Below are 138,019 nucleotides of genomic sequence, written 5' to 3' on the forward strand. Positions count from 1 at the left end.
ATAAAATATATTAAAAATTCATATAAAATATTAAATGTGTTTAAATGCAATAAAAACAGGTGTGTGTCATAGAGCAGACTAAGATCTTCTGTCTTGTGTTGATTTTTGAGCAAATAGGTCACATGACCTGGGAGTTATTAAGCTATAATGCTGATATTTACAGTATAAAATATATTAAAAATTCATATAAAATATTAAATGTGTTTAAATGCAATAAAAACGGGTGTGTGTCATAGAGCAGACTAAGATCTTCTGTCTTGTGTTGATTTTGAGCCAATAGGTCACATGACCTGGGAGTTATTAAGCTATAATGCTGATATTTACAGTATAAAATATATTAAAAATTCATATAAAATATTAAATGTGTTTAAATGCAATAAAAACAGGTGTGTGTCATAGAGCAGACTAAGATCTTCTGTCTTGTGTTGATTTTTGAGCCAATAGGTCACATGACCTGGGAGTTATTAAGCTATAATGCTGATATTTACAGTATAAAATATATTAAAAATTCATATAAAATATTAAATGTGTTTAAATGCAATAAAAACAGGTGTGTGTCATAGAGCAGACTAAGATCTTCTGTCGTGTTGATTTTTGAGCAAATAGGTCACATGACCTGGGAGTTATTAAGCTATAATGCTGATATTTACAGTATAAAATATATTAAAAATTCATATAAAATATTAAATGTGTTTAAATGCAATAAAAACAGGTATGTGTCATAGAGCAGACTAAGATCTTCTGTCTTGTGTTGATTTTGAGCCAATAGGTCACATGACCTGGGAGTTATTAAGCTATAATGCTGATATTTACAGTATAGAATATATTAAAAATTCATATAAAATATTAAATGTGTTTAAATGCAATAAAAACAGGTATGTGTCATAGAGCAGACTAAGATCTTCTGTCTTGTGTTGATTTTGAGCCAATAGGTCACATGACCTGGGAGTTATTAAGCTATAATGCTGATATTTACAGTATAAAATATATTAAAAATTCATATAAAATATTAAATGTGTTTAAATGCAATAAAAACAGGTGTGTGTCATAGAGCAGACTAAGATCTTCTGTCTTGTGTTGATTTTTGAGCAAATAGGTCACATGACCTGGGAGTTATTAAGCTATAATGCTGATATTTACAGTATAAAATATATTAAAAATTCATATAAAATATTAAATGTGTTTAAATGCAATAAAAACAGGTGTGTGTCATAGAGCAGACTAAGATCTTCTGTCTTGTGTTGATTTTGAGCCAATAGGTCACATGACCTGGGAGTTATTAAGCTATAATGCTGATATTTACAGTATAAAATATATTAAAAATTCATATAAAATATTAAATGTGTTTAAATGCAATAAAAACAGGTGTGTGTCATAGAGCAGACTAAGATCTTCTGTCTTGTGTTGATTTTTGAGCCAATAGGTCACATGACCTGGGAGTTATTAAGCTATAATGCTGATATTTACAGTATAAAATATATTAAAAATTCATATAAAATATTAAATGTGTTTAAATGCAATAAAAACAGGTGTGTGTCATAGAGCAGACTAAGATCTGCTGTCTTGTGTTGATTTTGAGCCAATAGGTCACATGACCTGGGAGTTATTAAGCTATAATGCTGATATTTACAGTATAAAATATATTAAAAATTCATATAAAATATTAAATGTGTTTAAATGCAATAAAAACAGGTGTGTGTCATAGAGCAGACTAAGATCTTCTGTCTTGTGTTGATTTTGAGCCAATAGGTCACATGACCTGGGAGTTATTAAGCTATAATGCTGATATTTACAGTATAAAATATATTAAAAATTCATATAAAATATTAAATGTGTTTAAATGCAATAAAAACAGGTGTGTGTCATAGAGCAGACTAAGATCTTCTGTCTTGTGTTGATTTTGAGCCAATAGGTCACATGACCTGGGAGTTATTAAGCTATAATGCTGATATTTACAGTATAAAATATATTAAAAATTCATATAAAATATTAAATGTGTTTAAATGCAATAAAAACAGGTGTGTGTCATAGAGCAGACTAAGATCTTCTGTCTTGTGTTGATTTTTGAGCCAATAGGTCACATGACCTGGGAGTTATTAAGCTATAATGCTGATATTTACAGTATAAAATATATTAAAAATTCATATAAAATATTAAATGTGTTTAAATGCAATAAAAACAGGTGTGTGTCATAGAGCAGACTAAGATCTGCTGTCTTGTGTTGATTTTTGAGCCAATAGGTCACATGACCTGGGAGTTATTAAGCTATAATGCTGATATTTACAGTATAAAATATATTAAAAATTCATATAAAATATTAAATGTGTTTAAATGCAATAAAAACAGGTGTGTGTCATAGAGCAGACTAAGATCTGCTGTCTTGTGTTGATTTTTGAGCCAATAGGTCACATGACCTGGGAGTTATTAAGCTATAATGCTGATATTTACAGTATAAAATATATTAAAAATTCATATAAAATATTAAATGTGTTTAAATGCAATAAAAACAGGTGTGTGTCATAGAGCAGACTAAGATCTTCTGTCTTGTGTTGATTTTGAGCCAATAGGTCACATGACCTGGGAGTTATTAAGCTATAATGCTGATATTTACAGTATAAAATATATTAAAAATTCATATAAAATATTAAATGTGTTTAAATGCAATAAAAACAGGTGTGTGTCATAGAGCAGACTAAGATCTTCTGTCTTGTGTTGATTTTTGAGCAAATAGGTCACATGACCTGGGAGTTATTAAGCTATAATGCTGATATTTACAGTATAAAATATATTAAAAATTCATATAAAATATTAAATGTGTTTAAATGCAATAAAAACAGGTGTGTGTCATAGAGCAGACTAAGATCTTCTGTCTTGTGTTGATTTTGAGCCAATAGGTCACATGACCTGGGAGTTATTAAGCTATAATGCTGATATTTACAGTATAAAATATATTAAAAATTCATATAAAATATTAAATGTGTTTAAATGCAATAAAAACAGGTGTGTGTCATAGAGCAGACTAAGATCTTCTGTCTTGTGTTGATTTTTGAGCCAATAGGTCACATGACCTGGGAGTTATTAAGCTATAATGCTGATATTTACAGTATAAAATATATTAAAAATTCATATAAAATATTAAATGTGTTTAAATGCAATAAAAACAGGTGTGTGTCATAGAGCAGACTAAGATCTTCTGTCTTGTGTTGATTTTTGAGCCAATAGGTCACATGACCTGGGAGTTATTAAGCTATAATGCTGATATTTACAGTATAAAATATATTAAAAATTCATATAAAATATTAAATGTGTTTAAATGCAATAAAAACAGGTGTGTGTCATAGAGCAGACTAAGATCTGCTGTCTTGTGTTGATTTTTGAGCCAATAGGTCACATGACCTGGGAGTTATTAAGCTATAATGCTGATATTTACAGTATAAAATATATTAAAAATTCATATAAAATATTAAATGTGTTTAAATGCAATAAAAACAGGTGTGTGTCATAGAGTAGACTAAGATCTTCTGTCTTGTGTTGATTTTTGAGCCAATAGGTCACATGACCTGGGAGTTATTAAAGCTTCAGTTGGTAACAATTATTCAGTCATATTTGCTGGAATTGTCACTATATTCTGATGGTCAGACATTAAATGAGTAATTTAGGACAAAATCCAACTCCTCTGGCTCCACCTACAGCCTGTAATCGTATTTGCCAAAATCCACCGCGCCCGACGATTCTCCACCAGTCAGGTAGAGGGAGCAGGAGGAGCAGCTAATCGCCGCTCCTACACGTCGTGCTATGGATACGGTACATCTTTTTTTTTTTTTTTTTTTCTCTGTGGGTGCGTTCATGGCTACTTTGTGTGTGTCTGTGTGTGTGTGGGGCGCTTGGCAGAGCTTCATAAAGGGACCTGACGGAGTATTGTCTTGAAATTTCCGACCAAGTCGCGGAGTTTACTTTCACTTTCGTCAACTTACCAACTGGAGCTTTAAGCTATAATGCTGATATTTACAGTATAAAATATATTAAAAATTCATATAAAATATTAAATGTGTTTAAATGCAATAAAAACAGGTGTGTGTCATAGAGCAGACTAAGATCTGCTGTCTTGTGTTGATTTTTGAGTCAATAGGTCACATGACCTGGGAGTTATTAAGCTATAATGCTGATATTTACAGTATAAAATATATTAAAAATTCATATAAAATATTAAATGTGTTTAAATGCAATAAAAACAGGTGTGTGTCATAGAGCAGACTAAGATCTTCTGTCTTGTGTTGATTTTGAGCCAATAGGTCACATGACCTGGGAGTTATTAAGCTATAATGCTGATATTTACAGTATAAAATATATTAAAAATTCATATAAAATATTAAATGTGTTTAAATGCAATAAAAACAGGTGTGTGTCATAGAGCAGACTAAGATCTTCTGTCTTGTGTTGATTTTTGAGCAAATAGGTCACATGACCTGGGAGTTATTAAGCTATAATGCTGATATTTACAGTATAAAATATATTAAAAATTCATATAAAATATTAAATGTGTTTAAATGCAATAAAAACAGGTGTGTGTCATAGAGCAGACTAAGATCTTCTGTCTTGTGTTGATTTTGAGCCAATAGGTCACATGACCTGGGAGTTATTAAGCTATAATGCTGATATTTACAGTATAAAATATATTAAAAATTCATATAAAATATTAAATGTGTTTAAATGCAATAAAAACAGGTGTGTGTCATAGAGCAGACTAAGATCTTCTGTCTTGTGTTGATTTTGAGCCAATAGGTCACATGACCTGGGAGTTATTAAGCTATAATGCTGATATTTACAGTATAAAATATATTAAAAATTCATATAAAATATTAAATGTGTTTAAATGCAATAAAAACAGGTGTGTGTCATAGAGCAGACTAAGATCTTCTGTCTTGTGTTGATTTTTGAGCAAATAGGTCACATGACCTGGGAGTTATTAAGCTATAATGCTGATATTTACAGTATAAAATATATTAAAAATTCATATAAAATATTAAATGTGTTTAAATGCAATAAAAACAGGTGTGTGTCATAGAGCAGACTAAGATCTTCTGTCTTGTGTTGATTTTGAGCCAATAGGTCACATGACCTGGGAGTTATTAAGCTATAATGCTGATATTTACAGTATAAAATATATTAAAAATTCATATAAAATATTAAATGTGTTTAAATGCAATAAAAACAGGTGTGTGTCATAGAGCAGACTAAGATCTTCTGTCTTGTGTTGATTTTTGAGCAAATAGGTCACATGACCTGGGAGTTATTAAGCTATAATGCTGATATTTACAGTATAAAATATATTAAAAATTCATATAAAATATTAAATGTGTTTAAATGCAATAAAAACAGGTGTGTGTCATAGAGCAGACTAAGATCTTCTGTCTTGTGTTGATTTTGAGCCAATAGGTCACATGACCTGGGAGTTATTAAGCTATAATGCTGATATTTACAGTATAAAATATATTAAAAATTCATATAAAATATTAAATGTGTTTAAATGCAATAAAAACAGGTGTGTGTCATAGAGCAGACTAAGATCTTCTGTCTTGTGTTGATTTTTGAGCCAATAGGTCACATGACCTGGGAGTTATTAAGCTATAATGCTGATATTTACAGTATAAAATATATTAAAAATTCATATAAAATATTAAATGTGTTTAAATGCAATAAAAACAGGTGTGTGTCATAGAGCAGACTAAGATCTTCTGTCTTGTGTTGATTTTTGAGCCAATAGGTCACATGACCTGGGAGTTATTAAGCTATAATGCTGATATTTACAGTATAAAATATATTAAAAATTCATATAAAATATTAAATGTGTTTAAATGCAATAAAAACAGGTGTGTGTCATAGAGCAGACTAAGATCTGCTGTCTTGTGTTGATTTTTGAGCCAATAGGTCACATGACCTGGGAGTTATTAAGCTATAATGCTGATATTTACAGTATAAAATATATTAAAAATTCATATAAAATATTAAATGTGTTTAAATGCAATAAAAACAGGTGTGTGTCATAGAGCAGACTAAGATCTTCTGTCTTGTGTTGATTTTTGAGCCAATAGGTCACATGACCTGGGAGTTATTAAGCTATAATGCTGATATTTACAGTATAAAATATATTAAAAATTCATATAAAATATTAAATGTGTTTAAATGCAATAAAAACAGGTGTGTGTCATAGAGCAGACTAAGATCTGCTGTCTTGTGTTGATTTTTGAGCCAATAGGTCACATGACCTGGGAGTTATTAAGCTATAATGCTGATATTTACAGTATAAAATATATTAAAAATTCATATAAAATATTAAATGTGTTTAAATGCAATAAAAACAGGTGTGTGTCATAGAGCAGACTAAGATCTTCTGTCTTGTGTTGATTTTTGAGCAAATAGGTCACATGACCTGGGAGTTATTAAGCTATAATGCTGATATTTACAGTATAAAATATATTAAAAATTCATATAAAATATTAAATGTGTTTAAATGCAATAAAAACAGGTGTGTGTCATAGAGCAGACTAAGATCTTCTGTCTTGTGTTGATTTTTGAGCCAATAGGTCACATGACCTGGGAGTTATTAAGCTATAATGCTGATATTTACAGTATAAAATATATTAAAAATTCATATAAAATATTAAATGTGTTTAAATGCAATAAAAACAGGTGTGTGTCATAGAGCAGACTAAGATCTTCTGTCTTGTGTTGATTTTGAGCCAATAGGTCACATGACCTGGGAGTTATTAAGCTATAATGCTGATATTTACAGTATAAAATATATTAAAAATTCATATAAAATATTAAATGTGTTTAAATGCAATAAAAACAGGTGTGTGTCATAGAGCAGACTAAGATCTTCTGTCTTGTGTTGATTTTGAGCCAATAGGTCACATGACCTGGGAGTTATTAAGCTATAATGCTGATATTTACAGTATAAAATATATTAAAAATTCATATAAAATATTAAATGTGTTTAAATGCAATAAAAACAGGTGTGTGTCATAGAGCAGACTAAGATCTTCTGTCTTGTGTTGATTTTGAGCCAATAGGTCACATGACCTGGGAGTTATTAAGCTATAATGCTGATATTTACAGTATAAAATATATTAAAAATTCATATAAAATATTAAATGTGTTTAAATGCAATAAAAACAGGTGTGTGTCATAGAGCAGACTAAGATCTTCTGTCTTGTGTTGATTTTTGAGCAAATAGGTCACATGACCTGGGAGTTATTAAGCTATAATGCTGATATTTACAGTATAAAATATATTAAAAATTCATATAAAATATTAAATGTGTTTAAATGCAATAAAAACAGGTGTGTGTCATAGAGCAGACTAAGATCTTCTGTCTTGTGTTGATTTTGAGCCAATAGGTCACATGACCTGGGAGTTATTAAGCTATAATGCTGATATTTACAGTATAAAATATATTAAAAATTCATATAAAATATTAAATGTGTTTAAATGCAATAAAAACAGGTGTGTGTCATAGAGCAGACTAAGATCTTCTGTCTTGTGTTGATTTTTGAGCAAATAGGTCACATGACCTGGGAGTTATTAAGCTATAATGCTGATATTTACAGTATAAAATATATTAAAAATTCATATAAAATATTAAATGTGTTTAAATGCAATAAAAACAGGTGTGTGTCATAGAGCAGACTAAGATCTGCTGTCTTGTGTTGATTTTTGAGCCAATAGGTCACATGACCTGGGAGTTATTAAGCTATAATGCTGATATTTACAGTATAAAACTTCACTGCGGTAGTCGGCTCGAGACGTGACATGAAACAAGGAGAGAATCCGGTCAATTTTAACAATTTAAAAAATAAAACATAGATTGACAAACGATATGTGTGCGTTTATATATTTGTGTTTATTTATCTAAACAGAGCAGGAGAGAGATGAACACACACAGAGACACACACATACACAAAGAAAGAAAATTAGATCACAGTTTGACAGTAATATATTATTATTATTAGTGTTGCATTAGGCTGAAGGTTGTGGTAGTTGTACTGTAAAGAATGTAATACAAGTTTCTCTCATGTGAACAAATGCCACACTAATTATATTTTTCTATTTTATCTTTTTGCAGGCTGTGGTGATTCAAAATCAGAAGACATTGGTGAGAAATGTTCCCTTAATAATGGAAATTAGGAAGACCTCAGAACAAAATAGCCTCAGAAGAAGAGCAGTTAAGAGGGTAAAGGCTGTATTTGATGTACTTGAGACTCAATGTGATGGTGACCAGGAGCAGGAAAGGCAGCACATAGGACAGGGTGCAGAGTCAGCATGTGAAGAGTGTGAACCTGAGCTTTTTGATGATGCAATGAGCCATGATGATGATGATGATGATGATGATGATGATGATGATGATGATGATACCCACGACAATGATGATTCAAGGGAGGGTGATCTGGTCTCATGTCTGGCAGGGTGGGCAGTCAGTTATGGGATTTCCTTAATTGCTTTGTCTGCCCTTCTGGTTCTGCTGAGAATTCATTTTCCCTCCCTCCCAAAAGACGCTAGAACCCTTCTTAGGACCGGTGGTTCTGAGAGGCCACACATGGTAGCTGGGGGCCAATTTTATTACTTTGGTGTGCAAAGTTTTTTGATGAAGACTTGCAAAAAGCTCTGGTCCAAAATCCCTGACCTTCATACCCTAAAACTGCAGCTGAATTTTGATGGCATCCCGTTATTTCACAGTAATTCAGTGCAGCTTTGGCCAATACTTGGTATTGTTCAAGATTTTAAAGGAAGGAAGCCATTTGTTATTGCTTTATTCTGTGGTCGGTCAAAACCCAAATGTCTGAATGAATATTTGAAAGACCTTGTGGCAGAAATCCGCAGCCTGAGCAGTGGGTTCAAGATTAATGGCAAACAGGTTTTTTTGAAAGTTACAGCTGTCATATGTGATGCACCTGCCCGGGCTTTTATCAAAGCCATTAAGACACACACGGGGTACTCTTGCTGTGGAAAATGTACCCAAACTGGCATTTACATGAAAAACCGAATGACCTTCCCTGAGAACAATGCCCCTCTTAGGACAGACCTGTCTTTCAGACAAATGACAGATGAAGACCATCACACTGGAACATCCCCTTTAACTGATACATCTATAGATATGGTTGGAGCTTTTCCGCATGACTACATGCATCTTGTGTGTCTTGGGGTAACACGGAGACTTTTAAATCTTTGGCTAAGTACAGGACCACGCCGTGTTCGTCTCTCTTCTCAACAGACTCAAAAAGTGTCAGATTTACTGGTTGGATTGAAGACTTTTGTTCCTTTTGATTTTGCACGGAAGCCAAGATCACTAGATGAAAGACTTCGGTGGAAAGCCACTGAGCTGCGGCAATTTTTGTTATATACTGGTCCTGTGGTTCTCTATAATGTACTGGCTTCACCGGTGTATAATAATTTCATGTTGTTGTCAGTTGCAATGTACATCCTTCTCAGTCCACAGTACTGCACTGAGTTGAATGAGTTTGCTCACACATGTCTCATCTCGTTTGTTGAACATTTCAGTAGATTGTACGGTCCTGAATTTGTAAATTACAATGTGCATGGGTTAGTGCACCTGTCTGATGACGTTAAGCAGCACGGAAATTTAGATGCAGTTTCTGCTTTTCCGTTTGAAAGTCACTTGGGTAAACTTAAAAAGCTCATCAGGAAACCAGATAATCCATTGGCCCAAATAATTCGGCGCCTTTCAGAAAAGGACAACTCCAACGCAAGAGATGATGGTCTGAGAAGGGTTCTCAGAAAGGCACATGAAAATGGCCCTGTTCCAGCAGTGTTCTCTGGAGTAATTAGTCAGTTTGAAGAGGTTCGGCTTAGTGGCTCAGTCATCAGGACGTCAGTAGGAGACAACTGTGTAAAGATACGTAACAGCATTGCTGTTATTGTAAACATCATTCTCTGTGGAGGCAAAATACATCTTGTCTACAAAGAATATAGAAACAGGAGTCCTTTCTTTGTCTATCCCATGGATTCCGGTGACCTCGGAATTTTTATAGTCAGTGATTTGTCTGATGAGTTGAACACCACAGCTTTAGGTGACAGTATTGAGAAGTATGTCAGGTTGCCATTTCGTGGCAAGTTTGTCGTCATACCACTATTACACACGACAACATCAGTGTATGATGACAGGGAAGACTGAATGTAGGAGTGATTGTAACAGGCAGTTTCAGCTGGTAAGTAAAACTTCTTACAATTACTCACTTTCTTTTCACAGTGATATCCAAATTAGATATCGCAAAAGGACAGGAGAAAGAAGACCAAAAGGTAGGTACACTGCATGTCAGGCCTGTGCAGAGACCTTTGGAGGGGCAGGTGCTATGATAAAAGTCTTGATGTCTAATTGAAAGGGTGAGAAAATTACAGTTATTTTATCAGAGTTATTGCTGTTTTTTTAGTAAGGGATAATGTATAGTTGGTCGGTTGTTACGGAGAAATAAACCCAGACAGGTTTCATACAACCTGAAGGGGTTTATTTCTCCATAACAACCGACCAACTATATATTATCCTGTTTATTACATGGTTTACGAGTGAAATAATTAATTTGAAACATAATTGATCAAAATACGACTTTGATCGATTTATAATTGCCGCTGTTTTGCTGCGCCTCCCCGTCGTGCATTTGAAGCCTTTGATAATCAATCAGTGGATCGATGGATTACCATACACATGTTACAATGTGTGTATTGTACCGGTAGTCGTATCTGTCATAAGAGATTACTGTTTACGGGGCGCCTTTGTGTGGCGGAGCCGCGGTGCCACCGAGATGAGAGGAGAGCTGTGACACCGGGTCCAAGCCATGATGTGGAAGGAGCCTCCACTCTCCCTGTTACAAGTCATTTATCTAACATCACTATTAGTTTAATTAGTTTAATGATATCCTGCATAGTTTGTCTTTTCTGGGCTCCTCTGATCAGTGCAGCGTCCCTAGCAACGGTCTCTTATACTTGTCTCTTATACTACCAACATCTCCTTTAGTTGTTGTAAAGTCATGCTGTTATCTTTGTTTTGTTTTTTTGTTAGATGTTCCTTTTGGTCTCATTTGTCCAAACGAACGAAGTTGCAGTTGTTCCAGACGTTTGGGTGAATGGGGGGCAATGTGCATGGCCCAAACTAAGAGGGGAAAATCTCACAAGGGCTGTCAAAACAAAGACACAACCACTAAAGGAGTGGAAAAAGTACAGAATTAGAATTCTCTATACAGCAGGTAGGAGTTATATCAAAGTTTACCCACTATGTTCTGATTTTCTATTTTTAGGCTTAGTTATATGCCTTTGTAATTTAATTTTTCCAGAAAAGTATGATGATGCCCGGAAAAAGCTACCCGAAGCTGAAATGTTTTCAGATATTCAGTCTGACGCGGAAGGTGTTAAAAGGCCCAGGCGGATTTTGTAAGTCAGTTGTTTCACTGCCTTCCATAATTGTTTTTCTAATGCTTAGAAAAAAAGAAAGAAAAAAAAAATATGTACAGCTTGTATAACAGTGTAAATTTGTTGTCCCCTCAAAATAACTCAACACACAACCACTTCTGTCTGAAACGCTGGCAACAAAAATGAGTACACAAAGTGTCATATCTTTAGTGTTGTGCCATGAAAAGATATAATAAAATATTTACAAACATGTGAGGGGTATACTCACTGAGATACTGTGTATATATATGAATATATATGAAGATGCAAATAAAGAAAGTACATGATTTTTTTTCCCAGGAAAAACCGTAGGTTTGAGGACTACAATGATGAAACTGATACAGAAGATGATGACCAAACTGTCTGTGGCCTGGAACCAGCGCCAGTAATAAAACCACCTGTTATCCAAACATCTGCTCAAAATTGTTCCTCCTACCGTGTTGCCAAAGAGCCACCTCATGCCTTCTCTCAAGAATGCTATCAGCAGGTAGGTGATCTTTTTTTTTTACTACTACTTTCTTTTACCAATCATGATTTTCATAATTACATTTAGAAGAGGGGTGCTGTGGCCACTTCCTTTGTACTCACTATATTTCCGCAAATCTCTGTAACAGTCATTATTCGACCACCCTGCCAGTCAGCCTTCTACTGACCACTCATCAGGAAGTTACCAGCAGGTAAGGGATCCTTTTTTTTTTTTTGCATCAGCCTAGATTTGTTAATTTTTCAGTTTGTTTGTTGCTGTTTTGTTTGTCTTACGAAGCACATCAAACACATCTCTCTGCAGTCATCCTTTTTCCAGCTCACTGATCAGCCTACCATCCACTCATCAGAAAATTACCAGCAGGTATGGTGTTTTTTTCTTTCTTTTTTTAATATTGAATTTAGTTGATTAATAGGACATTTTCTGACTATATTTTGTTGCTTTTTTGTTTGCCATTTTTTCAATAGTCATCGCTGTGCCACCCTGTCAGTCAACCACCTCCCATCCACTCGTCCGGAAATTTCCAGCAGGTATATGATATTATGATTATTATTATTATTATTTTAAAAGTAAAAATGAAGGTGCAGGTGAAACATGTGATTGTGTTCTATATATATACTGTATGTATGTATGTGTACTTGTACATGTGTATGTCTTTACCAGGTTTTTTTGTGTATTTTTTGTGTGCTTTTCTGTACCAGTTGTCTTTCTACCAGTCAGCCAGCCAGCCATCTACATCACACTCATCAGGAAGTCTGCAGCAGGTAAGAGAGTCTTTAAAACTTGATGCCAATGAGATGTGTTTTTAAGTCTAATAATGCTCTAATTTATGCTCAGCATGCTTTCCTGCTTTCTTGTATTCTGCCATTCATCTTTTTCTATACCAGTCACCATCAAATTACCAACCTGAGACACTTCACACATCAGGAAGATTTTTGCCAGAAATATATGAGTGCCCAATTCAGTCTCCAGCAGTGCAAACAAATTGTGATAACTCAGTGATGAATGACGACCTCTCCCCACGAAGGAACAAGCCTCTACAAAGTATGTCCTTACTTCTTGTTTTAATGGTGACGGTTCAAATGTAATGGGTTGCTAGATTTTAAATGTATTATTTCATTTTCATCTCTGTTACTGTGCTTGTTGGTGAGTGCAGTTGTCAGCAGCATGAAAGTAGTGCTTGGGACTAGGTACGCTTGCATCTTCTCAACTGGTAGAAAAAGAAGAGAGGCCAGCAGCACTCGTGTCCTTCTCATTGTTTTTACAGACCGGTTTCGACAACGTCGTGTGTTTTAGCGCCGATGCAGTCTGCAATAAAAAACAATGAGAAGGACACGAGTGCTGCTGGTCTTTCTTCTTTTTCTGTAAGTGCAACTTTTGGCCGTGCACCTCTTCAGTTTGTTCCTGAAAGTTTTTTGGGGAGTGCGTGTTTTTCTTTGTTTTGGTCTTCTCAACTGGTACCTGGTTTATGTTGGGAAGGAACAGTTTGGATGGAGTCAGAGTGCTAACAAATACAATAATATTGTGGACTGGTATTCCCTTGGGATCAGTTGCCCATCTTAAGAATTGAGGAAGTGATATTACACATGGCATGATGACTTTGTCAACCTGTCTCGCCTCTACATTGCTCCATGAGCAAGTGAGTGTGAAACAGGTAAGTCACCCCCTCAACAGGAACATGAAAGGAAATTTAGGCATAGACACTTGCATAGAACACCAAAATGCTTAAAACGTGCTAATGTTGTGATTAAATTAAAGCAGAAGTAAGCGATCCGGTCGTTTTGGCTAATGCTGCGTTCCAGGCAGGCTTTTGAAACCGTAAATTACAGCTTCAAGTCACAACTTACGACTTTGTAGCGTTCCAGGCAACCCACTCGTGTTTTTCCGACCTGTTTTACCTGTGAAACTCACTATAACGGCCACTCGTAACTTCTGACCCGTGAACTCGTACCAGATCAAACTGGTACCACTTCACAGGTCAGAAAAACACCAGTTACGAGTTTCCTTGAACGCACCATAACAGCCCTCGTCCCTACGTCGCCACATTCACGGCGTTCCTTGGCTGCACACACAGCCCTGCATGCCGTTTGCCGTTCTCTCTCCTCATTGGATAAAAACTGTAGGATACGATAAATGTTTTCTCCTGGGCTCAGAGCAGAGCAGAGTGACTGACAGACCCGTGTTTCAGACCAAACACTCTATGTAAGTGATTGCTGTCGGAAGATATAACTATTTAAGACTTATATTAACACAAATATATAACTTACTTCTGCTTTAAACAACTACACATTTAAGTCAAGTAAGTGCCATGATAACATATTTTTGTTTTGCCCTTTTGAAGAGGGTTAAAAGACTGAATTTTCACTCCACATGAATCTAAGTAGAAAGTCTGAGCCATCAGTCGTAATTTCAGAAACTGTGTTTTAGTAGATTGAGTCAGTAGTTAACTTACACTGTTATTTTATGTGTTTCTTGCAGCTGTACTAAGAGAATTGCTAACTAAACAGGAAATGATCCTCGACCAGCAAAAACGAATTCTGGGAATTCTGCAGGCATTTCACCATCCAAACGATCAAAGCAATGAGAGTGCCATTCTCAAAAGCAAAGTTCCTGTGGAAACAATCGGTGCTCTCAAGTGCCTGGAGGCAGAGTTGGAAACAGATCCTGGCCTCAAGTCTAACTTGGTAAATATGTAACATATATGAATATGATTTTTTCCAAATATGATTTGAAATGTAAGATATGTTTTGAGTTCAGAATATTTACTGAGAGTGATTTGATGATACAGTATAAACAGTATATTAGACAATGTTCAGCAGTCACAACACGGAACGCTCATTCACTCTAAAAAATGTGGTTCCAACAACAGGTTATTGACTGATGCAGCACTACAGAGCACTGGCAACAACCATCTGACTTTTTAAATCCTCTTGTTGCATACAAAATTTGTAAACTGATAGTTTTTTTATTTTATTTATCAATTACTTATTAATTTATACATATATCATGTTTAGATTTCCTACCTGGGATTCATCGGGGGTTTCAACTTAAAAGACACAGTCTGGAGGGTCATGAAGGCAACAATTTCAACGCAAGTTGCAAGGCAGATGAACTGGAGGGGTGTCAATGACAAAACACCTCTACAGCGGCTGGTCTTGAGGGCAGTCATCATTGGTAAGAAAAATTTATTTATTTTATTTTTCTGTCTGTATACTGTATTTCTTCTTGTTCTCATGCTGTATGTATGTGTTGTGGCTACTCTTGTGTTCAAAAAATGATTGTCAAAAACATCAGAGCAGTTGGTAAGGAGGAGGTCTACAACTCACTAAATAAAAAGCACTCACGGAGAGATAGTTTCAACAAAAAGGATTGAGATTTATTTACATAAACAAAAACGATATCCGGGTTGACGTTGAGCAAATAAAATAAAATGTAATTTAGAGGTCAAAAAACTGTTTCACTCCTCACTCCTTCCACAGACAAAAGAAACACTCAAAGAACCAGCTGTCTTCCCTCCCTAATAACAGGAGGAGGGCCCTGACTGTGGCTATAGAAAAACAATTATAAATAAGTGTATAGGACAGACTATAAATAATTATTCTACCATAATCAATACAAAAGAATAATAGGGTCTAAATAGGCTCCAACAGTATGTGTGAGTTCATTATCTCCTTTTTTATGCCTTTCTTTTCCATCTATTCTCCTTGTCTCGCCTGTCTTCTCCCCCTCCATGCATGCAAGTGATTGACTGATTAAATTGAAAGTCATACATACAATTTATGAAATAATTTGCAGTGCATTACATAATATCAAAAGCTACAATAACACTAACACTCTTTCTAATGTTTTGCGTTCTGAAGGTGCTGTTCGACGAAACCCAGTGACTGCCTCAGTCTCAGATAAAGACATCGAAGTCATGATGGTCAAATGGCTTCATTTGGCTGGTGACAGAGATGGTGGAAGAAAAGAGCGACAAAAAAATGCAGATGAGAAGAAAAGAGCTCAAGTATAAACTGAACTGCATTTGATCAGCTGAATATTTTTGTAATGTTCTTGATGTTCGCGCCGCTGGCAGCGGTGATGTCGCCACGTGAAGTTGCCACATTGTTATTTGAGCCGAGGCGAGTGAGCAAGGTGCTTTTTTTAAATTACCGTTACAGCGCCACCTGTCCATGTGCCTGTGTTTATGTGTGCGCGCTGATATGTTCTGTTTTTACCGTGGATCAGACATGTATTCTCTCTCTCTCTCTCTCTCTCTCTGTCTTGATGGGGGGAAAAAAGCCAATCAAGCCAGTCAATTTGTGACTTGAACTTGATTCTGTAGAAAATGTTGGTATTGTGACAACACTAGTTCTTATATTTTTACTGAGTAGCCTATAAACTGCACATGATGAACTGCACTTGATTGACAGCATATTTTTTTTACTGTTCTTAAATTTTTACACATTGAACTGCATTCGATCGGCTGCATATTTTTGTACTGTTCTTTTTTTTTTTTTTACTGGGTAGCCTATAAACTGCAGATGCTGAACTGCATTTGATTGACAGCATATTTGCACTGTTCTTAATTTTTTACACACTGAACTGCACTTGATTGACAGCATATTTTGATACTGTTCATTTTTACACTGAAGTATGACTGCACTCACTACACTGCATTTGTTTGACAGCATATTTGTGTGCTGTTCTTATATTTTTACACCCTGAGCTGAATTTGATTGACAGCTAATTTTTGTATTGTTTTTATGAACTGCATTTGATTGACAGCATATTTTTCTGCTGTTCTTATATTTTTACACCCTCAGCTGCATTTGATTGACAGCATATTTTTATACTGAACTGCATTTGATTGTGAAATATAACTTTGAAGGAAAACTTGTGTGTTTCTTTTTCATTATGGATGGTTAAAGTGATCCATACAGGGCAACTTAGTATTGCACTAAAATTATTATTATTATTTGGTGCCAGATTTGACCTCTGATATCATGTAGCCACACATGTATTCCATACCTGGCCCAGCTATAAGCCATATAATTATTACTCCTGGTAGAAATCTGGTATTGTTATGGTTCATTTAAGGCTAATATATCCTAGGGCCAGATGTGGCCCATCATTCACTTCCGAAAGTGGACCAGATGAAAGGTTTGGTGTATATTAGTTTAGCTTCTGGGTAAAATCTGGATTTTGGTCTGTCAGCCATATGTGGGCCACATAAGAGCCAGTAGGCTTTACCTGAACACAGCCATACAGGCAGGCCCTATGAAGCCCAGCTATAAGCCATATGTAGTTGGTACAGTTCTGGTAGAGGTCTGGTTATGTTATGGTTAAGCATAGCTTTCATATACTTGGGCCAGATATGGGCCGTCATTCACTTCCGTAAGTGGGCCAGATCTTTGCTGTTTATTTGGGCCACATCCAAGCCAAAGGAACTTTGCTATTAGGGACCTTTAACTGTTCGCCACTTAAGCCTGTGTTTTCTTTTGTTTGTTTGTTTGTTTGTTTGGTCAAGCAAGTTATTGTGCTGCTGGCTTTTATTTTATTTCCATGCGAGGCTTTTTATGTTATTTATTTTGACAGCTGGTGGTTGCTTAGCAACGGTAAAGCGTCCGCTCGTCCCCTTCTGTGTTTGTCCGCTGTGTGACCGGTACGTACTGTAAACAGCTCCGTGTGTTTTTATTGATTATCATTTTTTTAATCAAAATTGGAGGAAAAACTTAACATAATACGTTTTGGGTTTGATTTTGTCACATTTTGTAATGGTTTTTAAGTGTTGTCATCTTTTATTTTGTGTGTTATATCTATGTTTATCATTTCAGCCGTTACAGTCAGTCCTACTGTAACGGTCAGCTGTTCACCGTTCATTTAATATGGTTTCAGTTTATTTAGGTTTATTTATTGTATTTTATGTAATATGTTATGTTTAGGGGGCAGGAGCTGTGGAAACCATCACCTTTCTGTTTGTCAGGTATGTTTACATTTTGTGTACAAAGTATCGTTTTGTTTGGCCTCGGCATGTTAACGTATGTAAACGTGTATGTGTGTGTATTTTCTTTTCTCTGTTTAAGAATAGGTTCATGGTTGTTGTTGTTGTTGTTGTTAGAAAATAATTAATGGATTATTGTTTTTAAATATATTTATTGTAATCAGAAACCCACGATACGATCTAATGTGTTCGCGACGCCCCTTCTGTGTTTGTCCGCCGTGTGACCGGGGGCAGGAGCTGTGTGTTGGCGAAGGAAGTAACCATCAGCTTTTCTGTTTGTCAGTAAACGCCATGAACCTGACTGTACCTGTGTGGTGTCGATTCTTCTAACCCATGATACCGAACAAGAGGGGTTACACAGACATACCTCTGTCTTGTCTAACCCTCTGTGTGTCTATATCTCAGGTCTCCTGCAAGGGCAAAATCAAGCACCACGCTCATCACTCAGGTAAGAACGAACATACTGTCTGTATACACCCCCTGTGTCTCTTTCTGTATGATATGAAGTGGGTAGGCTGGGTTTATTTGCTTACTATTTAATATTCGTTTATAGATCTAATACCATCTAACCATGGTGGCGTGTTCTGCATTTGGATGCACCAACCGGACAGATAAAGGGACCCGATTGTATGGCTTTCCTAAAGACATGACGAGAAGAAATCAGTGGTTGGCTAAAGTTAACCGAGAAAACTTCACCATCACTAAACATTCACAACTATGTGAGGTGAGTTGTTTTTACTTAACAGTATTATCTCTGAGTTCTCCTAATATTTGCATGAAGTGAATGGTTATTGATATTGGTGTATAGTCTGGAATGTTTGTGGGAATAAAACTAAAATGAACCATTCTGTAGGAACACTTTGAAAAGGACCAGTTCCTTAGAACACCTCAAGGAAGGCAGAGATTAAAGGAGCATGCTGTGCCTACAATTTTCTTACATCGCCACAAGCCCAAGAGGAGGAAGGCTCCTGCTGATAGGGCAACCAAAAAGGTTTTCAAAGAGGACAGCACGGACCACACATACAGTGGCAGAAACAGTTTTGGTATGATAGTTTTAAAGTTCCCCTTCACTGGTTAGCAGCAGCTTTTTCAGTCAATCAAACTGTATCTGTAGTGATCGCTGCGCCTAGCTTTCATTTGAGACCGTGTCATTTGCTGCTGTCATCATTTACTGGTATATTTCGCAACATTCACACTAAGAAAGGTCAGTTAGAGAAAAATGCACTTGCTTTTCCCACCATTATAATGCTAGTTAATTAATGCTGTGACTTTTTGCAGCTCACCCCTTCCACAGAGATCCTGTGTGTCCTCCCTGCTTGACACTGAGCAGTATGGGTTTGATTGGGGGTAATGCCCTGCTGCAATATACAATATTAGTTTCATGTCCAGGGAGTGTATTTTTACCATGGTTGCCTTAAGTAAAGTAACAGGGAATTGGCTCCTCCTCTCCTATGGGCCTCTTAACCCTCCTTTGAGCCTCAAAGGACTTAATTAGTTAATGACATGACATGTGTAGTTATAGTTATTCTTCTGTGGTCAGAATGATATGAAAGAGGCCTATATTTTAAGCCGGCTGCTAATCAGTGAAGTGGTCATTTATTTCAGAATTTCAGAATCAGTGATAAAGTGAGTAAATGACATCCCTGTAACACTAGTGGTGTCACTTCATCATTCCAGATGTTGAGAAAAGAAGTAAGAGTGGGGAAAGCCAGGGAAGAGAGCAAAAACAAAGTCACAACAGTGATGAGATGGAAGGAAGGGAAAGTGGTTGCACAGGGGACAATCAGGGACAAGAAAGTGAGATGGAGAGAAGGGAAAGTGGTGAGGACAATCATGGTCAAGACAGCGAGGAGATGGAGAGCAGCATATCAGCTCAAGAGAAAGACCAGAGTGAGGAGCTAGAAAAATCTAAAGCCAAAATAGTAAAGTTAAGGTTGAAACTAAGACGTCAGAAAAGAAAGAATGCAGCCCTACACAAAAAGAATGAATACATTGAAGAAAAATTGGATGTAGTATTTTCAGATGATCAGATCAAAGCTCTCTCTATGAAAAATAAGAAGAACATGACATGGGGAAATGATACCATCAAAAAAGCTCTAAGACTCCATTTCACCACAGGAACCACAGGGTACAAGCTGCTGCAAGACATGGAAATTCCCCTTCCAGACATTCGGACCCTACAAAGGAGACTGCAGCATATAAAGATGCAACCAGGAGTCCTAGAAGAGGTTTTTCACATGTTGAAGCTGAAGGTGGATGGCCTGAGCAGTATGGAGAGGGAGTGTGTGTTGACATTAGATGAGATGTCCATCACCACAAGTGTTGAGCTGCACCTGGGGTCAGGGAATTTGTATGGTGATATCACATTACCTGACCACCAAGGAGAGGCAACACATGCGTTGGTGTTCATGTTGGCAGGCAGCACAACAAGGTGGAAACAGGTAGTGGCTTTTCACTACATTGGAAATTCCACTGCTGGAAGGGTTTACAAGCCGATCATCTTGGACATAATAGGGAGAGCAACTAACATCGGCCTACATGTGGTGTGCATCACCACCGACATGGGCAGCCCCAATCAGGCAATGTGGCGAGCGTTTGGAGTGGATCACAAACAAACATCTGTCCCTCACCCGTCCAATCCAGACAGGAGGCTTTATTTCATGCCTGATGTCCCCCATCTCGTCAAAAATCTGAGGAGCGCTTTGGTAAGTGGTCAGCCATTTTCCATTCCACCAGAGACCGTTGATAAAGAAAACCTCCCCACCAACGAGGTCTTGGTTACTCCGCTGAAAGATTTGGTCAATTTCCAGGAGGGATCAGCACTGAAAATTGTTCCAAATCTGTCTCGGACCATCCTCCAACCCAGTCACTTTGACAAAATGAAGGTGGGCCCTGCGGTGACTCTGTTTGGCAAATCAACCAGTGCCGGACTGAAGTACATGGTGGCAAAGGAAGATCGGCCCCACTCCTACTTGACAACTGCGTGGCTACTTGAGCAGGTGGGCCATTGGTTTGAGCTTATGTCCTCTCGCCACCCAGTGATGGCTCTGAGCAAAAGTAACATGGAGGAGTACAACAAGGCCATCACTTTCCTGGAGGACATAATCAACCTTTTCCTTGGGCTGAAGATCGGTCAACCAGCTAGGTGGAAGCCTGTGCAAGCAGGAGTTGTCATGGCAACAAGAACAGTCCTTGCCCTACAAAATGACATGTTGTCCCAGGGACATGCATTTGTACTGACCAGCAGGTTCTCGCAAGACTGTCTGGAAAACCTGTTCAGCTGCATCAGACAGAGAAATCCTGTCCCAACTCCAGTTGAGTTCCATCGCGCACTGAGAGCAATATCTGTTGGGCAGTTTCTTTCAACAGTGAAATCCAGCAGCTATCAGGAGGATGACAACGACCTACTGGCAGACTTCTTGGAAGGAAAGGAGACGTCACCCAGTCCAGCAATCAGAGTGGAGGAGCTGATGGAGCCAAGCAATGCGCCTAACCTCACACAGACCGAGACCTGTGCTCTCTACCATGTGACTGGCTACATTGTGTGTCAAGTGATCAGCCATGCCAGCATCTGTGATGAGTGTAAGAGTGCCATTAAGCACAATGACGGTAGTCCAGAAGCAGAGCACAGTGCCTTGCTCAGACTGAAGGAATACAAGCCTGGTGCGCTTTGCTGGCCATCGGAGGAAGCATTTGAAGTGGTGCAGAACATTGAAATGCTATTCCGAAGCAGAACCAGTGCTTCGCTCATGAAGCTCCCAAATGCTTTTGATTTGCTACAGAGAGAGGCACGGCTCTTGGAAAACAGGCTCCCTTTGTGCCATGATGTCCAAAACAAGATAGCTGACAGATACATCAGACTCAGGTTGAAAATTGCCGCCAAGCACATCCGGGCGCAAAGGGCAAGAATCTCTTCTAATAAAGGATATCTGGGAAGTAAAAGCCAGACGAAGAAGGCAAAGAACACAGACAGACAAGCAACATCTTGTTCAATGGTCAGCAAACCTCCATCAAACCCCATGATTGTTGCAATGGAGGTGTTTGGTCTGACCTCAGATCAGATAAATGTCCCACCACCTCGATTGGCCATGATGCCCTCAGCCTCGTCATCCCCACACCAACCTCAACTCCCCCATGACAACATTCCAGTGACTTCTCCAGATTCTTTATTGCCAGTTCAACCTCAACAGCCTCAGGACAATCTTTCAATGCCACCCCCAGCCTTGTCAACGTCACTCAAACTTCACCGGCCCCACACCAGTCTCTCAAAGGTGCAGCAAGTCTCACCATCAACACCCAAAGCCTCCAGCCTCATCGCCACACCAACATCATCGGCCCCACAGCAGCCTCTTAATGTTGCATCCACCTATGTCATCACAACACCAACTTTGCAGGCCCCACGTCATCAAGCTCTTCATGGCAACCTCAGCCTCATCACCACACCAACATCATCGGCCCCACAGCAGCCTCTTAATGTTGCATCCACCTATGTCATCGCCATACCAACATCATCGGCCCCACAGCAGCCTCTTAATGTTGCGTCCACCTATGTCATCACAACACCAACTTTGCAGGCCCCACGTCATCAAGCTCTTCATGGCAACCTCAGCCTCATCACCACACCAACTTCATCGGCCCCACAGCAGCCTCTTAATGGTGCTTCATCATAACACCAAGCTCACCAGTCCCACAGCAGAGAGATCCTTGATCACCACAGTAACCTCAACAACTCCATGCTAGCCTCTCCATGCCATCTACCAGACATGTCACCAGCATTCCAACCCATAGCTGTGCTCCCCTCCTTTGAAAGCTGCAGAGGATGATGAGCTGGAGATGAAAAAGCTGAGTGGATTTATAGGAAGGTTCCCCCCACACACACGTGTCTCTATGCAGGTAATGACAGACAGCAAAACTGCTTGTGACTGAACGAGGTAGAGCTGTAGCCACTTTCTGTATGATCAAACATGGTATAAAAAAATTTAGTTTATATTACTGTACACATACCCCATTTCATTGTTGTGTATGTAAAATTCTGACCTTCCAACTTATAAAGTAATAACATATTGAATGTTTACTATCGTCTTACAACAGAATGGCCAGGTCTCAAGCCACAAACAGTTCTGGATCATAGAGGCTCGGTGTTCTGCCTGGAGTGCTGGGACAAAGACTTCTCCGGTGTTAAAGAGCTCACGGACAGCCTGAAGACCTTAGTGCTGTAATACACAGACAATTTCTCCGTCAAGAAGTGCTGTCTGCCCAGACCTCTGCTAAAAGTTGCATGATGTCTTCCCATCTTGTGTGTGTGTAGGTGTGTATTTGTCACCCCAGTCCAGCCTCCTATACGGCAGCTACTCCTCTAATGACCCCCAGCTACTCCTACACCACTCCCATCCAGCAGCCGACCTAGTACTGCAGCAGCACCATGCAGTCCTCGCATGCACACTGCCCTTGACTTCTCCATACCATCCTCATCCTCCTCCTGCCACATACAGTAAGTAGACACAGATTCACACATACTGCTAAATATATACAGTACATACATACATACTAAACATTTGTTAAACAGCATATTGACTGTGGTTAATTATTTCCCTGGGTTTTATAGCTGGTAGCAGGTCTACAATTTAACATCACCAGCTGTCAGAGGGGGACACATGCCTCCAGTTTGACCTGCTAATTCTCAGGTAAGTAGAATGAAAGAGTGGGAGTGGGCATATGTATTGTAAGGTGCTGATTTCCTGTCCTGTGCACAGATCCAGGAACTGGAGATGTAAGCTGATGTCAAGAAATTGGACGCGGATGTTCAGGAGAATATCATGGACTGGGTGCTGTACAGAAGAAGCTGCAGGGTGCTGACAGTGCATGAGAACTACTGAGAGAACTACGAAAATAATTACGAAAGACTGTGATCATTTGTACATATTTGCTGTTTGCTCATACTACTTGTGTTGGACTGGTTAAAACATTTTTCATTTTTTACATTTTCAAATGTGTTCATAAAACTTCAGTATCTAAGTTACTTAATGTTTCACTTATGTCAGCTTCATTGTTTGTGAAGCTTTTTTTTTCATTGGAGAAGGCCAGTGAGAGATTATTAGCTTGCCTGTAAAGTAAGTAATATGTAACTGGAGAGGTTATTCTCTGTCTCTTAAACTATAGGAATACTTCAGGACACCTTATTTAAATAAATGCAGTAATACATCAAATGAATTTGTTTTGTTTTTATATACAGATGTGCTATACTGTGCACCACATGTCTGTGTAGGTTGATGGGCTTTATGCACAGCTCCACTACTTCCTATTTTTAATGCAGGTGTTTTAATTTCCTGTTTTACATTTTTGGACAAACTGATTAATCCAGGTGTATGAGTAATCACAATGGTCAGACACACCTGGATTAATCAGTTTGTCCAAAAATGTAAGACAGGAAATAAAACACCTGCATTAAAAATAGGAAGTAGTGGAGCTGTGCATAGAGCCTATCACTGATTTTTGAGAATTTGGATAAAACCGGTTTTATTTTTGAAAATAAAAAAAATCCAACATTAAGAAATCTATACTTATATCTTTATAGAACAAATTCTCAGCAATCAACTAATGATTTGGTGCAACCTCCTGACTTTGTAATTTTTTCATAAAATATGTGTTTTTCAGGTCATTACTTAATTTTTGTCAACACAGTCAGACACAAGAAAAAGGGAATTATTGCTATTTATTTGGTCTGATATAGATTTAGAACAGTTCATAGAATATACCTTTACCTTAAGTACACAATAATGTTGCTAAATGTTTAATATTCTCTTTTAATCACTTTTTATGCTGTTTTACGTGTGCACTTTGAAAACTCTGACATCATGTGAGTCTTATTATTTGAATTAAATATAGGAAATGACAGTTTTGAACACAAATGAACACATTTTTGGATTTAAAGAAAAAGGCTCCTTTAGTACATCACCTGCTTTGGAATAACAGGTTGAAAACATACTATTTCACAACAACAAAAAAACTTTAATCTGACAGTGGTGACAGAGTCTGATAGTGGTGACAGTGGCTTCACCCATAGACACCAAGGTCGCATCATTGCGACAGGTAACATTGCTAAATAAAACAGCCCATATCTTTAAAATCTACCGCCTCATGCTGTTACTGCTTGGTACTAGTTGGTTCAGCTTCAATCCTGACGTCATTTGTGGGTGTGTTTTTATGCAAATTATACAACAAGTAGTTCCGACCAAGCAATCTGATTGGTCAATAAGACATTTAGAACGTGCTCAAATCAGCATTACAGCACGGCTGCCTTATCACTGAAAATATTACTTCGCCATGTCATGTTGTTTACACATCTCCATGGCAACATGGACTTTTCCCCCTTTTATTTTGAAAAACGTCATTTATTACTCGTGAAAATAAATCACAAACTACATTGACCTCCTGTAGGTTGTTCCTGACAGCTGCCAAAGTCACATTTATAGAACAATTATGTTATTTTATTTTTTGTTAATATATTGTAAACTTCCCCGTTACAGCCGAGAGGATTGTCTCCCTCCCATGTGTGTAACGTTACAAAGTCGGAGAGACACGAGTTGTGATCGCGGTGAATATGTTTTTTAAAATATGGCCTGGAGCTGAATATTTTCATTGAAATAAAACGGAGGTGATTACCTGTATGTTTCTCTCTCTCCCTCTCTCTCGCTTGCGCCTTTTGGGCTTTTCAGCTGTGTCGGCGACACGGCGCTATAACTTCATTTACATGCGAGTTTGCGGTTGTAGAAGCTACATATGTGAAAGGAAAAAAAACGGTATCTTTGTTATAACTTGGGCGAGTTTGTGCAGTGTTGATTTAGTTCGGGAAAGTCCGAGACCGCGTTAAAACATGAACGTCAGCTCAGAGTTCACTCATCTGGGACTAGAAAATCATTTCTGTTGCTAGGTCGTTACTAAGGTTCGGACTATTTGCTGTAGAGGTGAACTAGGTTCCATTACACATAGGAGTCTACTGACGTGACTGATTGTGTTTCAGTTATTAGTCAGACCCCATTTATTTCCATGGAAACGGGAAGCACACTCGCAAAAAACTTTAAATTTTGAGAGCAAAACGTCCATCAACATGAATATTTATTTAATTATACGCTCTATTTTGTTGGTAATTGTTGTATAATCGCAATATTACCCTCGAGGGTGTGCTTAAACGTAATTTGAGCACTTCGGTGATGCTTGCGGACCTCGGCGCAAGCGCCTCGGTCCTGACCGCATCACCGTCGTGCTCAAATGACGTTAAAGCACACCCTCTCGGGTAATATTGCTTAAATATCTGTCATCTGGGCTCCCGGGCCTCACCATACTTCCTTAAAATGCATGCAATATTTTCATCAGTAAATCACCAAGTGTATTCAATTCTATATTTAATTGTAAGTAGCCTACATTCAATAAAATAAAATAAAATAAACATTTTAATTATATTATGAAATGTGACCAATGTGAATATGTGTAACATGGCCTAAGTGTAGAAGAAAAATTATGTATATTGTTAATAAAGAGGATAAAGAATTACACATCAAATTACTATTAATTCTGTTTATTGTAAACATTAATTATTAGGCTGCATTATTATATTTTAGCCTCCACTGTGGATGATTTGGATATTTTTGTCAATACTGTCATATATGTGTCACCACAGTCAGACAGAGAATTAATTATTATTAATTAAATATCTTTTGAAACTCCATTGATTTTAGTTTTAAATGCTTTTTAAAATTTGCTTGTTCATCTCACATATATAGTATGCATTTTAAATAGCTTTTTCACAGTTTAATATTAACTTGAAATAAGATTAACTTATCAGAGAACATGTGCCTATATAATCAAATAATGAATACAAATATCAACAAAAATATGAAAAATGTGTTATATTTGTATTTAATTTTGAAATAAATAAATTATAAACATAACTTAATATGACCAAGGCACCTAAAAGCAAAAACACAGCAATTTTCATCAATTTACAAGCAAGTTGGCAACACACATACATTGGAGTGAATGGGTTTCTTGGGCGGATTTGCAATACCCATATCCTGCCACTAGGGGGAGAATAAAGTGACCACGGGAGTCTATGGTGGTGTCGCCAAAGATATTCAATAAATGGAAAGATACTCCATGAGCGGCTGCTCCAATGATATGAAATGGTATACACTTCCTGTCTCTCTAAGTGGGCGTGGCCAACCGTCACCCCACCTCGTCTGTGAACGTGTGTGTGGATTTATACAATTTTTAGGTAGATGAAAGTGAGATATTTATATTTTCTTATGATAACATAAAATATTTACACTACTAACAGTAATATTTAGCATGCCAAAAATAATTTAAATCATTTTCACGGGAGTTCGCGGCCGTTTGTTTGACGTTGCCTAGGAGATCTGTGCCAAATCTCGCGAGAGTGTGTCGTAGAGACAGAGACAGGTCTTGAACAAAGTGGATTTTCTCCGGATCTCTCCGTCTGAAAATTACCATTTTGGTGTCAAACTGTTCAGAAGAGATGTGGCTTGTGAAAAATGAGTCCAAAATTTGCTTCAGTGACCGTGGGGAGAAAGGCCCGATCATAATCGGTGTTCACATTAAATTGTCCCATAGGAATCAATACACTCCAAACTGCCTCTGGTCTCTCTAAAGGGGCGTGGCCGTGCAGAAGCCCACGTGACATGCATACAGGAAGCTAACTCGTCATGAAAGGTCTTGGTTTATAAACCGTCTTTGGTGTCGCTACTCTCTTTTCCAGTGCTCTACTTGCTACTAGCTACAAGCTTTTCCACCGAGCTGCTTCAGTGCTGGTTCTGGTTCTGAGCCCGTGTCTGATTAGCACCGGAGCAACAGGACCGGCGTGAAGACACAGAGACGTTATCGATACCGTATTACATTTGTTTAGCCGCTGTGTAATCATTATAAACACAGTTGAAGCTAAGTAGCTGAGCTACGTGGCTAACAACAGCTAAAGCTAATATCAAAACACATCGCCGTCAAAACGTAGTTGCCCCGCGGCGATTTTTTTCCAGCCGGGTTTAGTAGAGATTTATCGCCAATTAGACGGACCAGGTCAGGTCCGGGTTTTAATGTTCAGGTCCGTTTATAACTGTAGTAGCAGCAGAGAGATGGGGCAGCTCCTGTATGGGGAGCCTGGCTCTGCCTCTGACTTAGCTCCTATGATCCTGTCCAGCTGAACAGCGGAGTGATTATGTCTGTGAAAAGTCCCAGTGCTGTTATACTGTATATCAGCACTCATGGAACGTCTCTTGTCCAATCAAATTGCTCGGTTGTGACCGGTCGGAACTAACTGTTGTATAAATTACGGTAAATCACACCCTCTCGGGTAATATTGCGATTATACAACTATTACCAACAAAATAAAATGTCCATCATTTTGATGGACAATTTGCTCTCAAATTTGAAAGGTTTTTGCTAACTGTTTCCATGGGAATACATGGGGTCCGACTAATATCTGAAACACAATCAGTCACGTCAGTAGACTCCTATGTGTAATGGAACCTAGTTCACCTCTACAGTAAATAGTCCGACCCTTAGTAACGACCTAGCAACAGAAAGGATTTTCTAGTCCCAGATGAGTGACCTCTGAGCTGACGTTAATGTTTTATCACAGACTTTTGTCTCGGACTTTCCCGAACTAAATCAATACTGCACAAATAAACAAAAAATGCTTATTTTTCATAGCCAAAGTTATAACAAAGATGCTGATTTTTTTTTTCTATTATATTAAAAAACAAAAAACATGTTCACCGTGGTCACAATAGGTACGAGTCTCTCTCACTGAAGGGAATGCCCTCTCACCTAAAACGGGGAACTTTACAGCATAATAAAATATGTTGATTTAATTCTAGAAATTCTACAAATGTGACTTTGGCAGCTGACAGGTGGTTTGTGATTTATTTTAATGAGTAGGCTAATAAATATCTTTGATAAAAAATAAAAACTCAGCTTTGACTTTTTTTTTTTTTTTTTACCTTATTATTATCGAATTATAAAGAACAGAGAAGTTTCAGATTTATCACTTTATTTATTATTATTATAGAAATGAACTTGCATGGGGCGGTGCGTGGCGCAGTGGTTAAAGCGGCCGCCCCATGTGGAGGCTACAGTCCTCAACGCAGGCGTCCCCGGTTTGAATCCCGCGTCGGGCAGACCTTTCCTGCATGTCATTCCCCCTCTCTCTGCCTCCCCCTTTCCTGTCGATCTCACTGAGCTATCAAATAAAGGCAAAAAGCCAAAAAATATACTTAAAAAAAAGAAAAAGAAATGAACTTGCATACTGCCATTAAAATTGCATTTGTTTAAGTAGCTCATAAAGTCCATGTGGGAACTCTGCCGTTTAGCAGGTTATGTGGTTGAGAGACCTTCTAAAGGTCTCTTGTTTTCCTGGCCAGCACACTGCAAGTTGCTCCACCGTTTTCTGTTATCCAGAGAAAGTGCCCAGTAGCTCTGAAGGGAACTCTCAGACCTGTGTTATTTCTCTGGCTTCGAGTCCACCCTCAGCCAGTTTCTGGATGGTAGTGCTTCTGATGCAGTGATTTGTGTAATCACTGATGTTCCTGCCTCTTTGGATAAACGTGACAGCATCGAACCCAGGTAATTAACACCCATTGGCTCCAACGAGTACCACACAACTTTTTTCCTCTTTTTGGATGGAGGTAGAAAGCTTTGGCTTCTTTGGGTATTTTTCAAATGAAGAAACCGGGCACAATTCATTCCCCTTGGTCTTCAAACATTCTGCTTTGATGTTCCCTTTCATGATGTTTTTTTGTGATTTTTTTGTCTCCTCGTTGAAGCTGAATGTCATATATTTGGTGCCTTTAAAAAAGCATAGGAATTCTCTTTGAGAAACCCACCTGTTGAATCACGTTTTATTTCGAAGGATTGAGGTGTTTGAGGTGTGTTTTCTCAGACCCTCCTTTCCTCTCCTTCCAAAATGTAACCGGATGTCGAGCCACACTTTGTTTACCAGGCCCCGCGCTGTGTTTGGATTCATTGCCTCCCGATTTTCTGAAAACTACCAGGTCCTCCTTGGTGATCGCGGCATGATGTTCAGTTTCGTCACGGCCCGCTCTCCTGAGAGACTTAAGTCTACTAAACACGTTGTTTGACGTTGTGAACTCAGTGTCTTGCATTAGCTGCATGCGCGACTGAGAGGAGGGTCATTGATATTAACGGTTGATGCCTGCCCTCAATCCGACGTAGCTGCTGATGGAGTAGTGCTTGGCTGTTTCTTGCTGACCCATAAAATCCACGAAGAATCCTGTTTAGCTCTTCTTTTCTTACAGTTATAAAATCTACATCCTGCTTAGTGCTTTTCAGATACTCCTGGAAACATCTGACAGCCCCAGACGTTGATCGGGACGTGGTCTGTTCATTCCTGGACAATTCCAGTTGATTGAGCTCTTCATCTGACATAGGCACAAATCTTTCTTTTTTTGTCATTCGGTTCTTCTCCTCCTCCAACCATTCATCCAAACTGAGACTGCCAAATAAATTCAAGTTAATTTCTATTATAGGCCCAAATAGGCACAACGGGCTGCGGGTCGGCGGAGATGCTGTCAGAGACTACTGAGTACGGAATAATATGACCTGACTTGACAGTGGAACACGAGGGGCAATCGCCATTCTGACATCCCACCAGTCCGACATAGGCCTCTAATTGTCTAAATGGCAACACTTAATTTTCTATCACATGTCCCATCATTCCGACAATTTTTGCCCCCGGATCTGCGCCGGAGGCAGTCCAACATCCAGTATAAATCCTGAAAATGGATCAGCTCAGTGGCGTGCACAGACTTTTTGAAGGGCAGGGGCGAAAAGGAAATAAAGGCACATATAGCGTGTCCTCACCACTGAATAGGGCACTTTAGCACGCGCTTTGGCCCCCAAGAGAGTACTTTAGCACACGTTTTGGCTCCTAGAGGGCACTTTAGCATCAGTGTTGCCAAGTCCGCTTATTATACGCGACTTTGGGCTTCTTTTTCTGTGAAGTCGCTTCTAAATATTGGTCGTCGCGGGTTGCGGTTTCTTTGGGCTTGTTGTGAAAGTGTAGTTGCTTATTTATGCTTGTTTCCAGCTCCATGAGTTGTCCTGCAGATATTTTCGATATGTTATTTAAACGCAGTATAGTTTATCCTCTTGTTGGATCTGTCACCCCGTTCCCTCCGCCCCTCTCTTTCCCCCGTACACACACATTGCCACAGTGATAGCGGAGGGTTTCCCCACCCCCCCACCTGCACCCCGAGACTGCTGGCTTTCACCACACTTTCCTCCACTGATCAAGAGAATCAACCGTAAATTCTCAAATTAAAGCTGGTCTCAGTTAGAAGCCGGTTCAATTTCTGTTTTCTGCAAGTTCTTGTGAACAAAATCTTTCAAAGCCCACAATCGCCGTGGTTGTTGAACCTCAGACCCGACGCACGAGCACCAGCCCCCCCCCAAAAAAAGAAAAAAGGGAAGCCCAGGCCATGGTCCGACCTGACCATAATTTCCACCCAAACACAGCAAGATGAGAACCGACTGGCCAAAGGTAAGAGAAGGAGCAGTCGGGTCTGACCCCTGTCTCTAATTAAAACTGGGTCAGTTCGGCAGTTAAAGCACAGGTGGTTTTATAGAGTAGGCTATGGGGAATTTACTCTACATTTCCGTTTTCCACATGTTTTTCTTTATTTCTCTTTTGGAACCAAGACAAACAAACCCCATTTTGGGTGATAGGTATGTGTGCGGTTTTTTTTTGGCGTGAGGGGGGGGGGGTCGCTTGTTTTGGGCTTGTTTTCATAGTTCCAGTTGCTTGTTTCTCTCGCGAGATCTGGCAACACTGTTTAGCATACGTTTTGGCCCCCATGAGGGCATTTTAGCATGCGTTTTGGCTTCCAAGAGGGCACTTTAGCACGCATGGATGGATCAGCTCCAGATAATTTTTGCTCTCTGGCCCAGCCCAGGATTACTAACCTTAGTAAATGTGCAAGTGTTTACTAAATCAAGATTTAGTCATTCCTAAATTAAAATGGGTTGCACCAATTTTACTAGGAATCATGTCGAGCTAGTAATTACTAAATGTTTACTAAATATTTACACATACCTTAAAGGGGCGTTCACACCAAACGCGATGAACGCCACAAATTTCAACTCAAAGTCAATGTAAATGACGCGATGACGCCCAACGCGACATCGCGTGACGCTGTGCCACGACATCCAATCAGTGTTGATATCCAACCATGTCACCGACACAGCTACCATAGTTACACCAGACACACATTTCAAAACATGGTGGAGAAGATTACTGTGGCTATGTAAAAAGAAAAAAAAATAGGTTGGGGCTGTGTGCGGTTTCCATGGATCTATAAGATCAATAATATAATACATCCATGACGCTTTCCTGGAGCTTTACGACACGTCGTCGTACTTTTACCGCAATCGTTATTAAAAAGATAATGCCTGCAAAGGGTCAGCGAGGAGGTACAGCTTCCTCCTAAATTATAAATATTTCGTATTCATATTTATTAATATTTCAATACCCAGCTATGGTTGACGAGAGAAAGAAAATAGTGGGAGGTGGGTCGTGTCATCGCGCGTTTGAAGCGATGATCAAAAATGTGTCACGCAATGCGATACTCGCGTTAAGGGTGTTAATTGACAGCGCCTGAGTGGACACATATTCCGCGCTGCTTGAAAGTCCCGCCCCTTTGGCCGCTGCTGAAGCTGGCAGGTGGGGTTGTGTAACTGTTACCTAGTTGCACCTCGACAACTACATGCAGCTGCCCTTAGGAGCAAGGCAAGATGTGGTGAGGCAGAAATTCCACAACATTGCTGGCTTCCCAGATGTGGTGGGATGTGTGGATGGGACACACTTCAAAATAAAAGCACCCAGCGACCTGTGACCATATGAAACGCATATGTCAACAGGAAGGGTTTTCATTCGCTGAATGCCCAGCTTGTTTGTGACCCTGACCTAATTTTAACCAATTGTGTAATTAAATGGCCCGGCTGTAAGCATGACAGCTTTATACTGCGACAATCCAGCATCTATACGGACTTTGAGGAGGCAGCCCAGCCCAGAGGCAGAGGAGGGAGAGATAACACAGCAACAGGTGTGTGTGTGTGTGTGTGTGCGCGTGTTATACCTGCAAACCCCAAGATGTGTAATGTTTATTATAGAAGAGAGACACACATTTCAGGAGCCTGACTTGTAGGCTGAAAATATATTCATAGAAGGCTGAAAATAACAGGACATGTCTTATTATTCATAAACATGTGGGAGCCTCCTTTCGTGTATTAATATCTGACATTTCAGCTATCAAGATAGATGAGAATAGAGCAGAAGTGGTGGATCAGGAAAGTGTGCCCCGAAAGCGGCCCATGGTGAAGCATGCAGGCAGCAACATGAAACCTAAATAATGTTACAAACTGGCAATAGATGTAGTACTACCATTGCAGGTAGGTACCTATGTAAACCAAAATGTTTTAACCATCATCTTTCACAGTATTTCTTTACATTTTACAACTGTAATTTAATTCCATCCCTGAGATTCTCCACCTTAAAGCAGATATCAGTGGAATGTTTTTGTTAATATAAGTCCTAAATAGTCCTATTTTCCGTCAGCAATCACTTACATGAAGTATTTCAGCCTAAACACGAGTCTCTCCGTCACTCTGCTCTGCTGTAACCCGAGGAGAAAATTTTCCTTGTGGGATACAAGTGTTATCCAATGAGGGGAGAGAACGGCATGAAGGGCTGTGTGTGCAGCCAAGGGATACGCGTGAATGTGGTGACGTAGCACGAGGACCAATTGATGCCTGACAAGGGCAGGGGCTGCTAACTCATGGTGCGTTCAAGGAAACTCGTACTTTGTGTTTTTCCTTCCTGTGAAGTCATACCAGTTCGATCTGGTACGAGTTCACGGGTCGGAAGTTACGAGTGGCCGTTATAGGGAACTTTCACAGACAACAGGACGGTAAAAACACGAGCTACGGGTTACCTGGAACCAAGGGCGTCAGTTTACTTTGAAAAGTGGTGGGGACAGTTTTTTTTAAATTCTCCGCCGGACCGCAGCAAAAAAAAAGAAGAAGCCCGTAGTTGTGTTTAGAGACGTGACAGGTGTGGCATGACAAGCTGGTGATCATTTTATTTTTTTATAACATCTATGCGCATTGAGAGTGAGTGAGAAACAGAGAAACAGCGGGTGCACACCAGATGATTGCCAACCAGCAAAAACTGAAACGAGATGGTTATAGAGAGGAAAAACACAGAATATACAATATATATCCAAAAGACTTTGTCCCGTCGTCACGACGTGAGCGAGGAAGGTTTAGTGATGAGGACTGTCACTGTCAGCAGCTGCTCCAAACAGACACGTTATAAACTTTATTTATTACAGATTAGATGTTGATTTTGACTTTGCACCCAAACATTAAGCATATATCGGGTGCTGTCTCATCCGGTACAATCGACCCCGCGTGGAGGCCGCCCTTCAGTTCGGCGTCTGTTCTATTTTTCACGCGAGCTGTGAGCTTCGTCTGTCAAGCTGGATAGACGGATCGTACCAGACAGGAAGTCGGGCACAGAAAAGGCGAGAAAATCCGGTCAATTTTCAAAATAAAATGATGATTACCGGTAATGAAGTTGTTGCTGTCCGTCTATAAATATTTGTCAGTTGTGTCTGCACACGAGACACACACACACACACACATCCATACAGAACTAGAGACAGACCTGTGTGTGTGGAAAACCCGAGTACAGACGAGTGGAGTTGGTGTTTTCCCGGCGAGGAGAGAGAAGCTGCTCCCTGTGCGACCAGCCAAGCGCCTGCGAGGACGCGCGCAGCGCGCCGCTCCGGGCTGTGAGAACTCTTTAATCGCAGATTGTTGCGAGTTATTGGCTCCGGCTGAAGCTCTGCGCCGTGCACACTGTTTCAGCTGCCTATTTTGTCATAGTTTATCAACGTTTTTTCGTCATTCTTCATTAGGATAATGTTAAGTTTATTTTGTGGTGGGGACAAAATTGTTCTTGACAAAAAGTGGTGGGGACATGTCCCCAGCGTCCCCAGCGTAAATGACGCCTATGCCTGGAACGCTACCAAGTCGTAGTTGTGACTTGAAGCTGTAACTTACGGTTTCAAAAGCCTGCCTTGAACACAGCATTAGCCGAAACGGCCGTGCCACTGATATCTGCTTTAATAGAAAAAACAAACAAACTTAATTAATTGAAAAGGGAAAAAAATAAATAACCAACGTGACTGCATAACGTCACTCTTATTTTTTACTCACAGGTAGACTTTGCAGTGGATCACAATACATTGTTGCGGACCAAGTCGGTGGTTTATAGAGGTCGAGAATAAAGATGTCTTTCCCCTAAATAAATTATATTAATAATTATATTATACAACTATAGAATACAAATGAACAAAGCAGAAAATAATTTACTATAATATTTTGCAACATGTACTTGTGTCAGGAAATTCACCGTGTATGTGTTACTGTAACATGCATTCATACCTGCATCTTCACCATCTCTTCTACGAGCCTCAAGCATGCATTGCCCACCTGTACAGCAGATCACATCATATCTCAACGGATCGCATCATATCACATAAAATTGTCATAAAAATGCGATGTACTTAAGTAGCCTACTACGGTAATTGTTTACCCACCGATGAATCCATCTCCCTATTCAGGTCAAGAGATAAGAAGTTCTCTCGGGTGAGCCATGTCTGTCCATGCTTAACAACTACTTCATGGAGTGAACGTTGTAGATCAAGAACATAGATGATCTACAAAATAGGGAGCAGAACAGTTATTATTATTGTGACAGAAATTAAACCTGTTAAATGCGCAATACATTTTTAGATTAAATTAAATTACTTACAGGGATAGTTCACCCAAAATTCAAATTGCACTCATTATCTACTCACCCTCATGTCGACTAAGGGCTGGGAGAAGTTTCAGAGTCCTCCGAGTCCTTCTCGGAGTCACAGCGGGGCTCCGTGCAGCACTGTATGTCCATATGACGATAGCAAATGGGGCTCACTTTTCTTCGTCCAAGAAGACACACCAAAAAACATCCAAATACCTCCATAGTGCTCGTCTGGAAGGGAGCGTGCCTATGTTCCCTCAGCCATATGTTCCCTCTGGACTCTCTCTACCTGTCTGGACTCTCTCTATCTGGCCTGTCTAGCCTCTACCTGGTCTTTTTACTAAACTTAACCAACTCCTTTCTTCATTGCTTAAACCCAACCAATGGTGGGACCAAAGGGCTGTGGGAACATAGGGCCTAATTTTCAGTGACAACAAAAGTTAGAAATGAGGGAACATAGGGCTGAGGGAACATAGGGCCTAATTTTCAGTGACGACAAAAGTTAGAAATGAGGGAACATAGGGCTGAGGGAACATAGGGCTGTGGGAACATAGGGATGACCCCGTCTGGAATGTCCCTCTTGTATTGAAGCCCCAACATGACAAATTGTTCCGAAAAAAATGAAATAAGTATGTTTTAAGCTTGTTTGTGGCGGAAGTTCCCATTGTCTCAGTTCACTGCTTTGCCTACCCAGTTCACGGCGCCGCAAATCGCGTGAGATTCCGGCAGAGCAACACTGGGAGCCAACTCCAACCAACTCCTACCAGGTAAGAAATTCTTTTTCCTTTAATATTAAAAGTTAAACTTTCTCCTGTCTGATTATCATTACAGATTCATCTAGTTTTCCACATTTCCACACAGGAAAATAGACATTATTAATGTTTATTTATGTACATGGAGTAAAAATTTGCTCAGTCATCATGGCTTCTCTGGTTACATGCTGCTATTCCGACATTGACTTTTAATTGTCGGAATAGCGGCATTAACATTATTTTTCAAGCGTCCCACTATTCCGACTTTTTTTTTTTCATTGTCGGAGTAGCGGCACTTTACTATTTTTCAAACATTCCGCTTTTCCGACATTGATTGATTACGTTATAGTCATGTCCTTCTGATTTTTTTTTTTTCCATCTGAGACACTGTTTCTCATACACAAATACATAGGCCTATAAGAGAGAAGAAAAAACAAACCCGCCAATTTTAAAAACACCGGCAGCAGCGCACACTGATCTGCAGCTACTGAGACTGTTATTATTCTGTCACCTGAGTTAACGAGGTGCACGTGTGTTTGGAGCTGACGAGAGAATAAAGAGTGAGACAACACGGCCCTGAGGAGGAAGGACTCAGCTGTAATGGAAAATGACCTAAACCGAGTCCAGTAGAGCTGTAACTGTGTAGTGGAAAGGCATTCAAAGTAATGGTAACTATCCTGGAAATCCTGCTTTACATTGTTTTAACATAGGTAAAAGAAAAAAAAAAGATTTTCTGGGATAAAGGGGCAGATTACATAAGATTATTCTTCTTTCTGCTCCCTTTTGTTGAGATTTGGGAGGTTTTTGTTTTTATTGTACCTTATTAAAATGCAAGATCATTTTTCTGACTGATTTATTGCCTGATGCCATGTATCTCTCCCCCCCTCCCCTGTCTTCGTTGTCATTTTGTTGTCACTTTGTAGCCGCTCCACAGAGCGCACATGGCTAATTAATATGCACGCGCTGACCATATATGGTTGTGTCTAGGCATTCCGGGGGCGGAATATGAGGTGTGTTCACGTGCGCACCATTCTTGGATCCAGTTTGATTTATCAAAGAGAAATTGCGGAAAGTTGTGCACGCACAGTTTGATAGATCTGAAAAAGGTGTAAATATTTTGGGTGTCTTTTCGCCATAAGCTAAAAATTTTGTAGCAGCAGTTATACACTGCTTACTTACAGTTTTGATTAATGAGGCCCTAAGCCCGGACGCTCAGATGCAGCTTCTCCGTGGCTCATCCGCGGCGCTGTCCGTGGTGCTGAAGGTGACAGGTTAACTTGACAAACAAACTGCAGCATAATTCTGTTTGTTTATCACGTGTGTCAGTTTTGTTTGCGACTTGATAGTTTAGTTGTTGAGATTAAGAACATCACCCCCTCATCAAACCGGTGATAGGCATGCTGAAAAGAAGAAAAGAGGGAGAGCCGCGCCTGTGTATCGCAGCTGTGTAAAAAAAAAAGATGACGTGTCGGAATAGCGATACCAAAAAGTGTCGGAATACCGGCATGTCTAGATAGAGGGATGTCTAAATAGAGACATGTCGGAATAGCGGGATGTCTGAATAGCGGGCGGACCCCGGCTTCTCTGTTGCAAGCAAAACATGCTAATGTTCCTTATCCTCCGCAACACAATTCAGTGTTTCCCACAGGTTTGCAAGGAGACTGTGGCGGTAGCAGATCGTCCGACGGGGGGGGGGGGGGTTGTTGCGCCATATCAGTTTCGCTTTTACCACACACTGCTGTTATGCATGCGCGCTTCTCTGTGTGTGTGTGTTTGTGAGAGAGAATGCCAAAACGGAGCGGCGCTACGCGGAGATGAATGAACGGAACGATAGTGCGTTGATAGAAAACAAAGCAGAATCAATTCGTGGTGCTTGGTCTTGGTTCTGTGGCGCCGCGCCACACATTGGTCTATGAATGGGTAACACTGCAATTCTCTCCTACTGCAACTGGCCTAAACTGTTGCGGTAGGAGAAAATGGCACTGTGAGAACTGTTTCGGCAATGAGATTTTTATAATATAGAAAGTATTATGTACTATATCTTTAAATCCCTAATTGTTCATTTAAATTATTTGTTACTATTTACCATGTTATTACACTGTTGTAACTGTGTTAGTTATGCTGTTACTGCTTGATGACTGTTTTATAACTGCCATTTCTAGGCTAATTTGGGTCAGCCCTTTTTAGCCATTTCTAGGCTAATTCGGATCAGCCCTTTATTCAGAATATTTGTGTCCTTGTAAACGCACAATACAGTACAGTAATGACAAAATTTCTTCCATCTGTGTAAGGAGTAGGGGCTAAAATTTGTCCAACCAATCAACTTAGTCTCAGACAACTTTGGTTGGATCAAGCAAACACACTTCAACTTAAAAAAAAAAGGAATAAACAACACACACAAGAAAGAAGCAAACATGTTAATAAGAAAACAAAAGCAAAGCAATTGATAATTAACTTCAAGAAAAATAACAATCATGCTAAAAAAAATCACGTGGATCACAAGTTTACTATACAGACAAACAATTCCGACAAACAGTCGGCAGACTCCCTGAATCCGGGGATATTCAGGTGCATGTTTGAGACAATGTGTGAGGGAGACACCAGGTTTAAGCGGCATTATGACGCACAGCGTATCTTTAAAGGGACGTCCAGCACGGGGTCCGCCCGCTATTCAGACATCCCGCTATTCCGACATGTCTCTATTTAGACATCCCTCTATTACGACATCCCTCTATCTAGACATGCCGCTATTCCGACACTTTTTGGTATCGCTATTCCGACACGTCATCTTTTTTTTTCTTTTTTTTTTACACAGCTGCGATACCCAGGCACGTCTCTCTCTCTTTTTTTCTTTCCGCCTATCACTGGTTTGATGAGGGAGTGATGTTCTTAAACTCAACAACTAAACTATCAAGTCGCAAACAAAACTGACACACATGATAAACAAACAGAACTATGCTGCAGTTTGTTTGTCAAGTTAACCTGTCACCTTAAGCGCCACGGACAGCCCGGCGGATGAGCCGCGGAGAAGCTGCAGCTGTGAGCGTCTGGGCTCTGGGCTTAGGGCCTCATTTATCAAAACTCTGTAAGTAAGCAGTGTATAACTGCTGCTACTAAATTTTTTGCTTAGGCCTACGGCGAAAAGACACCCAAAATATTTACACCTTTTTCAGATCTATTAAACTGTGCGTGCACAACTCTCCGCAATTTCTCTTTGATAAATCAAACTGGATCCAAGAATGGTGCGCACTTGAACACACCTCATATTCCGCCCCCGGAACGTCTAGACACAACCATATATGGTCAGCACGTGCATATTAATTAGCCATGTGCGCTCTGTGGAGCGGCTACAAAGTGACAACAAAGACAATGGGCGGAGGGCAGGGGAAAGAAAGCGAGATACACGGCATCGGGCAATAAATCAGTCAGAAAATGATCTTGCATTTTAATAAGCTACAATAAAAACAAAAACCCAAGTGTCTTTTAAAACAGTGGTTCCTAACCTTTCTTGGTCATATTTTTTTTAATTCATCAATTAGGCTACTAGACATTTCAGGCGACCTCATTTGAATTTCAGGCGACCCCACGTGGGGTCCCGACCCCAAGGTTGGGAAACTGTTTTAAAAGCTGTCGGCCATGGACGGAGTGGGCGACATGCTGGGACGAGGAGCTTTTGTTTTAACTGCTGCAGTCGTCTCTCCCTCTTGTAGCCTACAGCGTGCTGTTCAGGGTGTTTGGTTTTTAAATGATTCATTAAAAGGCGCATTGCTACGGGAACGGTCCCCTCACTCAGTCCTCTCAGTGGCCGTGTCTCCGCTGCAGACAGGACGCACAGGGCTCTTGGAGCGACGTGCAGCGGTGCGCGCGGTCGCTGTGCAGCTTCCCCCCACTGCTCTTGTTGCTGTTGTTTTTCCAGCAGTAGGAGTCACTTACTAATAAAGCTGGGGTTTAAGCTGCCGTTTTGATCGTCGCGCGATCACGTATGTATCAGACTTATTTTTTTAATATATAGCCTATATATTCGGCCTTGCTTTTCGCTCATTCCACCGAAGGCCGAATGTTGCTTTTTTTGCAATATTCGGCGTTACCGAATATTCGGTGCATCCCTAGTTCCCACACTGCCCACACACGTACGGCCTCTCTCCGAGGTGTGCGCACCGGTCGACTGTTCACTGTCTGGAGGTAGTGAACGCCTTCCCACACTGCTTGCAGCTGTATGGCGTCTCTCTGGTGTGGATGCGCTGGTGGCCCGTTAAATTTGAGGAGGTAACAAACGCCTTCCCACACTGCCCACACACGTACGTTTTTTCTCCAGTGTGGACGCGTTGGTGGGCTTTTAAGCTGCTTGGACTAGTGAACGCCTTCCCGCACTGCCCGCAGCCAAACAGCCGCTTTCCGGTGTGACGGCGCCGGTGGACCAGTAACGGAGGAGGTAACAAACGCCTTCCCACACTGCCCACACACGTACGGTTTTTCTCCGGTGTGGAAGCGCAGATGGATCGTTAACCCTTTGGAGGTAGTGAACGCCTTCCCGCGCACTGCTCGCAGCTGTACGGCCTCTCTCCGGTGTGCCGACGCCGGTGGATCGTTAAAGGATAATTTCCGTTTTTTACAACCTGGACTTTATTTCTAGCATAAAATATGATCATTCTACTCACCCAGACAACTTTTTGTCATTTGGAGTTGTTTTGATGAAATTAGCCCCAGTGGAGTGCCGCGTATGTCCGTATAATGCGAGAGCACGGGGCACGCAATGCAGCCTCTAAATAACACATTATCCGCCGCAAAACTCGTTCATTTCGCCAATATTTAGTTATGATACACTAGTGTTATTTCCCTCCGAGCCCGTGGTGGCATGTTAACAACATCCGGGGTCTCTAGGTTGACCTACTAACCTCTGATCTGGATGATGTCATCTCCGACCGCTGCCCGGCTCATTCTGATAATAATCATTCTGCTTTGGCATTCAGGTCCATTTTTAGCTCAACTAGCCGGAGCTGGGAGCGTGCCTATGTTCCCACAGCCCTATGTTCCCTCAGCCCTATGTTCCCTCTGGACTCTCTCTACCTATCTGGACTCTACCTATCTGGCCTGTCTAGCCTCTACCTGGTCTTTTTACTAAACTTAACCAACTCCTTTCGTCATTGCCTAAACCCAACCAATGGTGGGACCAAAGGGCTGAGGGAACATAGGGCCTAATTTTCAAAAGTTAGAAATGAGGGAACACAGGGCTGAGGGAACATAGGGCTGTGGGAACATAGGAATTAGGGCCCGACCGATTTATCGGCGAGCCGATTATAGCCCGTTTGAAACTAATCGGTAATCGGCCAAAACTCGGCGATTGTCGCTGATATTTTCAGGAATAAAATGCAGGGAATAAAACTTGGTTTTACTTTGAAAAGATTCCCCCGCACCGGCGCCGACCTCATGACAAACTCCATCTACTACCACCTCAGTCACAGCACACAGCAGAGTGACTGATCTGTCTCAAAACCAGTGTTGCCACTGGCTTTCTGTTTCCCTTTCTTTTTTTTTTACACCGCGGTCGGGTTGTGAATTAATTAATTAATGCTCGTCTCCGGCCGTGTTGGGTCCGAGATTCAACAAGCCGGTCGGGGTCGGGTTTTACCGTTATATACCGGCAGGCAGTATGCTCATTTATCACCAATAAACACAGTAGATGAGGGTGAGTGACTGAGCTGAGGCTGTGTGACGGGTGGGGGGGTCCGCGGTGTGGAGCGGTGCGGGACTCTGACTGCAGCGGGGACTATCATGTCCCTGCTCCGTGACACTGCTGTGAGACTGACCGCCGGTGAGCGCTGTGACACGGTGCCGGGCACGGCAGCAACCGCTGATCGCTTTTGATTGAAAAGAGAGATAGAGAGAGACGCCGTGCCGTGTAAAAAAAACAACAACAAAAAAGTATCACGTGTCATGACTTCCTGTATTTGGCCCTTCAAAATAAAAGCCCATATTGATTTTGACTTCATTTTGACAAGACAGGGCTTCAAATGTTTGTTTTTTTTCATGCAACCAATCGACCAATGAAATTTTAGTCGGCTAATGATTTTTTGGTCGACCAGGCAGCCCTAATTTATATATTATATAATATGTATAGATATATTATTATAGTAATACAATTTTAAAACTTAATAAAAAAATAAAAAAAATCGGCCGATTAATCGGTTATCGGGTTTTTTTCCCCATAATAATCGTAATCGGCATCGGCCCCAAAAAATCCATATCGGTCGGGCCCTAATAGGAATGACCCCCCGGAAGCTTTAGTGAGTCCAGGTTGAGGAGAGGACGCCTGTGGAAGCTGAACTTCATCCAGCTGCTCATTTTGTTCTGACAAGTCAGAAACACGCAGAAACGAACCATAGCATTAGCCGTAGCAAGTTAGCCGCACCGGGCAGTGGTCGGAGATTACATCATCCAGATAAGAGGTTAGTAGTCAACCTACAGGCGCAGCATGTTGATAACATGGAGGGGAATAGCACTAGTGTATCATAACAAAATATTGGCGAAATGAGCAAGTTTTGCCGCGGATAATGTGTTATTTAGAGGCTGCATTGCGTGCCCCGTGTTCTCGCATTATACGGATATACGCGCCGCTCCACTGGGGCTAATTTCATCAAAACAACTCCAAATGACACCAAAGTTGTCTGGGTGAGTAAAATGATCTTATTTTATGCTAGAAATAAGGTCCAGGTTGTAAAAAACGGAAATTATCCTTTAACTCTTGGGAGGTAGTGAACGCCTTCCCGCACTGCTTGCAGCTGTATGGCCTCTCTCCGGTGTGGACGTGCTGGTGGACCGTTAACTTTGAGGAGGTAACAAACGCCTTCCCACACTGCTCACAGCTGTGCGGTTTCTCTCCGGCGTGGATCCGCTGGTGAATTTTCAGTCCGGACAAGTCAGTGCACGATGTGCCGCACTGCTTGCACCTGTACGCCGTCTGTCCACATTGGCGCTGCCGGCGGTGAGCGTTCAGATGAACTGAGGTCCTGAACGTGTTCCCACACCCATTACAGCTGTGTGGTTTCACCTTGGTGTGGTCCTATTTCTATGGCAACAGACAGGGAGAGAGAGAATGAATCAATGATGGATGGACATTTGTTTTCCTTTTTAAATTCTTCATTCAAGGTGTACAGGAAAGAAAAATGAATTTGATTCCACTATGGCCAGTGATATTGGATCCGTCATCCGTCAATCAAACGTCTGAGACACACACACACACCGAGCTTGGTCTCACCCCAAACACTGAATATCCCGCCCGCTCGATAACGACCAATCAAATTTGTTTCCTTACTCGGGTAAACTCGTGCTGCAACTCGTGGAAACTCGTAGAAGGAGGCGCGACAAACAGGACAAACGGCCATTTCTGAACACCTTTTAATACGAGTCTTACAAGCAGAATTATTTCCAGTACAAATTACACTTTGAAACTAAGCAAAACGTTTGAGTTGATATAGTAACCGGTGATGGGAATTAGGGTGTTTATAAAATAACCGCTCAAAAAGTTACCGCTACCGTTTTTATTTTGCTTTATTTTTTTACTGACAATAAAACGCTCCCTTACTTGACTCTAAGGGCCCTAGTTTGGTGGCGCAGCTCAGGTGGCGCAAGGTAGCGCAGCTGGTGTAATGCAAGTTTCGACCAGCGCAGCCTAGCGCAAAGTCAGATTGGCTGCGCTGAGATAGGCGTGGCCGCGCAGCAGGGGGAGGCGTCACAGGGTTACATGCTGCTATTCAGACATGCCGCTATTTCGACATTGACTTCTAATTGTCGGAATAGCGGCATTAACATTATTTTTTAAGCATCCCACTATTCCGACATTTTTTTTTTTCATTGTCGGAGTAGCGGCACTTTACTATTTTTCAAACATTCCGCTTTTCCGACATTGATTGATTACGTTATAGTCAGACGTGTCCTTCTGATTTATTTTTATTTTTTCATCTGAGACACTGTTTCTCATACACAAATACATACATAGGCCTATTAGAGAAGAAAAAACAAACCCTCCAAGTTTAAAAACACACAGCACACAGCAGCGCACACTGATCTGCAGCTACTGAGACTGTTATTATTCTGTCACCTGAGTTTATCCTGCTGCTTTACATCGTTTTAACATAGGTAAAAGAAGAAAAAAAGATTGTCTGGAATAAAGGGGCAGATTACATAAGATTATTCTTTTTTCTGAAAAAAAAAAAAAAGAGTTTGTCTGGAGCTCTCGGAGCCAAACAGGAAGGGATCTTCAGGTCTTGAGAAACATTGTGTGAACTGTCACATCTGCTTACGTTTTTGACGTTCGTAAAAAGGTGGATAGGGCCCTGCCATCAGTCAATGGTTAGGATCAGACCCCTGACACAAAATAACACACTTAGGGGGGCTGCCGGTGGGCCATCCTACCACCAGGCTTAACAATTATTCTGGGGGAAATCGTGGCTTATTATGATTTCATAATAAAAAAAGTCACATATATCTTTGCAGAAAATTTTAAAATGTTGCTGATGTCATCGGAAAGCTGTCATGGGAAAGCTGATGTCATTGGAAATCTGCAAATGATGAGGTCCACCACTCTGTCTCAACAGAAATAAGCGTAAAAGGAGAGGGAGGAGATGGGCGTTGAGGGAAGGGGATGGAGAATGAGAATGGCGAATGATTGGCCAGTGTTAGAGGCTACGCAATTATATTTTTCATTTTCACAGTGGACTGTTGCAGTTACATTCAGCAGTTGCTGCAAGTTTACAGTTGGAAAATGTAATTTATTGATTAATGTGGTAATTTATGTATGTAGGCTACAGAGCCCCAAGGCAGCACCGTTCTTCTGTCTAATACACACATGATGCTTCGCCTTTCATTCAAACAATGCGGCGGCCACAATTGTTAGACTTCATCAATGAGACCAGCATTTATCTCCCAAAAAGGAGAGGGGTAACCCTCTAAAAAACCTGCGGGGAAAGTTAATTAGCGATATTGTTTTCTCCCCCAGGATGACGACAGAGGTTGGCCGGCTGAGCAGCTCTGCAGACGAGCCACTGCTCTCACGGGTGAAGCCTCTCTTCTCTGAAAAGTCGGCTCAACCTCCTAAATAGTTTGGAACTGCACATTGGGGTCTAAACAGTTACTAGGTTAGGTTTTAGACTTTTTAGTGAACCACAAAAAGTAGAGTTAGCAGCTAACAGCTGTTAGCTTCATCTCTTGACTCGCTCCCACTGAAAACAGAAACACACACCTGCGGAACCGGACGGACCGGAGGGCTCGTTGTCCTGGTGGACCGCGTGCTGCTCCACCCCCGTAGTATCAGTCTGCCCAAACAAATCCGGATCCTGGTTCTCCTCCTTTATCATGTTGTAGTCCTGGTCCTCGTTCTCCTCCTTAATTCCGGTCGTGTTCTGATCCAGGTCGCTAATTTCCCTGTCCAGGTTCTCCTCCTTCATCCTGGTTCTGGTCAGACGGGACCTCCTCTTAGTGCTCTTCCACTAGCTCAGTACGGTACAGCACGGCTCTACTCGGTTTTATCCTCTTTTCCTCCAGCCCCTCCTACCTGGTACTTGCTACTTCTTTGGTAACGCCTCAGCCCTGGTTTCCTTTGTACTCTCGCGGTCACATCGCTAAGTCTCCTCCCCTTAGATACCGTTGCTAAGGTGTTGGAGTTGACGGTTGGAAGAATAGACTGGGCTGGTAAATAGAGTATCTTTGACTGGGCTGTAACTTCAGAATCATGTGACCCTGTACAAATGTTTGAGGAAGAGTGGGCAACCAGCATTTTTTGAAAGTTCAAGGTGTCCCAAACAAGTATGGCCTCCAAATAAGGCCCCTGGTTTTCTATATTTCCTCCTCCAAGTTAACCCCTCCAAGTTAAAAAAGTCATATTTTATAATTTTTTTTTTTTATTTTTTATTACAAAAACATGAACTGTGCTGTTTGTTTGCAGTGATAATCCCCAAAAGCAAAGATGAACATCACACTTGCTCTATTTCCTTTTCATTAGTGTTTACAGATCTTCCATTCATTTTAACACTGAACTCATTTGTGTTTGTTGTCAGAGCTTAAATAATATGTTAACACAAACTTCCAGAAGTATTACATAGGTGTATGGAGGGAAATAACATCTTCTGTGAGATCTGGACCAGAGTATTATTGGGACCAATATGCATATTACTAGCGATACCAGTCATGGAGCATGGCGTGTTTTTTCAGTCGGAACTCAATGTCCACATTGACTGGGCAATAAGTGCCTGGTTGGTTTACTTGTCCACAGGTATTGTCACCTGACTCTGCATCACTTGCATCAGTGTCATCTAACATCATGTCCACATCACATTATCCATTTTGGATGATAACACTCACATCCAGCACACTGTATCAAGGATCTGTCTGGAAATGGAAAAAAATAAATGTGAAACAAATGTTTACCTATGTATAAATCATACACATTCTTAAGCTGCAGGAAAAGTTGGGGTGGTAGGGAAATTGAGTAAAATATGAAGTGTTTACACATTCACACATTTCACCAGTCACACAATACTGTCTGGCTAACCTATTATACTGTGATTATCATCCTAAAAGGTAGGTATGCATGCAGCCCCCAACTTACCACCACACCCTACACTCTGAACATTCACACCTGCTCCAGAACATTGCCACATCCAAGCATCCCCCACCACTGCTTTGACTATGAATTGATTAGAAAATGAGCAGGAATTTCTTTTAAGCCCTGCTCAGCTTTCTGTGGTGAGAGGAAACTTCTCACAGAATTGAAGGTAGGCCTAGTTAGAAATGAAGTAGTAAATTAAAATGATAAGCCATGGAAATATATTTAATTCCCATATAAATTACAAATACAGTATCATAAAATAAAACAACATTTGTAACAAAACGTAAGGACAAGGGCTAGAATGTGTAGAACATGTGTAATTTAAAGTAGGCTACTCGATTCCAGAAGAAAAAATACAGTTGTGCAAAGTTGGTCTCTTGGGTGATGTTCCCATTTGTTGTAACAAAAAAGGTTATTAACAAACAGTAGTTGATGTGGATGAAGCAAAAACAAAGATCATTGGCTTTCCTCCGGCTGTCGGTAAGAACTGTGTGTGCGGGGTAGCTGCTGGGTGTTAAGCAAACAAAATGAAAAGGTACTGCGCCCTTGTGGTCAAAGTGAAGTACTTGCACAAAACAGGAACTAAAGAATGACTCCTACAGATTTCATGGCTGCAGATGTGGAGGCAATGGGTCTGTCATCATTGAGGCAAGAGATGTTCTTGGTCTTGGGAACCGGGATGATAATGGACTCTTTGAATCACCTGGGTACTGAGCTTTGACAGAGGGAGATGTTGAAATGTATAGGTGAAAACCCCGGCCAGTTCCACAGCACAGTGATGGAGAAGAACAGAGGGGCTGTACTGCACTGGATGAAGTACGACAATTTGCAAACAAACAACAAAGACACTGTTGTTGTAAATATAAGTGTGATTGTTGTTTGTGTTTCATTCATTTTCATTTGAAAGGGACAGTGCAAGTTAATGGACATCACCGTGTACGATGGTGTAAACATGCCAGGTTGTAGCCAGGTAATCACATTCTTAAAACAAAGGAACAGTACATTCAGTAGAAACGTCTGGTAAAGTGCAGACATGCCTCAAGTGCAATTAATAACAATGTGCAATCAGTCGTAATAAAGGGCATGTAGCAGTACATTGTACCGTAAAGTGCAATAGTCATTAAATAAACATGTTTCAGTCAAATATACATTTAGTAATGTAATTCTAAGGTATACAGTTGTTGTATGCATTGTACCTGTATTATTTAAATGTATTGCACATAACCATTGCATCATAACCAAAACTACATTAATACTTTAACACATTGCACGTTATCATGCCTGCATTGTGCAGTGTTAACACTAGCACCGCCGTTGCACACTATATACCTATAACCGCCATGAGTCGTTCATTGGACGAACTGTAATAAAGCGTTAATTAGTGCTGTATAGGTGTTACATTTGTCGTAGTCTTTTAACAGCTACTCTGGGCCATTAAGTAGGCTGTAGGCGGGGTGGAAGTAGACACCCCACAGCCTCCGCGAGGCGGGGGGGGCATACCGTAGGAACCCCGCCCCCGCCTGTAAAGCCGGGTTTCCACCGTATAAACGACCTTTTTTTTTCTCTCTCTTTTTTTCCGGCAATATCCATAGTCCTTAGTGATCTTTGTTTGATATGTCAGGTGGAGCTGCTGCCCATCATACCGACGCAGGAAGGAAGAGCACAGCGACTCTGTTTTTACACTAGTTTTCTCCTAAATACTGGCTTTATAAAACGAATTTCGTTTTCTTTTGATATCATATTGATATTTCCCCCCTGAATGTAGGCTACACCTCTTCTACAACTAGTCTGTCCAGTCTGGAAAATAATTTCTGCACCGTGCGTGTGTGAAGTGTGGACGTGAGTGTGCATCTGCGCAGCCTGCGCACGTGTATACACAGAGACACACATACACACACGCACGCACACACACACACAAACACACACACACACACACACACAGAGAGGGAGAGAGAGAGAGCGCATAAGCCCAATAATGTCGGCGCAAATCGGTGAACTCTCTGGTCGTCCAATGAACGAACGTGGCGGTTATAGGTAAAAATGAGAAAACATGATCGATATTTTTTTGTGTGAGTAATATTGATTGTATTTAACAAAACGGGGTGCTGCCCAACATCATTTTAGTAAAAGTCACAGACTGGTGGACTTCAATGTATTTTTTAAATAAAGTTATGCACAAATGAAAATCAAAGTCGTCCAATGAACGGCAGTTGGCGGTTCTAGTGTTAAAGCTATGGTCTACGATTTGAAAGAGGATGAGAAAAATTTGAAAAAAGCACCTCTCACACACCCCCGCCCCTCCCCTCCGAGCTCGTATGGCCGCCCCTCAGGGCCTCCTCGCGACACCGGTGCCAGTACCGTCGTCGCCGTCCCCGGCAACGGGACCGCGGCGACCGCTGGTACGGGCAGCGCCGGCATTAGCAGCCGTTAGCACGGCCTCATGCTACATGCTACAGGGAGACTCCTCGCGCTGGGTGACCAGCCACAGGGTGCTGTGTCTGGGGAAGAGGAGCAGGAAGACCGGGGCCTGGAGCTCCGCGGCGACGCAGTGCAGAGAGACCCGCTCAGGCTGCGGCTGGAAGCAGCTGTGTGTCGGGGAGAGGAGGAAGACCAGTAGCTCTGCAGGGCCGCGGTGTGCAGGGTGCAGAGCACCCCGGTCAGGCTGCAGCTGCAGTTTTGGTTGAGTTTGGCGGCGCCAGTGGCCCAAAGCGGTAGTGTTTTGCCTGAAGGAAGACTCCATTTCCCATGAGCACTAGCGCGTAGCGCCGTAAACATCCTGATCTCCCGGTGCATGGAAATTAACAGAAGACGTCCAAACTAAGTTTCTGTTACCAGCGGATCATTTCTCAGTAAACACACATACACAATCCGATGGAAAGGTGCCGCATTACCTGCTCCCTCCTCGTTGTGACTCGCGAAAGTGAAAGTGAAACTTAAGTGAGAGCCGGTTTCCTACCATGCTCCTCAAAGTTGCTTAGTGCCAGTGAAGGCGATACAGACCCCCTCAGGCCACGACAGAGGTGTCATTCAACCTGTTGTAAGTCCATGTACCATCACAAAAGTTATGAAAATAATATATGAAGGTTGAAAAGTTCCTTAGTGTTGTTTTAATGAAATGCACAGGACACTGTGACAGGTCTCCACTGTACGTCTTGACCACATGTCAGCTGTTCAGCTTTAGTAGAGGAGAACTCGGCTGTTTTCAAACGCTGGCACCTGGCACTGACCATTTTATAAAAGGTCTGGCACTCAATGAGTTAACGGATGTGTAAACCTCAACATTAACTTGTATTATGCACATGAAGCTTTTTTTCAGCTTTATTTATCACTTATTTACAAAACATATATAGTAGTAGTACAGTAATCATAGAAACAACAGGGTAAACATTACATTAATAACTGAAAAACAAATAAATAAATAGAAATATTGCGCACATGTTCACTGGGTGTAAACAGTCAGAGCGCTCTGTCATCCTATTGGTCGACATCAAGGTTCACATCGTAGGAGATGTCAGGCAAAGAAGAAAAGAAAGGAAAACCGGGGAGGTTAAAGCGGCCGCCCCGTGTAGAGGCTACAGTCCTCAACGCAGGCGTCCCCGGTTCGAATCCTGCGTCGGGCAGACCTTTCTTGCATGTCATTCCCCCTCTCTCTGCCTCCCCCTTTCCTGTCTATCTCACTATGTACACTATGTCCAATAAAGGCAAAAAGCTAAAAAATATACTTTAAAAAAAGGAAGAAGAAAACCCAACCCTTCCACCCACACACACACACACACATAAAGACACAGACTTTTTTCTAGTGTTCCTATTTGTATTACTCAAAGCAAGGGAAATACTCATTTCTCTTTAAGCGAGTGAGCTGAATCCTAAAGCCACACCCTCAGGGTCATGTGATTTTTAGTCAAGGCAGAGGAGAGGAGGAGAGGAGGAACAGCTCTAAAATCATTAACCACATGGAGGGATAACTGAAGCTGAAGTTTTTATTCAGATCAGACTTTTAGAGCAGGAGAACAAGGTAAATAATGTTCATATGATTCTGTTGTCTCTGTGTGGAGTTGTACAGAGTCAATGTTACTGTTTTCACTTTCAGACTGACTGAAATACAGAAGATGAGTGATTGGGAGGAGAAAAGGGGGAACAAAATAAAGACTCCAGGATCTACAAAGAACAATCCATTTAAAGATAATCTGTCCTTCAGTAATGAGCCTGCAGCTACAAGGTAAGATACGTGCAAAAAAATTTTCCAGCTTTTTGTTTTTGTACTGACAGTCCAGAAAAAAACAGGAAATGAGAGTAGAGGGAGATGTAGGATATCATGCATGTCGCAGTTTAAGATTGGTACTTGATCTAAAATCCACCAAGTCTCCTCGCAATGAACAATTTATCAGTGTGAGATCTTCTTCAGTTTGAGAGTAGATAGACACTAAGAAAGCCCATCTTAACAAGATCTACATGTAGATACACTGTCACTCCATATATCCAAGAAAGGAAATCACAAACACTAGAGCTACACGTTGTTCCTCATTCATGGAGAACAGGAAAGGGCTGAGCAATAAAACTAGAATCTCCACCTCCTTCACTCAAAGGAGTTTCAGATTACATCCTGTTTATCTACAAGGACTTTGACCTTAAAGGGACAACGAGGAGTTTTGGAAAAGCTAAGCGTTTTCACACTACATTTATGAGCCTCCGCTCATGTTTTCATTCATCAAGAATTAAAGTCAGAGGTTCAAATACCAAATATAAACTCGTTGTCCCTTTAAATGAATGAATGAATTAAGTACAAACGGACCCTAAGTATAATCTCTGGTGCTGATATGGCTAATTGAGGAAGAACAGAGAGCTGTCTACTGCAGATATTATACTCAGAGGCCATTAATACCTCATACAACCCCCCCCAAACTGAACTATCCATTTAAGTCACCAATATGTGATCAGTTCATCCTAATTTAACCTGAAAAATCTCTGAAACATTTTATGGGAATTTCTTCAGATTTGGCGCTAATGTTGGACTCAAGAACAAGCTGATCAAATTTTCAAGGTCACTGTGTCTTCATTAAAACTCTTCTTAGCCACAAGTTAAGACAAAGTAATAATGAAAAGATGTCTCACAAATTAAGGATGTGTGGGGGCGCATGACATCAGTCCGACTTCCCATTTCTCAGACTTCCTATTTCTCCGACTACCCATTTCTCCGACCATACATTTCTATATTTTTGCTCCCATTAGTCCGGCTTCTCATTAAATCGGAGATTCAATCAAGCGTTTCAGTGATGGTGAGCAGCCGCTGTGTCATTAATGCTGCTGCTGAGACGGGGCATACGCACTTTTACCAACGAGCTGCGTATCCCTTTTTAATCTCCTCTCCTTCGGCCTCATGTTCTCACACCAGCTGTTCTGTTATCAATAAACCTGGGCTGGCTATGACACTGCAACCCAACTACACAGCTGTTAAATGATTGGCTGTTTGTCTGTCACTCATAGAGTCCAGGGATTGTCCAAGTCTTTGAAACGTTGTGACTTGTTTCATTCTGATATGATAGATTTTTTTTCTGGATGCACTGTAATCTCTGTTTCGGCATTTTCCTCCCACTGCAATATGTTTTACGAGGCTAAGTTTCTGAAAAGCAGTGTTTTGAAATGGGTTCCATGTTCCTATCGTGAATAACGGGAAAATATCTTCAAAATATGATTAGATGTGGGCTAAATGGATAGATAAAATGATTTTATCTATCCATATACAAACCTACAACCTGGGATTTTATTAAAATCCCAGTTATTGTTTTTGTATTTTGTGTCACATTGTTTTATTGTAGTGGCACACTCATTGACAAGAAAATTTCAAACTGGCACTCCATGTCACAAAGGTTGCCGACCTCTTCTCCAGACGGATCTGGAACTAGTCCAAGAGGAAGAGGAAATTACCTGGAGGATGTGACTAGTTCAAACATTCATTTGTTCATGTTGTCAGGTTGAAAAAACGGGAAAGCTGACATTCATGTTCGTTTATTCCAAGAGAGGACAAACAACGACGTTCCGGTCAACTATTTATTAAATTGGATCATCAAAGGCATCAGATACAAAAAACTCTCCTGTTCAGGAAATCGCAGTCTGCAAGCAGTTAGCTGCAACTACCATCCCAAGAGAGCGAGAATTCTCTGTCATCTGTTCAAAACAAAAACGTTGCATACATTTTAATAAATTCGCACTATGTGTGTGTAATTAACTCTTATTGGTCAGAAACAGGTGGGGAGTGGCTGTGGTTTAAACTTAGCCCTCCCTTCGTCGGTGCCCTCTGGCTGGCACATGTTGGTCCCATTTCCCAGCACACGAACCTCTGGGCCTGAAACACAACAAAACCCTCCCTACACTGACATAAATTTTCCATCCCAGGTGTCTGAGGGGTCAGGGCAGATAATACAGATCATTAAAACTCTTCCTCACAATGCTTCATTCAGCAGGGCTCACAGGCCTCTCATCCTCTCCTCCCTTCGGCCTTGGAGATGTTTTGCTTTCACTGTGGCTCTGTGTGCCCTCAGCTTACCTCTGAATGATCAAAGAGGTTACTGGTATTTATTACATTATGAATCAGGCTCAACACAAATCTATATGGTTTGCTTACAAGTTTCAGTTGCCTTTAAACTCAATGGGCCCTAATTTCCTAGACCGAGCGAAGTCTAAGTGCAGCGCAGCTTCGCCACGCCAACGAGGCGTGTCCAGGTCCATTTCGCAAGTTTGGTGGGCAGCGTGGCCTGACTTAGGCCAGCGCAAGCCCTCCCCTTGTCCCCCCTACCGGCGCAAACGGCAAAGGGGGAGGAGAGAGGGTGCGAGGGAGACAGGAGGAGGAGGGAAAGGCCGATTCGGATCTTCACCAATCAAATGAGCTCCTCTCCTCACCTTTAACTGCGCCGCGGGCGATGCGCGCTGCAAGTTTGTCATTTTATACTTTGACATGGACAGAGGAAACAGCGACGCCATAGGCCGAACCTCTCCCAGGAGGAAACAGCTGTTTTGGTCCGGAGGTCCGAGCTCAGAGTGGCCGAATAATGAGTTTACTAATATCCTTAATCAGGTTTGATCTGATACACTGAGAACCGCTGCCCAGAGTAAAAAACAAAACTAATAAACTAATAAAGAAACTCACATTTATTCAATTCAATTTATTATTCCCTGTGTAAGACAGATGAGAGGTGTACACTAATCACAACATAAACAAACACCATGCGGGATGGAATCAGCGTAAAGGACGCTCTCTCTCTCTCTCTCTCTCTCTCTCTCTCTCTCTCTCTCTGTCCGTCTCTTTCTTTTTTCTTTTTTTTTCTGTGATGAGAGATGCTGAGTATAGGCTATATACTGACTATCTGACACCGAGGATGTTGTGGTGGGCTAAGAGAGATGATGATTTGTGTTTTGTTTTTCATTACCGGTCGCTCGCCGCTAATGAATTAATAAGTAAATAAATAAATAAAGCGGATCATCACAAGGCACAGTGCGTATCTCAACACGGCAGCAAAATGCAGTCATACTCCATCCTGACAGTCCTGCTGTTGGGACATCCGCAGCTGCTTTTCAGTGCCAGTTCGTCCCTGCTGTGTTAATTCAGGTGGAGTTTCCATTACGCGCGCCACAGCCTTTGATCTCTGCTTTGATCTGACGTCAGATGTGACGGGACAATCTATATAGATATAAATTCACGTGTTGATTCCATTAGTTGCATTAAATAGTGGTTATTGTGGATATTTATTGCATTGAAATGTGCCTGGAACTGTGGAAATCTGCCCGTGAGGTCTTGGTGACGTGTGTGCACTGCACGTCAGTCAGCCAAACTTCCACTGCACCTGCTGCACTGAGGGTAGACCTGGTTTGAGGTGGCGAGCTTTCAGCGCACCCTCGGCGGGACATTTTCGCACGAAACTTCCACTGCACCAAGCTGAATCTGTGACGCCTCCCCCTGCTGCGCGGCCACGCCTATCTCAGCGCAGCGCAATCTACCAATCTGCCAATCTGACTTTGCGCTAGGCTGCGCTGGTCGAAACTTGCATTACACCAACTGCGCTACCTTGCGCCACCTGCGCTGCGCCACCAAACTAGGGCCCAATGGGTTAGGAAAAAATATAAGGCACAACAGGTTAGTTAAAACACAAAGCTAAACTCTACTACTACTTAAAGTGAATGCATAAACAGGTACATAAATCCTTCTATGTGTCCTGGCTCCTATCTCTCCATATGTTAACAATTCGTACCACGGGGCCAGTGCTTGATTCCCTCACATTCTTCAACAGGACACAACAGCTCAAATACAGTTCAGAACATCTTACATAGTGGCAAATGTTTCACACCACACAGGATTAACTTGTTTAATTTGGTAAAATGAGTAAGTGCTCAATCTAATAAAACAATCATCAGTGAGATATATTCAGTGTTGATCAGTAATGTCAAAGTGGAGAATATACGTTTAGTGTTAGTTCTGATGACATATCTATGTGCAGTTTTGCAGTCTCCAGTGTAGAGACACAGGTTCAGCTTTATCTCATCAGTCAGTGAGACAATGGCGCTCTGTTTTATTTGTTAGTTAGTAAGGCACAATATCAAACTCAGTTAGTAAAAGGCAAACATTTCAGTGTTAAGACAGTTTTCACCCTAACAATGTCTTCACAGAGAGATGGACAACAGTGGTGTCTCTGTGGACGAGCAGCCGTCCTGCTGTGGTCTCTGTCAGGACATGAAGGATCCAGTCTCCACCACCTGTGGACACTGGTTTTGCAGACAGTGCTTCGCCTCATATTGGGACCAGTCTGGTTCTTCAGGAGACCCCTCCTGTCCCACTTGTGGAAAAAGACTGAGAACCAGCAGGGGTGGACTGCAGACAGCCAGTGAGAGCATCGCTGTGACAGGCTCAACAGGCAAGTCATTGTAGCTGTTGTATTTTATTTGCCCAATAACAACACAGTTGTCCTAAACTGGAAATGCAGACTTTAGTAAGCATTTATTAGGCATGTAAAACCAGAAGGTATTTGTGATATGAATGAAATTTATGAACAAATCATAACAGTAACTGTTTTTTGCAATGGCCTCTAGCTGAGTGGTTCTCAACCAGGGGTCTACTGACCCCTAGTGGTCCGTGGTGTAATTGCAAGGGGTCAGTGAAAGTATCCGCCAAACCTTCCAATCCGGCCTGCGACTGAGTTCTAATAGTTAACGTAGGCTACTGTATTTCTTGGTCGCTGTGTGCGCCTGTAAGTCAATGCGCTGGGACACGGAAACACGCTCAAAGTGTTTGTGTGTGCCTGTGAGTCCCTGCACTGGGATAAAGAAACACCCAGGGGCCTCATTTATCATTGTGGATACACGTTTTTTTACACGCTCTTTCCCCCATTTTGTGCATACGCACTTTTCTCCGCCTAATTTGGGATCTATCAAACCAAAACCTGTCGGGAGAAAGTGCAGAAATTTACGACCAGTCTGACCATGGCGTACCGTGATTTACACGCTTTTTGAAGAACAGACTGTTTTTTCCCCTGTGCATTTACACTAGTTTGCTCCTAAATACTGGCTTTATAAAACACATTTCGTTTTCTTTTGATATCATATTGATATTTTCCCCCTGCATGTAGGCTACACCTCTTCCACAACTAGTCTGGAAAATAATTTCTGTGCCGTGCGTGTGTGTGAAGTAGCCAGACTGGACACACACACAGCGGGGGACGACTCTCCATTCCGACATTCCGAAATACCCCCACTTCGAAACACCGCCCCCCCCCCTCGTCTGACGAAGAGCTACATTGCTCGAAACGTATGTCACTACAATAAATTGACACTGAGTCCTGCAGAGCTGCGAGTGCTCTTGTTTTTTCTATTAGTTACATTGAGACAATTATTTTTTGTATTACATGTTTTCTTAAATATTATGCTTAAATATGGAAATGAGACATTATCTAATTGAATATGCGTGAATTTGTGTACATTTCCAGACCCGAAATCTGAAGATTGGATAAAGCCACTTTCAAAATTCTTGTTTTATTTTGTTGACATATTAAAGTCAAAAGTTTTTACAGAGGGGATTTTGGATATCTCTTTTTATCACTCTGTAAATGAGAAAATACTGTCACCAGCCCTAAAAAAAATCAAATGTCGCCCTGTTTTTAGGTATAAATTGTTGTATAAATCAGGCTGTGAATGACATATCAACAATCCCCTCTGTAAAAACCTTCAGAATATAGGCAGGAATACAACTGGAAGGTTTGGTGTCTGTAAGTGCTGCTGAACTGGAGATTTCAGGTCCAGAGTATAAGAAAAAGCTAATTTTGAGAAAACGGCCTTTAAAGATTCTATTGCAAAAATTCCACAAATTGGCTCTATGCACAGCTCTATTTCCTGAACTTAAGGCAGCTCCTTTATTTCCTGTCTTACATTATTGGACAAACTGATTAATCCAGGTGTGTCTGACCATTGTGACTACTCAGACACACCTGGATTAATCAGTTTGTCAGTAAATAAAAGAGCTGCCTTGAATTTAGAAAGTAGTGGAGCTGTGCATAGAGCCCATTGTTATTGGAAATAAGGGTGTCTGGCCACTGTGAATTCCAGGTGTGGGCCAGTAGGTCAGAGAAAGTAAAATAAAAAAACAAACAAATAAGAAAAACACTTTCGGTGTAGTTGGGCTCATCTGTAATATGACAACCAATGTTTTCAGTTTCTCTATGTCTGGCTAATCATCCCTGGCCCATGTCAGTGTCACATCCGTTTCACCTCTGTCACTGAGAAGTAAGCTACTGCAGAACACGTGTTTCTGAGGATCGATGTTAATTTTAAGCCCTGTACCAGCGCAATTGGGACATATTAAAAGCATGGTTAAAAGCAAAACAACAATGCTCACATGTATAAATATGGACTTTTTTATTGTTACTGTTACGATCATGATTCTGTTTACTCAATCTCCTCTCGTTGATCTTGTGCTCTGTATTTTTTAGTATGTTACTGTCATGATGTAGTGTCATGCACTTGGTTTTATCTCATACTGTTGATAATATGTTCTGTATTTTTAGATTAGCCGCCTATGGACTGGTGTTGAAAATTAGCACTTGTGCTAAACACACTCAAGCAAAGCATCTGGTCTGTCCACTGGAACAGTCTTAATGTATTTGTGATGTCCATATCAAATAAATAGAAAAAGAGAAAAAAAAGAAAAAAAAGAAAAGAGATATTAAATCTCTCATCAGTTCATTCAGACGTCTGATGTGTAAAAAAAAAAAAAAAAAAAAAAAGCCACCGCTGTGTATCGCGCTGTCTCCGACGGCATCCAAACACTCGTTTTTTACGGATGACAGCTTCCGCGATGACGCACTTTGTAACGGGATCTTATCGCTCGGTGAGTTTCTGTGCTGTGTCTTTTGTTGTCTAGCAAGTGAGAGTTGCTGTTTTATTTTATGTGAGGATTTAAATCGATTTCCTTTCCCCATTTTTAAAAGTCCCTCCGTGCTGTTCAGAGCGCATCACGTGATGCTTCTAAACGAATCACGCTGTCGGAAAACGACACCAGCCAATGAGACCCTCCCTCGTACTTTTACGATTCGTTGCTGGTACAAAGGAAATTACCATTTTTGGAGCTGACAAATTAGTGCAGGAGCGAGAGAGCTTCACAGCAATACCTGATATGACAGGAGTGTGAACAGACGCAGCTCAGTATGCCGCGATAGAACACTCAGTTCTGGTGAATTTAGGAGAAATCTACAGGCGACACCAGTCAAAGTGAAGTAAAATAAACACCCATAATGTGTATTTTAGACCATTTCTTTGTATTAGTCTGAAAGAAGACATGTTATGGAAGCAAAATAGCCCAAAATTGATAAGTGCATGAAAAAACGATGTTTTTGCCTGCCGTGTCTCGCCTTAAATGTTTTCGAGCATTCAGAGCTATTTGCCTTTGCATCTTTTTTGGTAGCTGATGAAAATAATCAGTTCAGGTTGTCAGACTCTGCCTCTTTTCTCTCAGCAGATTGTGGTCTGCAGGAGGTTTTAGATCAACATAAGAGCAGTCTAACGAGAAGATGTGAACGAGTGACTGAAGGAACAGATGGAACAGGAAGTGGAACCCTCCTCAACAGGATCTACACTGAGCTCTACATCACAGAAGGACAGAGTGAAGAGGTTAATACCCAACATGAGGTGAGACAGCTGGAGATCACATCCAAGAAGGAGATCCTCCTTGACACTCCAATCAAGTGCGAAGACATCTTTAAAGACCTACCTGTCCAACAGAGAGACGATGTCTCTACAGTCTCACCTGTCCAACAAAGACCCATCAGAGTGGTTCTGACAAACGGTGTCGCTGGCATCGGAAAAACCTTCTCGGTGCAGAAGTTCACTCTGGACTGGGCCGAGGGTTTGGAGAACCAAGATGTCAGTCTGCTGGTTCTGCTTTCATTCAGGGAACTGAACCTGATCAGAGATCAGCAGTTCAGTCTTCTCAGGCTGCTCCATGTTTTCCATCCAACATTACAGAAGGTCACAGCAGAACAGCTGGCTGTCTGTAAACTTCTCTTCATCTTTGACGGCCTGGATGAAAGCCGACTGTCACTGGACTTCAACAACAGGGAGGTTGTGTCTGATGTCACACAGATGTCATCAGTCAACGTGCTGCTGACAAACCTCATCCAGGGGAATCTGCTTCCCTCAGCTCTGGTCTGGATCACCTCCAGACCTGCAGCAGCCAATCAGATCCCTCCTACATGCGTTGACAGGGTAACAGAGGTGCGAGGCTTCACTAACGCTCAGATAGAGGAGTACTTCAGGAGGAGATCCAATGAGGAAGAGGTGTCCACAAGAATGATCGCACACATCAAGACGTCCAGGTCCCTCCACATCATGTGTCAAGTCCCAGTCTTCTGCTGGATCAGTGCTACAGTTCTGGAGCACATGTTGACCACAGACCAAAGAAGAGAGCTGCCCAAGACGACGACTGACCTGTTCTCACACTTCTTGCTGGTCCAGACAAACAGGAAGAAGAACAAATATGGTGGGGGACATGGGACGAGTCCACAGGAGCTGATGGAGGCCGACAGGGAAGTTCTTCTGAAGCTGGGGAGGCTGGCGTTTGAACAGCTAGAGGAAGGAAACATCATGTTCTACCAAGAAGACCTGGAGCAGTGTGGTCTGGATGTCACAGAGGCCTTGGTGAACTCAGGACTCTGCACTGAGATCTTCAAAAGAGAGAGTGTGATCTTTCAGAAAACAGTCTACTGCTTTGTTCATCTGAGTGTTCAGGAGTTTCTGGCTGCAGTCTACATGTTCCACTGTTTCACCAACAGGAAGCCAGAGGTCCTGGAGAACTTCCTAAGAACACATGTTGATTTGACCCTCGATGAATTCCTGGAGAGAGCCATGGAGAAATCCCTTATGAGTAAAAATGGTCACCTGGACCTTTTTGTTCGCTTCCTACATGGTCTCTCTCTGAAGTCCAACCAGAGGTTGTTAGGAGGTCTGCTGTGTCTGAGAAAGGACAGTCCAGAAATCATCCAGAGAGCCATCAACAACCTGAAGGAGATGGAGGGTTATTTTATGTCTCCTGACAGAAGCATCAACATCTTCCACTGTCTGACAGAGATGAACGACCAGTCAGTTCATCAGGAGATCCAACAGTTCATAAAGTCAGAGAACAGATCAGAGAAGAAACTCTCTGAGATCCAGTGTTCAGCTCTAGCCTACATGCTGCAGGTGTCAGAGCAGGTTCTGGACGAATTAGACCTGAAGAAGTACAACACATCAGATCAGGGACGATGGAGACTGATCCCAGCTGTGAGGAACTGCAGAAAGGCTCGGTGAGTCCAGACATGATCATTCTGATTACACTGATGATGGTTCATGATCAAACTAACTGTAACAGAGATTCCGAGTCAGAGTGATGTGACTTAGTTGAGTCATTCACCAACATTATTTGGTCAAAGCTAACACATTAACAGATCTCCAGAAACTGATGGTTGAACACGGCACACACAGCAAGAGTGGAGATCTAAACCTGAGAGCGAAGCTGTTTGACTGTGATGGTGGAGCATTAAAGTCTGTCAATACATTGTGTTGATGAGATGCACTCAGCTGCTTTCTGTCTTGTTGCTTTAGAGGAGTGGTATCAGGAAGTGTTGATTTTCACAACACAGGTGTGGCTCTATCAGAGCAAAGTGGACCACTTGGTGTTATTTGACACAAGGTCAAAGGTCATGTTTCTGATCAGCTCTGAGAAAACCAGGCAGTGCACACAGATTAGAGTGAGCTGTTCATTCAGACATACTATTCTGGGGTCAGTCTGAAAGGTGACATGATTTTCCTCCTTCATCTGAAATTAAACTGCAGGTCTGAGGGTTTCATATCAGTCAAGTCAGTCAGAGAAGGTGAGCTGAACCACAGATCACAGAACAGGACATTATGTCCTGTCATCAACTGTGTTACAGTGCTACAGTTTTAATCTGATTTAATTCTGACAGATTTTCTCTCTTCATAGACTTGTTGGCTGTGGACTCTCAGCCACTCACTGTGAAGTCGTGGCCTCAGCTCTGAAGTCCAACCCCTCCCATCTGACAGAACTCGACCTGAGTAACAACTATCTGGAAGATTCAGCAGTGAAGGTTTTGTGTGCTGGATTGGAGAGTCCAAACTGTAAACTGGAGACTCTGAGGTCAGTTCACTGGACGTCTGCCATAGTCACTGTGAAGGTTCAGTTTGTCATTGGTGTCAATATTTGTGAGACTAAAGCAGTGACTGATTATGACCCTATATTACGTAAAGCAGAAGTAAGCGATCCGGTCGTTTTGGCTAACTTCCTGTCAGCCGATGGAGTTAGCAGTCCCCGCCCTCGTCCCTACATCACCGCATGCACGCGCATCCCTTGGCTGCACACACAGAGAGGACCACCCCTTTATGCCGTTCTCTCTCCTCATTGGATAAAGGTTGTAGGATACAAGGAAAGTTTTCTCCTCGGCTTACAGCAGAGCAGAGTGACTGACAGTGACAGACCCATGTTTCGGACCAAACACTATTTAACTATATAACTATTTAAGACTTATATTAACACAAACATTCCGCTTACTAATGCTTTAAGCTGATAGAAGTGTGATGATGACTGAGCTGGAGTTTGATGAGCACCTAGTCTGATCTCCACTGTGGAGACACTGATGGCTCATTGACATCAACGTGGAACTTTCAGCTCATGGTCAAATTGACATTAAAGGGTTAGGAGGTTTAGTTCCTGCCCACACTGTCTGTAAAGCAGCCTCTGATCATTTATCAATGAAGTTATGTTCTTTTATCTTCTATTCAGATTGGAGCGCTGCAGGTTGTCAAAGAACAGCTGTTCTTCTCTGGTCTCAGCTCTAAAGTCCAACCCCTCCCCCCTGAGACACCTGGACCTGAGTGGAAACGACCTACAGGATTCAGGAGTGGAGGATCTGAGTGGTTTTCTGGAGAATCCAGACTGTAGACTGGAGACTCTGAGGTCAGACTCTGTTTTATTTCTGTGCTGTGATGCAGAAATGAGGCTGATATAACCCAAATCAATAGCTTGAACATGTTTTTTTTTTGTTTGTTTGTTGTCATGTCACCAGAGTTCAGCCTCACATGTTTTGTCTTTAAAAACTTTAAAAGCATCGTCAGCAAATCTCTGAACAACCTTCTTCAGCTCTGAACAGATGATGAGACATTGAAAACTGTCAACAATGAAGTCCATCTTCAACTCACTTCTTTTATTCTTTATTCAGATTGATGAGCTGCAATTTGTCAGAGATCAGCTGTTCTTCTCTGGGCTCAGCTCTGAAGTCCAACCCCTCCCACCTGAGACACCTGGACCTGAGCTTCAACAACCTGGAGGATTCAGGGGTGACAGATCTGAGTGGTGTTCTGGAGAGTCCAGACTGTAGACTGGAGACTCTGAGGTTAGGATAAGATCTTTGATCCACAACTGAATCTGATTGATATTCACTCAGAACTTGAATCATTGACTTTGATGTCATGAATGAAGGACGTTTGTACTGGTTGTTGTTTCATGTTTCCAGTTGTTCTTCTCTCACACTGAGAGTGATTCTTCACTTTCAACTCATTTCACTTAGTCCACCTCAATAATCAATAGTCTGATCACTTCACTTCAACGTTCACAACTCACACAGTTGTGTGTGGTTGTGTGTGATTGTGTGTGTGTGTGTGTGTGTGTGCGTGTGCGTGTGTGTGTTCTACTGGTTGAATGTGTGTGGTCAGTGATTAGTCAAACATATCTGATCAGTGTTGAAAATAAAATCACTCAAGTCCATAGTTCCAGACTTTGCTGTAGTGCGTGAGTTTATTAATAATCCAGAAAACGGTGAGCCTAGTGTTAAAGAGCACGGGTCTCATTTATAAACCTGTGTATAGGATCCTTAATAAAAAAGTGTACCAAAATTTGCATGTGCCAAAAAATATTTAAATTTATAAAACCCTGCGTTTACATACCTGTAAGCAATCTTCTCTTTCTAAATGACAGAGTGCCTACAAGTGTGTGTACCTGAATCAGCTTCATATCCCTCCCCGTACACATCCTTTTTTAATGATAAATGGTCAATGCAAACCACCTCATGAATGCAGTCCACATATAAATGAATCATTCTAGTCATTGATCAGATACTGATCATTGATTAAATTCATCTGATCAATTATCAATAAAAGTATCTTCTGTTATTCTTTATTCAGGTTGAAGTGGTGCAGTTTGTCAAAGATCAGCTGTTCTTCTCTGGTCTCAGCTCTGAAGTCCAACCCCTCCCACCTGAGACACCTGGACCTGAGTGGAAACAACCTGCAGGATTCAGGAGTGAAGGATCTGAGTGGTTTTCTGGAGAGTCCAGACTGTACACTGGAGAGTCTGAGGTCAGACTCCATGTTTTACTTTAGTGCTGAGATGAATGTGATGGAAAAGTTGTGTCGACACCAACCTGCAGGCATGAGGCAGATATTATACTGATTCACACTGAGGGTCGTCATGGTGACAAGTTGAGCCTCACATGTTAGTTGTCTTTGAAAATGTGAGTGTGAGTCCACAACTTGAGTTTGCATAGAGCCACAGGTGGAGCTGGCAGCAGCAGCAGGCTCTGATTAATATAAATAAGATGTTTTCTCCATCTTGATATGACTGTTTTAACCTGCTTCCGGTTGCTTCAGCTGTTTGACTTTCATTTTCTATACCTGTTCTTTCTAGACCTTCTTCAGCTCTGAATATGATTATGAGACACTGAATGCTGTCACCAAGGAACTTTGTCCTCAACTCACGTCGTCTTTTATTCTTTATTCAGATTGGAGCGCTGCAGTTTGTCAGAGATCAGCTGTTCTTCTCTGGCCGCAGCTTTGAAGTCCAACCCCTCCCACCTGAGACACCTGGACATGAGCTACAACGAACTGCAGGATTCAGGAGTGAAGGATCTGAGTGGTTTTCTGGAGAATCCACACTGTAGACTGGAGACTCTGGGGTTAGTAGAGGGATGGGTCAGTCCATGCTGCTGTCATCAGTGTTGTCATTCGCAATGTAGATTATTTTGACAGGTGTTGTAGATGTCCAGGAGTGAGGCATCAATGATTTTTCTTCCTGCGTTCACAATTGCACTGCATGTTTTTTTTAGTTGGAAGTGATAAAGTTTCTAAATCGCTAGGGATCATTAAGATTTTAATGGGGTAACGTGGGCTAAATGTACAAGATAACATTTAACCCGACTACTCCAATCCAATTTAATGATACCAGATCAGTTAAAACTCGTCTGACCTGAGATCATCACAGTTTGGTTTAATGAAACAAACTCAAACAAAACCTGATCATTTTTTTCTGACTGCTGTTGTGTTTATTCCTATAGGATTTGTGAGTACGAGGTGATAAAAGCTTCCAGAGACAAAACCTGTGAGTACTGAAACACTCTCTCCTCTTCATCAGTCCGACTGAAATGAGTTTGGGCTCATTTGAATTCCTTTTTTTTTTTGAGGTACATATGGTTTGAACTGCTGGAAAACATCTGCTCAGTTCTTACAGAAGTCTAAGCTGAGTTTGCTTGGCGGGAATCTGGACCTTTCAAATTGATTCACTACAGTTTATGTGCTTAATGAATTGACTGAAAGCAATATGAACCATATGGCCAAGTGTTACGTCCCAGCTCATGCGGGGAAAAGGGACGTACATAAAGAACCAGAATGTAAATGGTTTGTTGCCATCTGTTGTTTATTGTTAACAGTTCTTTCAGTAAACAAGATAGGCAGTAACAAAAAGGTAACACTTCGGTGTGAGTGGACCGGATGGGGAACTGTGAAAACAAAGAAAATAACAAACCCAAAAGATTAACTAAACTAAACTCTCTCTGCTGGTTTTTCTAAATCAAAAGAAATACAATGAAACAAAAGGAGCTCTAGTCTAACTAACTAAAACCAAAATACAAAGGCAGTCTCCTCAGAAACGCCTAGTGGAAACTAATACACAGAATTAACCTCAAGTGTATGCAAATGGAAGAATCAGTGTTGAATCTTGACCGTGGCCCCACTACCGAATGCTCCAAGGCACAGCACGCCACGCCACGCCACGCCAGCAGTCAGACCCAGACTGCGTGATCCAGAGTGAGAGAATGACAGCCAGGTACAGATCCCCTCTTAAAGCCGAGACTCCGCCCCCAGCATTGCGTAGTGATAGGCTCACTCTGATCAGGAACACCTGGACAGGTAATAGTACCGGAGAGGAGGAGAGAAACACAGGAGCAGAAAGGAGCGGAGGGGAGAGAGAAGAGGTTGCGGCCTGGGGCCGTAACACCAAATGGAGATCATCTCTGACTTATGATGAAGAAAGGATCAGCAAATGCTGATTTCTGATATGTGTCTTGTTTCTTCTCCTCCCAACAGGTGTCTCTTATGTCAAACTGGACCCAAACAGAGCAGAGACAAAGCTGAAAGTGTCTGAGGATGACCCAACCCTGAAAGTCTCTGAGGATGACTCAAAGTTGAAGGTAAGAGGAAAAACACTGTATCCTGATATTCCATAATAGTGATCATATCCATGTTCTTTTGCTTATCCGGGGCCGGGGCTCAGTGACAGCAGGTTAGACAGAGGGCTCCAGTCATCCTGATCCATCTGTTGATCTCCCACTGACTTGGCTTGACTTGGAGCTGCGGAATCTCCTCCTAAATATCTGCTTTCCAAAACAGGCATGCTCTTCTACCTGTCGATGAATACCATAAAAGGGTTTGAGGACAAGGGAAGACCTTGGCGTCCAACTTGCACTGCAAATGTCTGTTTGTGCTGAGAGACATAGCTCTCTCTTTGGTTGTACACATGGACTGAATGGTTTGTAGCAACAAGGGTATTGCCTCAAAGTAATGCAGGACATCTCACAGAGTTTCCAGGGACATGTTCCTAAGCCCTCTCCAAGTCCTCAAAACAAATGTAGACTGGCTGGTCAAACACCCATGTGCCCCTCCTTAGATTTTTTAATGGTGTATTGTTTTGTCCATCCACGTCACTCCTGTGTACATGATATCTATAATGTTGTATTAATATTCACATGGCCTCCAAGATGAACTGATTAGATTTTGGTCATGGTGACAAAACATTTGTCGTTTGTCTGCAGAACCTGCTGCTTTAACCACTCAGATGCAGTCTGTAAATTTTTACAATGGCATCAAATCCCTGTGTCTAAGGACACTGAGGACTGTGGAACAAATCTGTTGGCTTCACTCAACAAATTTTTGTACTAAACCAGCTGATGTTCTTTCACTTTGAATTGCAGCTGTCAAGTTTCACACCTGAACTGGAAACTGAATCTACACAACCCGCATACAGGTAAACGTGTGATAAACTCAGTTTTAGGCAAAGCACCTTCCTCTTCCTCTACAGCTTCTCGTAAGCCACAGCAGATGTGTCTCCGTAGCATTGGTCTCATGGACGTCTGTCTAGTCAGCCAAGTAAGAAGGAGCACAATGTTTTGGCCAAAGTTGAACCTTTCTAATCTCAGGGTCCGAGGTGGTCACTCAGTCTTCTGTGTCCCACAGGTTCAGGTCTCCTGGTCCAGGCCAGTTCCAGTGTACCTCAACTGGACTGGTGTTTGTTATGGCTCAGGATGCAGAGCTGTTCTACAAGACTGTCCAATGGGATGAGAGCCTCCTCCAATCAACTGGCAAGATGGCTGCAGGGCCGCTGTTCAGTATCAAGTGTCCTGAGGATGCCGTCCGTCAGCTCCACCTCCCACATTGTGAAACAGAGGAAGGTGATTGAGTGATCGTGTTTGTTATGGCCTGAAAGTTGTGTGGTTGTGGCAGTGTTTCCCCTAGAATATTTTTTAGGCCCAGTGGTACCCACGGAAAAACCCTGAATAGACGAGGCGCGTGGGACAGCACGCACCCCCCTCTATTAAATATAAAAGGAGGCCCACATCAGGGTTCGACGTTGCAAGATCTCTTATCGGGCAAGTACTTCTCAAATCTACTTGCCCCATCTAATGCTATTTGGCATTATTTGACCAGTAGCAGTTACACCCTCCATGCCCTATCTGAACAGGGGAGCCACCTGTTTAATGCCTGATCACAGTTGAAATTTTAAACTGAAGGGCCTGTAATGGCGAAAAACATTAACATGGACAACATTTTAACAGATAGCTGGCTCCTCCAATCAGATTTTGTATTCACATGCTGCAGTGGACAGTGGACAATTTAACTTACGTATTAATTCAGTATCTAAAAAAAATTAAGATGAAAATGTTGGCCTTCTGAAAAGTATGTCCATCTACATGCTCTCTACTTGGTTGGGGCCATTTGACTTGAACTACTAGAAGTAGCCCAGACTTTTCCATGTTATTCTAGTTTATTGAGACGCCCCTGTAAAACTCTAGGATGTGGGACATTGAAACAACAGTGACAGGCAAAACGCCAATCACCTAACAGCTATGTAGTTCGGTTGAAGCACCGTCTCCACGTGTGTTTACTGACAACAGGGTTATAACCTGGACACGTTAGCTCGTCGGTATGGTAACGGTAACAGGTGACTGTTGCTGCGTGCGTCTGCCCCGAGTCTGAAACATCGGCGGCGTTAATGAAGCAGCGTCAGGCCGCTCACCGTCACTGAAACGCTCCGTGAAATCGCCGATTAAATATGAAGAGTCGCGAGCGACATACAGGCTGTCTCACCTGAAAGCACACCTGCTGCAGCGACCCAGTTCGATTCCACCTAACAGCCCCTTTGCTCCGCGTCAGCCTCTCACTCTCTCTCCCCCTCCCCTGTCTCTCTCGCATGACACGCGTCTGTCACCCGTGCACCGTAGTTTACTTGCTATGAACCTCAACATCCCATAATATGCTCGCACACTGGCATCATTATTAGGCAGCGAAGCAGGTTAACTCGCGTTGCAGAACAGCGCTGCACAGAGCCTCCTAAACAGAATTGATTATTGATTTCTGAATTAATGGATATGTCGCTTATTTTTGCCATAGGCTATTCATTTTGTGTGGTCTGGCGGTGCCCCTCGTTGGCCTGGTGGGCCCGCCAGGCCTGTACAATGGTAGGGGAAACACTGGGTTGTGGGGTCCTGAAAGTCAGAGCGCCATCTCTCTCCAGCTTCCTGTGATGAATTTCCTGACCAAATCTTAGTGTACATCATTTCAGATGTATACTGCCACTGCTGTAATGAGGTTGTTGTCTCTGTATTTTCACAGCTCTGCTCTGTGACGGCCTGCTGTCTGTCGCCCACATCACTGATGATGGAATGAGCTTCATCGAACCACTGGACATCACAGACACTCATGTGATCATCTCAGTCCCTCATCTCTCTCGCTTTGGCCTGGTCTGGGTTCGGGAGCTTATACGAAGGATTTGGAACAACATGAAAACTGTTTGTGGCCAAGTTCTGCTTTTCAGACAACCAAACCTCACGCCACAGATGCAAAGCCTCAATGTTTTTCTGCTGGAAAAAAATGTCGACCTGGATAAGGTAAGACTGTTAGTGCTTCTCTTTGCTTCATTTTCAGTCCAAACTTATCAGTATGCGTCACTGTGATAAGAACTGAACAAATGGAATCCAGGGTCAGTACAACATATGCAACGAATCATACAAAACTTCTTAATTAGTTAACTATTAGTAACTAGTTAATTAGTTAAATTAGTTTAATGGGAGCTCCGATCGGTCTGTGGAGCACCAGGACCACGGAGGTTAGTAAGACCACGCTGTCCCACCTGCCTCGGCTGTCTCCGGTGCGGAGGAGCTTCCCACTCGGTGGCTTGCAGCTGTGGCATAGTCTGCAGGAGTCTCCTGCTGCAAGAAGTTTCGCATTGTTTGTGTAGTGACACAGTGATATGCACATTTTCAGTGAAAAAAAAACAAAAAAATATCTTTGTCCCTACTGTGCCTCGGGGGTTATTAATTATCATCCCAAATACATATTTTTACGTGCCCAGGAGGACGAGACGGTGTCTGAGTGCTGTAAATTGTTTTGTCTGTGGGTCGACCCGACCACTGCCTCACGATTGCTCCCGGTTTCACTATTTAGAAACGGCTTATCTTCACACAGATGGCCTCATTTGCTGTTGTAGGCGACACAGAGACATCAGCAGAAACGAGAGACTTTTGCATATCCAGTTAAAAGTGTCCTTGTAGGGGCTTTAAGTGTTAAGTTAAAGTTTGGCGGCGCTTGTGGACCAAAGCAGTAGTGTTTTGCCTGAAGGAAGACCCCATTTCCCATGAGCACCAGCGTGTAGCATCGTAAACATCCTGATCTCCCGGTCGCATGCAGTTGGATTGGAAATTAACACAAGACGGGGACCTGTTGTAAGTCAATGTACTATCACAAAAGTTCTGAAAATATTATATGAAGGTTGAAAAGTTACTTAGTGTTGGTTTAAGAATATCGCATATTATATTGATAACCGTGATAATTTGGTCACTATAATCGAGATGTCTAATTTTCCATATCGTTACATCCCTAAAACTGTGTGCACAAAACAAAATAGAGGAAGACTGAAAGACAGAACCGGGTCGATCATCTTTCATGAATATCACAGTTCCTCACTAGACCTACAGTGGGGCTGGTGTGAAGCAAGGTGAGTGTACTGTCACACTAGCAGTGTGTATGAGAATAGTTCAGTCCTACCACTCTTGAGGAAGAGGAAAAATACATGAGTGTGTGAACTAGTTTGCAGCCTCCCTACTGCAAATAGCCTAAGTGGTTCCATACCTCTCTGGGCTTGACTCACCATCCATTCTCTCTGGAAATCACTGAAATCTTCATAAATCTCTGGATTACTCTAGGTTGGCTCCAAGGTCGGCTCTAAGATCTCTCTCTCTGCAAAGGTCAGGTGCAAAGAATCTCTTATCACACTCAACAAAAAAACTGACAAAAAAATAAAATAAAATATATATCATGCTAATTTCCGAGCAAACCTAGTTATAGGATCAAGTGTATCAAAATAAACACAATGCTAATGGTATTAGCATAGGTCAATGCAGTTTACAATGGCGAAAATTAGCATCTGGGCTAACTGACGTAAGCGTGAGCTGACTTATTAAAACTTACCGGACATACCTAGCAATAATTTGCTCGTAAGCCTGAAGACACGTTAGCCGTCAGACCTCACACTGAAACAAATGGTGTGCTCACACTCGGTGTCTGCTCTCGCCAGGTGCTCAACTACGTCAGCTCAACAATTCTCATGTGACCAGCCGGAAACGACAGAGGCATTTCCATCGGCTACCATGCACCTCAACTTGACTAATATTTGACCACACTGTCAACAGAACTCTCTTTCCAACTACTCAAATTTTATTGACTTTACCCATTTTAAATATTATACTTAAAGTGATTTCTATGGAAAATATGAATTATGAGTTGTTATACTATCCTATGTGATGAACTGTTTAATTATTCTGGGCTACATTCTGACTGTTGAAGGTGAAGACCAGGCAGGACGACTGTGTCTTCATCCGGGCGCCTTCCATTTGCACACTCGTCACCAAGAAAACTTACACAGTTCACTGTCCACAGGCCGACATCGTCCAGCCTGAGGTGAGTCTTTCAGACTAAAGCTGACATGATTCTTTAAACTGCTGTCACTCACCGGGAAAAACTTACACAGGTGCTGTTTGTTTTCAGGAAGATAACTTTGATCTGGACTTTGGACCAAATTACCCCCCAATGTTTCAGATCATTTTGTTCTCAAGCACAGAGATCGCTAATGTAGAGGTCAGAGACGAAACAGAGACAGCTGTGTGGAAGTGTCGAGTTCACCTGCCAGGTAAAGTCTTCATCTACTTGATGTAAACCTGGCTGATGAGTGGTTTCTCTGTTCTTATTGGGCTTCAGATCTTCTTCTGTCTGCTTTTATGTTTTCCATCCTAACCAGTGAGAGTCAAACTAATGGGAAACAGTAAAGAGTAGGACCAAGGATCTTAAAGGGATATTTCAACATTTTGGCAAATTCCCACATGTCCCTCATCAGACTACACAATCCAACAACCCCAAAACACTCTCGTGGACAAGTTGTGATCTGCACATTTGCAACGCTATGCAATAATAATGTATTATTATGTAATACAGCACATGAAGCAAATACTCGGAACTACTTGTGCCTTTGAAGTCACTCTGCCGAGCAACCGTGTCTGGAATGTAGTTCCCGCTATGCATTTGCCTTGAAAACAACTCTGTCTCATAACGTTCCATTATTATTTCATAGCGTGGTGAATGTGCAGGTCACAACTTGTCCACGAGAGCGTTTTGGAGTTGTTGGATTGTGTATTTGATGAGGGAAAGCCCAGAAATACGGCGCATGGGGAGAGCTCACGTCTCTGCCCCGCCAATCTAAAAACAGCTTGTCCGTCAATTAAAGGTAATTAACCTTCTCCTAAAACCATAGGGATTATAGTCTTAGGAGATATAGACTTCATGTTCTCTGCGTCCTGTTCAAGTTCCTGTTCGCTGTCCCAGTGTCAGAGCTGGTCACGTTAAATTCACATCTGAGCTGAATATGTTCAGAAGTGGTCTTAGATTAATTATACAGTGGTGTTCAACCTGGTGTGATCTCCTGTGACTGGATTACTAGTCTAAGGAGTTTTTACGTAGCCCTGAACCAAGATAAACAAACCTGACGAGACATGCCGACTGTGTATACAGGTCTCATTCGATCAACAACATTGATCATTTGCACAGATCATGCTTACTGAACACATGTCTCTAGTTCATCTTCCAGATCCAGGTCCCTGTCTGACTCCAGGTGCCTCAGCTCCAACTCCACATGTCTCAGCACCGACTCCATGTGTCTCAGCACCAACTCCAAGTGTCTCAGCTCCAACTGCAAGTGTCTCCGCTTCAAGCCCAAGTGTCTCAGTGCCAACTCCAAGTGTCTCAGCTTCAATTCCAAGTGTCTCAGCAGTAGACAGGCTGAGGTATGCTAGGACTGAGTTCATCGATAGGGTGTCTAAAGCAAGTCTTTGTCAGCTGTTGAACAAACTCCTGGACTGTGAGGTGGTAACTGATGCCGAAATGGGCGATTTTGCTGCGATAGCAAACAGGACGCAGAAAGCTGGAGAAGTGATTGACACTGTGCGAAGAAAAGGGGAATCAGCTTGTTCAGATATGATCACAGCTCTGTGTGAGGTGGATCGCTGTCTGTCAACACACCTGAATCTGATATAGTCCTGTGGACTGTCAGCGTATTTGTGTCAGACGCCAATGTCTTTAATTCTTTTTCTCTTTTATATTAGGATTGGACCCAGCTAAAGACTTAAGCTACGCAAACAGTACATAACAGCAATAAAATGTGAGTGATGGAATTGTGACTTAATTGTTGCTGTTAGTGCAGGTAGCACTGCTTCGTACAGGCACTTCATATATTCAAAGCTCTGCTTCCCCTAATGTCAAAAAAGTTAAAATACTAACTGTTGTGTTTACATTTCATTGACTAAAAATTAGTTAGACGTTCAACTCTAAGACAAGTTTATGTAGAATCAGCCACTTATAGCAGTTCAACTTAAGTGAATTTCTTCTCATAGCATCTTAGGGTGCTTTCACACCTGCAGTGTTAGGTCGATCTAAATTTGGTCCCGTTTGGGTCAGTGTGAAAGCACCATCGCACTCTAATGCGCACAAAAACTAGTGCGGCCTGAGGAGGTGGTCTCGGTTCGGCTCCAGCCGAACTCTAGTGTGCACAAGTTGATGTGTGAAACCAACCGCACTCTGGTGCAACCCAACTGCCAGGCGAACTCAACAAGTTTGAGCTAAAAGGGTTCCCGTAGTCATTGACAACGGGTTAACGCAGCGGGGAGACCGCCCGGTGCTCCGGTCCTACGCAGTTCTGTCCCCACAAACGAAGCACCAGCAGCGGGGCAGCCGGTCGGTGCGTGTCCACTGAGTCCCCTCAGACACCGGACAGGTCGGTGGGTCCGTCCCTTGGGTCCTCGGAGCAGCTGATTACCAAGCAGCAGAGGTCCGCCCATGTTTAACATTTAACCGGGAACTAACGGGACCGAGCTGGGTGAATGCAACCGGAAACCAGCCGGAAGTACCAAACTAGAAAAGTAGAAATACAGAGACTGCTTGCTGAAAAACTGTTCCTGAAGGCAACACGCATCAGCTGTTTTGCATGAATTTACCTCTAAAACAACTCTGTCTCATAACATTCTGTTATTATCTCATAGCGTGGTAAATGTGCAGGTCACAACTTGTCTACGAGAGCATTTTGGAGTTTTTGGATTGTGTATTTGATTAGTTTGATGAGGGAAACTAAGAAATCCCATTAGCCTCCGTAGCGTAGCTCTGAGCAGCTCACTGCTCGGCTCGGCGGCTCTAAAAATAGCTTGCACCAACAAATAAGGGTAACGAACCTACTGCTATGATCCATCAAAAATAAAGTTATATTAACAGAGCTCAGTACAAGTCAACCTACCACGAGTCCTCTGACAGCAGACTCAGAGCTTGTAACTCACAGGTCATAATAGCTAATGTAAAAAGTAACAAAATAAAGCAATGCATAACTTAATATTGTAACAGGCAGGTAAATAACAATAATATTAATAATAATGGCTTACATTTAGTGCTTTTTTATCGTTACCTGATACCCAAAGCATGTTACAGAAATTCATATTCATTCATACACATTCAAACTGGTGGTGGTAAGCTACATAAATGCAATTACAGTTAGTAATGGCTAGTGGAATCACTAACTAATTAACTCTGTTACATCAGCACAACTTGTAAAGTCAAGACTGAATAATATTGTTGCGTTCGTGGTGGAACATTTGTCAAACAGAAAAAGCTCTGGTGCACTTATTTTTTAAATTAAATATGATGTGGTATATTTTTGATTTTGATTTTGTCACAGCTCAATTTAGTGTCCATTTCTGACACATTCATAGTTAGGTGTTTCTTCAGGGAAGAAAAATGACACAAGTAATGCCTATCTCTAAAGAGTGTAACAACTGATGTTTTTCTCAACACAAAATCCTTGTAACACGTAATTTGTAACCAACACCTTTCTGTAGGCTATGCCATGTTGTGTGGAAATGTACCACAGCTATACAAAATTAAATTGATTCTTTGAGCAAGTTTTATGTATTTGACGTGGCATTTCACAAGGCTAAATCCTATATTCTCTTGCAATTCGTAGGTTATGTTTTAATTAGGTTAAGCTGTGTGTAGCCTAGAAACTAGGTTATTTAGGTCGAAAACAATAATATTCTGATCCAGAATGTCACCTATAATGAAAATGTAATGTGGTCTACGGTGAAATAATTTAAAGTGCATATGCCTAAACTGATAGACAAGTCATAACCTCTGTGTGTTAAAGGACATGCTCTCTCCATCTTTAAAGATGACTTTTTTTCATGCTGCTTAATAATAAAATGAAATATAATAAATATATCCACCGTTGACTATTCTGTTGGCAGACCCAGTTTTTAGGTATGCCCCCCCCCCCAGTTAACTCAATTCATTCATCTGAATTTTAAGATGTTTTCTCTTTGTTCCAGCATTTACAACTTTTACAGAGATAAATGCTTGTGTATGAACAGCAACAATTAATCCGTTTTGTTTAAATAAAGTGTTGATGATAATCAGTCAAATGGGGGACGCTGTGTGTGTTTTATATTGTTACATACATTCCCAGAAAAAGGAGAGGTCACACGCACATCCGTACCAAAAACTTTGGGCAGGTGCTGAGCCAAAAATGCAAGACTTAAAACGAAAGAAAGAAAAAGGCTCGCACACCGCAAGGCTCCTAAATGCAGTCCATTTATTATCAGGAACGATGTAACGTTTCGAGCAAAAGCTCTTCGTCAGACATACAACATCCACATAGACGCCATCTTAAGTATCATGTGGTCGTCATGTGACAATTAGAAACCAGGAAGCAGATACCGGTACAAACACAGCATACAAAACGGCATCCACTAGTACTACAAAGTCCTGTTATATTCTAGTATTTTTAAAACATCAATATATATAAAAAAATCCTGAGAAAAACACAAGCATGGGTACAGGAGCACACACACACACAAGTAAATATACTGTGTATTGTGCGTACACATGCGCCCATACCAATGAGAACACCATAGAAGTAAGTCATACCAGCCACAACGTAGAGATCTCATATCACATATCATGTTACACATAGCATACATAGTAGAAAATTGGATAGATAGTAGAAAAATATATCGAAAAAAAAAAAAAAAAAATCAAAATCTAAGTGTATGAAAACACTAGTGCGAGAGACACACAGGGAAGCTACACTCAATAGGATATGCAAACAGTGATCAGGCATAAGTGCCGTCATGAAGTTGGCATATGCTACTGAGGCCACACCTGCGTGCTAAGGCACAATAATATAACACATTCAAGTACAAAGCAACACACAAATGACAAACTTGCTGGGCAATAATGTGTGACAAAATAACAATAATTATAGGAATGGACGAATGTCCATTTCTTCGTTCATGCCCTTGGGTGACATAGTGTCTAAAGTATAAATCCAGAAAAGTTCACGTCTGAGAAGCAATTTGTTGATATCACCTCCCCTCCTCGGTTGACATACTAGTTCTATACCAATGTAGCTCAGAGAAGCCACACTATGTTTCATCTGGTTAAAGTGATTGGCTACAGGGCTCTTGGGATCAGAGTTTCTTATAGCACACCTATGTTCAGAAATTCTGTTTTTAAGGGGTCTAGATGTCTTACCAATATATGCAAGCCCACAAGGGCACTTAAGCATATATATAACGTTGTTAGTTTTGCAAGAAATTATAACCTTAATAGAAAACACTTTACCAGTGCGTGGATGATGAAAGATTTTGGTTTTACGTGTAAAGTTGCACTGTTGACAATTACCACACTTATAGTTACCTGCTTCCACAGGGGGAAGAAAAGAAACAGAGGCACGAGGAGGTGGAGGGCTAGGGTTATCCGCCCTGACCAGCATGTTTCTAAGGTTGGGGGGTCTTCTAAAGGCAACACGAGGGGGGTTTTCAAACCGTCCTCTCAGAGAAGGATCGGAGGAGACAATATGCCAATGTTTATGTATAATCGAGGACATATTCTTAGCAAGAGGTGAATAAGGAACAACACATGTAATTCTGTCATTAACAGTTTCAGTTCTAGTAGAAAAAAGACAGTCAGTTTGGGTTACATTAGAAAAGTGGTCGGAGGCCTGCGTCACCCATTCTTTTTTATACCCTCTTTGAAGGAATCTATTAGCAAGATGCTGCTTTTGTATGTTGAAATCAGAGTCTGAACTGCATATCCGACGGATGCGGTTCATCTGTGCAATGGGCAGGCTCCTTTTCAAAGGGGAGGGGTGATATGATTGTCCATGTAGCAGTGAATTCCTGTCAGTACGTTTCCTGTAGAGTGAGGTGCTGAAACCTTTGTCACTCTTAATGATAAGAATGTCCAAAAAATTCATCTTAAAAGGGTCGTGTGCCATAGTAAATTTCAAGTGTGTGTTCTGTGCATTTACAAAATTAAAAAAGTCTCTGAGTTTAGCTTCAGTTGAGGTCCAGATGAAAAAGACATCATCTATGTACCTTCTGTATGTAGAGATATACTGAAGGAACGGGTTACAGGAGGGATTCAGCACCACTTCTTCTTCAAAAAGGCCGACATACAGGGATGCGAAGCTGGGAGACATCTTAGACCCCATGCTGACTCCCGACACCTGCAAAAAGAAATCTTTATCAAACATAAAGTAGTTTGTGGTCAACACAATCTCTAGCAGCTTCAAAATACAGTCCGTGCTAGGTGTGGGCCTGTCCTCTCTGGACAAAAAAGTTTCAGCTGCTCTGAGCCCTCCTTGGATAGGGACGTTAGTATACAGGGACTCAATATCCATGGTTACCAGGATGCAGGGCTCTTGGTTAGTATGAGCAGTATTAATGAGTTTGATAAAGTCTATAGAGTCTTTGACATATGCAGGTAAAGATGAAACACAAGGCTGTAGGAAAAAGTCAGCAAAGGCGGAAATCTTCTCTGTGAGAGACCCTATCGCCGCCACAATAGGTCTTCCTGGAGGAGTGGTAATATATTCCTTATGGATTTTAGGGAGGGTGTAAAAAACAGGTGTGACAGGTGAATTTACCAGCATGAAGGCGTGCTCTTGTTTAGTAATCTCTCCTTCTTCCAGGAGGTCTTTGAGGCAGCCATGTACCAGGGTGGTGTATTCTACTGTGGGATTACCTGGCAGTTTGCAGTAAAAAGTGTCATTATTCAGCTGTCTCATGATCTCCTGTGTGTATGGTTCTCTATCCAAGATAACCAATGCTCCCCCTTTATCTGCACTTTTGGATTATAATAGACTTATCCTCTTTGAGAGCCTTCAGTTCCATATGTTGTGTTCTAGTCAAGTTATGGGTGACCTTATATTGTCTTTTCTGTCCCAGGAGTTTGGCAATATCTCCCTCTACCAATCTGCAGTATGTATCAACAGAAGAGTTCCTGTGTTTAGGAGGTATGAACGTGGATTTACCTCTGAACGAAGCGTGGGATCTATGTCTGAGGAGGGCTGAGGTGTCTGGATGAGATGTCAGGGGCTCCTCAGTCTCTGTGCCACTGGGGGGGGTCGTCTCACCAGTGCTATGGGGGATACCACAGGACACATGATTATCTCTTTGCTGGTGATTAAAAAACTCCTTCAAACGTAATATACGAAAGAATTTTTGGAAATCCACGAAAACATCAAAATCTTTGCAGTGGGTAGTAGGGCAAAATGACAGTCCCTTATTTAATACCAAAGTGCATGATTCAGATAGGGGCTTACTTGAGAGATTGATGACATTCACTTCCTCCACTTGCTGTTGCGAGTGTTGTATGGCTCCCGTGCGAGTTTTCTTTCCCCGCCTGCACCTCTTGCGCTGTGGAATCGGGTGCCTTGGGGGTGTTGTGGAGTGTGTTGAGTTACTCTCTCTGACTACCTGCGGGTCAAGAGGATCCCCCGAGGACTACGTCTGGTAAAAAGTCCCATTATTGGGAGAGACAATGAAACTTTTAATACTCGCTGGTGCGAGATTTTGAATAAATGCTCGTTTGATCTCATGGCACTGACCATCCAAGAGCTGACCTCACAACTGGATGAAACGAGAGAAGAAGCGAATAAAATCAAAAATCAACTGCTGAGCGAGTCTCCCAACAAAGAAGAAATGACGCAGGTAATTAAATCATGTGAACAGAAAAGAGAACAGCTACAAGAAGAATTATCTGTGTTTAAAAAGAAAAAATTTGACCGTGATACTAAAGACTATGAACAGGGCACTGTATACAAATGGCTTAATAAAACAGACGCGGCATCAACCGCAGGTGAGCACAGGCCACCGAGGAGGAGGCCGCGATACCAACGCTACAGTCCAGCGACTTCCACCTCCTCACTCGACGTGGACTCGGCAGGCTCCAGTGCTTCCCAGCGAAGGCCTTTTTTAGGCCCAACTCAACACACTCCACAACACCCCCAAGGCACCCGATTCCACAGCGCAAGAGGTGCAGGCGGGGAAAGAAAACTCGCACGGGAGCCATACAACACTCGCAACAGCAAGTGGAGGAAGTGAATGTCATCAATCTCTCAAGTAAGCCCCTATCTGAATCATGCACTTTGGTATTAAATAAGGGACTGTCATTTTGCCCTACTACCCACTGCAAAGATTTTGATGTTTTCGTGGATTTCCAAAAAATTCTTTCGTATATTACGTTTGAAGGAGTTTTTTAATCACCAGCAAAGAGATAATCATGTGTCCTGTGGTATCCCCCATAGCACTGGTGAGACGACCCCCCCAGTGGCACAGAGACTGAGGAGCCCCTGACATCTCATCCAGACACCTCAGCCCTCCTCAGACATAGATCCCACGCTTCGTTCAGAGGTAAATCCACGTTCATACCTCCTAAACACAGGAACTCTTCTGTTGATACATACTGCAGATTGGTAGAGGGAGATATTGCCAAACTCCTGGGACAGAAAAGACAATATAAGGTCACCCATAACTTGACTAGAACACAACATATGGAACTGAAGGCTCTCAAAGAGGATAAGTCTATTATAATCCAAAGTGCAGATAAAGGGGGAGCATTGGTTATCTTGGATAGAGAACCATACACACAGGAGATCATGAGACAGCTGAATAATGACACTTTTTACTGCAAACTGCCAGGTAATCCCACAGTAGAATACACCACCCTGGTACATGGCTGCCTCAAAGACCTCCTGGAAGAAGGAGAGATTACTAAACAAGAGCACGCCTTCATGCTGGTAAATTCACCTGTCACACCTGTTTTTTACACCCTCCCTAAAATCCATAAGGAATATATTACCACTCCTCCAGGAAGACCTATTGTGGCGGCGATAGGGTCTCTCACAGAGAAGATTTCCGCCTTTGCTGACTTTTTCCTACAGCCTTGTGTTTCATCTTTACCTGCATATGTCAAAGACTCTATAGACTTTATCAAACTCATTAATACTGCTCATACTAACCAAGAGCCCTGCATCCTGGTAACCATGGATATTGAGTCCCTGTATACTAACGTCCCTATCCAAGGAGGGCTCAGAGCAGCTGAAACTTTTTTGTCCAGAGAGGACAGGCCCACACCTAGCACGGACTGTATTTTGAAGCTGCTAGAGATTGTGTTGACCACAAACTACTTTATGTTTGATAAAGATTTCTTTTTGCAGGTGTCGGGAGTCAGCATGGGGTCTAAGATGTCTCCCAGCTTCGCATCCCTGTATGTCGGCCTTTTTGAAGAAGAAGTGGTGCTGAATCCCTCCTGTAACCCGTTCCTTCAGTATATCTCTACATACAGAAGGTACATAGATGATGTCTTTTTCATCTGGACCTCAACTGAAGCTAAACTCAGAGACTTTTTAATTTTGTAAATGCACAGAACACACACTTGAAATTTACTATGGCACACGACCCTTTTAAGATGAATTTTTGGACATTCTTATCATTAAGAGTGACAAAGGTTTCAGCACCTCACTCTACAGGAAACGTACTGACAGGAATTCACTGCTACATGGACAATCATATCACCCCTCCCCTTTGAAAAGGAGCCTGCCCATTGCACAGATGAACCGCATCCGTCGGATATGCAGTTCAGACTCTGATTTCAACATACAAAAGCAGCATCTTGCTAATAGATTCCTTCAAAGAGGGTATAAAAAAGAATGGGTGACGCAGGCCTCCGACCACTTTTCTAATGTAACCCAAACTGACTGTCTTTTTTCTACTAGAACTGAAACTGTTAATGACAGAATTACATGTGTTGTTCCTTATTCACCTCTTGCTAAGAATATGTCCTCGATTATACATAAACATTGGCATATTGTCTCCTCCGATCCTTCTCTGAGAGGACGGTTTGAAAACCCCCCTCGTGTTGCCTTTAGAAGACCCCCCAACCTTAGAAACATGCTGGTCAGGGCGGATAACCCTAGCCCTCCACCTCCTCGTGCCTCTGTTTCTTTTCTTCCCCCTGTGGAAGCAGGTAACTATAAGTGTGGTAATTGTCAACAGTGCAACTTTACACGTAAAACCAAAATCTTTCATCATCCACGCACTGGTAAAGTGTTTTCTATTAAGGGTATAATTTCTTGCAAAACTAACAACGTTATATATATGCTTAAGTGCCCTTGTGGGCTTGCATATATTGGTAAGACATCTAGACCCCTTAAAAACAGAATTTCTGAACATAGGTGTGCTATAAGAAACTCTGATCCCAAGAGCCCTGTAGCCAATCACTTTAACCAGATGAAACATAGTGTGGCTTCTCTGAGCTACATTGGTATAGAACTAGTATGTCAACCGAGGAGGGGAGGTGATATCAACAAATTGCTTCTCAGACGTGAACGTTTCTGGATTTATACTTTAGACACTATGTCACCCAAGGGCATGAACGAAGAAATGGACATTCGTCCATTCCTATAATTATTGTTATTTTGTCACACATTATTGCCCAGCAAGTTTGTCATTTGTGTGTTGCTTTGTACTTGAATGTGTTATATTATTGTGCCTTAGCACGCAGGTGTGGCCTCAGTAGCATATGCCAACTTCATGACGGCACTTATGCCTGATCACTGTTTGCATATCCTATTGAGTGTAGCTTCCCTGTGTGTCTCTCGCACTAGTGTTTTCATACACTTAGATTTTCATATATATTTTTTTTTTTTCGATATATTTTTCTACTATCTATCCAATTTTCTACTATGTATGCTATGTGTAACATGATATGTGATATGAGATCTCTACGTTGTGGCTGGTATGACTTACTTCTATGGTGTTCTCATTGGTATGGGCGCATGTGTACGCACAATACACAGTATATTTACTTGTGTGTGTGTGTGCTCCTGTACCCATGCTTGTGTTTTTCTCAGGATTTTTTTATATATATTGATGTTTTAAAAATACTAGAATATAACAGGACTTTGTAGTACTAGTGGATGCCGTTTTGTATGCTGTGTTTGTACCGGTATCTGCTTCCTGGTTTCTAATTGTCACATGACGACCACATGATACTTAAGATGGCGTCTATGTGGATGTTGTATGTCTGACGAAGAGCTTTTGCTCGAAACGTTACATCGTTCCTGATAATAAATGGACTGCATTTAGGAGCCTTGCGGTGTGCGAGCCTTTTTCTTTCTTTCGTTTTAAGTACATACATTCCCAGCGCATGCATCTGTGTTGTCCTAGGTGTGTTATTCAAACAAAGAGGAATTCCCATGTCTCTCTAAGAGTAAGGTGCATCCTATAGCCACACCCTCAGAGTCATGTGATTTACAGTCAAGGCAGAGGAGTAGCCTCGCATCACCAGGGCTGCGTTCCAAAAACAGTTTGAGTCGCCCTCGCTCACTTGCCCTCAGCCCTTGCTATGACGTCACACGGAGGCCACTTGGAGGGAGGAGGGAAAGTGGGCGGAGGAAGAGTGAAAGAGGTAAATGGAACACACCTGCCCTCGTTCACTAACAGCCCAGACAATCATGGAGCAACCACATGTGGTTGGAGTAGCGCTGTACTGCCTTTTGCAAATTAACCAAAATACGCGGAGACTCATTTCATTGAGACAAAGACGCATTCTGCGGTTGATGGGAATACGTCGGCACCTGGTAATTATCAGAATTATTAATTTTGTATCAAATTTTATTCAGGCAATTCATTAGTTATTTATTTATTTATTTTTCTTTACCTTATACTTTATAGACAGTTTTGTTGTTTAAATACATTTAACCTACTTTAAGTTTAGTTGACATTAATTTTATTTTTAGATTGTTTTTTCCTGATACTTATTAGGCCTGTTACCACCACCATCCTCCTCCTCCTCCTCCTCCTCATTGTCTTTATGGTCTTAATTGTTAAAGATTGTGGTTACAAACACAACACTTAAAGTCATGTAGGATAGACGTTACAGGGAACAATGTTTAAAGCAAAGAACAGATCATTACCAGAACATTTACATAACTTGTTTAAATTGGAGGAAGGGGACAACAGACTGAAGCTTGATTTTAAACATACATTTGCAAGGCTAAGCTTAAAACAAATGTGTATTTCTGTTGCAGGTGTAAAAGTATGGCATTCACAAAGCAAGGAATTGAAAAGTTGTACAAGTATGTCTCAGTTGTTTAAAAAAGAAAAGAAAAGCATCTACAAAAAAGAAGGAGAAAGAGAAAAAGAAGGGAAAAAAAGAAAAGATGGATAGACGAGTGGTGTCTACTGCTATTTTGTTTGTTTTCCTGTCACTACTATGTTTCATCACTCTTAATATTTTGAAACAGAGTACAATATTGGTGTTGATAGTAAGCCAATGTAATTATAACAACAGAGAGAGGCAGGTACTATAAGTTTTCTTCATCATGCTCCTTTTTATTTATGGTGACAATGTGTACATTATGTAAATATGTGCAACCATGTGAGAATGTAAACCATGAATGAAATAAATCAAAATGAAATGAAATGAAACAATTGTCTATAATATAATAAATGAGAAGAAAGCATAGTTTTTTGTGCATTCCTTTGTGATACAGTTTTGATTTAATTTTTTCCAGACACCGTCTGTTCATTATGCTGTCATCAACACTGCACTACCATTGATGGCAGTATATTTGGATCCCCAGGAGGATCCAAAGAGGGATTTCCGTCTGTCCCGTGATGCCATAAACATATTGATGGAATTGCTTGACATCAACAAAAGTCATGGCTGGGAACCTGACTTTGAAGTCCTTTTATTTCTGTACTGGCTGGCTCATGGGGCCTCCTATAGTGTTGTTTCCCGGGCATTTGGTTCCCCGAAGACAAGTGTCTTTCGTGCTGTACATAAGGTGGCAGGCAAAATAGTGGAGAAGAGGAGCCACTGCATCACCCTCCCCAAACCAAATGAGCTGGAGGCAACAGGAGAGGGGTTTGCTGGCCTTGCACAGCATGAGGCATTCAAAGCATGTGTGGGTGCTATTGATGGCTGCCACATTAGAATAAAGGCACCTGCAGGTCCTGCCTCCACTGACTACACTAATCGCAAGCTATTTCATTCTATCCAGCTCCAAGCTGTGTGTGACAGTGGAGGCAGGTTTTTGGACACATTTACAGGTTACCCTGGGTCTGTCCATGACACACGTGTGCTAAAGAACAGTCCCATTTACACAGGTCAACTCTACCCCCCAGCAGGCTACTTCATTGTAGGTGATGGTGGATACCCCTGCATTGAGCAGCCAATTTGCCTAATGACACCATTCAGAGAGCCACTGCAGTCCAGGGTCCAGGAGCGCTACAACGGCTGTCACTCCAGGGCCCGTTCAGTTATTGAAAGGTCTTTTGGTATGATGAAGACTCGATGGCGCAGCATCTTCTTTAAGGCCCTGGAAGTTGACACAACGTTTGTGCCATCCGTCATCACCTGTTGTGCTGTACTGCATAACATATGCCTGGGTGTCGGGGATATTGAGGAGCCAGTCCAGGAAGCTTGGGCGGACAATATCCCTCTTGCCCCTCTTGCTGTTGAGGTCGGTGGAGCAGCACTAAGAGAAAGGCTGGCAGGCCGCATCTCCGCACCTGTCCAACAGCTACTGGACCATGATTATCTGTAGGGAATGTAAGGCAAAAGAGACACGACACAATTATGCTATTGAGATTTATTTGTTCATGTTTCTTTTCCACATGTGTGGTGTATTTTATTTTTCAAAAGTTTTGAGTTAAAAAAAAAAAAAGATTGAAACAAAATGAAATTTCTGTTAATGTCAAAATAAAAGAAAACAAATGAGGGTGTTGTGATGTAATTACTGAACTTAAACTCACAAGGCATTAATCAGGGCCTAAATAATAAGTTACAAAATTAGATTTGCCTACATTTTGTCCACCATCTTCTCAAAAATGTTCAGAAGCCTGTCTGTTTGTGCCTCCAAACGCTGGAAGCGGTCCTCATCCCTCTCTCCCTCCTTCAGAATAATGTCAATGAGGCGCTCCCTCCGGGCTCTTTTTTTAGGTGGAGATTGTTGTGGTGGTGGTGGTGGTTCTGATGATGATGATGCTGTTGATGATGATGCTGCTGATGATGCTGATGCTGATGCTGATGCTGATGCTGATGATGCTGATGATGATGCTGATGATGATGATGATGATGATGGTGGTGGTGGTGTGGGGCTCTCTGGAGGTCCTGGCAGACAGCTGGCAGTGGCAGTGCTGCTCGTTGTTGGTTTTTCCCCTGTGCATGAGGCAATTAGGATGGGTGGTGTTACCGATGGCCGTGCCCCAATTGCCTCATGCATCAGGGGAAACCACTGCCAGCTGTCTGCCTTTTCCTCCCCCTGATCGGTTCCTGCCCCTGTAGGGGGGGCTTTCAAGTCCTATAGGGGAGAAAACAGAAGTAAGTTTTTTTATGAGTGAATTTGTTTCACCAATTGTATAGCTACTGTATACTAATTACCTTGTATTTCTTTTTCAGGTTTTCCCACTTTTTAGCCGCCTGTGCTCCTGTCACCCTCCCCTGCAGACCCATCTTCTGTACAATTGTCCTATTTACACAATAAAACAATTATGTTATGCTCACCAAACGTATTTTCCGGACTAATATGTCGCACCTGAGTATTAGTCGCATCTGTCAAAAAATACGTCATGAAGAGGAAAAAAAACATATAGTCGCACCAGTTTATAAGTCGCATTTATTTTTCAAACATTTAATTAATAGCCGGGTCTCATATAACGGCCGGGGCTTTGTGTACACGAAAGACCGACACCTATAGCCTACTACAGGCCGGGTCAAAAAAAAAAAAAAAAAAAAAACTCCGTTGCCAGGAGCAAACTGATGAGGATATGATCAGAAACTCTTTGTGGACTGTCTGTGAAGACTGACGGGAGTGAAGCCGACCTCTCCTCTGCTTCAGAGAGGGACAGCCCTCACGTGCTGTTCTTGCTGCGCTGTCGGCCCGTCTTCGGTCTCTGCTCCGTGTCCGGAGCCCAGTCGGGACCGGAGCAGAGACCGAAGACGGGCCGACAGCGCAGCAAGAACAGCACGTGAGGATGATGAAGATGAGCTACTGAATGCGGAGGGATTCAGAAATAAAAGCCTCGCTTCCCTCTTGAGGTCATAGCGTATGCTATATTTTTGATAGTAGCCTATATACGTCGCTTCTGAATAGGTCGCATGGTCAGCCAAACGAGGAAAAAAACGCGACTTACAGTCCGGAAAATACGGTACATTAAAACCTTTAGTCTCCCACAAATAAAATAAGCACCACAACAAAGAAGCAATGGTAAGTAATAAGTAACAGAAATACATTCAATGCCACAGTAGGTTACAAATAAACTCACTCCCAGGCCAGCTTTGAGGCATTTCTTTTGCCAGTAAAGAGAGCTTCATTTCTCATTCTGAGCTTTATGAGGAGCTCCGTCTCCTCATCAGACCCTGTAACAATATGGAAACAATCCCTTAATCACACAGAATGCACAGCAAACGATGCGACATCAGAAGAATAAAATGCTATTTAGATACAAGTATTTTGCGTTCTTTTTCTTTTGTTTGTGACAAATAGCTTATACTTACACTTGTAAACGGTGGGCTCCCGCTCTGCCATAACTGTGCAACGGCCAGTCTAATTGCACAATTAGTACCTGCCCGTGCTGGCTCCTTTAATTCATTTTCTTCTTCTTTGGTGGTAAATAGACAGCAGACAACGGTGTTTGAGGTTCATTATCGCCACCGCATGGACATATTTTTCGTGCACCACTGCAATGCATTGTGGGTGATATACAGCTCTGGAGTGACCATCGTTGTTGACTTGATCACTCAGCCCTCAAGGGTCGATCTCACCAAGTTCACTTCAGCTGTTTGGAGAAATGGAACAGCCCTTATGATGGCGGCGGGGATTCCCCCGAGGGCAAGTGCTGAGGGCAAGTGAACGAGGGCGACTCAAACTGTTTTTGGAACGCAGCCCAGGCTCTTCAGACAAGCGAAGAGCCTGGTGTCAGTTACCTCCTAATTAGTCTGCATTCTGGTTCCTGTCTGTAGCGGATACCGAAATCACCAAATTCACCAAAATAAAAGTATTCACCAACATAAAACTTATAAAATAAACATTAACTTGTGATACAATAAAAGCAAAATGTTAACTTAATGGCTCGGGGACTTTCTTGTAAATTATATTCCTTAAATTAAAGAGTTTTACCGCATTTTATTAGCTTGGTGCTTTTATTTTGAAGGAAAGGTCTGTCTCTCTCGCCCTGGATCCGTTTCCTACCAAAACAGCGAGTCAACGGCCCCAGACTAGCAGAGGAGAGGGGGAGCAGCTCTGCTCAGGTAATCATTAAACACACGGAGAGAGAGTTGAAGCTTAAGTCTTTATTCAGATCAGATTGATTTATAGTCAACATAGAAGAACAAGGTGAGTACTGTTCAAGTGATTCTTTTGTCTCTGTGTGGACTGTGAAGATGAGGATCTATTGATTGTATGAGGTGCTTGTGAGTTGAGTTGTACAGTGCATTGTGTGTGTCTGTTACTTCCTGTTCTGTCAGATATCCTGTGTTTGTGTGCTAACCATCAGTATTACTGGTTTCACTTTTAGACTGACTGAAGAACAGAAGATGAGTGATTGTGCAGAGGAATAGGGTAACACAGGAAAGACTCCAGGATCTACAAAGAGTAATCCATTCAGAGATGATCTGTCCTATAGTCAAGAGCCTGTTGCTATGAGGTAAGAGACCTGCAACAAACTTCCAAGTTTTTGTTTCTGTGCTGATGGCCGACAGTCTTGAGAGGACAGGAAATGAGAGCAGAGGAAGATGTAGGATATCATGCATGTTGTCAGGTTGGGGGAGGACAGGACCCAAATGCAGACTCAGGTTCGGTGACAAAAAGGGATTTATTGGTAACTCACAAGTACGGGGAAACACAGGAACATGAGGAGCATGAAGCCAGGAGGACAAACAACAATGAACCAACAAGGACAAAGGGAGACACTGAGGTTGAATACATGAGGGAACGAGACACAGGTGGTGCAATCAGACACAGGTGAGACACATGAGGTAATCAAACAGGCGGGAGAACACAGGAAGACAAGACAGGAACTTCAAAGTAAAACAGGAACTCAAGACACAAATCATGACAGAAACAGAACTTCAAAATAATACAGGAACTTACTTAAGGCGAGACACCCCAGGTGAATAGGGTAAAAAATTTAACTAACAGCTATTGCCATGAAACTTTCTATGTTTATTACTTACATTGAGACAATTATTTTTTGTATTACATGTTTTCTTAAATATTATGCTTAAATGTGGAAATGAGACATTATCTAATTAAAGCAGAAGTAAGTGATATATTTGTGTTAATATAAGTCTTAAATAGTTATATCTTCCGACAGCAATCACTTACATAGAGTGTTTGGTCTGAAACACGGGTCTGTCAGTCACTCTGCTCTGCTCTGAGCCGAGGAGAAAACATTTATCGTATCCTACAGTTTTTATCCAATGAGGAGAGAGAACGGCATGCAGGGCTGTGTGTGCAGCCAAGGGACGCCGTGAATGTGGCGACGTAGGGACGAGGACTGTTATGGTGCATTCAAGGAAACTCGTATTTTTCCGACCGTGAAGTCGTACCAGTTCGATCTGGTACGAGTTCACCGGTCGGAAGTTACGAGTGGCCGTTATAGTGACTTTCACCGGTAAAACAGGTCGGAAAAACACGAGTGGGTTGCCTGGAACGCTACAAAGTCGTAAGTTGTGACTTGAAGATGTAATTTACGATTTCAAAAGCCTGCCTGGAACGCAGCATTAGCGAAAACGACCGGACCACTTACTTCTGCTTTAAATATGCGTGAATTTGTGTACATTTCCAGACCCGAAATCTGAAGATTGGATAAAGCCACTTTCAAAATTCTTGTTTTATTTTGTTGACATACTAAAGTCAAAAGTTTTTACAGAGGGGATTTTGGATATCTCTTTTTATCACTCTGTAAATGAGAAAATACTGTCACCAGCCCTAAAAAATCAAATCTCGCCCTGTTTTTAGGTATAAATTGTTGTATAAATCAGGCTGTGAATGATATATCAACAATCCCCTCTGTAAAAACCTTCAGAATATAGGCAGGAATACAACTGGAAGGTTTGGTGTCTGTAAGTGCTGCTGAACTGGAGATTTCGGGTCCAGAGTATAAGAAAAAGCTAATTTTGAGAAACGGCCTTTAAAGATTCTATTGCAAAAATTCCACAAATTGGCTCTATGCACAGCTCTACTTCCTGAACTTCAGGCAGCTCCTTTATTTCCTGTTTTACATTATTGGACAAACTGATTAATCCAGATGTGTCTGACCATTGTGACTACTCAGACACACCTGGATTAATCAGTTTGTCAGTAAATAAAAGAGCTGTCTTGAATTTAGAAAGTAGTGGAGCTGTGCATAGAGCCCATTGTTACTGGAAACAAGGGTGTCTGGCCACTGTGAATTCCAGGTGTGGGCCAGTAGGTCAGAGAAAAGAAAATAAAAAAAAACAAACAAATAAGAAAAACACTTTTGGTGTAGTTGGGCTCATCTGTAATATGACAACCAATGTTTTCAGTTTCTCTATGTCTGGCTAATCATCTCTGGCCCATGTCAGTGTCACATCCGTTTCACCTCTGTCACTGAGAAGTAAACTACTGCAGAACACGTGATTCTGAGGATTGATGTTAATTTTAAGCCCTGTACCAGCGCAATGGGACATATTAAATCTCCGATCAGTTCATTCAGACGTCTGATGTGTAAAAAAAAAAAGCCACCGCTATGTATCGCGCTGTCTCCGACGGCATCCAAACACTCGTTTTTTACGGGTGACAGCTTCCGCGATGACGCACTTTGTAAAGGGATCTTATCGCTCGGTGAGTTTCTGTGCTGTGTCTTTTGTTGTCTAGCAAGTGAGAGTTACTGTTTTATTTTATGTGAGGATTAAAATCGATTTCCTTTCCCCATTTTTAAAAGTCCCTCCGTGCTGTTCAGAGCGCATCACGTGATGCTTCTAAACGAATCACGCTGTCGGAAAACGACACCACTCAATGAGACCCTCCCTCGTACTTTTACGATTCGTTGCTGGTACAAAGGAAATGACAATTTTTGGAACCGACAAATTAGTTTAGGAGAGAGAGAGAGATAGAGAACTTCACAGCGATACCTGATATGACAGGAGTCTGAACAGACGCGGCTCAGTAGCCGCGATAGAACGCTCAGTTCTGGTGAATTTAGGAGAAATCTACAGGCGACACCAGTCAAAGTGAAGTAAAATAAACACCCATAATGTGTATTTTAGACCATTTCTTTGTATTAGTCTGAAAGAAGACATGTTATGGAAGCAAAATAGCCCAAAATCTCAAAATTGATAAGTGCATGAAAAAACGATGTTTTTGCCTGCCGTGTCTCGCCTTAACTAAACAGGTGAATGAAAGAAACCAAGAGTTCAAAACAAGAATTCAACAAAAACCCAAGCAGAATTCTCAGGGCCATGACAGTACCCCCCCCCCCTTATGGGCGGGCTTCCAGACCGCCCCAACAGGACTGACCAGGGTGGGCGGAGGAGGGAACTAGGGGCAAGGCCAGGGGACATGATGGGTAGAGCAGGGGAACGGGGCTCTGGAAGGCGGCCAAGGGGCCGAGCCGAGGTGTGTAGGGATTCTGGGCAAAACAGAACGGAGAGTCTAGGGATTGGCCCGGAGGCCAGGCAGGAGGGCGACGTTGCTCGCGGGACTGGGGACCAGGGGGGCGGCCGGCCACTGACCGGAGTCTCGGGACAGAGATGGGCTGGGGTGCCGGCTGGATACTGCAGGCAGGAGCCGGACAGACCACTGGCTGGACGGTGGCGACCGGTGTTGAGCAGACCACCGGCTGGACGCTGGAGGTGGGGGCCGGACACTGGAGGCAGGGGTCAAGCACTCCAACTGCTCAACACTGGAGGAGGACAGACCTCCGACCGGACACTGGAGACAGGGACCAGATGGGCCTCCGGCTGGACACAAGAATCAGGAGCTGGACAGTCCTCCGGCTGGACACCGGAGACGGGAGCCGAGCATTCCAACTGCTCGTCACTGGAGACAGAAGCTGGACACACCGCCGGCTGGTCACTGGAGACAGGAGCAGGACCGGCCTCCTGCTGGATAGAGATGCACCGATTGCAAAATTCTTGGCCGATACCGATTTCCGGTTTTTAAGGAGGTCTGACCTGCTGAAACCGATTTTTCCGATACCGATTTTCTATCTAAGAAATAATTATAATCATACAATAGACACCATATTTATATAACTATAAATAAATTAAAACCACAACTAGTGGTAGGCTATATGATGCTATCATAACCCCCCTTTTTAACTCTTTCGCGACCACACTAATTCCTCAGCACATCCGCTCAGGACCACATGCTTTTGGCTATTTGTTTACCTTTTTCTCACGTCAAACCGAACTCTGTACATCACCTAGAAACAAACGGTCTTCACGTGATTGAAGAGTGACTTTGCAACATGCTCCTCGAAAAAACGGCGAGTTTTTCCGCCGTTTCGTTCGTGAGTACGAAGTAGAAGAAGAGAGCTGGGTTTCTCCAGAAACGGAGCTCCCGCTCTAGTTTCAGAGAAAAACGCACTTTTGTGTCAAGTGGCAATCTGCTCATTTTACCGGTACTCTGCACTGTGGCATGTCTCCCAAATCATTTCTACGGCTAAATAAATATATTTGTAGGCATATCTGGGGGGTGTGGCAGCCTGGAGAGCAGCGGTGCAGCGGTGCGGGTCTCTGGCCGCAGCGCAGCAGCTCTGGGACACTGCTGTGTGACTGGCCGGCGATGAGTGCTCTGGGGCGGGGGCGGCCGGTCACAGCACCCGCTGCAGAGCACCCGCTCTGCTGCACAGCGCCGTGAAAACAGCCGTGATAACGGGCTTTCAGATCCGAGTCTCCACACCAGAAACGTTTGTAACAGCACCGGGAAAAGTCGCCACATTTGTCGTTGGTCGCTTTTGTCAAAAGAGGGTTTGGAAACTCGCCAGATTCAGCGAGAAAGTCGCAACACTGTAGCCGACAGCCGCACAGCACTGCACGCTGTCCCCAGAGCAGCATTCAAGGAGAACGATTACTCAGACAAAACCAAGATCACACAGTTTATAAAAAACATTATGTTTTGATTTTAGTTTAAAACAGTTTTACATATCAGAGGACTACCATATTCACACACAGGGTACCTCAGAGTGTCTATTATCGTAATCTGTAAAAAAAATGGTTTTGACGAGTTTACTCATCAATGGTCGTGAACGTTCGGCAGGCTGTGACGAGTTAACTCGTCAATGGTCGCGAAAGAGTTAAGGATGAAACATCACAAATAAGAAATAGAGTGAGAGTTTCAACAGTGCTTACACCTCTGCCCCTCTGTGTGTGTGTGTGTGTATTCGTTCATTTCTCGCGCTCTGTTTAGATTAATAAACACAAATAGGCTACAAACGTACACACATTGGCCTCACGTATTTGTATCGCGGTGTTTTATTTAGAAAATTGTTTTATTTAGAAAATTGACCGAATCCTCTCGTGTTTGTTTGTGAGACTTCCTGCCCAAGATTGACGCTCGCGGCTCCTGCACAAAATAGACCAGACGCCAAAACGATCGCTGCAGGGCGCGAACCGGCCGCGGAGGATTAATGAAAATGCAAACAGCGTGTTTTGGGTCGTCCTGGCACACAGTGAAGTAAGTCCAAACAGAGAAGTTCTCTGGTCCAAATCAGCGACATGTTTTCTTCCTGAGTCTTCTGCTAGTTTTTAGCTTCGCTGCTGTTTTGCTCTGGGCAAGTTGAGCTGCTACGCACCGCGCATGCAGGTCAGTTTGATCGGCCGAAAACTGGAAGTTACGACAGTGACCGGCCTGTCACCGATTGGATATAACACCAGCTTTTTTAATCGGCGGCCGATTGATTGGTGCATCTCTACTGCTGAACACTGGAGACAGAAGCCGGACACACCACCGGCTGGACACTGGAAACAGGAGCAGGACAGGCTTCCTGCTGGACACTGGAACCAGGACCCGGACGTGCCTCCTGCTGGACACTGGAAACAGGAGCCGGACGGGCCTCCTGCTGGACACTGGAACCAGGACCCGGACGGGCCTCCTGCTGGACACTGGAAACAGGAGCCGGACAGCTTCCTGCTGGGCACTGGAATCGGGAGCTTGGACACTGGAATCAGGAGCCGGACGGGCTTCCTGCTGGACACTGGAAACAGGAGTGGATGAGCCCCTTGGCTGGAGGCTGGGAACCTGGGACTGCTCGCCACCAGGTGGAAGACAGGAAACACCGAGCTCTGGCACACCAGAGCTGGGGGCCTATGTCTCCTCCTCGGTGCCCTGACCTCCACAGGAGAGCTGGGTGCTGCATCGTGTGACGCAGGAACAGGGGTGGCGCCAGCCGGGACCTCCGACGCTGGAACAGGAGTGGCGTCAGCCAGGGCCCCCGACGCCGGAACAGGGTGACTGCAGCTCTGAAGAGGGCGCCGGGGGAAGCTGCAGCTCTGAAGAGGGCACAGGGGGATGCTGCAGCGCTGGAGTTGACCGAACTGCCAACGAGGCACGGGGAGCAGGAGTCGGCTGGACCACCGACTGCCTCACCGCAGCTAGGGGACATGGAGGCTGATGCCCAGCCAGAGGGGAACTTGAAGGCTGCGGCCCAGCCGGAGGGGGACATGAAGGCTGCGTCCCAGCCACAGGAGAACTTGAAGGCTGCGGCCAGCCCCTGGAGAACTTGAAGGCTGCAGCGGGGCAGGGACAGGAGATGGCTGCAGCAGAGCTGGAGAGGGAATGGGAGTGTGGCTAACCGGCTTACCGCTAGCAGGCCAGGAGCCTCTGCCTGGCCTGGATGAGGCTAGTGCTGCCCTGTTGAACGGAGAGGGGTCCTCCTCGAGCCAGACGGGATCCCCTGAACGGGTCAGTCTCAGCAGAGTAGGTGGGTTGCTGGGGATGAGGCTGGGGGTGCTGGCGACGGCGAGAGGAGGCTCCTCTGCTGGGCTTTGGGGAGTTGGTGCCAGATGAGGGCAAAATACTCGAAAAGAGTCATCCGGGGAGGGGAATGGTCCACTGGGTCCTTTTTTGGTCGGTTCATTCTGTCGTTTGTCGTCCTGGCTTCATGCTCCTTGTATTCCTGTGTTTCCCCGTACTTATGAGTTACCAATAAATCCCTTTTTGTCACTGAACCTGAGTCTGCATTTGGGTCCTGTCCTCCCCCAACCTAACACATGTTGCAGTTAATGGTTGGTAATTTGATCTCAAATTCACAAAGTGTCCGCACTATACTATACTATACTATACTATACTATACTATACTATACTAACCTGAACACTACATGCATACACATGTAGATACACTGTGACTCCGTAGATTTGAAAAAGGGCAAACACAGACACTAGAGCTACCGGTTGTTCCTCGTTCATGGAGAACAGAAATTAGGGCTGAGTGATATTCAAAATCTCCGGCTCCTCCACTCAAACTAGTTCCAGATTACATAGTGTATGTCCACAATCAATTTAGTCTTGTCTTGTTGTGTGAAGTCTTGAGTTATGGAAAGTCACAAGGACATACTGACCTTTGACCTTTAGTCACCATATCTATTCAGTTTAGCTCATCCTAATTTAAACTGCACAATTATTGAAACATCTTGAAGGAATTTCTTCAGATTTAGCACAAATGTTCACCTGGACACTAGATCAAACTGATTTGATTTTGTCCGCTAAAGAACAAAAGTCAAGGTCAGTGTCTTCATGAAAACACTTCCTCGCCATAAGTAAAGTCAAAGTAATTATGAGAAGATGTCTCACAAACTATTATTACTAAATATTTTCTGTGTACTCTGCACAAACAGGGATCAGGTAATCTGGATCTAGTCTGAGGGGAGGAGGAAATTACCTTGAGGAGGTGACTACTTTAAATATACATGTGTTCATGTCTTTACAGAGAGATGGAGAACAGTGGTGACTCTATGGACGAGCAGCTGTCTTGCTGTGGTCTCTGTCAGGACGTCCTGAAGGATCCAGTCTCCACCAGCTGTGGACACTGCTTTTGCAGACAGTGCTTCACCTCATACTGGGACCAGTCTGGGTCTGCAGGAAACCCCTCCTGTCTCCAGTGTGGAAAAAGACCCAGAACCAGTGATGGACTGCAGGCTATGACAGGCTCAATAGGCAAGTCTTTGTATGTTGCTTGTCCAATAACTGAGAATGCAGTCATATTAATAAATACATAAAACCAATAGGTATTTGTTAATTTCAATCTGTATCTATGAACAATTCATGACATGTCGTAAATTTTATTGCAATGGTCTCTAGTTGGACAACGCATGGACATGGGACCATGACACGGTCGTTTTACTTTATACTTGGTATGTCATGATCAGACTTTTTTTTTTTTTTGAAAACTGAAATATCTCTGATGTTATCAGTTCTGTTAAAGGGACAACGAGGAGTTTTGGAAAAGCGAAGCGTTTTCACACTACATTTATGAGCCTCCGCGCGCACCGTACATTTCTTTGACCGGGCGCAAGACGGACTCATGTTTTCATTCATCAATAATTAAAGTCAGAGGTTCAAAGAGGTTCACATACCACCGTAGTTCCGACCATAAACGGCGATGCGGCTGCGTTATTCTCATGACTCGCCACGAAGGTCCGCCACCACTAATAATAACAAAATAACGATAGAGACAGAACGATATATTTATCGAAAATGGGCCCATTAACAAGTGTGGGTAGCGGAGATTCATCCACATTAACGTGAGACTTTTTTATAACCAAATAGAAACTCCTCGTTGTCCCTTTAAATAAAGTAAGATTATGACCTTCATTGTTTTTAATTTTCTGAAAATGACAAAACACAGATAATACAATTGATGAGAGAGCAGATTAGTTTTGTTTGTTTTTTTCGGCTGATGAAAATCGTCAGATCAGATTGTCAGTCTCTCTGTCTTCAGTCTGACTCTTTTCTCACAGCAGATCGTGGTCTACAGGAGGTTTTAGATCAATATAAGATCCGTCTGAGGAGTAGATGTGAACAAGTGACTGAAGGAACAGGAAATGAAACAGGAAGTAGAACCCTCCTCAACAGGATCTACACTGAGCTCTACATCACAGAGGGACAGAGTGAAGAGGTTAATACCCAACATGAGGTGAGACAGCTGGAGACAACGTCTAAGAAGGAGATCCTCAATGACACTCCAATCAAGTGCAACAACATCTTTAAAGACCTACCTGTCCAACAGAAAGGCAAAGTCTCTACAGTCTCACCTATCCAACAAAGACCCATCAGAGTGGTGCTGACAAATGGCGTCGCTGGCGTTGGAAAAACCTTCTCAGTGCAGAAGTTCACTCTAGACTGGGCCGAGGGCTTGGAGAACCAAGATGTCAGTCTGCTGGTTCTGCTTTCATTTAGGGAACTGAACCTGATCAGAGATCAGCAGTTCAGTCTACCCAGGCTGCTCCATGTTTTCCATCCAACATTACAGAAGGTCACAGCAGAGCAGCTGGCTGTCTGTAAACTTCTCTTCATCTTTGACGGCCTGGATGAAAGCCGACTGTCACTGGACTTCAACAACAGGGAGGTTGTGTCTGATGTCACACAGACGTCATCAGTCAACGTGCTGCTGACAAACCTCATCCAGGGGAATCTGCTTCCCTCAGCTCTGGTCTGGATCACCTCCAGACCTGCAGCAGCCAATCAGATCCCTTCTACATGCGTTGACAGGGTAACAGAGGTTAGAGGCTTCACTAACGCCCAGATAGAGGAGTACTTCAGGAGGAAGTCCAGTGATGAAGATCTGTCCAGAAGAATGATATCACACATCAAGAGGCCCAGGACCCTCCACATCATGTGTCAAGTCCCAGTCTTCTGCTGGATCAGTGCTACAGTTCTGGAGCACATGTTGACCACAGACCAAAGAAGAGAGCTGCCCAAGACCATGACTGACCTGTTCTCACACTTCCTGCTGGTCCAGACAAATAGGAAGAAGAATAAGTACGGTGGGGGACATGAGACGAGTCCACAGGAGCTGACGGAGGCCGACAGGGAAGTTCTTCTGAAGCTGGGGAGGCTGGCGTTTGAACAGCTGCAGGAAGGAAACATCATGTTCTACCAAGAAGACCTGGAGCAGTGTGGTCTGGATGTCACAGAGGCCTTGGTGAACTCAGGACTCTGTACTGAGATCTTCAAAAGAGAGAGTGTGATCTTTCAGAAAACAGTCTACTGCTTTGTTCATCTGAGTGTTCAGGAGTTTCTGGCTGCAGTCTACATGTTCCACTGTTTCACCGACAGGAACACAGAGGTCCTGGAGAACTTCCTGAAAGACCAAGATGTTAATTTTACCCTGGATGACTTCCTGGACAGAGCCATGGATGAATCCTTCAATAGTAAAAATGGTCATCTGGACCTGTTTGTTCGCTTCCTTCATGGCCTCTCTCTGAAGTCCAACCAGAGGCTGTTAGGAGGTCTGCTGGGTCAGACAGACAACAGTTCAAAAACCATCCAGAGAGTGATCAACAACCTGAAGAAGATGGTGCATTATAATGTGTCCCCTGACAGATGCATCAACATCTTCCACTGTCTGACAGAGATGAACGACCAGTCAGTTCACCAAGAGATAGAACAGTTCCTAAAGTCAGAGAACAGATCAGAGAAGGAACTCTCTGAGATCCAGTGCTCAGCTCTAGCCTACATACTGCAGATGTCAGAGCAGGTTCTGAATGAGTTCTACCCGAAGATGTACAACACATCAGATCAGGGACGAGGGAGACTGATCCCAGCTGTGAGGAACTGCAGAAAGGCTCGGTGAGTACAGATATGATCATTGTAATATTGATCAGCGGATCAAATCAGTAGTCAATATTCTTAGTTTGACTTATGTCATTTCAGGAGGTGTAATAAAAGCTGTGAGCTCCAACAAATAGATTCTTCAGGTGGTTGTGATTGTTGCTGTTTAATCAACAAAAACACTATTTTTTTCTTTTGACTTTTTGATTGTATTCAAACCTGATGAATCTAATTAAAGCAGCACCACGGATCAGTATTACTGCTCTGGAATCAGTCTAAAAACAGTTGACAGTTCAAAATTTGTGTCTTCATCCTCACTCTGGATCAAATCACAATGAAGCAGAAACGTGACGTTGTTCACGTACTTCATCTAAAACACAGATTCAGATTAAATCTGTGCAAGTCTGACAGTTTCATATCTAACTCAGAGAAGATTAGCTGAACCTCAGATGTTCAACACATCATCACAACCTGTCATCAGATTTGATTTGATTCTGACAGATTTTCTCTCTTCACAGACTTGTTGGCTGTGGACTCACAGACAAACACTGTGAAATCGTGGCCTCAGCTCTGAAGTCCAACCCCTCCCACCTGACAGAACTGGACATGAGTAAAAACTACCTGGAGGATTCTGTAGTGAAGATTCTCTGTGCTGGACTGAAGAGTCCAAACTGTAAACTGGAGACTCTGAGGTCAGTTCACTGGACCTGTTGTAAGTTTTGTTTATACTCAGCTCAAATGTGTGAAGGTTCAGTTCGTCATTGGTTTGAATATTTGTGAGACTGAAGCAGTGACTGATTATGACACTGTCACTTCGAAGGTGTAGGGTCAGAGGTCACTCATAGGATCAGTGGCTGTGGATACGGTCAGTGTGATCAATGTATCTGATCAATTAATGATCTTTTTTTCTTTATTAAGATTGGAGCACTGTAGTTTGTCAGAGATCAGCTTTCTGGTCCCAGCTCTGAAGTCCAACCCCTCCCGCCTGAGACACCTGGACCTGAGTGAGAACAAGCTGCAGGTTTCAGGAGTGAAGGATCTGAGTGGTTTTCTGGAGAATCCAAAGTGTAGACTGGAGACTCTGAGGTAGGGCTGCACGATTATGGCCAAAATGATAATCACGATTATTTTTGTCGATATTGAAATCACGATTATTAATCACAATTATACATTATGTTAGATAAAACATGTTTTTATTGCACTTTCTATTTGAAACAAACAATAGGCTATGTGAACAAGGCTTTCAGTTCAAAATAAAACGTAAAATAAAAATAAATAATAGCCTAAAATAAAATTTACCCAAGACAAAGGGCTAGCAAAAAATAAATGCCATTGCAGAGTGCAGAGGTGTCATTCTGTACAGTAGCGGACAGATACTTGTGTAAAAAACAAAAAATAAAAAATAAATCTGGTAGAAGTAGCTGCTGATTCAACTCCTTTACTCAAATAAAAGTAAGAAAGTACAGGCTCTGAAATGTAATTTCAAAGTAGGCTATAGGTAAAAATTAATTTTTGCCATCAATGATACACAGAGATGTGTGGGCAAGAGTCTGTCTAGCATGGACCAAAGCACAGCACGGACAGCAGCAATTTGGAACAAATTAAAAACATTTCATGAACAGACCAAGTGTTTTCACACAGGCAGCGTCCAGCAGGTCGGCCTAGCTCAACTGTGCTGCCACCAAAACGGCCATAGATCGCCGTTACCGGCCGTTATGATCACGGTCGGAACGTTTTATTTACACGACGTATAACACCAAAACGGCCGCGTGGGGTGACGGGGTCTCGGTCCAGCTTTGAGACCACCCCACAGCCCGACCTCGATCCGATCCAGAGCGAGACGGCGACAGTAGACAGCCTTTGGAGGTGCTGACTGACCAGACACAGACACACGTCATGTCTACTGTCACCGTCTGCTGCCGACATTGTCTCACTCTCACTTCAGAGTGAGATCCATACAGTCTATGAGTGAGACGTAACACCGGGCGCAGAAGGTGACACAGTACAGCAGCATTTGAAGGTGCCGACTGACCGGCCGGGACACACACTCTGGACTGTAAACAACATGTAAAGGGAGGATGCGCTCGCTTGTTAGTTAGGCAGCTTCATGGAGGCCTGACCTCTCGTTCGCCCCCTGGTGGTTGGCGGACTATTGGTTGAGAAAGCGCTTGATTTGATATGCAGCACAGCCCGTTTTTTTACATGTTAATAATCGTGACGATCATCTTAATTTAATCGTGGCAGCCAAAATCGTGATCGTGATTAAAATTTGATTAATTGTGCAGCCCTACTCTGAGGTCAGACTCTGTTTCTTTTCTGTGTTCAGATGAATGTGATGTGAAAGTTGTGTTGACACTGAGTCAAAGACATGAGGCTGATATCATACTGATCCACACTGAGGGTCGTCATGGTGACGTCTGTTTTCTTCTTATGTGGTTTTAGTTTTCTTTTCAGATTTCACCTCTGCAGAAACACATTTAATGTGTCAGACTAACTGATCTATAATCAATAGCTGCTGTTTCCACCTCTTTCTGAGGCTCTGTGATGTTTGTAGTGAAATATTCAAAGCCAACATGTCATAGTAACAACCTGTGTATGTGCTGGTTTCAGTACTTTGGAGAGGTTTGAGCAAGTTAACATTAAGTCTGGCAGCAGGTTTTTCTGTCTCTGAACTTTATCAGCTGCTTCATTGAACATGTGTTTCTGTTACTCAGATTAAGGGGCTGCAAGTTGTCAAAGATCAGCTGTTCTTCTCTGGTCCCAACTCTGAAGTCCAACCTCTCCCACCTGAGACACCTGGACCTGAGCTACAACAACCTGCAGGATTCAGGAATGAAGGATCTGAGTGGTTTTCTGGAGAGTCCAGACTGTAGACTGGAGACTCTGAGGTCAGACTCCATGTTTTATTTCTGTGCTCAGATGTATGTAATGTGAAAGTTGTGTTGATACTGTTTTCTTCTTCTCTGATTTTAGTCCAGTAACTGTTTCTCTTCACATTTCTCTTAACTGCAAAAACACATGCAATGTGTCAGACAATAACTGTCCTATGAATAACAGCTGGTGGCGTGAGGCCCTGTGATGTTTGTAAAGATACATTCAAAGCTAACATGTCATAATAACAATATGTATTATGTCTATATAACCAGAAACTCATATTATCATCATAGTCATGTGTATGATCATGAAAGCCAACCCATTGTAAATTGTCAGTGCTCCCACTTTTCAGCATACATTCATGTCCATGAATTGTCAGTGACCACCAGCACTGTGTATGTGCTGGTTTCAGCACTTTGAAGAAGTTTGAGCAGCTTAAATCTGTGATTTCAGTCAGCAGGTTTTTCTGTCTCTGAGCTTCAGTGTCTCCAGTGGATATTTTCTTTGGACAAGGTGTTTCCTTAACCCAATGCAGGAACTCACAGACACACAAAAACTTCAATTTCCATTTTGCAGCATATTGACTCACAGATGCACACAGAGACAGAGAAATATACCACATGGAAAATATTAGACGCAAAACTGAACTTCCATTTTCTAAACTTGTTCTCTCTGAATCTTCTTGTGCACTGAACAGACAATGAAACCCTGAACGCTGTCAACAAGGAACTTTGCCATAAACTAATTTCTTATATTCTTTATTCAGCTTGATGGACTGCAGGTTGTCAGAGATCAGCTTCCTGGTCTCAGCTCTGAAGTCCAACCCCTCCCACCTGAGAGAACTGGACCTGAGGGAAAACGATCTGCAGTATTTAGGAGTGAAGGATCTTAAGGGTCTTGTGAAGAGTTCGGACTGTAGTCTGGAGACTCTGAGGTCAGTAGAGGGATGGATCAGTCAATGTTGTTTTCATCAGTGTTGTCATCTGCAATGTAGATCATTTTGGCATGCACACTCATAATGTTATACATCTATTTTTATTAGTGATGGGTACAGTAGACATGCTATTCTTAGCTAGCTTCCTGTAACTGAAAACATCAATGTGTCTCATTCATGAAAAGTTAGTCACTTTGTGTCGATTTGCACATACAAGGATTTATCTACATAACCAGAAACTCATATTTGACTCTCATTGTGTCCATGAATTGCCAATGACCACCATATAATCAGGTGGGTTCATCCGGTTAAAAGAGAGGGAGAGAAAGAAACACTTTTCTGAGGCAGAGAGCAACGTAATTTTGGGTGGAGTGAAGTCAAAATATTTTATTTCCTTCTGTTAGTAGTGGTGTGAATGGGACAGGTAAATCAAAAGCCTGGAAGGAGGTAACAGCTGCCGTTAATAAAGTGGGTTGGGCAATGATTTTCAAATAGTCGTTCAGTTAAAAAAAATTTAATAGTTTATGAGACAATCGTCTTGTCTGAAAAATGTAAAGTATGATACCAGATACCAGATCAGTTAAAACTTGTTTGTGTGAGTCTGATCCTGGATCAGTTTGGTTTAATGAAACAAACTCAAACAAGACCTGATTATTGTCCTCTGACTCTGTTGCTGCTGTTGTCTTGATTCCTACAGGATTGGTGAGGACGAGGAGATTAAAGCTTCGGGAGACAAAAACTGTGAGTACTGAAACTCTCTCTCCTCTTCATCAACCTGACTGTGAAATGCTTTATATATATGTGTGGCGGTCTGGGAAAACCCGTCGGATGTCGCGGACGTTCGATTGTGGCAAATAGCCAAAATAGGTGGAAAAGTACTATTTCCACGATTTTGATATTTTGTGTGATTCTGGTACTTTGAACTCCCTACTACATCGTGGTGAATAAATATTTTAAGAAAACAAAACGGAAAGTACTTATTTTTATGTTTTTGTGGCGAGTAAAGCGTTTTGTTTCCAGCTGAGCCACAGCACAGCTGATCTGCAGCAGCAGCGCTAGAGGAGACAGGTCCGTTGTTATTGTAGAGGTAACATTCAAGGACCCTCGGAAAGCAGAGAATCCCGCGATTCAGATGCTTTTTTACAGTTCGTCTTTAACAGTTGTTGATGTTTTGTAAAACATGTGCAAGTGCCGATGACAAGTTCGGTTTAGCGCCGATGCTACGTTCTGTTTAGCATTGGTGCTACGTTCGGATTAGCATCGATGCTACGCTAGGTTAGCGTCTGTTCCCATACCATGTGATTACACGCACCCTATGGTCCCTTCTTGTCACAGAGGCACCATTCAAGGACCCTCGGAAAGCAGAGAATCACACGATTCAGATACAGTTTACAGCTCATCTCTATCATAAACAGTTCAGAAGTTGTTTAATGTTTTGTAAAACACTCGTCTTTAGAGGGTTAAAACAGCAACGTTCTAGTTAAAGCCATTTTTCTCACTTTTCAGTTTTTTGGTCATAATAGATTAAAATGCCCATAACTTTTGATCTGAAAGGGCTATCTCAGTTATTCAAACAGTTATGAATAGCTGTAAACTTCTAGTGTATGGAAATATCAAAAAATGAAAATGTCAAAATCCCACCATGTGAAGGGTTTTCCCAGGCCACCACACATATATAATTTGACTTTTTGGCTTGAACACAACAAATGAAACAAAGTATGACAGACAGGTTCATCATAGGCAAGGTACATGAAGTAACATTTAAATTTCAGAGTCTTTCATTTCAGAAACTGTCCTCTAGATGTCTTAATTATTAGTTACTATCTCCTGTTGAGCCAGGGCAGGTGATAATAGGGACGTAGTCTTACATCCATTTATTTGTTGTGTGTCACCAGTCCTTATACCTGTTACCGATATATCTGTATCATCTCTAATTGATTGTGTAAGTGGTTCAACCAATAATTCAAACATTGTGGGGCTGAGGGGGCATCCATTAATCTAAATTCTGGCTGTTACGTGCAATGTTCTTTTGTGTTCCCTGATGCCCCGAGATGATGCACTTAACACTGGCTGTTGAAAAACACTATAAAGATTTCAGGCATATTATTACCTGATCATTGAAAACAAACCATCCAAAAATAAGTGGTGTTGGATGAATTTTACAGTGGTGTTCGACCTGGAGTGATCTCCTGTGTCTTCTGGATTACTAGTATAAAGAGTTTTTACGTATCCCTGAACCAAGACAAACAAACCAGACAAGATTTTTTTTCATGGACCATTCCATCCCTACTGTGTATACATGTCTCATTTCTCAAATCAGCAACATTGTTCACTTGTTATTAATACATTTGTTTACAGCACAGATGATGCTTATTGAACACAAGTATGATTCTAGTTCATCTTCCAGGTCCTGGTCCTGGTCCTGGTCTGAGTCCAAGTGTTTCAGCACCGAGTCCAAGTGTCTCAGCACTGACTCCAAGTGTCTCAGCTCCGACTCCAAGTGTCTCAGTTCCGACTCCAAGTGTCTCAGCACCGACTCCATGTGTCTCAGCTCCAACTCCAAGTGTCTCAGCAGAAAAGAGGCTGCTGTCTGTTCGGACTGAGTTCATCTATAGGATGTCTGATGCAAATCTTGGGCTCCTGCTGAACAAACTTTTGGACTGTGAGGTGATAAGTGATGCTGAAATTATCTCTTTTAATGCAATATCAAACAAGAATAAGAAAGCAGAAGAGGTGATCGACACTGTACGAAAAAAAGGAAAAGACGCTTCTTCAATTCTGATCACAGCTCTTTGTGAGGTGGATCCCTACCTGTCAAAACACCTGAACCTGATGTAGAAACTGTGTTTTTCTGACACTGTCTTTAATTCTTTTTTTCTTTTGAGAACGGACCAGGCTAAAGACTAATGCTAACTAGAGTTCATATGATCAATAACATGTGAATCATGTGGTACTGACGTTATGACATTGAACCCAGCGCTCCAGCCTGGTCCCTCACTTTATTGTGTCCCCAGAAACACTCAGGGTTTCCCGCAGCGCTTTCCTATTAAGGCGGCCGCCTTAACAACAAAGAGCTGCTGCCTAAACTAACGTCTAAAAAAAAAATGTAGCGATATTCGAGGTCAATGACCGCTTGGCAGTCGGGTTTGCATGTCCTTTATGGGTGAGTGAGTGCAACCGGACCCTCCGTTACAGAAGCAGTGTAGGCTCTATGATATTCAGACAGTTATCCCACTTGTTTTTAATAATGGTTAATTTGTCCTTTTTATTTTGATAAATATTAACTATTTCCACATGTTTTATTATTGACATTTGACAGGGTACATTTTCTATAACCTGGATATGCAGGGGTCATTATTTTGATCTTTATTATAATTGTTCAGATGAACAAAGCATTTTTGAATCTAATACTGATTAACGGTGCAACTAAAATTAGGCAGATCTTGGTTTCATCAGTCCACAAAACATTTTCCCAGTAGTGTTGTCGAGTGTCAAAGGGCTCTTTGGCAGATTTAAGGCCTGCAATGATGTTTTTGTTGTTGTTGTATGTTGTTTTTTTTGGAAAGCAATTAATGCAGAAAACCAGGGAAAGGAAATACTTTTTCTTGCCACTGTATAGGTTCAAGTGTCCACATACTTTTGGCCATGTGGTGAATCTCAAAATGTTGAGGATGCAACTTTTTGTTTTTCATCAATTCATCTATGCACTTAAGTATTTTGGGGGGCTTTTATGCACTTAAGATCGATTTTAACTGCAGTTTGTTTTAATTCAGATGTATTTTAATCTCTTTTTTTTACTGAAATGTATATGTTCAATTACAGATGTTAATAAATGATAATAAAGATAAACATTGGACTTTACAATTGAATAAACACAATTATTTGTTTTTTTTAAAGATGAGATTTCATGATTTTTTCATTAATCATCTTTCAGACAGATATATTTCTGTGCACTGTATTGACATCAAATCTTTTTTGTTTTGTTTTTTTGTTAAGTTTCCTCTGCTGTCATGAGCAAACATCGATTAATTAATAATAATAATAATGTATTACATTTATATAGCGCTTTTCTACCGTTACCCGATACCCAAAGCGCGTACAGTAACCATTATTCATTCATACCACATTCACACCGGTGGTGGTAAACTACGTGTGTAGCCACAGCTGCCCTGGGGCAGACTGACGGAAGCGTGGCTGCCATTTCGCGCCAAACGGCGCCTCCGACCACCACCATGATCATTCATACGCATGCACACGAGGGAAGTTGGGTTAGGTGTCTTGCCCAAGGACACTACGACAGAGACTGGGAGAGAGCGGGATTCGAACCGCCAACCCTCTAATTGACAATATTACATGTATTATCCTGGCACTACATAACATTTACATCAGTAAATGTTATTCCAGCACTGATGAGCTTCAGTTGATTCACACTCGGTGTGTCTGTTTCCAAAACTTAGTTTTTTTTATATCGTAAAAAAATCTTTGACCTACAGTATGGGGCAGGGGTCTTCAACGTTTTCCAGGCCAAGGACCCCCTACTTATATATATATATAGTATAAAATTGTGTTATTTAACTGGTCATATAGTGCCATGTGCTAAAAGTGCCATTTTCTGCCCGAACCGACCCGAACACAGACATTGTTAGGTTTTCAATGCATAGAAGTACCACATAAATTTGTTTATAGAATCAAGGTTTTTTGACTTTGTCAGGAACCTCTATTTAAACAAAATAATACTTTTTTTTTTTTTTCACAAAGTTCTAAAATGCTCTGGTTAAAATTGTTACATTTGTGGTGTTCGGGTCAAATTTGACCCGGTTATAACGATAAGAACAATAATAACTGTTAAAACTGAAATCATAAGTGCAAAACCAACCTTTTCATGGTTAAGGAAGCCTAACAACATAACCAAGAGATGAGAAACACATGGGATGATAAATAATTGTTTTTAGTGTGTTTTACAGCTGATTTAAAACACAGGTCAAAACTGACCCGAAACACCATAGATGGCAGTAAAAAGCTAACACAAGACGAAGGTTAAATCCAGATCTGCGGTTTTGCATTTCAGAGATTTCACATGATGCAAGTACTCTCCATTTCTCTCTGAGCTTGTATGGAAGTTTCGGAATCATTGCTTTCATGTTGGCAGGCAGAGGTGGCAAGTATACAAATACTTCGTTACTGTACTTAAGTAGATTTTTCAGGTATCTGTACTTTACTTGAGTATTTATTTTTCTGACGACTTTTTACTTTTACTCCCTACATTTATACGCAAAAATATGTACTTTCTACTCCTTACATTGTAAAAACAGGCTCGTTACTTCTTTTTTTTGACACGACGTAAAAGCACCGGTAAAAGACGTGACAAACTAGAGAGGGAAAGAGGGAGAAGAAGAGGGAGGGGTGGCGGTAGAGAGAGAACCAAGTTACCAATTTGTACTGTAGCAGCGACATGGAGGCAAGGAATACTGCTTGCATGGAGGAAGGAAGCGATGGTGGTCGATCCGACGGGGGGGTTTGAACACTGTACAATCAGCGCGATATAGCGCATTTACCGTTTACGAGCGGCAAAGCGTAACCTGTCCATGTGCCCATGTCTGTGCACGTGTGTGTGTGTGCGTGTGTGCGCGTACGTTCGTGTGTGTGTACGTGCGATGCGACCGCACGCGAGAGAGACGGCAGGTGGACTGACTGGCAGAGATGAGAGGTGATGTAACGCTGTTTAAAAAATATTATTATGGGGCGGTGCGTGGCGCAGTGGTTAAAGCGGCCGGGCGCATGACGTCTGTCCGACTACCCATTTCTCCGACTCCGACCATACATTTCTTTATTTTTGCGTCATCAGTCCGACCTCCCACTTCTCCGACTTAAGTAGCCCTAACCCTTAACCTTACCCTAAACCTAACCTCAACACTGTAGAATGGGTAGTCGGAGAAATGAGCCGTCGGACTTGTGGGCAGTCGGACTGACGTATGCTCCCCAAAGCGGCCGCCCCATGTAGAGGCTACAGTCCTCAACGCAGACGTCCCCGGTTCGAGTCCCGCATCGGGCAGACCTTTCCTGCATGTCATTCCCCCTCTCTCTGCCTCCCCCTTTCCTGTCTATCTCACTGTGCTATCAATTAAAAGGCCAAAAAGCCAAAAAAATATACTTTAAAAAATATTATTATTATTATTATTTTGTGAGAGTCTGGCGGCCCAAACGTTGGGAAATACTGCCTCTGGTCAGTTCAATCTTGATTATTCTGTCTGAACTTTTTTTTGTTTAACAAAATTATCAAATGATGTAAGTTTCATTAACGGCAAAAATTCATTTTTACTTTTTACTTTTACTTTGAAAGTACATTTCAGAGCCTGTACTTTCTTACTTTTACTTGAGTAAAGGAGTTGAATCAGTACTTCTACTTTTACCAGAGTATTTTTTTACACATGTATCTGTACTTCTACTTAAGTACAGAATATGAGTACTTTTGCCACCTCTGTTGGCAGGCATATTGAGTTCATCCAAATATTGCAAATCCTCCGTAGCATTACAACATTCTCGTAAATACAACGCATAAGCCTGCAGCCCTTTGACATCTTCTGCCTGCACAGAAGGCCATCCAATAATTTTGTCCAAATAGGCAGCTGTGATTTTATAACTCATGTCCAAAATGTTCTTGTAGATTATCCTTGGCCACAGCATAACCTCTTTCTGGTGACATGTGTTGACAGCTACGCACAAGATTTGCTCAAGGTAGTTTGCTCAAGGTAGTAGTGGTTCCCACTGTTACCTGTTTTCGCCTCTATGCACTGCTCAAAAGCTCTAATGAATGATCTAAAATGCAGTGGGGTTTCCATCAAAGACAGGGATTTCTCTGTGAGGTAGAGATTGAGAGCTCTGCATCTGTGCAAGGAGTGCTGTTATCTCAGTTTGTCTGTGTAACAGATTGTAGAGATCACCAGTTACCTGAGGGTTACCTTGTGCCTGTGTTGCCTGCTGGCCATCAGGATTTGCGAGTCTGCTTGATGGGAGTCAGTTGTAGCTTGCCTGTTGAGCTATTTTTTCCACTTCCATTGGTCTTGTTGGTTTTGGTTGAGTGTTGACAGACAATGAATGTTTCTGCTGAGATATGTCAGTTTGTTGTGCATGGTCCTGTTTAGCATGATGTTTGGGTGCTGTACCTTTTTTGAAGTATTATTCCATTCCATCTGTAAGAGCACTAATTAAAAAGGGGAAGTGAGGAGACACTAGAGACAGGTCACCGAGGACACTGACATGATTGATCATTTTGATTTTTTTTTTTTTTTTTTGAATGTTCAAATACGATTTCAGCTTCTTGTGTGAATATTTTGTAGCTTCTTTAATCCTCTATGACAGTGAAAGTAATCTCTTTAGGTTGTGGACCAAACAAGATTTTTGTGGACATCACCTTGGACTTAATATTGACCAGACAACAGATCAGTTAATCTTGAAAATGATTAACAGATAAATCTTTGATGAAAATAATCATTAGTTACAGCCTCACCTCTTCGAATGTCTCCCATCTGGAGCTCTTTTTGGGGGGGATCTCACATTTTGCAATCTTTTGTATAGCTGTGTGTATACAGTGACCTGCGAAAGACATTCAATACATTTTAAAAATGTCCAACATGAAACACTCATCAACTGGATGCATTTCACTTACTCATGTTGGAAAGCCTTGGTCCTGCAGCATAGGGTAGTACAGTACTATTCTCTTTTCCATTGCTGTAATGTCTGGCTTTGATGGGTATCTGTGTGATTCTGCATCCCCCTTTGCCCTCAGGATTGTGATCATACTGGTCATGGTGTTTCGAATGAGCCGGCAGCTGAGGTCCTTTGACATCTGGCAGTTGCGCTGTTCGCCTCTCTTAGACAACTCAAAGTACTGTTGTCGGACTTGCTCACGTTCTGTGTCGGTGTGCAATACATATTCTGGATAGGATAACTTCACAACCTTTTCAGGGGTTGTGTACTTTGCAGGACTTGCGTTCACGGGAGTGGAGGTCTGTTGCATGGGTGACGCATTAAAGGAGGAACTGCACAATAATTTTGAGTGTTCTTGCCCAGACTCCTGTAAAATAAAAGATAATGAACTACTGCAAAAAGCAAAAAATTGACACCTTAATCTAAACTGAATTGAACACACGTGTACACTAACATGCCTGTTCCAAAAGCACTGTGATTTTAGCTCAATGTGCTGCTGCCAACTTAAATAGATGGTTAGTTTAGGCCACTTAACTGAGAAACTGACCTCCTCCGACGCACCATGACAGGCACTCCAGACAGCTTTTCTCCGTAAAAAGTTCTCTGGGCCTGGGAAAAGATCCCGCAAGTCTTCACAGGACAGGGTGCTCATCATTGTCTGTGTGATGTTTGCAGTAGGCCTGTTTTTTTCCCCCCCAGTTACTGCTACCAAACTAAATGTAATTAATATCATTATTATTATAAGGTAATTTAAGAAAATGTAGGCCTAAATTGAAGATACATTTCTTCATCAAGCCTGTGTCGTGTGACTTTCCAGTGACGGTCACCTGAGAGGAGTGAAGCAATGCACAACGTGAGGAGAGTGGAGCCGAGGAGAGGAGGAAACATGGCTACTAGTAACCCTCAAATTGAAATTGCGGACCCTCCAAGTTCATTTAAGTCGGAAGTAGCACTTCGGCTACCGGGTGGAAAACAGAGATGGCAATCGCGTTGTTGACAAGACGCACGCTATCTGCCGTAAGTGTTTCAAAAAACTCCCCCAGGTGACGGGCAACACGTCGAACATGTTGATGCACATGCAAAGACACCATCCCAAAATTACTTTAAGTGGGGCACGGAAGAAAACACCACAGGGACAGTCCACTCTGCCTAATTTGTTTCAAATGAAGTTGCCAGCCAACTCTGACAGGGTTAAAAAAATTACGAGAGGCATTGGTGTTTTCATGTCACTGGGCATGAGCCCATTTGCAGTGGTCGAGAATGAGGGCTTTAAGCATATGATTAATGTGCTCGAGCCACGATACACACTGCCAAGCCGGGCACATTTCTCCCAAAATGTGCTCCCTAAACTCTTTGAGGAAGCAAAGGGCAACGTTGTGAAAGAATTGAGTGCTGCTTAATACATCGCAATCAGAACTGATGGATGGACGTCCCGTGCTACGCAGAGCTACATGACAGTAACCACACACTTTATCACCCCATCCTCCAAACATGCGCAGTGTATGAGAGCTAGGGCTGTCAGTTTTTAGAAAAATGAGGTTCGAACGAATATTGAATGACCCGTAATCGTTCGGATATATTCGAATATTACAACGCCCCCCATCGCCCCCCCGCGCCGCAGCACACACAGTCGCGGTGTTTTATTTTGAAAATTGACCGGATACTCTTGTTGTTTCATGTTTGACTTCCTGCCCAGCTTGACGCGATTGCTCGCGGCTCTCACACAAACTAGACCAGACGCTGCACGGCGCGAGCCGGCCGCGGAGGTGCACGCCGCAACACCACACCAGCAGTTAATATGGGCACAGAAAGTAAACTGGCTCCGTTTCTCGGCTCTTTGTGGCCCTTCCGCGTCCGGTGGATTTTCCGCAGCGCTATGCAGGCACTGGGCACTGCAGCCAAAGACGGTAAATAGAGTATCTTTGCTGCAGCCTGCATATCGAGAAGGTCATTACTGCTCGAATACTAACTTTTCCCCCCACATTCGAACAAATATTCGAATGTTGAATAAAAAGTTACAGCCCTAATGAGAGCCACACAGTCGAGCATTTGTCAGAAATACTGGAAGCGGGAGTGGAGTGGAAAATCAGTCAAACGTCCCCATTCTTGTGACAACTGACAATGCAAAAACATCACTAATGCTGTGGAAGCTGCCGGATTTAAACCGCATGTGCGATGCTTTGCACACACTGTCAACCTGGCTGCACAGAAAGGGCTGGGCGTGCAGCAGGTGTTGGGACTCCTTGGCAGAGTGAGAAAGGTAGTCACGTTTTTCCACTGCAGCACAACAGCTGCAGAAGTGTTGAAGGAGAAACAGGAGCTGCTCCAGCTGCCCTCACACAAGCTGATTCAGGATGTGGTTACCAGGTGGAACTTGTCACATGACATGCTGGAACGCTACCTGGAGCAGCAGGCTGCTGTTTTCTCTGCATTAACTGACAATTGTCTTAAGAAGAACCTGAAAGATCTCGTCACCCTTTCTGATGATGACATGAAACTAGCTGAGTCAGTGATCCAGGTTCTTAAACCTCTGAAACCCTGACCCTAACCCTAACCATCATGAGCACTGATCAGATTCCAACTGTTTCCATGAAGCACAGAGACTCTGACTCAGCAGCAGTGAAAGAGGTCAAAACTGCCATTTCACGTGACTTCAAGGACAGATATACACATTATCACACACTGATACAGTTTCTCCATCTGAGCACTGCACTGGACCCCCGCTTCAAATCCATGCCTATCCTGGATGAGAGCACCAGCAGTGACGCAATCTTCAAGACTCTGAGAGTATTCTGTAAGACTCAGAGGGCCAGATCTACTAAAGGTTTGTGTGTATTAAAACGTGTGCAAACGTGATTGCACGCGCAAACACATGTGGAACCTGATCTACTAACCCGACGCACCGAGGATTGCGTCTCTCAAACGGGCAAAATAGCACGTGCAATCCATTTAGCGTGTTTGCCTTGATGAATATGTAAATATAGGCGTTTGTGCCAGAACGCACAAAATACTGTAGGAGTAGATGCAAATTGATTTATTTAGCGCGCGCAATGTGATTTACCAAAACCAGGAAGAGATAGCGGTGGCTGTTTTTGCATCTTTATTTACCACGTCTGAAAACCGGTTACACCCCGCCTTTTCGAAACCCCGCCTTTCCGACAATAGACTTCCATTCATCGTAATAGCGGGGTTTTCTATTATTTCTATTTTTCTAGACCCCGCTATTCTGACAAGGCTATTGGGGGGGAAACCCCCCCCCCCACTCCGAACGGACAGACGGACCTAATCAGAAAGGAAACGGAGGCTGTGCAGTGCGCAATGCGCATTGATCCTTTTTTTCCTTTTGGGAGTCAAATGGATCATGTGCATAATTAACTGCAAAACATATACTTCATATTAATGACATATAATGTTCATTATGCTTCTAGCCTGTCTAGCCTCTACCTGGTCTTTTTACTAAACTTAACCAACTCCTGTCTTCATTGCCTAAGCCCAACCAAAGCATCTCCCTCAGTCAGCTGTCAGCACGAGCGGCGGCTGCAGCAGCCTCGCGCCCTTGTGAGATCTCCAACAACGGAGTCTGGGAGGAAGCAAGTGGGACAGATCTGCCCAGTCCCTGAGCAGCGCACGTTTTACAGACAAGCCGCAACACACAGAGTGTAAACAACGTCACGCGGTTCAGCACCTTGGACAGCTGCGGGGGGTGTTTCGGAACAGCGGGGTGTTGAAGTGGAGGTGTGTCGGAATGGAGAGCTGTCCCCCTGAAAACCATGTAGCTGATACAACTTTGTGAAAACGTATGCGTTTATTGATTTGATGCCTACTAGACAGAAGTGGCAAGTACTGTGCTTAAGTAGATTTTCCAGGTATCTGTACTTTACTTGAGTATTTATTTTTCTGACGACTTTTTACTTTTACTCCCTACATTTATATGCAAAAATATGTACTTTCTACTACTTACATTGCAAAAACAGGCTTGTTACTTTTTTTTGACACGACGTAAAAGCATACCAGTAAAAGATGTGACGAACTAGAGAGGGAGAAGAAGAGAGGTGTGAGGGGGGGGGGGGGGTTGTCTGTACGCGCGCCTGTGTGAGTGTGTCTGTGTGTACATGTGCGTGTAGGCCTACATGCGGTGCGACCGCACGCGAGGGAGACGGCCCTTACTAAAATGTATGAAATGAAAATAAAGATGATGATGTAAAGTGTTTGCTTACCAGGCATACTGAAAACCCCTTTCTTATGAAGATCCATGACAACTGTGACAAGATGGTAACCACATGTCACACATGAATAGGTATATGTGTGATCTGTCATGGCTTCATAATGGAGGTATGCATTCAAAATCCTCTGTTTGGACGGGAAGGATTTTCCACAGGTCTTCTCCAGCACATCTACTGCGCTTCCAATGGACTGGTGGGTCTATAAAAAGTAATTTCAAATGTAAAACAAATGAGTCTTTTATTAGTTTGTTTAGGCTTCTGAAAGAATTTTACTTTGTGGAAATGTTTTCTACCTGGAGAGTGTTTTGAAGGAATACACAAACATGCAATGACAGAATAGTATGGTCATCAAAGTTATGCACTCCATCCCTCCACTCCTGGTAGCGGTAGACCATACCACAGGTAATAATAATAATAACAATAATAATAATAATAATAATTTATTTATAGAGCACTTTCCATCAAAGTGCTGTACGGTTACAGAACGTTTAAAAACATGTGAAAACAGACAACAATAAAACAACAGTTCAAACATGGATGACAGAGAAAGCAAAGACACCTACTCATACGTGACAGTATACAAGTGGGTCTTAAGCTTAGCTTTAAAGACCTCAACTGAACATGACTGCCTGATGTCCAAGGGAAGACTGTTCGGTTACACCCCGCCTTTCTGAAGCCCCGCCTTTCCGACAATAGACTTCCATTCATCGTAATAGCGGGGTTTTCTATTTTTTCTAAAGACCCCGCTACTCCGAAAAGGCCAATGGGGGAAACCCCCAGTGCGCAGTGATCCTTTTTTCCTTTTTGGGGTCAAACGGATCCTGTGCATAATGGTTCCAGGGTGCCATTCCGAAGGGCCGCCACTCCGAACGTTTACTTTAATTTGTCGGAATGCCGACCCTTAATTATTTATGGGAAAAGGGTGCCATTCCGAACCTGAAAGAAAGGGTGCCATTCCGAACCTGAAAAAATCTTGAATGGTTTAAGGCACAGAGTAAACAAGTTCAGTTGCGGTGGTAGCGTAGTGGTCAGAGCATCTGCTTTTGACGCGGTGGATCAGGGTTCGACTCCCGGGGGAGATATATATTTACTGCGATTTTATTGGCCTCTACCTAACCTTTTTACTAAACTTAACCAACTCCTTTCTACATTGCCTAAACCTAACCAAAGCACAGAGCAAGGACATTTATTTTCAGCAGGAGTACCGCGGCTGCATCAAATGGATGTAATGCATCAGACTCGCACCTGGGTGAAACTTTGGAGGGGGAGGGGGAGGGGGAGGGGCCGGTCGGGCGCTGTCCCCGCGGCGCGTCGTGTCAAGCCGGGCAGGAAGTCAAACCACGAGAGAATCCGGTCAATTTTCAAAATAAAACACATTCGGAACGGCGGCCCCTCGGGAAGTTCGAAATGACGGACCTTCGGGAATTTTCGGACTGGCAGACCGTCGGAATGGCGGTCCTTCGGAATGGCGGTCGCCCCCCGTGCATAATTAACTGCAAAACAAGCAAATACTTCATATTAATGACATATAATGTTCATTATGCTTCTAGCCTGTCTAGCCTCTACCTGGTCTTTTTACTAAACTTAACCAACTCCTTTCTTCATTGCCTAAACCCAACCAAAGCATCTCCCTCAGTCAACTGTCAGCACAAGCGGCGGCTGCAGCAGCCTCGCGCCCCTGTGAGCTCAAGCCGGGTTCGGCCGCGCTCGAGCGGAGCAGGGAGGGAGGAAAAAAAAGTGTATTTCTATTACTGTGTGGAGATCTCCAACAACGGAGTCGGGGAGAAAGCAAGTGGGACAGATCTGCCCAGTCTCTGAGAGCACGTTTTACAGACAAGCCGCAAAGCAGAATGTAAACAATGCCACGCGGTTCAGCACCTTGGACATTGGACAGCTGCGCAGGGGAGGGTGTCGGAACAGTGGTGTTTCGAAGTGGGGGTATTTCGGAACAGCGGGGTGTCGAAGTAGAGGTGTGTCGAAATGGAGAGCTGTCCCCTGACTGTTCCACAAAGTAGGTGCGCGGAAGGAAAAAGACCGCTCACCTGCTGTTTTTTTATTCACCTTTGGGACACTCTGGTAATCACTCGCCTGGGAGCGCAAAGGTCGTACAGGTACGTAAGTGTTAACAAGGTCTGACATATAGATCGGAGCAAGACCATTTAAAATTTTGTACGTCAACAACAGCACCTTGAAATCGGCTCTGACCCGAACAGGGAGCCAATGAAGAGAGGCCAATACAGGGCTAACATGTTCATTGCGGGATAATCCGGTCAGCAAACGGGCTGCTGCATTGAGGTAGGTAGAGCAATGCTTGAAGTACGTGGATATTCCTAGAAAGAAAAACAAAACAAACAACAAGCATACAAATTGTTGATCTGTCAGCTGTTTCAATCAGTTTGAATGATACATGTTTGCTGCATGCCATGGACAACATTTAATATTAAAATTCATTACTATGAATGTTTCAGGCTGTTGCAGCAAATTTGTAAAACATTTTTCACAAAAACTGTAATATACACCTATTTGTGCTGCTTTTAACATCACACAGGGTTATGTAAACCACAACTGTCAAATATACAATGGTTTATTAAAAACAAGGAAGAGGAAAATAAAACCTTCTATTATTTCCGTCACAGTCACAATTCTGGCTTTGGAGGTGATGAGTTGCGGTTTTCCAAGTTGTGGGTGGCCTGTGCACTCTGCAGATGTTCTCATTTGGGATCAAGTGTTGTGGAAAGTCACTTTTTGACTTTAGAAGATCGGGGTGCAGATCAGCAGGAATTTTCTTCCGGAAGATGTACCTGACCATTTTGGACAACACTGGATCCTCAGGTGGGTACTGCGCTTCTTCCTGTGCCAGTTGTTCCGGTTACATGCTGCTATTCAGACATGCCGCTATTTCGACATTGACTTCTAATTGTCGGAATAGCGGCATTAACATTATTTTTTAAGCGTCCCACTATTCCGACATTTTTTTTTTTCATTGTCGGAGTAGCGGCACTTTACTATTTTTCAAACATTCCGCTTTTCCGACATTGATTGATTACGTTATAGTCAGAGTGTCCTTCTGATTTATTTTTATTTTTTCATCTGAGACACTGTTTCTCATACACAAATACATAGGCCTATTAGAGAAGAAAAAACAAACCCTCCAAGTTTAAAAACACACCGGCAGCAGCGCACACTGATCTGCAGAGCTGAGACTGTTATTATTCTGTCACCTGAGTTTATCCTGCTGCTTTACATTGTTTTAACATAGGTAAAAGAAGAAAAAAAAGATTGTCTGGAATAAAGGGGCAGATTACATAAGATTATTCTTTTTTCTGCTCCCTTTTGTTGAGATTTGGGAGGTTTTTGCCTGATTTATTGCCCGATGCCATGTATCTCGCTTTCTTTCCCCCTCCCTCCGCCCGTTGTCTTCGTTGTCACTTTGTTGTCGCTCCACAGAGCGCACATGGCTAATTAATATGCACGTGCTGACCATATGGTTGTGTAGGCATTCCGGGACGGAGGTGTGTTCACGTGCGCAACTGCGCACCATTCTTGGATCCAGTTATCAAAGTTGAGGTGCAGAGTTGTGCACGCACAGTTTGATAGATCTGAAAAAGGTGTAAATATTTTGGGCTGTCTTTTCACCGTAGGCCTAAGCAAAACATTTAGTAGCAGCAGTTTTACACTGCTTACTTACAGTTTTGATAAATGAGGCCCCAGGCCCTAAGCCCAGAGCCCAGACGCTCACAGCTGCAGCTCCGCGGCTCATCCGCCGGGCTGTCCGTGGTGCTGAAGGTCACAGGTTAACTTGACAAACAAACTGCAGCATAGTTCTGTTTGTTTATCATATGTGTCAGTTTTGTTTGCTTGATAGTTGAGTTGTTGAAATTAAGAACATCACTCCCTCATCAAACCAGTGATAGACATGCTGAAAAGAAAAGAGAGAGAGAGACGCGCCTGGGTATCGCAGCTGTAAAAAAAAAAAAAAAAAAAAGACGTGTCGGAATAGCGGTATCAAAAAGTGTCGGACTACCGGCATGTCTAGATAGAGGGATGTCGTAATAGCGGGATGTCTAAATAGTGACATGTCGGAATAGCGGGATGTCTGAATAGCGGGCGGACCCCGTTGTTCCACATCCTCGGTAGCATTTTCACATGATTCATTGGCTACGACATCAATATGATATTTTTTAAAAAGGTCTGGGGTTATTGCTTCTTTCAGCAAACTCAGCATTGGCCTTGCACAAGTCCAGTTCACACCTAACTTGTAGGTTTGTGCCAGATGTTTTTTTGATGACATGAATTGGATTGCTTGGACCAGTGAATGTTTTTTTTTAACAGCATAAATACCATTTTGGGGGTCAATACACTGACAGCTTAAATGGCGTTCAGCGGTGATGTTTGTGTTTCCGCTTAATACGCACCCTCAAATTGCGTCTGTTGAGTTTAAGGCCACAGTGTACACACTTGATCTTAAGCTGCTGGCGTCTACGCACATTAATTTGTGGCTGAGCAATGGGGGCTGGGGCTGCTACGGGGCTCTGAGTAACGGTGGCTGCTACAGGGCCCTCGAGGGTGGCTGAGCTCTGAGTAACGGTGGCTGCTTCAGTGGTGATGTCTTGTTTCAGCTTAATATGCACCCTCAAATTGCGTCTGTTGAGTTTAGTGTACACACTTAATCTTACTGTAACCTGCTGTCGTCTACGCACATGCATTTGGGGCTGAGCAGCGGGGGCTGGGGCTGCTACGGATCTCTGAGTAACAGTGGCTGAGCCTGTTCAGACCAGACGCGCATTTCTCCGCGACGGTTGACGGTCTTTTATTTATCCGTTGTCTCTCTCTCTCTCTCTGAGACACACACACACACACACACACACACACACACACACACACACACAGAAAGAGGCGTCGCCAGAGAAGAAGAATGTGGGTCCATCCCATTAACAAAAAAAAGGCAAGAATTTGGTGTGTTTCACCATCTTGTGGCGGAATTGTCCCTGGACAGAGATCGCCATCTGAAATACTTCAGGATGTCTGCTGAAAAGATGGATCATCTTCTGACTTTGATTGGACCTGATCTGAGCACACAAACAACCAATTATCGCGAACCTATCCAACCAAAACAACGACTTGCAGTTACACTGAGGTAAGATTTGGTTGGTATCCTTTATTAATCCCTCTGAAGGGAAATTGATTGTCACTCTGTACGTACAACATCCAACACACAATACTACAACATGACAAGCATTGACAACTCAGGCAGTACAATAAGTGCAATGCAATGTGTAACCCTGGTTAGAATTACAACACTCAGAAATACCAGTTTCCCTGAATGCATCATAGTTTTCCTGTATTGTAGCTGTTTTTCGTCCGATAGTAGAATTTCTGAGCTTACCTGAACGCACCACCTGCAGGCCTCGGTGTGTGTGAGAAGGTGAGGGACAGAGAAAAAGAGGGAAAAAAAAGAAAGGAGAAACCTCATGCAGCCGCAGAGCAAAGTGTCCCCGTTCGGCGGCCAAACATGATGATATTTCGTGGAAGCTGTGATAAAACTGTCGTTAGAAAGTGAGTGTGAAAAGAAACTTACCTGGTGGAAGTGAAACCGATCTCGGGAGCGACTCAGACGAGTGTTTCCACGGACTTTTCTGAACTATTTTGGTGAGTTAGCTGCACCGATAGCTCGTTAGCTCAATTAGCAGTATCATTCTGGTTTAGTACACAAAGAAAGAAAGCCAGTCAGAATAGTCAAATGTTTAATGGTACTGAGAAATGTTTTTTTTGTGATGCTGTGACGATATGTTGTTGTGTGTTACCGTGACGAACGTGTAGCAATTTACCGAGCTGTTAGCTCAGCTGCAGCCTGTTAACGAGGCCGAGCACGGCTCCACAGCCGTCGCCGTAGCTCAGATGCTAAAATGATGCAGCATTTAATGCATTTCATATTTCCTGTAGTTGAGTTGCTTATATTTCCTTTAATGAAGCTGTATTGTGTAATGTGCACTGAAAAAAAAGTAAACAGACAGTCATTTAAGCTGATGAATAATTACGCTGCATGTTATGCAGGCTGTTTTTTTTGAGGGACGAGTTCTTCTGTTCAACTGTGATCCACACCACCGCCGTTGCCGCGTGGAGGCTCTTGGTTCAACTGCAACCTGTATCACCGCCATGCTGCATGAAGACTCTTGGTTCATCGGGACCAGTGTGGCACCAGTGTGGTAGGACAGGACTCAGTCCTGAGGAGTAACACATTTTATTTGCACTTTCTTTTCTGAGATCTCAGTATTCTTGACTTTTTCCTATTTTTGACTTTTTTTCCTATTTTTTACATTTTTTTGCTAAAAACAAACTGACAAAGGAACTTAAAGAACTGTTTTCTCCTTGGAGGACCCTGAAAGACAATAAATAAACTGAAACAAACAGTGGAAAACAGGGACTAAAAAGGACAATTCAACCCATTAAAGGGGAAAGAGACATTTTTTTTATTTTATCTTTATTATTTTCTATACCGATACTTACCTGGTCAGCTAATTTTATTTCATTCTGTGAATTTAATTTATGTGAAAGAGAACTGCATTTCATTTAATGTGTGCAAGGCTGAACAATTTAAGTTGAGAAAACAAAACTAATACTTGAACATAAACATTCATACCATATTTTGTGTTGTGTGTTATGTGGGTTGGAGATCAATTGCTCTCATGCTTCAGTGCTACTGCCAGTCTCCTTATCCGAACCTAGTTGATCAGACAGAACCCGAGAAGACTAAGAAGAAGGTTACATAAAAGTGGCGAGCCAGCCAGGAGATTGGTCAAATAGTAGCTTTTTGATCTTCCACCCCACAATACACATCTTTGAGATTTGAGTTCACTGAGTCAGATATGGATATTTGCAACCGTTTTGAGGTTAATGGTCAGAACTCCCTATATGTAACAGGTATAGGATCAGATTACACAGATGAAGAAATAAATACTGTGTTCAGAGTTAATGGAGACATCTCTAAAATAGTCAGGATCCCTGATGAATCAGAACAACCAGAGGGTAGAGTCCTGATCCAGTATGCATCTGACAGGTCTATCTATAGAATCGACCCCATTACCTTGGGTACCTTACCAAGTCCAAAGGACCCTGCTGTGTCGTGGTTTGCGAGAACCATTAGAGATGTTTGTCAGGAAGAGATGGGGAGGGAGATAGCTCGCAGATACCTGGATGAGCTAGAGTCTGTTGCAGGTAGTGGCAGGGCAGGTTTCTTGAGTGTGCTTCAGGAGGAGCTGCAGGGAAACCAGAGCACATCACAGAATGTACACAGTAGTGCTACACCGCCACATGCAACTCAAAATGATAACACGCCTAATAATGATCAAAATGAGCCTGCAGAGCCCACACATGTTCATAGTGCACCTGCTAGTGTACCAATGAGCCCAGCCCACGTCAATGAGAATGTTTTTAACCCCCCCCAGATCCAGAAAATGATTGTGGAGCATGTCATTCGAAGTGAGTCCACCACTTCATCATCCCCACAAATAAGGATGCGCACCTTCTCTGGACGAATGCCAAGACCAAATGGTGAGGTGGATTATGAAACGTGGCGCACCCAAGCTGATCTTCTCCTTAACGATTCTTCTTTGAACGATGCTCACAAGGTGAGAAGGATTCTTGAGAGCTTGCTGAGTCCAGCAGCTGATGTTGTGAAGCCTCTTGGCATCTCTTCACCACCAAGCGTTTATGTCACTCAACTTGATTCTGCTTTTGGTGTCGTGGAGGATGGAGAGGAGTTATTCGCTGCATTTCTCAGCTCTAACCAAAATAATGGAGAGAAGCCATCAGCATACTTGAACAGGCTCCATAGCCTCCTCACAAGGGCAATTTCTAGAGGGGGAGTCTCAGCTGAAAATTCCAACGACCACTTGCTCAGACAATTCTGTAGGGGCTGTTGGGATCAGAGCATCATCATAGGCCTACAGTTAGAGTGCAAAAGGAGCAATCCGCCAACATTCCCCGAATTCATCCTGATGTTGAGAACTGAGGAAGACCGTCGTTCAGCAAAGTTAGATAGGATGAAAAAACATTTAGGTGCTTCAAAAGCTAACATGTATGCCCACCATGTTTTTGATATGCCCTCTTATGACTGTGAACCTGTCCCATTGCCTAACACAAAACAAAATGAGGCATCAAAGCTTGAAAAGAAAGTGAATGAGCTAACTAAACAGCTAGAAAAGCTAAGCAAAAAACCACAGAACCTCACTCATGATAGTAACCCTCCCCCCGTGGTAAAACCAAAGCAAGATGAAACCTCTAGCATTGAGAACAAGATAGCTGAACTGACAAAACAAGTTGAAAAACTAGCACAAAATCAGAGAGAGAGTGAGGGTACTCAAAGGAAAGACTGCTTCGCAATCAGTAGTAATAACATGAGGAGACCCTTTAAGGTGCCTGGGATGCCCAGGCCGTGGTTTTGTTTTAAGTGTGGGGAAGACAACCACATTGCTGCTCATTGCTCAAACGAACCCAACCCCACACTAGTTCGCAAGAAAAATGCAGAACTTAGGGAGAGGCAGGATAAGTTTTTAGCTCAGCAGGCTGCTTCCCCATTTGCTTTAAACTAGCAGCAGCTTCTGCCATGGGACATCCAGGAGCTGTAGTTGAGGATAACCCCTGTCCCGACAGATCAGTTAATGGTGCTGAAACACAAAAGAAAGTTATAACACACACAATGACTGAAACCTACCGTGGCAGCCGAAATGCATCATTGCTCAAATATGTGCAACTCAGCAGATCACACCGCTTGGACCAGAGCAAGGTGACTCTCGTCACAACAAACCTGACATTGACAACCTCAAGTTCAATCTCGATGATTCGCCAATATCTGAACAGTGGAAAGACCGTATCACCACCAAGCTTAGATCCATTTCAGAAGTCTTTGCTGTGGATGACCTGTCACATGGTCACACCACTGCTGTGAGACATCACATCAGGCTTCATGACGACACTCCTTTTAAGGAGAGGCCAAGGCCTATTCATCCCAGCGACAGGGAGGCGGTCAAGCAACATCTTAAAGAACTGCTCGACGCAGGAATCATTAAAGAGTCACAGAGCCCTTTCGCGTCGCCAGTGGTCTTAGTGCGAAAAAAGAATGGCTCAATCAGACTATGCATCGACTACAGGAAGCTAAATGCTCGAACTATCAGAGACGCATATGCTCTTCCGAACATTGAGGAGACCTTTGCGGCCCTAAGCGGCGCTAAATGGTTCTCAGTCATGGACCTTAAATCTGGTTATTACCAGGTTGAGATGGCTGAAGAAGATAAGCCTAAAACCGCTTTCACTTGTCCCCTCGGCTTCTTCGAATTCAATCGCATGCCGCAGGGTGTCACAAACGCGCCAAGCACCTTTCAGCGCCTTATGGAGAGGTGTGTCGGCGACTTGCACCTCAATGAGGTATTGGTGTTTCTGGACGACTTGATTGTCTTTTCGGACACATTGGAAGAACACGAAGCACGGCTCATGAAGGTGCTGAACCGTCTTAAGGACTACGGTCTAAAGCTTTCTCCAGAAAAATGTCACTTCTTTAAGACGTCAGTCAAGTATCTTGGCCATGTGGTCGATGCGCGGGGAGTTCATACAGACCCTGACAAGGTATCCGCCCTGAGAGATTGGCCTCGTCCTTTAAACAGGAAAGAGCTAAAATGTTTTTTAGGCTTCGCTGGTTACTATCGGCGGTTCGTCGATGGGTATTCCCAGATAGCCAAACCTCTTAATAGCCTGACAGCAGGCTACTACCCACCGAAGAAGAGAGGCAAAGTGTACAAGAGGGAGCGCACCACGCCTCTTGTGAGCCCCAATGTACCACTTGGTGAGGAGTGGACTCCCGAGTGTGAGAATGCATTCAGAACTCTGATCGAGAAATTGACGTCTGCGCCCATCCTTGCCTTTGCGAATCCACAACTGCCGTATGTTGTACATACTGACGCTTGTTGCGACGGATTGGGCGCTGCGCTCTACCAAGAGCAGGAGGGGAAGCTCAGAGTTGTCGCGTACGCCAGTCGAGGTCTTTCCAAGAGCGAGAGAAACTATCCCACTCACAAGCTCGAATTCTTGGCCTTAAAGTGGGCGGTTTGTGAGAAGTTCAATGATTACCTTTATGGATCAAGTTTCACTATACTTACCGACAACAACCCCCTCACATACATATTGACATCTGCAAAGTTAGACGCTGCTGGACACCGCTGGTTAGCCGCTCTTTCTACTTACCAGTTCACCATCAAGTACAGAGCAGGGCAGGCCAACCGCGATGCAGACGGGTTGTCCCGGCGACCTCAAGGTCCGCCTTTTGAGGATGAAACTTTCACTAAAGAAAGAGAGAGAATCGAGGACATGAAAAAACGGCTCATGGAGACCAGAGATGACATGGGTCATGAAGTGTTCTCTGCATTATGTCAACGTCATCTTGTGACATTTAGAGGTGAACACCACCATCATTCAGAGCAACCAGTCGTTGCAGAGTCTCTTGTTGTTGATCCTTCTATTGTGCCTGATGTTTTTGGCGAGGACACTTTACCATCCATGACTAACTCCGACTGGTGTAATGCTCAAAATAATGATCCATCTATCTCACGTGTCATCACCTTTGTGAGGAGAGCTGTAAAACCCAGTTTCAGAGAGACAAACCTTGAACATCCTGATGTCAAACTCCTTCTCAGGGAATGGAAAAAACTCGAACTCAGGGATGATGTCCTGTACAGGAAGTGGTCTGAACGAGGCGATCTTGTCTACCAGTTGGTCTTACCTGAGCAGTTCAGAGAGAGAGCACTGCAGGGAGTGCATAATGATGTTGGCCATCTTGGTTCTGAGCGCGCACTCCATCCTGCCCGTGCCAGGTTCTACTGGCCAAAGATGGCCAGAGACATTGAGGAAAAATGCAAAAAGTGCGAACGCTGTTTCAGGAGGAAGGCTGTGCCTCAAAAGGCTGCGCCTTTGGAGAACATTTCCGCTACTTACCCGCTCGAGCTTCTTTGTATGGATTATTTATCCCTTGAGCCAGATAACAGAGACACAAGAAACATTTTAGTCATCACTGACCACTTTACAAAATTCGCTGTGGCAGTGCCGACTAGAGATCAGAAAGCCAAAACTGTCGCAAAGGCTTTATGGGAAAACTTTATTGTTCACTACGGGTTCCCCAGTCGTCTGCTTAGCGACCAAGGCAGGGACTTTGAATCTAAAACAATCAGAGAACTCTGCACACTGATAGGAGCAGACAAAGTCCGTACCACCCCGTACCATCCCCGGGGAAACCCGGTGGAACGGTTTAACCGAACTCTCCTTGGTATGCAAGGGACCTTGGAAGAGAGAGACAAATACCATTGGAGAGATTTTGTCAAACCATTAGTCCACGCATACAATTGCACGAGAAACGATACAACAGGCTTTTCGCCTTATGAACTAATGTTTGGTAGGCAGCCCAGACTGCCAATTGATCTAGTCCTGGGAATCCACCCTGATATGGGGAACCACAAGACCCACTCAGAGTATGTCAAGGGCCTTCGTCAGTGCCTACAAGAGAGCTACTCGTTAGCTGCTAAAAACTTCCAGAAGATGGGAGGGAAGAACAAGGCTAGATTTGACAAAAAGGTCAGGGCAGCTGAACTCTTAGAGGGGGACAGGGTCTTAGTGAGAAACGTGAATATCAGGGGAAAACACAAACTAGCCGATCGGTGGGAACAGAAAATCCATGTTGTTGTCAGACGGATTAGAGACAGTCCTGTTTATGTAGTCAAACCTGAAACAGGGGAGGGTCCGCACCGCACGTTGCATAGAGATCTTCTTCTGCCATGCGGGTTCCTACCTGTGACAGAGATCAGAGAGCACAGTTATCCCACCGACACGCCAAAGAAAATGAGACTGCGGGACAAGACAACAAAAGACGCACAAGAGGATGTCGACTGTCAGGAGGACGAGTCGTACAGTGATGAGGATGAACTGTATCCTAGCCCATGGGTGCCAGAAATCATCACTAGGGGTCCTTTCCTACAGAGGGAAGGAGGTTTCAGTGAGCCTCAACCAGCTTCCAGGGTATTAAACCCTGACACCCCTTCCTTTGTGCCCCAAAGCTCCACACACTTACCTGAGAGACCTACTCACGAGCTTCAACCAGAAACTCCTCTTGTTAGCTCTGAGAGTAGTAGTTCAGTTACACATCCTACTTCACACTGTAGGCCCCCAGACCATGTTGTTATTGACATTCCAGAACCTGATATGACACACATCTCACCTGTTAGAGAGGACACAGATCTCATCACCACAGACCCTGTAGTTGCAGACACTGTAACATCTGAGAGTCTAGAGTCTGAGAACACAAGTGTCAGGCGTTCTGTTAGGGAGAGACGTCCGCCTCGGAAACTCACTTATGATGAGCTGGGGGAGCCTTTAACTTTGGCCATCAGTTCGTTCTTTCAGGCTTTAGGAACTGCCATTTCGCACGTATCTGTACCTGTAGGGGCAGGCATGCATGCAGGGACTCATGCAGTCTAGAGGGGGAGAGTGTAACCCTGGTTAGAATTACAACACTCAGAAATACCAGTTTCCCTGAATGCATCATAGTTTTCCTGTATTGTAGCTGTTTTTCGTCCGATAGTAGAATTTCTGAGCTTACCTGAACGCACCACCTGCAGGCCTCGGTGTGTGTGAGAAGGTGAGGGACAGAGAAAAAGAGGAAAAAAAAAGAAAGGAGAAACCTCATGCAGCCGCAGAGCAAAGTGTCCCCGTTCGGCGGCCAAACATGATGATATTTCGTGGAAGCTGTGATAAAACTGTCGTTAGAAAGTGAGTGTGAAAAGAAACTTACCTGGTGGAAGTGAAACCGATCTCGGGAGCGACTCAGACGAGTGTTTCCACTGACTTTTCTGAACTATTTTGGTGAGTTAGCTGCACCGATAGCTCGTTAGCTCAATTAGCAGTATCATTCTGGTTTAGTACACAAAGAAAGAAAGCCAGTCAGAATAGTCAAATGTTTAATGGTACTGAGAAATGTTTTTTTTGTGATGCTGTGACGATATGTTGTTGTGTGTTACCGTGACGAACGTGTAGCAATTTACCGAGCTGTTAGCTCAGCTGCAGCCTGTTAACGAGGCCGAGCACGGCTCCACAGCCGTCGCCGTAGCTCAGATGCTAAAATGATGCAGCATTTAATGTATTTCATATTTCCTGTAGTTGAGTTGCTTATATTTCCTTTAATGAAGCTGTATTGTGTAATGTGCACTGAAAAAAAAGTAAACAGACAGTCATTTAAGCTGATGAATAATTACGCTGCATGTTATGCAGGCTGGTTTTTTTGAGGGACGAGTTCTTCTGTTCAACTGTGATCCACACCACCGCCGTTGCCGCGTGGAGGCTCTTGGTTCAACTGCAACCTGTATCACCGCCATGCTGCATGAAGACTCTTGGTTCATCGGGACCAGTGTGGCACCAGTGTGGTAGGACAGGACTCAGTCCTGAGGAGTAACACATTTTATTTGCACTTTCTTTTCTGAGATCTCAGTATTCTTGACTTTTTCCTATTATATACAATAAATAAACTGAAACAAACAGTGGAAAACAGGGACTAAAAAGGACAATTCAACCCATTAAAGGGGAAAGAGACATTTTTTTTATTTTATCTTTATTATTTTCTATACCGATACTTACCTGGTCAGCTAATTTTATTTCATTCTGTGAATTTAATTTATGTGAAAGAGAACTGCATTTCATTTAATGTGTGCAAGGCTGAACAATTTAAGTTGAGAAAACAAAACTAATACTTGAACATAAACATTCATATTTTGTGTTGTGTGTTATGTGGGTTGGAGATCAATTGCTCTCATGCTTCAGTGCTACTGCCAGTCTCCTTATCCGAACCTAGTTGATCAGACAGAACCCGAGAAGACTAAGAAGAAGGTTACACAATGCATTACTTAGCATAGCACACAACAGAAAACAACAATAATCAACAACAATGTTCATTAAAAAACTTCACTGCACCAGGTACAAAAGACCTCCTGAATCTTTCTGAGGAACATCTTGGCATCACCAGTCTGTTGGTAAAAGAACTCTTCAGTTCATGGAAGAAAACATAGAGTGGGTGGTCCTTATTGTGCAGAATGCACCAGAGTTTCCTCCCCACCATCTTCTCCATGACCACCTCTAATGAGTCAGGAGGCAAACCAATGATAGAACCTGCTTTTTTTTTTTTTTTAAATCACTTTGTTAATCCTGTGTCTGTCCTCAGACTTCAACCTCCACCCCCATAACAAAGCATTTTCAGCGACAGTGTAGCTATAGTGTGATTTCTTTTTTTTTTAACAACTGCAAAACTACAATCTAAAAACTTAACTACAATACAACAACCAATATAATTTAACAAAATAAGAACTTCTTCAATAAATGTCAACATATAAATAAAAAATGAAAGTCATTACAGTATGAAACAACAAAGATTTATTCAGGCTCTCGCTGTCCTACTCAAAAGTGGTGGTATGTTGTGGGGGAGGAGGGGTCTTGAAGCTCTTCTAGCATAGACATGCTCCTCTCCAAGTCCGTGAGGTACTGCACTATGTGTATTTGAGCACGTGCCTGGGAGCTACAGTACGGCGCAGTCTGTTCAATCTGGGGACAAGGCTGAGGGCGAAAAAATACATCTCCTCATCTTTGGGGACATGGTACTTGTTCAGCTGTCAGTTTTGCAGGAGTTGTTGTTCTGTTGACCCTGCCGTAGTTGACCCTTGCCTTTTCTTTTTTCTGGTTTGGGAGGTTTCAGTGGCAGCTCCTGATGACAAGGCCTGAACTCTGGGGTGTGTTGGGGGGTTGGCAAGCTGGGTAGAGGTCTGTCCTCTGTCTGTTGGGTGTGAAGAGGAAGATGCAGACCTCAGTGTGGGAGTGCTTGGTGTTGCAGGCCTTGAAAGCAGTCCAGAGGGTCCAGTCTCATCAGAGCTTAGGTCTGCGGGTGTTCCTTCACTCAGATCAACAGGCTGGAGAGTACTTCTAGAGCTTTTAAAAAAGAGAAAAACCTTTGTTATGAAATACAGGATAAAACCAAAGTATTAAAAATAATAATTTACAACAATGAGTATGGAAGTTCACAAGATCACATAAATTCAGAAAAAATAAATACTTCATTTAGATAAACAACTACTAACCTTCTGGGTTGCTATGTGGAATCAAGAAGGACATGATACTGCTGTATTTCCAGTCCTTTGCACTGCCACCAGTGGACCCACTCGGGGTAGTTTTGTTTTTATTCTTTACAAAAGTGTCCCGTAATTGCTTCCATCTCCTTTTGCATTCTTCAACTGTGACACAGTAACATACATTAATTAATAAGAAACAATACAATAACTCCTTTACCTATTAATTATTTACATTATAACACAATTATGATATTTCTATTATAAATAGTAAGTACTGTTTACTGTTGTTCTTGAATCATATACTTTTACGTAGGCTAAATTACACACTTTTCCTCCTGGCTATCAGGCTCACATTTTTTCCTGCTCTTATCCCGCAGATTTATATATTATTATTTAAAATTTTATTTTATTTTTTCTATTCCCACAGATTCCTTGGTACAGGGGAAACCTTTTCCAGCCTGGCTTTCCAGTATAGGTTAGGGAAGAGCACTGTGTCCACCACCGTACACATGACCTGCCGGGCAATAGAGAGACGGGTAATGGACAACCAGTTTCCCAGGCCCACGGAGCAGATGTGGAGAGACATCGCCTCTGCATTCTGGACTAGGTGGAATTTTCCAGACTGCCTTGGGGCCATTGACGGCAAACACATAAACATCACAGCACCACCAAAATCTGGAAGTCAGTACTTCAATTACAAAAAAACATTTTCCATTGTTCTGCTAGCACTGGTAGATGCAAACTAGGGCTGGGTGATATGGCCTAAAATCAATATCACGATATATTGAGCAGTTCACCTCGATAACGATAAATGGACGATAACTACCACCACCCCGTGCGCTAAAAAAAGTTTGGCTGGCAGCATAATTGCTCCACAGCCAGTTAAATTGATACTAGTACTATATGATTCCCCTGCACCTATTTATTGCAACTATTTTTTTATTGTCACTTTAAAAAAAGGACTGTAAAACCTACAGTGTCTGAAAATAAATGAAGAAGATACAAATTAAGTACTTTTAGTTCGGATTTATTGAACAACTAAGCACAACTGAACACGTTTAAAAGTATAAAATAACCTGCATATTAAAATACAATCTCTTTGTCACATTCAAGTCGTCAAGTAGCAGCTTCTCTGCATCCCTTGTAAACAAAATAACTAAAATTAATAAATACATTTCACAAAGGCAATGCCATCAAGTGCAAAGGCCTATTCTCTTTAAAGGCCTGGAGGTAGTGTAACTTGTAAACAAATAATAATGTCATGGACAAAAATGTCACTAAACTAAAAAAAAAGGATTGCAAATAAACACTTGACACTAAACACTGCCATATAACAGGTGACAAATGACAACTCTTTTAAACAAGTATGTTAAATAGTGCAGTACGCAAAAATGTCAATAGATCACCAAAGATTAAGAATAAAAGGGGCTTGAACAGGGCACTTAAAGGGGGCAGCAAACTCTGTATCCTCACCTCTTTACTAGCATTTACTCAAGGTTCTTGCTAAGAAACACTAGCATGTTTACCATTTCAGGTTTCAGGCTGGATCTGAGGCATGTAACAATGTTTCCTCCAGAACTAAAAACCCGCTCGGATGGGGAGCTAGTTGCTGGTATGCAAAGGTACTTTTTTGCCACTTTACTTCCCACTTAAGTGGGAAAATGCACCTGATGCTCTCTCCACCAATCTAGTGGACTTCCCTCACTATCCTGCACAAGAGACACCAAGCTGCTCACCTCTGCTTCTACTGCTTGCTCAAGTGACACAGTGGGTGCAGTTGAAGGGGTAGCCTCAGTTCCTTTGAAAAAGCTTCCCAGTGATCTCTTGGGCTTCTTTGCTTATGATGTAGAACAGTCATTCCGACTGACGGTATTGCAAGTGGGCCGCCAAATCATTTTCAAAATATTATGATTTTTGTGGAAATATTTTTTAAAAGATATTATATGTAATATTAGGCCTGGGCAATAAAACAATCTCCAATCTGGACCGCGATTAGGTTAACGGCTATGGACACGTTTCCTTGATGACACGGCAGAAATAAATGCTACAGCAGCCTGTCAGTCTGCCGCCAGGCGCTGTGAACGCACTCGAGTGAGTAGAGGGAGGTGAATATTTTACTCGCGCCCAGTGTGAACGCTGTCGTTTGAGCTGCAGCAGCTAAAGCTAAAGTGAAGAAGGAAACAGTGAAAGCTGGAAAAGTGTGGAAGTGGAGCAACTAGAAGTGTCAGTTAAAGTGACGGTGTGTGTGTGGAGCGGTTCAGTCTGGCACGGTCCGTTCACCTGTGTCAGCTGTCAAAGTGGGCCTACTTTCATTAGTGTCAGAGGCGGAGGGTATTTACCAAAATAACAGATGTAGTAGATGTACAGCTGCCTATCCCTCTCACTGCAGGTAGCCTAGTCCTAACTAATGCACTCTAACATTGAACAGAGAGGCATGAACATCTTTATAATTAAAATATTAGAATAAAAAAAATGATCAAATAAAAAATAAATAAAAATAAAATATTAATATTCTTTAAAATGAAATGGACAGAATGGTGTTTCCGGAGAGTTATAGGAAAACAACAACAATGTAAATCAAACCAAACTGTGGCCTGTCTCACTCTCAGTGAACATGAAAGTGAACTCATGTCATCCTCCTAAACTGAAGCCTTCTCTGTTATTCAGGATTTAGTCAGGATGCTCCTCCAGCTGGCAGCATCAGCACGCTGTGTTATAGTAGTGACTGTGGAGCTTCCTACATGCCCCCTGCTTTCAGTTCAGTCCTGAATCTTTAGCATTAAATAAAAAATAAAAAAAGCTGTGAGAACGCATCATTTGGTCGATGTAGGGATGAAGGTGGGCTGCGAACATTTTTTAGATTGTAAAATGTTAAATGGTCCGTATTTATATAGCGCTATTCTACCTGAAACGATACCCAAAGCGCATTACAGTACATCACATTCACCCATTCACACACTGATGGCGGAAGCTGCCATGCAAGGCGCAAACCACGACCCATCAGGAGCAAGGTGGGTAAGGTGTCTTGCCCAAGGACACTACGGCAGCAACTGGGACAGAGTGGCATTCAAACCGCCAACCCTCTGATCATTGGACGAACCGTTCTACCACCTGAGCCGCTGCCAAGTGAGTTGGAAAAGTTTGGGAACCCCTGATGTAGGTTATATTATAAGTTTTGCTCTTATATGATATTGCTGTAAAAACAGCACTTAATGAGTAGTCAAGAACTTGTCCTTTTGGAAATGAAGCTGGAGGAAGGAGAGAAAATAGCTGCTGAGGACAGTTTTCCTTGGAACAGGTAATGGGGGATGGTGGAGAAAATGGCTGAGGGACCCTGGTGGCCCCTGTAGCCTACTGTATCAGGATTAAATTTGGTCACACAGTGTTGAATCTGTAGGCTATTATTTCATCTACAGAGGCAATATATTTCACAATCTATGGACATTTGATTTTGCACAGAACTTGTGGGACACAGAGCTTTTACAAGGACCAGATTTAACAAAAATACACTGATAGGAGTGTTGACAAGATTCAGACACGAACACATTACTTTAAAGGGATAGTTCACCCAAAATTCAAATTTCACTCATTATCTACTCACCCTCATGTTGACTAAGAGCTGGGAGAATTTTCAGAGTCCTCTGTGCCTTCTCTGAGTTACGGGGGGGTCTGCGCAGCAGTATTTGTCCATATAATGGTTGTGAATGGATAGGCTACCACTTCTTCATCCAAAAAGACACACCAAAAAACATCCAAATACCTCCATACTGCTCGTCTGTAATGTCCCTCTTGTATTGAAGCCCCGACATGAGAAATTGTTCCGCCGGTCAGTGCAAATCACACGAGATTTGCACTGACACAGGCAGAGCAGTGAACTGAGACACTGGGAGCTTCCGCTACAAACAAGCTTAAAATATATACCATATTTTCCGGACTATAAGTCACGTTTTTTTTCTAGTTTGGCTGGCCTTGCGACCTATATTCAGAAGCGACTTATATATTAAAAATATTGCCTACGCTATGACCACAAGAGGGAAGCAAGGCTTTTATTTCTAAATCCCTCCTCATTCAGCAGGTCATCTTCATCTTCCTCATGTGCTGTTCTCCTCGCTGCGCTGCATAGGTGTATATCAGGGGTGTCCAAACTACGGCCCGCGGGCCAAATGCGGCCCGCGTTCAAATTCCAACCAGCCCGCAGCCTCTGTCATAAAATCAATAATATGCGGCCCGCCAGCACGTACAATTTTTTCTGGGCGCGTTTGTTCCATAGCGGAATGAAATGAGGGAGTGAAGCCTCTTGTCAGTCATCCAGGATCTTTGTCTCTGTGGGGGGAGCATACTTGCCAACACTCCCGATTTACGCGGGAGACTCCCGACTTTTAACCCTATTTCCCGCGATGCTCCCGGTTAGTAATTTCTCCCGCTAATCTCCCAATTTTACAGTGAAGGAAACAAGTGAGATTGTGGGGGATAATTGTTGCCGTATCTGGCAACCCTGGCCTGCCTGCACGTATAAGGCCAGCCGGTGACATGTCACTGACTGGAGTCAGTGATACCAGTAGCGTTGATACTGCGGTTGCCTGCCGCTGTCGACGTCGGCACGAGCGGATGCGGCGGCGCACATTCAGTTTTTTTTTTTTTTTCCGTACTCCCCCTCCGTGCATGTCCGCGATGCACCGCTCCACAGACGTGCCCCCCCGCACAGCAGAGGAAACGGGCCCTTGAATGGCTGATCCAGACCCCTAGATTTAAAATACGAGTTTAGTTTTTGCCCACCAGCCACTGCCCCCCACCAGACCAGCTCTGAGTTCATGTTAAGTGTCACTCCAGCCATTCTTGCCTTCAGTCAGTAGCTAGGCTACTACCTAAATGTGCTTCTTTTTTTCTTTTTTCTTTTTTTTTTAGTCTGTTCCCTTTATGTTCTCAGAGTACACTAGAATGCTTCATTTATGTGTTAAAAATTACATTTTTTTGTGGGGGGGTCTGGGGGCATTCAACTTTTTCTCAACTTTTTCACCCCTTCTGACTTTACTGACAGATTCTATGCATCTTCAGGTAGGCTTACTGGACAGGGCCACCTTTGGTCAGCCTTCTGGTTTTCATTTCAACAATTACAACTGCTTTTTTTCCCATTGTCCCATTGGTAAACAGAATCATTTATTGAATAGGCTATCAAAGAAACAGTTTCAGAACAAGTTTCCTTCAGGTTTAAAATACAAGGCAAGAAATGATGGCAATTTATAGCCACACCTGGCGAATGAACCCTGATACACTGATGAAAAAAAATCTCCCTATTTTTCACAACCCAATGTTGGCAAGTATGGGGGGGAGGCGGGGCCGCTACCACACACACAGTGCAGCATGTGAGTCTGTGAGGAGCAACGCAAGGTAATGTCAGTGTTGCCAACTTGGCGACTTTCTCCCTAAATCTGGCGACTTTCCAACCCCTCTCATCGACTTTCTTTTTGACAAAAGCCACTAGCGACAAATCTAGCGACTTTTCCGGTGCTGTTACTGTTACAAATAAAAAACGTTTCTGGTTTGGAGACTCGGACGTGAAGGCACGTCATCACTGCTGTTTCCAACGAGCAGCGGTGCTGCCGTGAGGTCAGTCTCACAGTGTCACGGAGCTGTCCCCGCTATGAGACCCGCTCCACGTCGCTGACACCCCCACCACACCCGTCTTTAGAGCGACATACACAGCCTCAGTCACTACTCACCTCATCTACTGTGATGACACGGTCAATATCTATTCAAGTGCAGTTTTGTTGAGACTTGATAAGCCATTTTATTTATTGTTTTGGTTGTGTGTGGTTTTATATTTGAGTGCATCTTTTCTTAACAGAGACAGGGTCTATTCTTGTTTTTGGTTGTGATTTTTATTCAAGTGCAATTTTAGATTTTTGAAAATATAATATAGGCCTAATATAAAATATAATAATGTTTCAAATTAACCTAGATATGTTTAAGCTTCCTTTTTTTCCAGATATTTATGTCATTTTATATGGTCTTCTAATATGAAAAGCAGAGTGATTTTGGTAAAAATCAAAATTAGATTTATTTATGTGAAGAATTGAAAAGAATGGCATTCGCAATGAAAAAAAATGTATTAAATAGTTAATTTGCATTTAATGTTAATGGTTCAAAGGATGTCAGGCTGAATGGTCGGCCCCCACACATTTTTACCTCACCAAATCTGGCCCTCTTTGCAAAAAGTTTGGACACCCCTGGTGTATATCTATGGCTGCGCTGTCGGATCTGTCTCCGTTGCGCCGTAGCACTTCACTCCCAGTCAGTTCAGAGTATTTTCACAGCATGTTCTGCGGCCCATCTTCGGTCTCTGCTCCGGTCCCGACCGGGCTCCGGAGACGGAGCAGAGACCCAGGTCCGACAGTGCAAGGCTGTCCCTCTCTGAAGAAAAGGAGAGGTCGGCTTCACTCCCGTCAGTCTTCACAGACAGTCCACAAAGAGTTTCTGATCATATCCTCATCAGTTTGCTCCAGGCGACGGAGTTGTTTTTCTTTTTTCTTTTTTGACCTGGCCGTGTAAACAAAGCCCCGGCCATTATATAAGACCCGGCTATTAATTAAATGTTTGAAAAATAAATGCGACTTATAAACCGGTGCGACTTATATATGTTTTTTACCTCTTCATGGCGTCTTTTTTGGCAGATGCGACTAATACTCCGACATATAGTCCGGAAAATACGGTACTTATTTAATTTTTTTCGGAACAATTTCTCATGTCGGGGCTTCAATACAAGAGGGACATTACAGACGAGCAGTATGGAGGTATTTGGGTATTTCAGGTGTTATTATCATTAGAACTTCACTCAAACACATGCATTTAGTTGAGAATAGGCATGTTCCAAATCGCTGAAGGCATCAACAGATCACAACAACACAACTCATCTCATACCAAGAAATGAGTCACAGACAGACACACCTGCCACTAACTGTAAGAATACCGCCTTATACCAAACACACACATCCCTACATCTGACTACTCTCATCAAAAGTGAAATAAAACATCTTTCAAACAGGTTCTGTCTCTCTTGGTTCTCACCGTCACTAAACCTCACCCAACAGCTTGAGAGTAAATTTACTGGTAACACATCTGAAAGCAAAACATGTTGCACTTGCAGCATCTTACAGGCTGCAAAAGCACAACAATACTGCCATTGAAGCTAACCCGAGCAGCTAACTCACCAGGATAGTTTGATGAAGCACTCCAATGGAGTTTCTCCAACAATTTACTTCACTTTAGCAGGGTAGTTCTTTTGTCCTCCTCTCTTCGAGCAACATTTCTGGCGCCAGTTTTCTTTTATAAATATTCACAAGAGTTATCATGTCGTGTGAGAAAATCAGCAGTGGCATCAGACTTCTCTTTCTGCCTGTTGCTCACCCTCCAACACCGATAGGTGCAGATTTAGGTTTACGGAACCTCAGAAATTCAATAAACTGCAAACTTTAAGAAATTGTAATTTCCACAACTACAAAAAATAGGCTGGGCTACGAAAGTAAAGACTGAAGATCAGATGCAGCCTCTGATGGTCATCTCAAGATGGGGGTGTGCATACATACTGCAGCATGGCGCTCCCTGAAACAATTTTGTGTTTGGATGCTGTTTGTTGTGATTTGTGGGCTTGAGTTGGATGTGTGTGACTCAATTATATACAGTTGAGAGAAGCTACTTCATATTGGATTATCACATCAAGTGCCCATCACAAGCGACTTTTGGGACTCACAGCAGATACCAGCGGAGATAGCGAGACCACTGGTTTCTTGGTGGGTCACCCTGCTGGGCAGCAGGCCTCAAAGGCCGAAGGGAACAAAAACAGAGGAGGAGTTACCGGTCTGGACACCTGGCTAATCCAAAGGGGGGGTCCTAGCAGGCTACCGCTACCTACCCCCTTTGATGTGAGAGCCTAGTCCCTGTGCAGGGCCGCCCCTGCCTACACGCAGATCACGCACAGTGCGTAGGGCCCCGCGATCCAATAGGGGCCCCGTTTTGCACAAAGGATGCGCATGCACAGCCGTGGTGCGCGCTACTAGATCAGCTGTCAGCGCGAGGCAGGAGAAGAGGGAGAAGAGACTTTTTTTTTGTAATCTGACACCGCACGCCACGCGTCGATCTGACCAATCACTGATCAGATGCGCTGCAGGCACTTGTCAAGCAGCTGCAGGTGAAGACGTGATCATGGCTTCGAAAAGAACGAGTCAGGCGCAAGCAAGAGGGGGGGGAGCAAAAAAGAGGAAACTCGTGCTTCTCTCGAAGGTGGGCATTTGTTGAAGTTAGTGCTGCTGGGCCGTATTAACGGCGCCGTTAACGCCAGCACTAGTAAAAATGTAAAACTTTGTGGCATAAGCAAGCACTAAACCTCCATGCTCAGCACAGCTGCTGCTGCTGCAGGTAGGAGGAGAGATGCTAGCCTCCAGGAGATGTGGACTGTGGTCTGGAGATGAAAGTCATTTTCCGGTGGCCCTTACCATTTATTAAATGTCTTGTTAACACCTTTGTCTGCATATGCATTCACCTCTGTTGAAAGCCAGTGGTAAATTTATCAGTTGTTGGTCGTATTTTCGGCTAAACTTTATAATCTAGGTTATCTCCACACAAGGATCTGTTGGTGAATTTAATCTATGACAGGCAGCTTTGGAGGAGATATTAGAGATAAATATTGATAGAAATTCATGTGTTTGATACTTTGGTTGACAGAAGGAACAAAATTTGAATGTAGCTACATTTTGAAATATCAGTCTCTTTGGTGCTGAATTAGTATCTTTTATTAGGATTGTAGTTGTAGCCTATATAATAATAATAATGATGATAATAATGACAATAATAGAAATAATAGATAGCAATAGCGATAGTTTTTTAAAATTAATATTAGTATAAGTATAGAACTGCTAAACTGCCAGTATTAGTGGTTGTAGTTTGCATTATAATCGATTATAGGAGGGCCCTACAAAAATTTTTTGCTTAGGGCCCCATTTTGGTCAGGGACGGCCCTGTCCCTGTGAAATAAGATGGATGAGATGAGACTGGATCCATCATCACGCTCTACCAGCTCAATCAGCCGTGTAATGATTATCACCTAAACCTAGCTCAACCGTGCACTAGCTGCATGTGAGTGGGCGTTGCTAAGGTTTCAGCCCTGCTTGGCAAATGTTGGCTGAGGCAGAAGTGCAGAGAGACGACGCATCCAAAAGTTCTCATC

General features: G+C 42.5%; 1 protein-coding gene, 1 long non-coding RNA gene and 1 pseudogene across 3 annotated transcripts; 2 read left to right on the forward strand and 1 right to left on the reverse strand.

Moving 5' to 3' along the window:
- The first annotated feature begins 51,143 nt into the window (after positions 1 to 51,143).
- Positions 51,144 to 104,326, forward strand: LOC146988303 (protein NLRC3-like; annotated as a pseudogene). The gene is made up of 9 exons (XR_015035752.1): positions 51,144 to 51,391; positions 95,073 to 95,295; positions 96,090 to 97,933; positions 98,434 to 98,607; positions 98,834 to 99,001; positions 100,630 to 100,803; positions 101,556 to 101,779; positions 102,421 to 102,464; positions 104,082 to 104,326. The product of XR_015035752.1 is annotated as a protein NLRC3-like (transcript).
- Positions 55,835 to 85,630, forward strand: LOC146988304 (uncharacterized). Its single transcript, XM_085775274.1, has 15 exons — positions 55,835 to 56,075; positions 59,114 to 60,989; positions 61,667 to 61,840; positions 62,483 to 62,656; positions 62,919 to 63,092; positions 63,880 to 64,053; positions 64,476 to 64,649; positions 65,028 to 65,071; positions 66,055 to 66,158; positions 66,939 to 66,991; positions 67,201 to 67,415; positions 68,857 to 69,131; positions 71,086 to 71,199; positions 71,287 to 71,428; positions 85,579 to 85,630. Exons 1-15 carry the CDS (start codon positions 55,835 to 55,837, stop codon positions 85,593 to 85,595), a joined length of 3,951 nt encoding a protein of 1,316 aa, XP_085631400.1. The 3' UTR covers positions 85,596 to 85,630.
- A 4,892-nt stretch (positions 104,327 to 109,218) lies between the features above and the next one.
- LOC146988305 (uncharacterized) lies at positions 109,219 to 110,100 on the reverse strand. The gene is made up of 3 exons (XR_015035759.1): positions 109,978 to 110,100; positions 109,390 to 109,797; positions 109,219 to 109,316 (listed from the first exon to the last, which is right to left on the reverse strand). It is a non-coding gene; the product is annotated as an uncharacterized LOC146988305 (long non-coding RNA).
- Positions 110,101 to 138,019: the final 27,919 nt, after the last annotated feature.

Source organism: Trachurus japonicus, chromosome 4, assembly GCF_045865225.1.
Source record: "Trachurus japonicus isolate A0001 chromosome 4, Traja_1.0".
NCBI lineage: Eukaryota > Metazoa > Chordata > Actinopteri > Carangiformes > Carangidae > Trachurus > Trachurus japonicus.

Coding starts and splice junctions, on each gene's coding strand:
- LOC146988304 (XM_085775274.1), top strand. CDS start 55,835: ATGGACAACAGTGGTGTCTCTGTGGACGAGCAGCCGTCCTGCTGTGGT. Junction 56,076..59,113: donor CGCTGTGACAGGCTCAACAG/GCAAGTCATTGT, acceptor CTTTTTTGGTAG/CTGATGAAAATAATCAGTTC. Junction 66,159..66,938: donor AGGATGACTCAAAGTTGAAG/GTAAGAGGAAAA, acceptor TTTGAATTGCAG/CTGTCAAGTTTCACACCTGA.